The 129,400-nt window shown below is 40.3% G+C and overlaps 1 pseudogene; it reads left to right on the top strand.

Moving 5' to 3' along the window:
* The first annotated feature begins 41,692 nt into the window (after positions 1–41,692).
* Positions 41,693–89,831, top strand: LOC114289408 (succinate dehydrogenase [ubiquinone] iron-sulfur subunit 3, mitochondrial-like; annotated as a pseudogene).
* The last annotated feature ends 39,569 nt before the right edge of the window (positions 89,832–129,400 follow it).

A 129,400-nucleotide genomic window follows, 5' to 3' on the forward strand; every position in this document is an offset into this window, starting at 1 on the left:
TATCTATATTATGAATATATATTTTTGTAATTTCATTAGAATCAGATACATGTATGATTGTATATGGTCACCTAAATAAAATTCCCAACTTTAAACCAACATATTCCCTCAAATCAGAATTTCTTTGAAAACCACTCTAAGGAATATTATTTTCTTTCTTCTTTTTTTCTTTCTTTCTTTTTTTTTTTTTTTCCAACTTTTTTTTTGGGTGGCTTCCTCTCCCATTTTATTCCTTCCCCACATATATATTTGATTTAATCTAAAGTTGTGTAATAACTTTAAACCTTGTCTCACATGAAAATGAAAAGAGAAAAGATATATACGCGAATAAATACAGTTGTACAGCATCTTGATTTTCAATTTGTTTTCAATGTTAGATATATATATATATATATATATACACGTGATTGAATACAGTTGTACAACATTATGATTTTCAATTTATTTCGTGCAGATTCTAATATCCTGTTAAGTATTCATGTTGCATGACCTTTAATGAATTGATCAATTAAAATTGAATGATAAAGTACTAAATATTATCTTATTGCTAACCTACATACCAATGTTACGGAACTGCTGAGTAGCTCATTTCTGGGTAGCTCGAAATGTGTTACCCCGAATGGCTTGAAATGTTTGTTTTCCATGGGTTTCCGTGCTTGTTAAATAAAAGAAAAGAACAAAAAAAAAAAACAAAACAAAACAAAAACAAAAACAAAACAGAAGAGAGAGGAGAGAGGGGAACCCAGGTTGAGATTTTGAAGGGCAGTCATGCAATTTTGAAGCTCAAATTTTCCTTTCACCTTGATTCTCAACAACCAAACAAAACAAACACCATGGATGAGAGCAATAGAGTTTCCCAGAGAGGAGAAAGAATGATGTCAAATTTTGGGTCTAAGAAACTTAAAAAACAAAAAACCTAAGAAAAAGAAAGACAGAAAATAGGAAAAATTATGCAAATAGTTCATGTACTTTACATTATGTGTCAATTTGGTTCCTATAGTTTTAATTTGCTTGATTTTGTCCCTTAATTTAACGGATTGTATCATTTTAGTCCAATAAATAACGATTGTTAAGTTAATTTAACGAAAAATCAAACAATGTGTCAATTTGGTCCTTGTATTTTTCACAATGTGTCAATTTAGTCCCTGTCAAAATTGAAAAAATTGAAACTACAGAGACCAAATTGACACATTATTTGACCTTCCGTTAAATTAATTTAACAACCGTTACTTATTGGACTAAAATGACACAATCCGTTAAATTAAGAGGCAAAATCGAGCAAATTGAAACTACAGGGATCAAATTGACACATCATGTAAAATACAGGGACTATTTGCATAATTTATTCCAGAAAATATTGCCGGAGATCTCGTCGTCACCCGCTCTCTGGCGAACTCGCCATCCTTTTCCATCCCTTCTCTTCCTACACCCACCGGCGCACCACCACCTCGCTGTCGCAATCCACCTACATCCCTTCTTTTTCTTCCTCTTTCTCCAATCCAACCGCTGCGAGCCCCTTTCTCTCTCTCGCTCTCTTTCGACCTCGCCACTAATGCCCAGCCACCATCATCGATCAACATTCCATAGCCACCACCACCATAAGACTCTTCTCACTCGATTTCTCTTCGTCGTTTCTAGGATTTGCATCTAAAAACCCCATCAATCATCCATTCAATTCCAGTTTGTAAGTATAATAGAGTCGATGGACTTGTTAAAGAAACAGAGTGCTCTATTTGCTTGAATGAGTTTCAAGAAAATGAGACTCTTAGATTGTTGCCCAAATGTAACCATCCCTTCACATACACTGCATTGATATTTTTGGCTTAGATCACACACCAATTGGCGAAAGTGAAGAAATTTGATATGGGTATTGTTCCAAAGGAAGTTGAGGTGAATCAGAGCTTGATGACATTAATGTGAGTTGCATTTTTGCCTCTCTCTTCTTCATGCCTCTTTTTCTTTCTCTCTTCATTTTTTTTTTTTTTTTTTTTTTTAAGTTTCGCACCAAAACGACGTCGTTTTGGAGGCATGACAGGAAACATGTGTGTAAGTCCAAACATTCGAGTTATTCGAGCGAGATGTTTTAAGTTACAAAACATTATTGACTAACGTGAGCCTAAGAATTCACCAAATTTCAACAAGAAGCAACCATTATTGACATACATAATTGATAGGATCATTGAATTTTATTTATTTATTTATTTTGTCTTGTCTTATCGTCATTTAATAATTTCATAATTCGATTAGTTTTAATTATAGCGATTTGTTGATCAATGGCCAATGTGGTCTGGTTCCATGATGCATAAGGGTGAATTTTCTTAATCATGGCTTAACCTAACCCCATTGAGATTATATATAAGTGATTAGACACCATTTAGCTCTTCCGTTTTCTAATTTCATCTTTTTGACTTCAATGCGAATTTTTTGATAACAATCTACATTTTTATGATATAATGCAAGTGTAGGTCAACCAGGTACTTCACAGTCAATATTGATTAATCAAAAAAATGACAAGTCTTTGTCAGTCAACATTAACAATATGGTAAACAACCCATTTATAACACATATACTAACCACAATAGTTGAATCTTCAAACTTCAAACCATGCTGGTTTCTTTCTTTCCTTTTGAATTTTCCCCGGGAAAGCATAAAAGCATGCTTGTTTTTCTATCCCATGAAAACAACAAGAGATTAAAAAACAACACAAGAGAGTTCCTATTTGCCTTCTATTTTCTCAAAGTCTAGTTTTGTTCACTCACCTAAAAAGTGAGAGTTTTTAAAGTGGATGAACAAAATTATTTTTTCAAGTATGCAATATTTTTTTTAGTCATGGTCGAAAAAACGGGATGAAGGTTGAAAAATCAATTACTCTATTTGGTTTGGAGTATTCAAAAACAATTTTTTGAATTTTCAATTCGTATTTTTATATTTTTAGTAATTTTTTAAAATTTATTAATCAATTTTTTATGTTACTTTTTAGATCCACTTAATCTTGATGTATTTAAAAAATATAAAATTTATACAAAAATCTTTAAAAAAAATTCATTGACTATAATAAAGTACAAAAATGTACTAATATTTTATTTTTTATTTTTTATTTTTTATTTTTTATTTTTGTTGTTGTATATTTTGTATTTGGTGAATTTTTAATTAAAAAATTTATATAAAATCTTTAAAAAAAAATCATTAAAAATAAAAAAATTATTTTTTAAAAAAGTGAATTAAACCAAACAGGGTGGATCGATCCATTTCAAAGACAGTCTTTTATTTTGGCCTTAAGGTCTATTTAATCTATGGCATGCATATATGTGTAAGGATTTGAACACCGTGCATTGACGGTGTTTTGTCAACACTGCAGTCTAATAATAGTAGAAGACATTAATTACGCTAGGACTACAGAACTCAAAGGCCCAAAATCAACTTTAACAGCCCAAGGTTTGTGAGGCTCTTTGGGAAGAGAAGTTGGGGCTAAATTAGCTACGTCTGGATAAAAAAGGTTAATTTAGCCAAATGAAGACAAAACAATTCACATGGGTTGGGTTCAAACCCTTATTGAGGTAAATTTACCAAAATACCCTGACTTTGCCCTCTAAATCTGAGGCCCAACGCCTCACCACACACACAACCTTTGATTGAATCCTCCTGCCCATACGCCACAAAATTCGAATCCATCTTCCAAATCTCCGATTCCACTCCATTCCTCAACCGATTAGGTAATCCATTGATAAATTCATCGTGAGTTCCCTAAATTCCAACCGAACCCATGCCATCCTCATCAGAATCGTCACCGGAACCAGAGTGGCGGGGCAGCTCCCACCGATCCCGATCGGAGATTGATCGATCAATGCGGTGGAGATACAGCGGTGGAGGTGGAGGAGGCGGAGGAGCGAGAAAAGAGGCGACGCCCACAATTGGCGAGTTAGGGTTTTTGTGAATTCGGAGAGGTCTTCTCTGACGCCACGAGCCAATCGATTTTCTTCATTTTCATCATCGTGTTCGGATTGAGGGGTTTAGGGATTGGTGTGCCGCTGTTCTCTTCTTCTTCTTCGTCGTCGTCGATTCGGAGAGAGTCGGCAATGGAGCGAGCCAACCATGACATTTTTTTTAATTTTTAATTTTTTTTGTTTATTTTTCGGATTTGTTTGAAATTGAAGTACTATAATTTAAAAATAAGGAAAAAACATGAAAAACCATTTGTGAAATCTAAAAACAAATTAATGTATACAAATTAAAAAAATGTAAATTAAAAAAAAAAGAACGACAAAAATACACCTCATCCAAAAAAAAAAAAAATTAGTATTTGCCTCGTAATTTACAAATAAATAAAATACATGAAAACCCATTTTTGAAATATAAAAAAAAATTAATGTGTACAAATTAAAAAATGACAAAAACGTAAATTAAAAAAAGTAACGAGAAAAATACGCCTCATTCAAAAATATTTTTTAAAAAAAACATAAAAACATAAATTACCATTCGTCACGTAATTTAGAAATAAATAAAACACATAAAAACTCATTTTTGAAAAATAAAAAAAAGTTATTGTATACTAATAAAAATAAATAAGACAAAAAATGTAAATTAAAGAACAAGAATTAATTAATGTATAAAAAAAATAACAAAAACATAAATTTAAAAAAAAAAATCAAAATACGTCAAATCCAAACCCAAAAGAAAAAAAAAACACAAAAAACAAAACAATTTTGATCCAAACAATCGGACGTGGATGACCAAAAGAAATGAGTTGACATGTAAAACACAGTTGAAGAGCAGTTTGGTAATTTACCATGAAGACACTTCACCAAAAAGTCAAAAAGCTAAATAAGCCAAAAAGTCCTTTCCAAACCAGACTTTTTAACCCCAGGCTAAAATAACTAAAAAAATCAAAAAGTCAAAAAGACAACCTACTTTCCAAACGGAGGCTTACATTCTCATTTCTACCATCTAAGACCATCTCCAACGGTGAATCAAAGTTGGCATCAGATTTAAATTTTGATGAAAAATGCTCTTTTTTATGCTCCAACCGTTGCACCAAATTGATATCAAAATGAGAATTCAGCAAAAAAAACATCAAACTGAGAACAAGATATAGATTTTACCAAATCACTGTTACTGACCGTTGAAAGAGATACACTGGTCAACCAGCCGGTTGACCAACCGGTCGACCGGTTTCCTTTAAAAAAATAGGTTCAAACCGGTAAAAAAAGGTTCAAACAGATTAAAAAAAAAATTTGTCTTACCGGTTGACCGGCCGATCAACCAACCGGTCACCCACCAGCAAACACAATTGATGAATTGGGTACTGAAGAGTCTTTGGATGAATTGATTTTAATTTCTTCAGGAATGCAAGCCGCATGCTACGTGCTGATGGTGAAATCCATGTAAACCACAAAACCACACCTCTATTTAGCCACTAGAATCTTGAGGAACCACAAAACCACACCTCTATTTAGCCACTAGAATCTTGAGGAACTCGCAGCACAAAATTCTTTGGCATTAATTGACCTTGTTGATTTTAAAAGAAGTGATATTTACGCTTATGACACTTCCATCCAAAGACTCTTCAGAAATTATTCGCATAGCATTTAAAGCTGCAAAAAAAAATATATATATATATATATATATATATTTATACTTACCGGTCGACCAACTGGTTGACCCACAGGATTTGATACGAGATTTGATGAACCGTTGGAGCATGAAGTATCAAATTGAGGAAATGACCATTTTTTTTACTCAAATTTAGTGAAACATTAGGTTCACCGTTGGAGATGCTCTAATAAGAATTTTTTGGCGCAAAGAACTAGATTTTATTTGTTTTTTATTTTATTTTATTTCATTGTGATTATAGTGAAATCAATAGCATGTATATATGTTGAGTATTTGAAAGACATGATCAGTAAAACTATATAAATATTTATAATTGGCGTAAAGTATCACATGACAGTATCACATAATATATAATAATTTTTTCACAATTACGGTGTAATTTTTTTTAAAAACTATTTTAACATATGCCTTAGAGAAGCACAATAGCAACATTCATATAATTTTTACACATATGACTATTAATTGCCGCCCAATAAGTTAACAATGTTCATGAGATAATCATTGTTAGGTTTTTATTTTTGACAATCTCGTTTGACAAAATTTCTTTCAGTTATAATTTTATTCGGTCTTTTATTTCAGTGAGGCTATGAGTTTTAGATGCGAATCCAACTTGAATTGTGCCTATGTAGAGGAGTTTGTGATCTTAATCCTATCATGTTTGCCACTTCGCTGACTATATCAGAGATCAAGCTACCCGGTCAGCTTGCCAGGGTCTAGGGAGCAGCGCCCCTTGACAGGTCTGAGGTAACGCTTAGGTGGGGTTGAGGGCCAACGCCCCCGAAGCAAAAAGTAAAATTGCAGTCAAAGTTATTTTTTTTCCGCTCGAGTGGCCATTCTTGCGCTCGAGTGGAGATCGAGGATCTGTTTTCTATAAATATGTGTTTCAGTCTGATTTTAGGGTACGACTTCCAAATCTTCTTCTTAGGTATTAGGGTTTTCATCTAGAGCTTCTTTGCTTGTTTCCTTTGATATCTGTGAAAGTTTAATCATGAATTGAGTTAATTATATCAAAGGATTTGTTTAGTTTGATTTATTAAAAAAAGAGAGTTGTTCTTCGGTGGATTCCGTAGAATTTGAGCCTGAAGCTTTGGTGGATTCTGGAGTGGCTCATCGTCGTGGATTCGATATCAACGTTGTGGATTTAACGTTGGACAAAACAATTCCGAGGTGAAGACAAGGCTGGAAGAGGCACATAGGGGTCGGTTTAATTTGGGCGTGGATTCGCTAGGTAATTAAGAGTACATTTGTGTAATTCCTTTATGTCTTTTTATTGGATTGGTTTTGTGGCTTTTGACGTGATTTTTTTTTTTTATCACAATTGGATTTTTTCATGTTAAAATTGTCGTGTTGATTTGTCTTGATTGTTTGATTGGGATTGTTATTTACTGGTTAAAATTGATACATAATCACAAATCAATTTGTAGGGGATTTTTAGATTTTTCAATCAATTCCATAAGCCTGGTAGGTTTAAGGATTCATTTGAGGGATGACTTTTTTAGTAATTTTTTAGGTTTTTGGTGAAAAAAAATTTGAAATGTTTAGAAATGACTTTTTGATCTTTTATGGAAAAAAAAAAACTTGTTAAGAGTAAAGAGAATGAGAATGATTTTTTTTTTCTACTATGATTTTTAGTTTTTTTTTAAGACTAAATTAGCGTATTACCTGACGAATTAAGGGTTGGTTTGGTATCACCCAAAAAATTTGAAAAGTAAAAAAGTTACTAAAAAAGTAAAAAAGTTCATGCTATTTACCTCTTTTTCCGGCGAGAAAGCTGTCAATTGAAAAAAAAAACAAAAAAAACAAAACAATGTTGCACAAAACTGTGTAGCCACACATCCCGAGTCAATTGAAAATGTGGCACACTTGTAGCCACATATTTCCCTAAAAAAAAAAATTGAAAAGGGACAGAAACTGTGCAGCGCAGTATTGTTGCTTGTGTCAGCAAGGGTAATTTCATAATTTTACAATTTTATACAATATTTTAATATACATTTTTTTGTAAAAAGTCAAAAAATTATCACAAACCACCATATTTTTTCCTCTACTTTTTAATATAAAAAGTCAAAAAATACACTTATTTAAGACATTCTAAATAATACCTAAGGGATTGTTTAGGGTGTCCTAAATAAGTGCATTTTTTTCTTTTTAAACTAAAAAGTTGAGGAAAAAAATATGGATGCTTGGGTTAATTTTTTGACTTTTTATGAAAAAATGTGTATTAAAAAATTATATAAAGAAGTGTGTAGGAAAGATAGGATAAAGGATTGACAGTGGATCGGCTGGAATTATTGTCTCTTTCTCGCGCTTTGATTGGATGGTGTTGTTTGGCCCGTGGGGACACACCACGGGTCCCGTTTTCTAATTGAAACTGTTCAATGTGTAGAAATCGTCGATTACTATATGCTTGTAAAAAATCACATTTATTGGATATCGATAGCTATCTGATCGTGTTAGTTTTTCTTGTTAACTGTTAACTATAACATATCCATTTTTATACAAAACTAATTTGATCATATAGTTAGCGATATTCGATAGAAGTGATTTTTTACAGACATATAGTTCTAGATGAGTTCTACATATTAACGGTTCAAATTATCAAAACGGGACCTATGGTGGGCCTCCACGAGCCCAACTTTACCATCTAATTTAGTTAATATTCAACTATAATTTTTTTTTCCTTCTCTGTCAGCGAGTGACAGCATGACGACAGTAATCATTTTGGCCAACTTTTTGATTTGTCCCCTTTTTTATATATTAATTTTTTAATTTTTTTTAATAAATAGTGATAACTTTTTAATTTTTTAAATAATTTTTTAACTTTATAAATTTTTCGAAAGATGCCAAATTTAACCTCAGTCTTAAAAGATAAGATTAGAGCTTTTGGACAAGATTTTTGTGCACCTAGTTTTTTCTTCTTAAATAATAGTTTTTTCTTCTTAAATATGGTTGTCAAACCTTGACTATTTCTTGAGAAGCCACACTCGCGCCATCTTGCTGGCACAAATTTCACCAAGGAGGCATCTCCTCTTTGGTTCATTATCGGATTGAGAGGTCCACTTTGACTTACAAAAGGCTCCACCTCAGGCATGTCTCTAACTCAAATCAATTATTTTGTGGCTTGTCGTGCCTATTATTTCATATGAAAATTAACTTGATTACGGATGCCCCGTAGGCCTCGTTTGACATGTTATAATTTTAGTTTAAAAGTTAAAATATTATTAAAAAATTAAAAAATTTATAATTTATACCAAAAAATTAAATTTTTTATTTTTTTTTACTTTTTACACATTTTTTCATAAAAAATCAAAAAGTCATTTCAAATATACTAATTTTTTTATTTTATATTTTAGCTAAAAAAATAAAAAATTACTAAAATAATCTATTTCCAAACGAGGCATTAATTGAATCACTATTATTTTTTAAAAAAAAATTAACAAAGTATCTTTATAATCATATGATGCACCTATTTTTTTCAAATAAATACGATTCGATTAAATAATTATCGATATGTAATTAACTTTATTTTAATATGGATAGTATACTCCATGAACCCCACAAGTAAAATTGTTCAAACCGTTAAGACGGACTTGAGATGGATCCACAATCAACCAGAAACTTCTCATGCCTATGATAATATTGGGGTGAGCCAAATTCAAAATGTTAGGCCCTGTTTGGTTTAGTTTTTTAAATGAGTTTTAAATTATATTTTGAAAGATAATTTGTTGAAAAGAGTTTTGAAAGTTAAAAATTTATTTAGTTATAAGTTTTGAAAATAGTTTTGGGATGATTTGTAGTTATTTTTTATTTTTTTATAGTTGAATAGATAAATGTGAGAGAAAATTTGATTGATTAATGTGTAGAATGTGAGAGAGAAGAAAGGAGAAATGAAAGAGAAAAAATGATTGATTGATTTATTAATAATAATAAAAAATAGATAGATTACACTCACTTCTCCTGAGGTTTCTGACAATTTTAAGGATCTCCTCTATAGTTTCAATAATTACAAAAACTACCCTTACTTTTAAAACTATTATTAAAATTCTTCCACCGTTAATCTTCTATTAATTTCTTTAACAAAATATGATGACATCATATTGACGTCATGTACTATGAATAAAAAATTTCAAGATTACCCTTATATATTCAAATGGTAAATTTCACTCACCTCCTCTAAAGTTTTACAAAAAATTAATAAAGACTCATATATTATTTTAATAATGTTAAACAAAATTAGTTTTAAAAAGTTCTAAATTGTTAAGACAAGCCTATATATATATATATATATATTAGAATAACCAAACATTGCCTTATCTAAAAAAAAAAAAAAAAAAACTAATAAAACGATCACCATTAAACCTTATATTAGATTAAATACAATCATTTATTTGAAAATTACGAAACAAAATATAAAAGATGTTTTATTTTTTAAAAAGACCACCAATTTTATAAATAATTATTTTGAGAAATTAGAGTTGAATAAAAATTTAAAAATACATTTGATTTTTTTTTCCATATGAAAAATACATATTTGGAGAAATTATCCCTCTCTTTCCATTTTCTTTACTTTATTTCTTTCATTTTTCTTTCTATTTATTTTCTCATTCATTTTTTCATAGTGTCGCTGCAGCAAATAGCAACACCATATAATTTATTATTATTATTATTATTATTATTATTATTTGTTCTCTTCTCTATTTTTTTCCCCCAATTTTTTCACCATTTTTTTCTCTTTAGCTAGTGTCACCCAATACCATAGCAACTTATGAAACATCGATTTTTCTTTTTGTTTTGTAAGCATATTTGTGTATAATTTTTTTTTAAAGAAAAATAAACATAATAACATTTCATATTTATATTCCAAAAATTGACTTATAAAAATTACTAAATGTTACCTCATAAATATATTTTTAAAAAATTATCATTTTATCTTTTCACAATCCTATAGTATTCTCAAATTTTAATTATCATTAAAAAAAAGTTAATATTTCTCACCTTAATAATAAAAATTTTAAAAACAAATATAAAAGTGAAAAAATATCTAATTACGTTACAATAAATTAAAATTAGATGATAGAGAATGAAAGATAAAGAAATTATTTGAGAATAATAAACTATTTAAATTTGTTATTTCTTACATCTAATTAAAATAGAATTTTACTTGAAGAAATAAATTATTTTAAAATAATAATATACTGAAATAATTTTATTACATCTAAAATCTATATTTCCATCTTTGTTTCTTTTGTTTAAATTATTTTTATCAAATTAAATCTCAAAATTAATTCAATTAAGAAGCATGGATATTCTTTTTTAATTTCATTAATGGCTGATTTTTTTTTAAAAAAAAAACTTATAAGAGTTCAAGACTTATAGTGGAAAAAAAAAATACAAAGTCAAGGAAATTTTTTAAAAAAATGTGAGAAGTAAAATGGTAATTTAATATATAGGTAAATTACAATTAAAAGATATTAAGTGTAAAGAAAATTATGGTTATTTGCTGTCACGGCCCAAACCCGCCTCTATGGGTTTAGCACCGTAACCGGCTAGTAATCCGTGATTACCAAAGGCCTGCTTAACAGTAATGACAGTAATACAGAGTAAAAGGGCTGGCGGAAGCCAAAACAGTAAATAAAGATGTCCAATGAGTTGAGACATTCTGTATGCAAAAAGACTTTTCTGAACATATTCATATTCGTAGTCAAAACATATTTACATACCAGATATACATACATACAAGTTAGGGATTCAATCCGTATGCCATAACTGTACAGTAGGAGTCTATGACATCTATTACAAAACAGAAACAGAAGGGTAAATCCGAACACCCCAAAACAGCCGTAGCTTGAACGGACTTGGAACCTCGAGGTGAGGCATAAAGGTTGGCTTGACAAAACAAGAGCTAACCCGACGCTCCTAGCTCCGGTCTGGTGCCTGGACACCTACATATATGTATATAAACAGTGAGCTAAAGCCTAGAGAATAACAGTTATGTAAAGAGATTAAGAATGAATATCCTTTCAGTAATTAAACAGTCATATCAGTCACTTAGAAACCATAGTAGTTATATATGGTGCATCCCATAGCAAAATAGTACAGTAGGTCTTAACAGACCGAATAGTCAGTTGATGGCCATCATAACAGTAACAGTAGTGGTTCCAAATATGGGAACCGACAGAGATCTCTGTGTTAGTAGCAGTAATAGTACAGTAACAGTAAGTTACTATGGATGCCACGAATACAGTTTACAAGTAAGACAAACATTCATTCATTAAACAATAACGTTTCAGTAAGCAGAACAGTTGATCATTCATAAAATAATCATAATTGAACATATCTTTACAACATTGTTACTCACAAAGCACTGGGCTATAAGCAGTTAGTGGGCGTCCTCGGGTGCCAATCCTACATAGTTACAGAACGAACACACACGGAAATCAACAACTTAGTCCCTATCTTGACTCAGTGTGGTTCTACATCAATATCCTCATTAAGATGCCTTAAACATGGCCTAGGAATGCTTAGGATAGAAAGAGGATGCAAGGATGCACTTTAAAATACTTTTCAAAATTTGTTGAAACAGGGGTCCATGCTCGAGCGTGGGTTTCTACGCTCGAACGGACATGCAGACAAAGGATCTCCGCTCGAGCGGACTGCAAACTTCATGAAAAGTACTGGATGCATGCAATTCACGCTCGAAAGACGCTCGACCCCCGCTCGAGCGTGAACTTTCTCGCTCGAGCGGATTGTAAAACACATGAACTTCTGGGCATATGCATTTCACGCTCTAGCGTGACTTTCCACGCTCGAGCGGAGGTGCATGACTCAGAGCTTATGCTCGAGCGTGAAGTCCTACGCTCGAGCGTGGGTCCAAAATCTGGAATTTCCAGATTGAACCTCAAGCATGAAATTCAACTTTTAAAGCTTCAAATTCAATCCCCTTGGGCTAATTTTCTGAAAAACTCTTGGAAACTCATAGTATAACATGTTTTTGAAGATCATTCATAAAATCAAGCCTAAAGGTAAGCTAATTGAACACAAAAATTAAGTATAAGCACGAAGAACATTGTAAAATCATACATGCATGAGTTCTCATGAACTCTAGTGTTTCAAAACAAGATCAAATGTAATGTTGAGCTCAAAATCATGATGAATTCATGGACCATAACAAAAGTATGAACTTGCATGTGGAAATTCTCATGAAACAACTTCAAAATTCAAGAATATGCACATGCTTGCAATGATTAACCCTCAATTCAACATTTAAAACCAATTCTTGACATTAATCTCTAAATTTCCATGAATCATGCAAGAAACAACTTAAATACATAAACCAAAGGATGAATTCTCTACCTTAGGTCTTGAATTCTAGGTATGGAAGCTCAATTTTGCAATCTACTTCAATTCCTCTAAGTCTCCAAGCTAATCCTTGTTGAAATCAAGTTTCTCCTACTCTCTCTGTCTCTCTCTCTCTCGGTTTTGGACTAGAAGATGGACAAAATGATGCACCAACTGATATGAATTAAGTCTCAAAGTGTTGTATGAAAGTGGCCCACTAATGGCAATTTGGTAATAACTCAAACTAATGCAATTTAACATTATTTAATCCAATTTAATCATTCCAAATCAAATTTTAATTAAACCTACCATAAAATCACATAAATTCTAATTAACATAAAACACTAATCGATTTCTGATTCGGTCGCCGATAGGACCTTCAATTCGCAATTCAAAGATAAAACATGAACAGATCATTTAATGACTAACAGATAGAAATGCATTTAAAACAGCATACTCTTGCAATCAATTCAGAATCTCAGTCAAATCAGTTACTTATCATATTCAGTCACAGTTTAGCATTAATCAGATGTGAAGGTTGTCACATTTGCCCAAACCAAGTTTATACCATTTGGCTTAATTACATGAGAGAAGAATATTAACAATGTTAGAAAAAGTAAGGGAGGTTTCTATAATTATTGAAATTGTAAGGGAGATCTCTATAATTATTGAAACTATAAGAGAGGTCTTTGTAATTGTCAGAAACCTTAAGAGAGGCGAGTGTAATTTACTCAAAAAAAGAAGAAGCAATAGGAGAGAGAAAATTAAGTTTTGAATTGGATTTTAAAAGTTTGTTAGCCAAGCAAGTTTTTTTTTTTTTTTTTTGATCTAAATAATATTTAAAAAACTAAACCAAACATTATCTTAGTTTTGGAGTATGAACTGTTTTAATTTATATTTTATATATTGATAAAATGGAAAATATTGATATCTCAGAGCGTCTCCAACGGTTCATTACTTTTTTCACCAAATCTGAGTAAAAAATAGCTGATTTTCTCAATCTGATATGGCTAGCTCCAACGGTGTGCACCAAAAGGGAAGAGGTCGTCCGGTTGGTCGATCGGCGGGTCAACCGGTAAGGCTTATGAATTTTTTTTTTTACCTCTTGATTACTCCTGTCAAAACCTTTTATTTGTTAGTAGACATTGCTAAGTTGTGAACTGAGTGTAACATTTGATTTGCATTCTATCTTGATTTTGATTTTTCAGAAACAACCCACACGGGTATTGAAAGGATCAGAATTAAAGGCTCAATTGGGTCTTGTTCAAGAAGATCTTAAGAAGGCACAGGAGAAATTAGTTTTGTTTAAGAAAGAAAAAGTTCAGGCAAATGAAGAATTAAAAGAAGCCCAGAGATTGGCGGAGGAAGCAAATGAGAAACTCAGGGAGGCTTTGGCAGCTCAAAAACGAGCCGAAGAAAATTCTGAGATTGAAAAGTTCCGGGCTGTTGAAATGGAACAAGCCAGAATTGAAGCATCTCAAAAAGAAGAAAAGGAGTGACAAAAAGAGGTTGAGGCGGTGAGGAACCAACATGAAAGATTGGCAGAGAGAGTGAGAGAGTCGTTGGTTGCTGCTGATGGCTACCAAAGAGGATGAGAGATTGGAGGAGAGATTGCTCTTGTAAGATGGATTTCCATAGGTACTTTTGACGCTTTGATTCAAATTTCAAGCTTGAGAGTCATCCGGGAGGTCGACCTCCCAGTGTAAAATCTATACAAAATTTTGCGAAAATTGGTCATCCGGTAGTGAAAATACAACGGTAATGAATAGTGTTTTGGTGAAAGACCCAGGGCATTCTCATTTTGGTGAAACTTTTGGTGAATTCTCAATTTGATATCCATTTGGTGAAACCGTTGGAGCCATAAAAATGATAATTTTTCACCAAATTCAAATCTGATGGTGAATTTGGTTCACCGTTGGAGATGATTTTAAAAACAAAATAACAAATTTGTACACACAAAAAAAAAAAAAAAAAAAGAAAAAAAGAAAAGAAAACAACAACAACAACGAAATGATCCAACTTCACATTCTAAAAAAAGTGAAACATTGGTCTATTTAGGAAGGAGATTAAAAGTCGTTTTTTTTTTTTTTTTTTTAAAAAAGATGTACCCCCCAAAAAAATAGAGAAATGTTGTGTTAAAAAAAATTAAAAAATTAATTTTTAACCCAATTGTTAAAATGCCCTATTGTTTAAAAGGTCAGATTTGTCTTCGGTCTACTTTATGGATTGAACGGTACTATTGGGTTTGTGGAACCTCCCATAGGTTCTGTTTTTGATAATTCAAACTGTTTAATGTGTAATACTCGTTGAGTATTTTATCCCTGTAAAAAAATCATATTGATTGGATATCGATAGTTATTTGATCGGATCAAATTTTTGTTAATAATTTATTTTGAAAATTATATTTATCATTGACAGAAATTTAATCTGATCATTTAGTTATCGATATCCGATCAATATAATTTTTTATAAAAATAAAATACTCGATAAATCTTACATACTCATAATTCAAATTATTAAAATAAAATCAATCCTGACCACTAATAAATTTAAGGGAAATGTTAGGAATCATGAAATTTTTTTCATGAAAATGATCATGAAAAATTTGTGACTTTTAGATTACTTTGATTAGTATGTTGTGCTTTATTGTAGGTGTAATCTAAATGTCACATATCTTTTATGATCATTTTTATAAAATACTTTTTATAATATCTATCGTTACTGTAAATTTAAGGATATAATCTAATTCGATTTCGAGCAGGAGAGAAGATTGCCCTTGTTTAAATGCGTCAAATGATTTCTCGGATTCATGAGTCAAACAATTGAGGGTTTTTGCAGGAAGTGGTGTACTATTCTGATACATACAGCAAAGTTAATAATGTGTACGCGTTTGACTGGTCTAGTAAAGCGATTATTTGATAATTTTAAAATATTATTTTATATTATTTATCATGTTATACTTGTCAAATTATTATTTATAATTTTAATAAAAATTATTAAATTTCATAATTTTAATATCAATAATAAGTTTGGACATTATGTAGATTGCGAAGTTATTTGGTGATATTAGGGCTTCAAAAGTATTGTGATTGATAAAAAAGTTGAGACTCACAATTTTATGTTAAGTGATTTGAAAATAGCAAAAGATATGATGACCTCGTTTGGCAACTAGGTTAAAAGTCAATTATTTAACTTTTTCAGTCACATCATTTCTCTATTTTTTTTAATATTTTTTATTAAAAAATTAAAAAATTAACTTTTAACATATTTTTCAAAATAAGCTGATATATGAGTTTGGCGAGGAATACAAACAGGTGATATGAATACGGAATAAAATTTCATATAAATTTGTCTTAAAATCACCCTATAGAATTGTCTTTTTGTTAGGACTTTTTTAGTTAATTTTTTTTGAGTTAGGATTTTTTTAGTCTAGGATTAAAAAATTTATTTGGGTTGATTTTTTAAATTTTTTTTTAACTTTTATAAAAAAAGTAAAATAATTTTGATTTAAATATAACATTTAATCTTATTAATTTGTTTAATTTAATTTATGTTTTCATATGTTTTTAGTGCCAAATGCCCTAGCCAAACGAACTAAAATTTTCGGACTAGTCTAGTCTGGTATGAGATGATCAATCAATTCATCAAGCAAAGGATCCTAAGCTCTCGCTGTCCAGTGTTCACTATTTTTCATACACCCATAATGGAAATGCTATGGTACAAACTATAAAGATATGCACCATCTTGAGTGGTGGCTCAGTGGTAAAAGTATTATTTTTTCACTAGTCAAGTTCGATTTTTGAAAGGTGCAAAATACTAAAATTTTTCAATGGCTGTTTTTTTTTTTTTTTTTTTTTTGTTATCTCGCGTTGTATTCTGTTTGAATCTTGGCTATGTTGAGAGTGTTGATGAGCTCTATTGATGCCTTTGTAGTAGATCCCTTCTTACGGGTTGAGTCAAATCATTGGTTATTTTTGGCTTGGGCCCATAGATACCGTAATGACATCTCAAAACATTCTATTTAAGAGTTCAAAAAAAAAAAAAAAAGTATGCACTATGTCATATATTTTAGTGGAATATGTTACGTGTATTTTTATAGTAAATAATATATAATTTTTCGGTAAAAATATGATAATTTGTGCTTTAAAAATGATGTTATATATTTTTATGATAATGTTACACATTATTAAAATAAACATTTTGGTAAAATGACTAATTAGTTTCAACCATCATCTCAGCAAACCAAAAACATTACATAAGAGATCAAGGATTCATGTCTAGTGCAAAACTCTCCTCTCCATCAAATTGCGGGCCCTTTTAAAAAAAAAGAAAAAAAAAATTCAATAAAAGACCATTTGATAAAACTTTGTTGAGTACTATACTCATTTTCAAGACCAAGGCCATCACAAAACCATTCCAAATATTTCAATAATTCTTTAATTTTTTTTTGAATCACCTGAGTATTACAAACATTTCATACATTTTTTTTTCCAAATTCCCTAAGATATTTAAGACAATTATAAAATTATATTCTCAAAGTTCTTCCATGTAAATTTGTCTTGTAATAATTTTTTTTTTTTTGGAATAACTAGAAAATCACCAATTATTTTGACACAAGTAATTTTCGAATTCAAAGTTTGACTTATTTCCTCGAAACGTTAGGCCTAAAGCCCATCCAGTTTGTGTTAAAATTGTTCAAAATGGTCAACTCTACAAAGTCCAGTTTTAAACATCGAATATGCTAAACTGTTAAGAGCAAATGTTGATATTGGGCCAAGTTCAGCCCATTTAGCTTTTGTTCCTCTGATTTTTTTGGGAGATTCTATTTACACCCAAAAAAAAATATTAAATACACCTAATTTTTGAGTGTACCCTATTTAATTATTTAAAATTTTATATTACTCTCAATACATCCTATTATTTTTTTCAAATTACCTTTAAGGTAAACCCAAATAATAAATAATAAACAAATTAAAAAAACTAAATCATTTCAAAAACTTTTCAAACTAACACAAGAACATGAATTACAATAAAGGCACCGGCGAATGCAGACTCCATAATGAGAGACACCATTGACAAGCTTCTCGTACTAACAAGAAAGAGTAATTCTCGTTTAATGTACTATTTAAATGACAAAATAAGAACAACTCCAATAATATATTATTGTTAATCTAACTACTGAGCCCTTTAAATTTTGTCAAAAAAACGATATAGAAAATAATTGATGGTGCTTTACAAAAATTGTGAAATTCTTTTATATGAATACTTACCTCCGCTTTGATGGATTGTTTCAAAAAATTATTTTGATTATTACTTTTATCAACTATTTGATTTTGTTCAAACTTTTTTCTAGGGCTTATTGTTTCAAAATAACAACAAAAAAAAAATCGATGTTGTTAATAATGGTGAGTTTTGATAGGGTGGATTGGAGTTTTGGAGGAAGAAAAAAAGAAGAACAAGAAGAAGATAAAATAACTTTGATATCTTAAAGAAGAAGATATAGAGATTTGAATAAAAATAATTGATTTGGTCATTCCACTTATTTGCAATTTTCTCTAATAAATAATTTTATAGTGAATTTACTATTGCGGGTGTTAATTTTTGACCACACAATTAAACGGGGAACTCAGCTAGAGAGCACCGGCAGAATAGATTAAGCCCAACAACCTACACAAGAAGATGAGAATCCGACGGTGGTTCGTCCATCCGGGGACACTCCGACAATCAAGTCAGTAATCAATATCTCTCAAAAATAACAAATTGTGTTGAAACTCACAAGAAAGAACCTACATCAGACCCACGAGGGTAGTTTGCTTTTATAACCAACAGTGACCTGATCCCATTAGAAGCCTCACTTCAGTGGACTCAGGCTCAACACTCATCATGTACCCTTATCTAGATAGAGATAAAACTATTCTTGAGCCTTATCTTTATCCAGACTGAGATCCTCTTCTATTCTAGAACTCTTGTCCCTTATCTACTTATCTCGAATTCCGGTATCTCCGCAAACAACCTCGGCCTAGCCGAGATCATCTCGGCACATGACCAAGCCATGTGGCACCTCGGCTAACACTTTGGCGTCACCTTGGCCACGTGCTATCATTTACAAAATACATCCCCATAACTGCCCCCTAGGTTCTATTACCTTGGCAACCTGAGGTAAGGGAACCTACATCGTTTGTCGATATAGCATGCCGGCTAATAATCCATTCTCTTTGACCGAGGTTATGGCCTCATTACTTTAAGAATTTCAAGAGTTCCTAATTACGTATGAGTTGTCACGCAAGGTCATTTCAACTATTTCCTCCACGTGTCCCTTTCCTTATTAGTTTGTACTTGATATGCGCTATCAGGTCACGTCGTTTCTGCTCATGCTGCCTAACAAGCACGTCGTCTAAGGCTAATTCATTACGTTTTGCCGCCTTTTTGTGTTTTTGACAAAACTCTTCCATTCTCTCTCCGTCTTTTCACTTTTGCACTTACACTTTCTCTCTGACTTTCAGACTTTCTCTCTCTAAAGTTTCTCAATCCGCTATTGCTGTTTCTTCAAATTTTTTGCAACTGCTCCATCCACCGCTTTCGGCGAAGCATTTATTGTTCTGTTCCAGCGTTTGTCACCATCTGACTCCGGCAAGTACTTCTTCGGCCTCATTTCCTCAACCTTATTTGGTAAGTTCTCAATTTCTGCTTTTTAATTTCTGTCTTCCACTGTTCTCTTAACATGTTTTCTTCTTCGTACCTATCACATGTCTATATTGTGTCTGTCGCCATTGAATTCATTCTCAAAGTTGTACTTTGTTGTTATTTCCATGTTCTGGTCATCATGAATCATTGTTTCTTGAATTTTTGTTGTGTTTTGAGTTACATCACTAAAATGTCAATTGTGTTTGCCTGTTGTGATTCTTGCACATTGTCTTGCACTCACCTAATCTATTGCTTTCTTGATTCTGAATCATCTTTCTCTCTGTTTTTCTTACTTGTTTTCAGATCCTTGGCCTTTGATTTTTACTTCTGTAGTTCTAGGCTTGGGATTTGCTTTAGGACTCATATCCTTAGGAAAACTGAAACAAATTCCCCTTAGATCTTCAAGAATCCCCACTCTAGTGCTCTCCAAGGCTTAGCCGAGGTCATTTCCTTTGAAAACCCTGCACAAAATACTTTCAGACGATATTATGGGGATGTTTAGGTGGAGGGTAGATACCCCGACCAAATTAGAGTACTTTAGGCAAGAGTTCTTTATCCCAGCCAACGTTCAAATCAAATTGGCTAGGGAGGATGACTCTATCATGCTTGGGAAGGACTACATGCCCTTTCCCATAGTCTCCATCATTGAGGGCAGGGTCAAATTTCCCCTTGACATTCTCTTCAGGAAAGTCCTCCACTATTATAAACTCAATCCTATGCAGCTGGTTGTTACTCCTTTAGGATTATCAATGGTATTGCCGAGCTGGCACATAGGCATAATGCCAGAATTGCCTTAGTCGATATCCAGTACTGTTATACTATGTGTGGCCTTAAGACCAACACTGGCTACACATACAACCTTAAGCCGAGATCTACTCAGTACAAGCTAATAGTCGACATTCCAGACTCCAATAAGGGCGCAGCAGACGACTACCTAATTGTCTCGGACAATTGGAAGTTCACGCCAGACGATAAGCTCCACCTTTTTCCATTGCACTGTGAAGTTTTTAGGGATGACAAGGGTAAGGACTTAGTCCCCCCCCCCCCCCAAAAAAAAAGTCCCTTCTCTATTGCCTTATTTAACAATCTTTCTATTACTCTATTCTAATGCTCCTTTTTCTATCTTTGCAGCCCTTCTTCAGCTAGAAAAGAACTTTTGCCAGACATATGTGCCAAGCAAGGACTTGGTTCGTCTCCTCGGCTTACCAATCGAAGTTCGTAAGGCTCCAATCCTTCTCAACTACGTCTCGACGTATCAGAGCACTCTGCTCGACGTCCCTTGAAAAAGCAAGTCTCCTCTATTTGTCACAACACCTCCAACTGCTTTATCCCTAAGGCCAAACCAGGCCTCCACCTTTGATCCTGCAGACCAGCCATCAACTTCAACTCCCCAACTAATTCCTCCGGCCCAATGCCAACGCCGACGCTGAGCTTCGCCTAATGCCCCTGCTAGCAGAACTTGCAGTTGTAGATGCCGGGGTCCTGTTATCTCAGCCATAGATCGATCCAACCCTCCAATTGCCTTGCCAACAATTCATTTTGGTCCTAGAGTCACCATTGTCGCTATAGCCGACGAGATGGGCCAAGCTAAAATTATTCTTGATGACCTTTTTTCTGACATCCCTAGAATGATGTTGGTCAATTCTTCTTCACCACCCTACTCTCAACCAAAGCCAAGAGCCAAGAGGTAAAAAAGGCTAAGGCGAAGGCCCCTGCCACAGAAGTTGAATTTGAGGATACCGTGTTGATCTCAAAGTTGGTCGAGATCGAGAAAAGATCTTCTGTTGTCGAGAATAGGCTTGCCGAGGCCTGGTCATCAGAGGAACCTTCCTCAAAGAAGCCGAGGTCGGAGAACACAGCTCATCCAGGTATTTTTCATACTGATGAGCCCTGAGCTCTGATAGTCATGGTGGGAGATTGACCCTTGTTGGCCGAAGACAGCACACTCGACAATATTGAAGTCGGTGCCACATTCTCTACCGTCGTTCTCTTGCCGACTGACCTCAACCAAATGGTCGAGCTTACTGAGTATGAAAATTACACTTTGATGATGCAGCATTGCATTTTGGTAAGTTCACATACTTTGTTCTTTCGTCTAGTGTTGCTTCTGGGTTTTGTACTTAACAAAAATCTTCTATTTTCCTTGTCTTCTTGTAGGGCATTCAACAAGTCCACTCCTTCGTGGTTAAAGCCAAGGAGTTCAAAAAGGAGTTGACAAACAAGACCAAGAAGGCAGCCAAGCTTCTCTTTTCACTGAATCAGACCGAGGCTCGCGTCCGAGGTCTGCTAGACTAGGCAAAGGCTGCCTAGGCAGCCTAAATCAAAGCTGAAAATCGTGCCGAAGCGGCCAAGAATGTTGCCAGGTCGTAAAGGCCAAACCAAAAGAAGCTAAGGATAAGAAGGCCCAGGCCCAAATTGAGCTCCAAACTACTCTGGCCACCAAAGAGGCCGATTTCAAGGTGCTGACAAGAAGGCCTATGCCAAAGGGGCAGCCGACGTCCGTGATGCCTACAAGAATCAAGTTAATTAAGCGTGCAACAAGGGATATACCTTTGGTTGGATGGCTGCTTTGAAGGAGTTGGCCATCCCTGACGACTCGCTTCTTCGGGATACAAGCTGATTTGTCATGCAATTTCCTTCTACTCCAAGCCAATCTAAGGATGAGGCTGAGGGGAAAGAAGAAGTTGAGGCTGAAGTTGATGCTGAAGAATCTGTAGGAGCCAAGTCCCCAATTCTGAATGAGCAAGTCTTGGACTTGACTCAAGATGAAGAGAATGATGAGGTCCCAAAAAGCTCTTCACCCAAGAAAACAACCCTTAAGGCCGAGGTCGCAGCTGCAGAGAAGAGCCTGGATCAAACTCTTTAGGAGATTGACACCGAGGTCACAGCCGAGGTTGAAGTCAAGAGGGCTAAAGACAATATCCCCCCAATCTAGCATTTAGAATTTGTTCTTACTTGTACTGTCTTCTTTCACTTTGAATAGTTGTAACTTTTTGTTTGTTTGAACAATTTTAAGCTTCAATTTGGCCGATGTGCTTGCTTTTGTATTCGAACAAGTTATCTCTTATTTCAGGCCAAAGTACCCTTTTCTCTGTATTTGAACAAGTTTTATTTTTTGAATACATGTTTCACTTTTCTTTCTAAGTGTTGAATGCTTGTCTCTTTAAGCTCTATCTATTTTCATTGTCTTGTATGCTTCCATACTATAGCTTGACTTTTCGCACTCCTTTTGAAAGATGATAAGCCCTACAGTTCGGACTCCCGTGGTTCTAAATCTGATTTCACAAGTGTAATGTGAAATAGATAAACACAAAAGAGTCCAAATGACAATAATGGACTGCTTTGCCAAACATAGAGTCGCCACCTAAATATTTTTGAAAAATTTAGGAAACCCACGACTCGTGCCAAAGGCTATGTGTCCGTCATCACCAAGATTGTCTCGGCTCGAGAATTTAGGTCCGAGAGGGGAAGGTCATGAATTGAGCACCTCACTCGCCCGATCAAAGATCAACCTCTACTAATCATGATGTGATTCTTATTTACATCATATGTTCTTGTTCCGATTATTAGGCTAACTTGCTATATGATGCACACACAAGTATAGACTAATTTGCAAAAATTGGAACACTTTGAGTTCATGTTTGTTTTAAAAATTGTTTCGAATAAGTACCACTTGAAAAAGTGATCAAATATGTACATTACTCAAATTATTATAATTCAAGCAATTAGCCTTCATCCACAGGCATTCAAGCAATTATATAAATTAAGCACTTAGTCTCATGGCAAGCATGCTAGACATGGCAACAATCACACTCATGCAAGATGCTAAAACAAATAAAAGCTCACCCAGTACTCCAAGCCAAAAAAAATGACAGAGTTAGAATAATGCATAATCCTAACTATGCAATATGACTAATGCAACGCATGCGATATGCAATTTACTAGGCCCGACTACTAATATGACGTATGAATCAATTTGATAGCATGCGGTCTAAGCACGTTTTCAAAGAAGTATTAACTAACAATGCAAGTTAGAATGATGCATCGAGCTCAATACATGCAAGACAATGGATGAAAGGCATGGGAGATGCTAAACGAAATATGATGCCCTAAACTAACCATCATAAGCAGGTAAATAAAAGAAAGAAATATGTGGGGTTAGAAGACATACATATTATTATAACTGTGCCCTCATGTAAGAGGGTCTGAATAAACTAACTAGCTAAGCTAATTACTACAAATTAACTAACTATTACAAACCGAATAAACTAAATATGCTGGCCAGTTATTACAAAACCAATTAATTAATTAACTATTCTATGGAACTAACTTATTAATTATACTAATTAATTAATTACAAATTAGAATTAACTAATTAATTACAACATGAATACAACATGAAAGAAGTAACTAAGCTAACTAATCAGTCGCGGGAAGTAAGGAATGCTCATGCATGCGCGGATTTTTACCCGAAAAGCCCACTATTCTACTGCCAGAGTCCTTTGTTACACAATTAGAATATCTTTTCACCTCAACCTCTGCTCTGTTCTGTTCTAAAAAGTTGCTGCTCAATTTGACAAAAGTGGCTGGCAGGCTAGAAGTAGTGGTCGACCAGTCACAAAAGGTAGCATGTCGTCTAAAAAAAGTGGCCTGCTGGCCTGCCGGCCACTAAAGCCTGGTTCCTTCTGCTACAACAGAAAGCATACAGAGCACAAACAGGGTATTCTCAAGGTATGTTTGTCCACCCCGCCTCTCTTTATCATCAAACAGCTCAAATGAGTGGCAAACTCAATTCGCAAGCCATCAATTGATGCAATTTCATTGCATGATGGCCTATGAACCAAGGTGTACAATTTCAATAAATGCACAATAAAAGACTCTCAAACCTCCTCCCTATCATGGATTGATCAAGAGAAGTGGTTGACCTTGGAAACTTGAACCATTTCATCACTAGCAAGTATGAAATGTTTCAAGTTTTCATGTGTTCAATTAACGTCCGATTGAACACCAAATTGCTTATTATCTTGCATCATTTTTAGTCCCAATTTTATTACTTCATTTTAATTACCAACCATTCCTTAGTTCATTGAGTCCAATAGTGATTTTAAGTCTTCTAATGGAAAGAAATATAAAACAAAAAGTTGTTTTGGGCATGAGAGAGACAACATGCCATTGGTAATGAAGCCCCAAATGAATTAAACAATTAAGCACAATACCTCAATCTCATGTTTAAACAAACACTTGGTTTGAAACAATTTTCAAAGTAAAAAAAAAAGCCAAGAAATGAGGGAGGTTGCAGAAGTGATTAAAGGTGATTATAAGTATAAAAAGCAAGAAATAAATGCTATTAACTCGAATAGGTTGGTGGCTAAGGCCTAAACCTCCAAATCTATGAAGACCATTACACTACAAGCATGCTATACAAAGCTCAAATGCAATGAACAACTAAAAATAGTCCTAAAACATGCTGGAATTAAGACAAAAATAGTTAAAACAATAAGTTACAACACGGAGCAAGTTCAGCTAGTAAACAAGCACAAGAAGGGGAGGCTACCCCCTCCATTTTTGGGACTTCAAAACATGGTTTTAGCCACTGAAAAACCTCTGAGATTTAGTATTAAAAAGCTCAAAAAAAGTTGACTAAAAGGTGGGAAACACAAGGGCAAAGGCTTGAGAAGTGAGGTAGAAAAAAGGGTGATCCACCCCTCCACCCTTAATGGCCTTAAACCACAAGTTTCAGCCCAAAAATACACTGTATAAACAGCCCAAAAATAGTCCAAAAATAGTAGGAAAAATAGTAAATAAATCAAAGAAATAAGCCAAGACTTATACCTCTTGAAGATGAGAACCCTTTCTAAGTGACAAACCAACACTTACGCACCCTCAAGAGCTCAAAGTAAGCTCAAAAGTACCTCAGTTCAAATACCAAAAGGTTTGGTTTAGAGTGTATAGGCAAAGGCTTAAGAATTTGCAAGAGAGAAAAGGAATTGTAGAGAGAGAAATATTTTTGCTCTAAAATTTTCAACCTTCAAAAATAGAAGGGGAGGTCTTCTATTTATAGAAAAATATGAAACTCCCTCAGAAATATCCATACATACATGTGTGGGCAAATGCATGCACCTGTGAAAATAGCTGGCACAACTAGCATAAATATTTGCAAAAACGCACAAGTGGCCGGCAGGCCACACAAATGGACCGCATCCCACATTAGTGGCCAGCAGCCCATACTATTGGGCCTGCAAGTTCCAGGGTTTTTAAGCTTGAAAAACTATGGTTTTGGTCCAAAACAAGGCAAAAGGTGTGTAGGGTTTGAAGCCTTAAAGGTGTGACATTCTACTAAGGACTTTGAACACTTGACAAACATACACAAATTCATCATTGGGTGCACAAGCGGTGACGCCCAAGTTATAAGGGCGGTAAAAAATGGAGTGTCTACATATACTTGCAATATTTTGGCACTTCTCTCAAGTACAATGTTCTTGTGTGATCACTTCGGGGTAGAGCACCTCAAACCAGTATCACCTCGGACCAATTTTATCTCGGATGCATCTATGGCTATGATCTCGGCGACTTGGCACTTCATAAATTTTTTTTAACAAGTGTTACTTCTTTACTTGTACTTGCTGCCTTTTATCAAGACTTCACCCTTCCAATTCTTTATGGTTTGACAACCTGGTTGGTGATCTCGGGTAACAAATAGTTCGAGTGTCCTTTATCTGGGTACCTCGGCTAACTCCAATTTGTAAATTTTTCAAAAATTTCAACCAGTGTCAACCCTATTCTTCATTCCTGCTTCCTGCCCCCTAATGTGAACCTAAGTACCACTTGTGTTTACATTAAGCATGTATTTCTAATTTTTACCGAAGTCTGATTCAAACAAATTTTAGCCGAGGTATTCTACCTCGGTGTCTCTGTTAATCCAACTAGATCAAACTTAGTTCAAATCTACTATATGACAAGTGTTAATTTAACTCTACCATATGGCAAGTCTAAGTTATTCATCATGTTTCAATCGGAAACATCACCAACTTAGTTCAACTCTATTGTATGGCAAGTATAATTCAACTCTACCATATGATAAGGATAAGTTATTTGTAATGTTTCAATCGGAAACATCACCAACTTAGTTCAGCTCTATCGTATGGCAAGTATAATTTAACTCTACCATATGATAAGTCTAAGTTATTTGTCATGTTTCAATCAGAAGTATTGTCATAAGACTGTTCAGTATTATTGCACAAATTTCAAATTCATAAAAACAAAATCGAACTAGCACTTTATTAAAATTTTGGCTAATAAAACTATGACATAAATCTCAAAAAACAAAAATTAATGATAAAAAAACTTTAGATTGCAAATGTTCCAAGGTCTTGGCAACTCTTTGCCATCAGTGTCTTCAAGCCGATATGCACTATTGCCGGCAACTGAGATGATTCTATATGGCTCCTCCCAGTTTGGGCCAAGTTTGCCTTCCCTAGGATCCTTCTTGTTACCGACAACTTTCCTCACGACAAGGTCCCCTACCTTGAACTCTCTTGGGTTGACCTTCTTATTGTAAGCCCTAGCAAGCTGTTGCTGGTATGCCCCCAGTCGAATTACTGCTCTCTCCCTTCTTTCTTCCAATAGATCCAGATCTCGGGCAAGGAATGCCTCGTTGGTCCCATTCTTCACTCCCTGGGTTCTAATTCCAGGAATGCCGACCTCCAGTGGGATGACTACTTTAGTGCCATAAGCCATGGCAAAAGGAGACTCCCTAGTTAATGTTCTTGGCATAGTCCGATATGCCCACAGCACATTGGGCAATTCTTCCACCCACTTTCCATTGGTTGCTTCCAGTATTTTCTTAATCCCATCCAAGATGGTCTTGTTGGATGCTTTTACCTGACTATTACTCTGGAGGAAACTAGGAGTAGAGTAATAGTTCTTAATCTTGTACTTTGCACAAAAGTTCTTAATTAGCTTACTATCAAACTAAGTGCCATTGTTTGCTATAACGACCCTTGGAATCCTAATCCTGGTCATTATGTTCTTCCAAATAAAGTTCTTAACATCAATATCTCGAATTTTCACAAGAGGTTCAACCTCTACCCACTTTGTAAAATAGTCTGCGGTTACTAACAAGAACTTTCCTTGTCCAGTTGCCTGTGGCAGTGGTCCCACTAGGGCCATGCCCCACTGGACAAACGGCCAAGGATTGGGCATTGGGTTCAGATCCGTTGCTGGCTAATGTATTAAAGGTGTAAACCTTTGACACTTTTCACACTTCCTGACATAGGCTTCATCATCATTTTGCATATATGACCATCAGTATCCTTGAGATATGGCTCTATAGGCAAGTGACTTGCCCCTACATGGCTTCCACAAACTCCTTCATGGATCTCGTATGGAAAGTCCTCAATCTGGGATGGATGCACACATCTCAAGAGGGGCCTAGTGAAGGACCTTCTGTAGAGATGGCCTTCTGCTGATAAGCAGAACCTTGCCGACTTCAGTCTTATTTTGTGTGCTTCCTTTTTGTCTACTGGCAGCATGCTATCTCTGAGGAACAGAACTATGGAATCCATCCAACTTGGACCCATCTCTACACACATTGCTTCGTATTCTGTAATAAGGGGGTTCTACACTTGGTGGTCAAAATCTGGACCTGCCTGGCTGAAGTTGGGCTTTTCAAATCAAGGAGAGTCGTGATTTGATCTGGGCTTGCTTTTATCCCCCTCCTGGTGATCAAGTATCCCAAGAACTTACCAGAACCGACTCTAAATGCACATTTCGAAGCATTGAGTCGAAGCCGATATGTTCTTAGGATATCAAAAACTGCCTTCAAAACAGCCAGATGGTTCCCAAGCTCATTGGTCTTCATGGCCATGTCATCAATGTAGACTTCTACTGTCTTTCCAATTAGATGTTTAAACATCTTGGTCACTAACTGCTAGTAGGTTGCTCCTGCATTTTTTAACTCGAAAGGCATTACCTGTAACAATAGAGTCCTTTCGGAGTGATGGATATCGTCTTCTCTTCATATGGAGCATACATTGCTATCTGATGGTAGCCTCTGTATGCGTCCAAAAAACTCATCCTCTCATGCCCTGAAATGGCATCTACTAACTGATTAATCTTAGGCAATGGGAAACTATTTTTGGAACAAGCCTTATTCAGGTTAGTAAAGTCCACACAGACTCTTCACTTGTTGTTCTTCTTTTTCAGTACCATTGTATTGGATAACCAGGTCAGATAGTGTACTTCTCAGATGGCCTAGGCTTCTAGTAGCTTGTCCACTTCCTCCTCAACTGCTTCCACATGTACTAATGTCAGCCTCCTTGCTTGTTGGATGACCGGTTTAGCTAACCTGTCTATGTTGAGCCTATGACAAGTGACCTCGGGGTCGATTGTCACGACCCAAACCCGCCCCTATGGGTTTAGCACCGTAACCGACTAGTAATCTGAGATCACCGAAGGCCTGCTTAATAGTAATATAGTAATACAGAGTACAGGGGCTGGCGGAAGCCAATACAGTCAATAAACAATGTCCAATGAGCTGTGATAATCTGTATGCAAAAAGGCTTTATCATTCAAATATATACAATCGGACAAAATAGTATGTACATATATACAATCATTCAGTCAGGGACCTAATCCCTATTAAACAGTACAGTACAGTAACAAAACAGTTACAGAGACAGAAGGGGGAACTAAAACACCCCTAAGCCATAACTTGTCAGGCTCGGAACCTCGCATTGAGGCACATAGGTTGGCTCGACAAAACTGGAGTTACCCCGACGCTTCTAGCTGCGGTTTGGTGCCTGTACACCTACATATATATATGAGCAGTGAGCTAAAGCCCAGTGAATAACACAATGCGTAAAGGGGTTAAGAATGAATGTCCTTACAGTAATAAAAGCAGTTCATTAAATCAGTATTTCAGTCGTTCAGTCAGTACAGTCATATGTGGTATATCCTTTAGCATAACAGTACAGTAAAAAGTAGGTCTTAAAAGACCGAGTAGTAAATGATGGCCATCAATCAGTAAACAGTAGTGGTTCCAACAAGGGAACCGACAGAGATCTCTGTAACAGTATCAGTAAACAGTAGTTGCTAAGGATGCCACAGTACAGTTCAAAATATAGGACATACATTCGTTCAATTAACAGTAACAATTCAGAAAGCAGTACAGTTCAGTTGTTCAGAAGATAATCATTTTGAACATATCTTTACACAATTGTTACTCATAGAGTTTTGGGCTACAGTAAGCTAGAGCGTCTCCTCGGAAAGCCAACCCTACACAGTTTACAGATTGAACACATACTAAGCCACACAGTTAGGAAAGATAATAACTTAATCCCTAATTTGCCTCGGTGTGGTTCTACATCTATTTCCTCATTAAGATGTTTTAAACTAGGCCTAAGAATGCCTAGGATGGGATGAGGATGCAAAGATGCACTTTAAAAGCATTTTCAGACTTTTAAGAAAACAGGGGTCACGCTCGAGCGTAGGTCGATCCGCACGAGCGGGCATGTAGACAAAGGTTTTCGCTCGAGTGTAGACTTACCCGCTCGAGCGTTCTGCAAAACAGTCAAAAGTGCTGGATGGGTGAAAATCACGCTCGATTGGGTACTCGACACCCGCTCGAGCATGAGACACAATGTCCCGCTCGAGCGTCAATTATTCCGCTCGAGCGGACTTCAAAACAAAATAAAATGCTGGGAGCACGATTTCCACACTCGAGCGCCAGTCACCCCGCTCGAGCGTGAGTCCAAATTCTGGAAATTCCAGATTTGAACCTCAAGCTCAAAACCAAGTTTTAAACCATAAATTTCGATCCTCTTGGGCCAATTTTCCAGAAAACACATCAAAACTCATACTTTAACATGATTCAAAGCTCAATTTGTAAAATAAAAGCCCAAGGGTGTTTCAAATGAATCCAATTCAAACCAATTTCCATGAATACGAAGAACATGCAAACATGCATGAATTTAAACCATTTCAAGCTTCAATTTCATGCTCTAACGAGCCAATTCTTTCAAAGACAAGGTGAAAACATGGTCTATTGTAAAAATATGAGCATGCATGTACAATTTCATGAAGGATAACTTCAAAACTTCAAAGTAAAGGCATGCATGCATGAACTAGGCTCCAATTCAACATCATGAGAGCAAAACTTGACTTAAATCACTAGAGGCTCAAGAACCACGCATGAACAAGCTTAAATACAACAAGGAGAGGTTGAAATTCCTTACCTAAGTCTTGAATTAGAGGTATAGAGGCTCAAGAAGGCAAATCTCTCACAATTTCTTCAAGATTCCAAGCAATTCAAGATGAATTCACTCTAACTCCCTATTCTCCCTCTCTAGTCGGCTATACACTCAAGAATAATGGCTGAGCAAATGTTTGTAATGCAAGACTAAGCCTTAGACAAGGTTTGGTGTAGTGGCCCACTCAAATGGCAAAGTTGTAGTTAAGTCAAACTATGTAATTTCTTAATAATTAACCTAATTTAATCATACCAAATCAGTTTTCAGATAAATATACCATAAAATCACATTAATTCTAAGGATCACAAATCATCAATCAATTTCGGATTCGGTCGCCGATAAGGCCTTCAATTCGCAATTTAAACATAAAAACACAAATAGATAATCAAATAACCAAACAGATAGAATTACAATTAAACAGGTATACTCAGTCAATTCAGTTTCAATTTCAGTCAGTCAGTTCAGTAGTTTATTCAGTTCACTTATCAGTCATAATCAGTTTTAGTTTAACGGTAATCAGTGGTTATTCGGTAAACAGTGACGAGGGTTATTACATCGATGCTAGGCATCTCATAAGGCATCCAGGCAAACACTTCTATGTTTGCTCGCAAAAAAACTTTCAACTCCCTTTCATCCTCCTCGGCTAAGCTTGAGCCGAGAATAAAGAAGCCCACTTCATTATCTTTCTAAACTAGAATCTTCTTCAAAGCTCCCTCACTTTTGTCGACTGGTTCTTTGCTAACATCATCCAGGACCTCCATGTCCTCGTCTTCGATTTCAATTGTTTCCATTTCTCGCACCTTACAGGTGGACTTTATTGTTGCCATGGAGCAATTTTTTGCCTACACCTAATCCCCTCTGACCTCCTCAATCCCATGTTTGGTTGGAAATTGTAACAACTGGTGCAATGTTGAAGGAACAACCCTCATTGCATACATCCACGGTTTGCCCAAGATAACATTGTAAAGGGAAGGGGTGTCAATTACTGTAAACTCAGTGCTTACCTTCTTGGTGCCTGCTTGCACCTCCAAATTTGTGGCACCTAGAGGCCATGTTGGCGTTCCGTTGAATCCAATTGTTCCAGATTATCTGGGAAAAGGCCAAGCTCCTTGTAACATCTAACATACATAATGTCACAAGAACTACCTTGATCAACCAATATGCACCTCACCTGTCACTCTCCGATTTTTGGCATTATAACCAGAGCATCATTGTGTGAATACTGCACCATATCTAGGTCTGCCTCAGTAAAAGAAACCATTGGCCCCTAGTACTAATTTGTCATACGCGTCTTTTGCTGGACCTGATACACATGTTGTTTGTGCCTTACCCTTTAAGTCTCCCTACATAAATCATTCTCATTGACCTTCGAGTGAATCACATCGATCAGCCAAGGTCCATCTGCTTGCTGTGGTGGCGGTAGTGGAAGTGGTGCTGCCAATGCCTGGGGTAACCTGGTTTGCTCTTCCCTTGTCCTGGCCTCATCGACTAGGTCTCTCAGGTGACCCCGTTTGACCAGATCCTCCAAATGTGTCTTCAGAGCCCTACATCCTTGAGTCAAGTGCCCATCCTCATTATGGTAAGCACAATGCTTCCCAAGACTCCTTCGTATAAACTCGTCAGTGATCTTCTCTGGCATTCTGTAATACGGTTGGTTTCTGATCCTTTCCAGAACTTTGTAAACCGGGATCCTGAATACTATGGTTACTGCCTATGCAGCCCTCAACCTTATTTCCTACCTATTGAAACTAGTGTTACCACGGCCTCGCTTTGGCGAGCCGTTTCTCTTCTCCTGCTTTGGTGCCTTTGTTCCATGTGTGTCTTTCTCTACTCTGGCATATTTCTCAATTCATGCCATGAGCTACTCCATACTTTTTGGTAGAGTTTTTGCAAGTGACTTTCGAAGCCGGCATTCATCCTTCAGGCCGTTTTTGAAAGATACGACCACTAGCTTCTGGTTGCATGCCAGTATTCGGTTAAACACCTCATAATACCGTTTGGCATAAGCCCTGAGGCTTTCACCCTCGCTAATGTTCAAAGCCAGTAGGGAGTTTAACCTTAGTGGATGCAAGTTATTTGTTATAAACCTCGCTATAAACATCTCGGCCAGGCCTTCCCAACTCTTCACAGTTCTTTTCTGCAACTTGTGGAACCAATTCAATTCGATTTTCTCAAAGGATGAGGGGAACATCTTGCATAGTAACTGCTTATTCCCGCTATATAATGCCATTGAATTTAAATATAAGCCAACATGAAAGTTTGGATCAGACTTACCGTTATAAATCTAGAACCTCGGCATATGGAATCTTTTTGGGGCCTCAAATCTATCCAATTCCATAGAGAACGACGTTCTTGGCTTGACGAAGGATGTTACGTCTGCGTGGAGTCACTTCCTCTGGAGGTAGTCCCTCAGATCCGCCTTCGTTCGGCCTAGAGATCGACTATCAACAGATTTCAGCCTTTTCGGCACGCTGCTCCCGGCGTCATTATGCGTCCTCTTGGACTTTTCTTCGTTCACTATATCAAAGCAAAGTCTCTTCCCCTGGATATGCCGAGGTTCTCTGACATAGGTCCCCTTGGTTCGTAATGTCCTCTGTGACTCACCTCTCACCGACTCTACTCGCCCCATATCCCGTGAAGGCCGATGTGAGCGCTCCTTTTCCTTGCCATGCTGCGGGATTGCTGGGATTGTTTTTTGTCCCCCCTTTCTGGGTGTCAGTCTCTACTGCTGGTACCGGCATGTCTTGTAACAGGAACGACGGTTGCATCACGTTATTTTGCATCATGAAGTTGACAACCAATTGAAGGCCTGCTAACTTGTTCGCCATCCCTTTCATCTCGTCGTCCCTCCTCAGGCATCCATCATTCCATACCTGGAGGTTACTTTCATTGTAGTATTCATCACGGCTAGTTTTCTTTCGAGCATTCCCCTCTTTGCCGACATCCTTCTCCCCATGATTCATATCCTGTGCTTCTATATTACAGTTTTCTTTCCTAACGTTAGGATCTCTATGTTCACAACTCTCACTATTAATGTCATCTTGTAGACACCCCATTTTTGACCGACCTTGAGACTCAGACATCACCAGTTGAGCGCTTGGTGATACTGCATATCGTGCTCCTCCAGAAGTTTTAGAGTCTCGGCTGCGAGCCTTGCCTCCGGACTTCCGGACTCTTTTGTGCTTTGCCTCGGTTTGCGAACCAGGCTCGGTTTTCTCTGTTTCTTTTCCTGAGGGGAGGGAGAGGTCCTGTAGACCATCTCTCAGTGGCCGTGGGCTACATTTTGTGGCTGTAGGCCATTTTTCCCATTTCGGAGCCCGGTTCTCGGTTTTCGGAGCTGTCAGGCCGTGTGCCTCGGTTCGGGACCGCTTAACCATCTCCTATTACTCCGGTTTTTGGCATGCATCTTATTTACTCCCTTTTGAGGGACACTGAGGTCTGAGAGACCCACTTCGTGGTCGAACACCACTCCCGGTGCCTAACAGCCAGTTTTCGGGGCCTCAGGCTGCGCGTTTTGGCCCCCGAACCTTCATTTTGCATCGGTTTGGGCTCATTTTTGGTGGAGACCTTATTTTCACTGTTAGAAAGATTTTAGGAGGGTGGGAGGCTAGCAATTTTGCTGAAAAGCCAACTTCTTTTTGGTCAAAAGTGGTTCAGCATGAATCCGGGAAGGAGAAAAATTTGCGCGGTTTCACCGAAACGGGCGTAACTCTTTGCACAAGAGGAATTAAGATATGAGGCCACCACCATTGGAAAGCTTACTTCCGGGGCTTCATTTTGCACTCAAGAATCTCCCAAGTCCAAGTCCGGGGGGGGGAGATGTGGTTGGTTGAAGTCTGGTTGGACCGAATCTGCGCGGCTTCACGGAAAAGGGCATAACTTTTTCTACAGGAGGAATTTTAATGCAAGGTTTGGGCCATTGGAAAGCTAACTTCTGGGGCTTCATCCTAGGGGGTGGCCGACCACTTTTTTCCCTTTGACCTAGCCGGTCGGCTAAGGGAAGTGGCCGGCCGGCCACCTGCATCCAAAATGCCAGGCCGGCCTGCTTCTTCAGGTTGAGTACATTCCAGCTGTGCCTTGGTTTTCCCCCAAAAATATCTATATCCGGGGGACCCTTTTGGAGGAAAAAGAGGCCTCATTTCCCTCCACTTTTGCCTAGACTCTTCTCTCCCTCTCTTGCCTAGATAGTTGGCCTCCCAACTCAAGAGAAAGGGTTACAAGAATTGCTTTGAAGATATAGATACATATCTCTCCATTTCCTTCAAGTTTTGGCTCAATTTCTTCATCATCATCAAGCTCTACCACCACCACTCCATTCCAACAGCAAGGGGAGGAATTCCAGCAGCTTAGAGTCATCAAAGTTGGTCCAAGAAGCAACGAAAGCATTGGTCTTCAAGGGTAAGTCCACTTTCCCTTTTTTCTAGCTCATTTTTGCACCATTCCTCTAGCCATCTTGCTTACTGTTTTAGGCTCCAACCCTAACTGAAACTAGGCCTATTTTGAGCTATTCTACATGTTTGTTGAATGGTTCAACCCTATTTGAGAACCCCACCTCACACTTGTTTCAATACCTCTTTGTATGCCAATATTTTGCATGCTTTTTCTAGTCTATGTGTGATCTGTTTTGGAGCCTGATGTGAACTGTAAATGGGCTTATTTTGAGTCCCTCTTCAACATTGAAAAAGGTCTCAACACTGTTTAGGACTTCCATGTTGTACTTTCCTTTATGTCCTCCTTTTGGTCCCATTTTTGTATGCTTTAGCAGCCCCTGACTTTGCTGTTTTTGGACTTTGGTCCAAACTAAAAACAGCCATATTTTGACCCCCTTGTCATGTTTCATTAAGGGTCTTTGGCTGTTTGTTGAATATTTTGTATACTTTGTGTTATAGCCTCTTTTGAGCCTCATCTTGAATGACATTTTGAGTGTATTTATATACTGTTTTTGGGGCTTCCATAAACTGTAAATAGTCATATTTTTGGCCCCTCTTCAGTGTTATAGAAGAGTCTTTTTCTGTTTGGGCTTTGCATCTACCACTTGCTCCTTTGTCCATTTTTCGGCCCAATTCTTGCATAAGAGCTTAGCCATACCTATGTTTGTTTTTGGGGTTTTTACAGTTCTGAAAAATGTCATATTTTGGGCCCCTCTTCAATGTTGTTGAAGGGCCCTAACCTGTTTGGGGTCAGCAACTGTGAGTTGCTTCATTACCTCATATTTAGGGCCATTTTCGCATGCTAGTTTTGCCATATTTGTGCTTACTATTTGGCCATGTTTTGAACCGTAAAAGTGCTCGTCTAGGGGATGCCTTGCTTCTGTCTTTTCATCTCATGTGCAAATTATGCATGCTTTGTATAGCTGTAAGCCATTTTATGTACCTAATGTTGCATTTCGGTTTAATTCCATGCATCGGGTGTACTTTCGCCTCATTTCGGGGCTGTTTTCCCCCACATTTCAGTGCTGAAATTCCATTAGCATGTTTTCATATCATTTTAGCCATATTGCATTGCGTATGCCATTGCCTCGGTTTGCGTGCCCGTGTGCACGCATTTTGAGGCACTTCATTTTCATCCATCGGCCTCTTATGTGAGTGTGGCTGAGGCTCTCTCATGTTAGTATAAGTCCATGTTGCATTCTATATGCCATTTTAGTCATATTGCATTGCGTATGCCATTGCCTCGGTTTGCGTGCCCGTGTACACGCATTTCGAGGCACTTCATTTTCATCCATCGGCCTCTTATGTGAGTGTGGCTGAGGCTCTCTCATGATTAGTATAAGTCCATGTTGCATTCTATATGCCATTTTAGCCATATTGCATTGCGTATGCCATTGCCTCGGTTTGCGTGCCCATGTGCACGCATTTCGAGGCACTTCATTTTCATCAATCGGCCTCTTATGTGAGTGTGGCTGAGGCTCTCTCATGTTGGTGTAAGCCCATTATTGCATTGCGTATGCCATTTCATCCATAGCATTGTGTATGCCCGGTTGTGTATTACCTCGTATAGCGTGTATGCCATTCCATGACATTGTGTACGTTAGGATTGTATCTCAGTTGCATTTCATGCATATTGCATCATGTTCGGGATAGGACTTAGCCCGGGCACGGGAAACGAGGCGCATTTCGTACTCTGAGTGACGGAATGTGTCTCAATTCTCCAGTCACCGACACTCCGGATTACCTGTGATGGAGTTAGGTTTTTGTTGTGTTTTCATGTGCATTCATTCCATATTAAATTGTGCAATTCGACTCCTCGGCCATTATGCCTCGGTATGCGTGATTGGTGGCACGAGGATCAAGACATGCATATATTTGTGAAAATACATTGCTATGCCCCTTTCCTGCTCTCTGTTGCAGCAAAATGAGGAATCAGCAACTTTTCGGAGTTTGGCACGCATTTCAAGAACAGGTGTAAACAGAGGCTAATTGGGGCATCCCAGTGGATTTCCGCGCAAGGCAGCCTAAACATACATCATTCATCAGAAGCAAGGCAGTCTCTGGCTTGCACGCCAGTTTTACAGTTTTCTTAGTTAATTTGATTAATTAGGAATTTGTATATTATTCGGACTGTAATATTTGAACTGTAATATTCTTTCATTTGGGACTGTATATTTATTCAGACCCTCTGCGCGAGGGCATAATTGTAATAAGTGTGGGTGAGTGTGATGTATATCTTCCAACCCCACGTCTTTCTTCCCTTTTATTTACCTGCTTATGATGGTTAGATTAGGGCATATTTCAATTAGCAAACAGTATGACAGCATGTTTGCATCATTCATCTGTTTTGCATGCACCGGGCTCGGCGCATCATACTAACTGCATCTGTATTTCAATTCCGAATTGAATACATGTTAGCTGTAGCATTCCATATGCCATGTTTAGAATAGCCGAGCCTGCTATAGTTTGCATTCTTGCATGTGTTGCATTAGGCATTTCTGTATACTTAGGATTCATGCATGATTTCTAATGAGTTTTTGTTTTGGCTTGGAGTACTCGGTGAGTTTTATGCTTTAGCATCCTTGCATGCGTGTGAGTGACTGCCATGAATAGCATGCTTACCATGAGGCTAATTGCTTATGTGATATAACTGCCTGAATGCCTGTGGGTGAAGGTTGGGTTACTTGGATTGGAATAAATCATCAACTGTTTGTTTTAAGCCCACCTGAGGGTGGCAAATCCACGTCTTAGCCTACTTGCAGGTAGCACCATCAAACCGTTTTCAAATAAACAAGCATGAAATGTTTTGTTCCAATTCGGGCGACCCAGTCTATACTTGTATGCTGTGCGCATCACATAGTAACCTAGGCTAATAACCGGAATAAGAACATACAATGTTTTCAAAAATAGATATCATGGTTAGTAGAGGCCGGTCTCTGACCGGGCGAGCGGGGGTGCTCACGAAGTGACCTTCCCCAATCGTACCCAAGTTCTCGAGCCGAGGCAACTTTGGTGATGACAGGACACGTGGCCTTAGGCAAACGAGTCAGGGTTTCCTAAATTTCTCAAAATAAAATATTTAAGTGGCGACTCTTTATTTGGAAAAGCAGTCCATGTTTGGCACTTCTTTCAAAAATCTGATTTCTCAAAACGATTTGCCGGATTTGGACTCTTTGGTTCAGATTAAGAACCGTGACACGAAATCGAGTCCGAGCTGTAGCGAGGTCCCCCGCGGACTTGTTACAGTTTCTGGCGACTCTTTGGTTCAGATTAAGAACCGTGACAAATTTAAGAGTCCTGAGCTGTAGCGACCCCAAATGAACAGAACGGGACTCACCCTCCCGGGGCGTTCGGGGACGTCTACACATCTCCAATCTTTTTTTTTTGTCCGTCGTTAGCCATCTATTCTCCTTAAGTTCCTACAGACAGCTCCAAATTGTAGGTGTTGATTTTTGACCACATAACCAAACGGGGAACTCAACTAGAGAGCACTGACAGAATAGATTAAGCCCAACAACCTACACAAGAAGATGAGAATCTGGCGGTGGTTCGTCCACCCAGGAGCACTCCGATGATCAAGTCAATAATCAATATCTCTCAAAGATAGCAAATTATGCTGAAAGTCAAAAGAAAAAACATACCTCAGGCCCACGAGGGTGCTTTGCTTTTATAACTAGCAGTGACCTGATTTCATTAGAAGTCTCACTTCAGTAGACTCAGGCTCAATGCTCATCCTGGACCCTCATCTAGATAGAGATAAAACTCTTATTGAGCCTTATCTTTATCTAGACTAAGATCCTCCTATGTTCTAGGACTTTTGTCTCTTATCTGCTTATCTCAGATTCTGGTATCTCCGTAAACAATCTCGGCACATGACCAAGCACGTGGCACCTCAACTGACACTTCGGTGTCACCTTGGCCACGTGCTGTCATTCACAAAATACATCCCCACAACTATTATGCAAATGCGATAACTATTGAATTATAGGGGTTGGTCTAGTGGTCAAGGACTTGAATTGTAGAGTGTATTTCTCCTATGGTCTAAAGCATAAATAATTTTTTGTTCATATAAGCTTTTTTTCTGACTTCAATTGGACCCCGTTAGTAGACGGTGGGATTAGTCTCCCAATTTAGTCGGTCTTTTGGGCTAAAAAACAAATTATTTTTTTAAAAAAATAATGCTTTATTATTAAGTAGTGACATGTTATGTTAGTGATTTTGAGGTATAATCTAACGTTATATATGTTTCTTTTAATAATCATAATCTTAAAATATATAAAATCCCAATTGGGATTCAAAATCCCAAAAGGTGGTGAGATAGAAAATGAGAGAAGAAAAGAGATTTATATTGGTCCTGTTTGGTATAACTGTGGGAAGGTGATTATAGATTATAACTTAATAAATTATAGATTATAGCTTTAAATATAAGTTGTTAACCTGTTTAGTACAGTTGTGGGATTATAGATTTAATCACTAGAGCAGTGTTTGGTTGAATAAGTTATAAAATAGTTTTTTGTTGTGTAATGTCCTTTTTGCCCTTATAAGATATAAAATTTGTGATTTCATTTATAATACATTTTTTTTTTCTTTTTCTTTTTCTTTTTCTTTTCTTTTCTTTTTTTCCCCTTATTTTCTTTTCTTTTTCTTTTTTGTTTTTTCCCTCCTTCTTCTTCTTCTTCTTCTTCTCTACTTTCTTTGTTAATTTTGTTTAATTTATTAATTCATTAAAATTAATACCAATTAATATTCATGTTCTAATTTATATTAATGTTGCGATTTCATTACATATTATCTTTTATATATTCATTTTAATTATTTATATCTGTTTTTCTTTTCTTTATTGTTGTTATTAATTGTGATTTTTGTTCATCAATTAGTATAAAATTATTTCATTAATGAAAGTTAATATAATTAGTATCAATTAATATAATTTATTTTATTTTATATATATATTTTTTATATTAATGTTGGGTACAAGACTGGAGATGGAGCGCCATCGACCTGAAATGTCAGAGGGAGCGCCGTCAAAACAATGCCAGAGATGCGTAAGCCATCGATCATCATCATCACCGTTCTACCAAAACCCTAGTCCCTTTCTCCTTTTCCTTCCCCCGAAACCTTAGACTTTACGGTCTACCAAAACCTTAGCCTGGTTCTCCGACCATATCGCGAAGAGAGAGAGAGAGAGAGAGAGAGAGAGAGCTCTGGTTCGTTGATGTGATGGCGGTGGTTCTCCAACCAGATCGCGATGCTAGGTGAGGGGAGGGTTTGCCCCTCAATGCGATGGCGACGAGAGGGTTTTGCCCATCTGATTAGGGTTTTAGATTACGACGGTAGTGGTGACGGAGAAAGAGTTTTAGATCGTGAGAGAGAGAGAGAGAGAAGAGATAGTGAAGAGAGGGAACTCTCTCTCTCTTTCTGTCAAGTGAACAAATGGATAGTGTTTTGAGGAATGAGGTTTATATAGTTGGGTTTTTGATAATAGTTGAAATTGGCGAGGGGATTTAAATCTATAATCTGGGGTCTAAAATTTGGAGCAAACATGCCTATTAATAGGCTAAACAAAATTGATAAAACTTTATCAAATTGTCTTCATAATTTTCAAGCCAATATCTAAATATAAAATATGATACACAATCTAAAAAATTAATCACTTTGTTTGGTTTTGATTTTCAAAATTCACTTTTCAAAAAAATTTATTTTTTTATTTTCTGTATTTTTTTTATTTTCACTGAATTTTTTTAATTTTTTAAGAATTTCTTAGAATTTTTAGACACATCTAACATAAATACACTTAAAAAGTATAATATTTGTGATTTTTTTAAAAAAGTCACTAAATACCAAATATATATATAAAAAATGAAAATTTAGTACATTTTTCGTATTTTTGTGTATTTATTAATTTTTTAAAATATTTTTTTCATCAATATTTTACTTTTTAGATATATCTAAGTAAGATGCATCTAAAAAATTTTTAAAAAAAATTGATTAAAATTTTAAAAATATTCACTAAAAACAAACACGAAAAAAAACTCGATTTTCAAAAAATTAAATTAAAAAAATTAAAACCAAACACACTGAATAATATTTCATGACTAGTAATCTTTAAAATGCTAGTCTTATTTAATTCAATGCACTCAAACAAACATGACTTAAAAAAAATAAAATAAAATAAAAAATAAAAAATTCAAAATATTTTAGGAGAAAGAACAAAGGAAGGATCCAAGCCGATTGGAGCTGACTAAAGTGCCACTGTTCCACGTAGCATTCATGCAACAAACAAGTGTCACAAAAACCATGCAAAACCTTGCATGCATTGATATATCTATATACACACATACAAGATTTATGGAGAGAGAGAGAGAGAGAGAGGGAGAGAGAGATATGTCAAAGAGATTGTTTAAAGAACAGAGAGTTCCAGTGCTAGAACACCCTGCGGGACAGAAACATGCAAAGACAATGGTTGAACAATATCACACCATTAAAGATAAAATCAAGGCACTGAGGAAATAGTTCGAGATCTACAGATGGAGCTCAGATCACCCCACCCTCAAGCCTTACCTCCAATCTTACTTTGTTGACCTTTCTACTTATGGCCCTATGGTAATTATCCATGTCCTAAATTGCATAAAACGCATTAGCATTATAAGAAGATTGTCTGATTTTATGATTAAGTTATGTATTTTTAGATTTTTTTCCCATCTACAATTTTTCAAAAAATCTCATATTATATACTATAGGTAGTCCAAAATAGAGTTAATTAATGTGGATATCATATTGAATATTATTTTAAACTTTTGTGGGTGTTGATTTTTGACCACACAACCAAACAGGGAAACTCAACAAGAAAGCACTGACAGAATAGATTAAGTCCGAACACCCTGGCACAGAAATATAAGAATTCGGCGGTTGTTCGTCCACCCGGGGGCACTCCGACGATCAAGTTAGTAATCAATATTTCTAAAAAATAACCAATAGTGCTTAACTCACAAGACACAATATAAAAGCATACCTTAGACCCACAAGGGTACCTTACTTTTATAGCCACCACTAATCTGATGCCTGTAAAAGCCTAGCTTTAATGGACTTTGGCTTAATACTCATCTTGGACTCCCAGCTAGATAGCGATAAACTCTCTAAGAGTTTTACCTTTATCCAGACTGAGGTCTCCTCCTATTATAGGACTTTTGTCCCTTATCTACTTACCTCAGATTCCAGGATCTCCGCAGATAACCTCGATGTAGCCGAGATCACCTCGGCATCAGGACTATGCCACGTGGCACCTCGACTGACACTTTATCGTCACTTTCGCCACGTGCTGTCATTCACAAAATATGCCCCCACAACTGCCCTCTAGGTTCTATTACCTCGGTAACCTGAGGTGATGGAACCTACATCGCTAGCTCATTTACTACGTCGGCTAAAAATTCATTCCTGCCAATCGACCGAGATCATCACTCATCGGCTTCAAGTGCCCAGCACTTAACTATCCATTTTTATCAAGGGCCAAGAACCAAGAATCAAGTTCTTTAGATATTCCAGCTGAGTTTGTTCTTCTAGCTGAGGTTGTTGCTTCATTAACTCAAGAACTCCAAGAGTTTAATCTGCTCATGACCTGTCACGTACGGCTTCCTCAACCGTTTCCGCCATGCGTCATTCTCTCATTAGTTCGTACCTGACACGAACCATTAGGTCACATCGTTTTTGAGCACGCCGCCTGACAGACACGTCGTCCAAGGCGTATTCATTTCCTTTTGCCGCCTTTTCAAGTTTCAACAAAACTCTCTCTCTCTCTTTGTCTCTCTCTCTCTCTCTCTCTCTCTCTCTCTTTTCGTCTTCTCACTTTGTATTCTTGCATTCTCTCTTTGCTCAAGATTTTTTCTGTCTAACAATTCCTTAACTCTACAACTGTGCTCCATCCACCTTCTCCGGTAAAGCTTTTTACTGTTCTGCTCCACTCATCGTCATCGTCTGATTCTGGTGATCCTCAAACCTCGACCTCGGACCCAACTGGTGAGTTTCTAGTTTCTTTCAATTTCAGCCTTCTATTATTCTGAATGTATCCCCTCTTTACCAGATGTCTATTCTGTTGCTATTTAAATATGTTTTCATGGTTGCACTCTGTTTTTTCTTTGATTATGAATCAATTTCCTATTCTTGAACCTTGAAGCTGTGTAATCTTTCGAAAATGCCAATCATGTTTTTTACTTGAGACATTCGCACACTGTTCTTCATACACTCCCTCAGTGTCTTGAAGTTTTGGATGTACACACCCGTTTTTTTGCTTCACCCCTGATTTCTGAATTATATTTCTTTTTTGGTTTTCTTGCTTTGTTTCCAGAGTCTTACATTTCATCATTGTTTTCGTATAGACTTAGGCTTGGGAATTGCTAGAAACCACACACTTAGCAAAATTTGAAACAAATCCCTCTTGATTCTCATAGATCCTCATCCCAATGCTTTCTAGGGTTTAGCCGAGGTTTTCAAACATTTACCAGTGATTTTCTTCTGAAATCTTATACCATCTCCCATTTAAGTCAATGTTATGGGCATGTTTAAGTAGAGGGTAGACACCCTAGAGAAACTAGAGAACTTTAGGAGAGAGTTCTCTATCCCAGCCGACGTCCGGATAAGATTGGCTGAGAAAGAGGACTCCATTATACTTGATGGAAATCTTATGCCTTTCCTAGTAGTTGCCTTTGTAGAATGTGGACTCAGGTTTCCCTTAGACATCATTTTTAGAGAAATCCTCCACTATTATAAGCTCAACCCCATGCAACTAGCCATCAACTCGTACAGGGTTATCAATGGCAACACAAAACTGGCACGTCGAGAAAATGCTAGGATCACGCTAGCCGACATCCAGTTCTGTTACACCATGTGTGGCCTTAAGTATGAAAAAGGCTGCACCTATTACCTCAAGCCTAGATCCACCGCCTACAAAATCGTAGCCGACCCTTCTGACTCCATCAAAGGTGTTGGGGATGACTATCTGATCGTCTTGGGCAACTAAGAGTTTGCACCAGACGACGATCTTCATCTTTTCCCACTGCGCCGAGGAGTGTTTAGAGAGGATGAGGGTAAGAACTATGCTTCTTAGCAACTTTATCTCTGCCCAAAACTTGTTAACCTTTATCTGTTCATGCTAATGTTTCTTTTGTTTGCAACTTTTCCTCAGCCAGCAAAAGACTTTCGCCAGACATTCTTCTCTAACAAAGACCTAAAAAACTTGCTGGGTTTGCCTATCAAGAAATGCAACGCCCCATTACTGCTTGACTACATCCCGACGTACAAATTCGTCTTGCCCGATGTTCCCCGCCGAAGCAAAACTTCTTTATCTGCAACAACTCCAACATCTGCATCATCCCTAAGGCTAGACCAGGCCTCCTCATCTGACCCAGTAGAGCTGCCCTCTACTTCTGCTCCAGCTCAATTAATCCTACCATCTTAATGCCGACGTCGACGTAGAGCTTCACTAAATGCTCCAACCAGCAGGTTTCGCAACCGCACACGCTGAAAATCAGTATCCTCAGTTACAACCCAGAAAACCCTCCAACCGCACTTCTAGCAATTCACTTTGGTACCAAGGTTACTGTCCCTGCAACTGTAGACACCCTATTTTTGACCGACCTTAAGACTCAGACGTCACCAGTTGAGCCCTCGGTGATATTGCATATTGTGCTCGCTCAGAAGTTTCAGAGTCTTGGCTGCGAGCCTTGCCTCAAGACTTTCGGACTCTTTCGTGCCTCGCTTCGGTTTGCGAACCAGGCTTTGTTTTCCCTATTTTCTTTTCCCGAAGGGAGAGAGAGGTCTCGTAGATCATCTCTCAGTGGCCGTAGGCTACGTTTCGTGGTTGTAGGCCATTTTTTCCATTTGGAGCCTAGTTTCCGGTTTTTCGGAGCCGACGGCCGTGTGCCTCGGTTCGGGACCGCCTAACCACCTCCATTTGCTCCGATTTTTGGCATACACTTTATTTCCTCCATTTTGAGGGACACTGGGGTCTGAGAGACCAACTTCGTGGTCAAACGCCACCTCCGGTGCTTAACAGTCGATTTTCGGGCCCCCGAACTGCGTGTTTCGGCCTCCGAACCTCCGTTTTGCATCCGTTGTGGTTCATTTTTGGCGGAGACCTTATTTTCATAGTTAGGAAGCTTGCAAAAGGGTGGGAGGCCAGCAATTGTTCCGAAAAGCCAGCTTTATTCCTTCATCGCTCTCCGACGCCCGTTTTCCTCACTTGAAAGCCAATGTTGACCACCCCGGGGCCACTTTCTTGAACCCTAAACCCCATATTTGTGATGTACACACTTGGAAGGACACCAATATTTGGTGGCCGACCAGTAATTGTACCTGACCCTTTTGACCCCCTCTAAAAAATGGTCTATTCACTCTCCTGGTTCACTTTTTCTGGGTTTCAACCACATGGTTGTGTTGTGCACACATGGGAGACCACCTTTTTGAGGTGGCCGACCAGTAATTGTGCTTGACCTTTTTGACCCTTGGTCGACCGGCCATGGGAGGTGGTCGGCCGGCCACCTGAACCCTCTGAACCTGGACGGCCATGACCCCCACACCTTGTTCTTTCCAGATATGCCCTCCTTTTCCCCCCAGATCCTGCATCCGATGGGGGGTCTTTTGGGGGGGAAACTGGAATTTGATTTTCCCTCCCTTTTCTCCATTCCTTTGCCTATATAACCAGCACCCCCAGCTGCATTTTAGAGGGTTACAAAATTGGTTTAAGGCTCTTGCATTCAATCTCCCTCTCTCTTTATTCCAACCCTCCAAACACCCTTAGTCCTACACCATTTACCCTACACCTCATAGCACAAGGACTCCATCCTCCATTCCAGCAACTTGAGGCTGCTTTCCAGAGGTGAAGAGCCCCTAAAATTGGTCCAAGAGCTGCTGGTCCATTGGTCTACAAGGGTGAGTCCCTTTTTTCCTCTTTTGTGCCTTATCTTGTTTTGTATCTAAGCCATACTTGCTAGCATTTTTGGGCTCTGACCCAAACTGTAAATAGTCATATTTTGTGCTCATATCCATGTTTGATTAAGGGTCTTTATCTTTTTGAGGTCCCCTCCTCACCCTTTGTGTTTAAACTCTCTTTTAGGCCAATTTTTGCATAGTATTTTAGGCCAATTTTTGAGTTGTTTTCTACTTTTCCATAAACTGTAAAATAGCTTGTTTTGAGCCCCTCTTCAACATTGTTGAAGGGATCTCCTCTGTTTGAGGCCTCTTTCTATCACTTGCTTCTTTATCTCCCTTTTAGGCCAATTTTTGCATAGTATTTTAGGCCCATTGGTGTGCTGTTTTGGACTTTTCCATAAACTGTGAAATATCTTGTTTTGAGCCCCTCTTCAAATTTGTTGAAGGGCTCTCCTCTGTTTGAGAGCAGAAGCTGCCACTTGTCTCTTTACCCCTCTTTTAGGCCTTTTCTTGCATGATAGTTTGGCCTTATTTGTGATTATTTTTGTGGCTTGATGTAAACTGTAAAGTGCCTTTTTTTGAGCCTCTCTTCAACTTTTTTGAAGGGATCTTTGCCATTTGGGGCCGGATGTTGTCCCTTTGTGTTCAATCTCTCTTTTAGGGCTATTTTTGCATGATAGATTAGCCCTATTTGTGTTTATTTTTGAGACTTGTTATAAACTGGAAATATGCATATTTTGGGACTGTCTTGCATCTGTATTCATTCTTCATGATCAAATAATGCATGCTTTGTATAGCTGTAAGTCATTCCATGTGCCTAGTTTCGAGTTTCGGGGTTCATTCCATGCATCGGGTGCCATATTTCCATGTTTCGGGGCTGTTTAGCATCACATTTCAGCGCTGAGGTTTGCACGATTGCATACCATATTCCATGCCTTGCCATGCTTTGGTAGAGTGGCATTTGTTGCCTTAGGTTCGGTCCTCAGTTTGCGTGCATGCGTGCACGTATTTCGAGAGTCTCATTTTCATCTAATGGCTACTGATGTGAGTGTGGCTGAGGTCCACTCATGTTGGTGTAAGTCCATTGTGCATTGTGTATGCCATTTTATTTCATAGCATTGTGTATGCTAGGTTGTATGTTAGAGCATTGTGTATGTCTCGTTACATCGTGCATTGTGTATGCCATTTCGTAGCATTGTGTACGCTAGGTTGCATGTTAGGATTGCATTCATGCATGTCATGCATATTGCATTGTGTTTGGGATAGGAGTTAGCCCGAGCACGGGAAACGAGGGACGTTTCGTACTTCGAGTGACGGAACGTGTCTCAATTCCCAGTCACCGACACTCCGAATTATCCATGATGGAGTCTCGGTCTTGTTGTGTTTATGTGTGCATTCATTTCATATTAAGTCGTGCAAATCGACTCCTCGGCCATCATGCATCGATATGCGTGATTGGTGGCACGAGGATTGAGGACTACACTCCCTGAAGAGTAGTCATGCATACATATGTGAAAATAATTTGCCATGCCTCTTTGTTGCTCTCTGTTGCAGCAAATCAGAAATCGACAGCCTTCCGGAGCTTGACACGCATTCCAAGAACAATTGCAAACCGAGGCAAACCGGGGCATCGCGAGGGATTCTTCGCACAAGGCAACCCGAGCATGCATCATTCATCATCCGGAGCAGATTTGAGGCAGTCCCTGGCTTGCACGCCAATTTATTGCTTTCCTAATTTAATTTGTTAATTAATTAGGGTTTTGTACATGTTTGGACTGTAATTATTCATTTAGGACTGTATATTATTTATTCGGACCCTCTGCGCGAGGGCAATGTTATAATAAGTGTGCGTGTGTGTGATGTATGTCTTCCAACCCCACGTCTTTCTCCATTTTATTTACCAGCTTATGATTGGAATGTTTCAATGAGCATACAGTATGATAGCATGTTTGCATTCATTTCATCTGTCTTGCATGCACCGGGCTCGGCGCATCATACTAACTGTATTGTATTTCAATTCCAAAGTTGAATACATGTTAGCTGTAGCATTTCATATGCCATGTTTAGAATAGCCGAGCCTGCTATAGTTGCATTTTTGCATGTGTTGCATTAGGCATTTCTGTATAATTAGGATCATGCATGGATTTCTAATTAGCTTCTGTTTTGGCTTGGAGTACTCGGTAAGTTTTATTCTTTAGCATCCTTGCATGCGTGTGAGTGACTGCCATGATAGCATGCTTACCATGAGGCTATGTGCTTATGTGATACAACTGCCTCAATGCCTGTGGGTGAAGGATGGGTTATTTGGATTGGAACAATTCATTCACTGTGAGTTTTAAGCCCACTAGATAGTGGCAAAATTATATTTTCTAAAGCCCACCCGAGGGTGGCAAATCCACATCTTAGCCTACTTGCGGGTAGCACCATCAAACCACTTTCAAAAATAAACATGAAATGTTTTGTTCCAATTCAGACGATCCAGTCTATACTTGTATGCTGTGCGCATCACATAGTAAATCTAGGCTAATAACCGGTATAAGAACGCATAATGTTTTCAAAAATAGATATCATGGTTAGTAGAGGCCGATCTTTGATCGGGCGAGCGGTGGTGCTCACGAAGTGACCTTCCCCAATCGTACCCAAGTTCCCGAGCCGAGGCAACTTTGGTGATGACGGACATGTGGCCTTAGGCAAACGAGTTAGGGTTTCCTAAATTTCTCCAAAATAAAACATTTAGGTGGCGACTCTGTATCTGGCAAAGCAGTCCATGTTTGACACTTCTTTCAAAATCTGTTTTCTCAAAATGATTTTCCAGATTTGGACTCTTTGGTTTAGATTGAGAATCGTGAGATTAGAGAGTCCTGAACTGTAGTGAGCCCAAATGAACAAAATAGGGGATCATCCTCCCGGGGCGTTCGGGGACGTCTACAGTTTTTGGCGACTCTGCTGGGGAATTAGAGAACTTGACTCGAACTCATGATATTTTGTTTTGACTACACTTGTGTGTTTCTTTGCATTGCATGTGCATTGGTGCGCCTAGGACACCGTGTTTGCCATCTGCTATTCCTGAGCGGTTTGCCAGAGGCTTGTCTTGTCAAGGCATGACCATAAAGCTGACCGGTTATGGGCTCTGCCAGTATGGAAACACAAACCCCGGTTTTACCAGGGCACCCTTTTCGACCATTCGACCTAGTGCATATTCGGAAACCATAGTAACCATTCCAAGCTAGGACAGGTTGCTTACCCGATTATAGGTTGTTTGAAACCACTGCCTGCATAGTGAAACCCTAGCTCCTGACAAAATAGGACAGGGAAACCCTACCCCTCCATAGGGGTGTTTTGGCTCTCACTTGCTTGCTATGTGCTTTTAGGGTGTGTCCCTACAGGAATGCATGTAATAGTTTGCAAGTCTGGGTATTAGGCCTGCGGGCATCAGTATCTGAGAATCAGTTTTACCTGAGGGTATCAGTTCACCGGCAGAATTTTGGGCAGAATTCAGTAGAGAGCACACTCATTCAACTATGCTCATATCTGTTCAGGTGAAATCAGGCTGAGATGCTGCATGTTTTCTCTTTTGCTAGGGTAGTCTTGGAACCATAGCTTTAGAAGGCTTCGATATCTCCCGAGGTTCATCGGACTTGTGCTGATAGACTTTGTCAGGTCAGAGATTCAGTTCAAGGGCAAATCAGTGTTCCTCCGCCAGAGGCAGGGTAAAAGGGGCCAGTTAGGCACAGATCACCAGTCCAGCGGTTACCAGATCAGTGGCCTTTATCCACCCCACCAGTGAATAGTCAGGCTGAGGCCTCAGTTTTTATCAGTTTTTAGTCACCCCACCAGTCAGTCAACCGGAACAGCAGAACATGGCAGGGATGGAGGAAATGATGCGTCAACTCCAAGAAAGTATGAAACTCATGTAGCAAGACGCTGCCCGGCAGACGAAATTTGCCAAACAGCAGGTTACGATCATGGCCCAGCAGGTTGAGCTGATTACTAGGCTGCAACAGCAAAATGGAGCATCTGCTTTGCACCAAGCCCCTCCCCCACCAGGAGTTCCAGCACCCGAGGAGGCACCAAATGTCCTGGGAGATACGAACATTTCGATAAGACTGGCTCCGCCCCCAATCTTACCCCAGCTGTCTAAAGCACCGATCAACCTGCCGAATTCACCCTTTGAGTTCGAGTTAGACCCTACAGCGCTGAAGGTGAGCAAGCTAGAAAAGATGTTCAAGAAATCTCAGGGAGTAAAATCCATTCCGGACATTGAGGACGGGTATACCGACGCAGTTGTGACGCTGCCGGACAGATTTAAGATGCCACACATCGATCGATTTGATGGATCTGGTGATCCCATAATGCACCTCCGGTTGTTTTCGGACATACTAAGGCCGATGGGCCTCACCAGGCTGCAGAAACTTTCATTATTCGGCCGGACCTTGTCGGGTGTGGCCGCTATCTGGTATGCAAAATTAGAAGACGATGTCAAACGGAACTGGGATGAGATGGCCGAGGCCTTCGTTGCGCAGTACTCCTATAACACACAAATCGAGGTCACAACCCGTGATCTTGAGACAACAAGGCAAGAGCCTAAGGAGAGTTTTTCTGATTTCGTAGCCCGCTGGAGGGCCAAGGCTTCAATGATGACCCTGAGGCCTATTGACAAGGACCAGATCAGGATGATTGTACACAATCTCTAGCCAAAACTGATGCAAAAGATGATTGTACTCCCCTTCCCTACCTTTTCTGATCTGCATGAGATGGGGGTACAGATCAAGGATGCTATGAAGTAGGGCCTTCTTGACCAGGAGAAAGAGCAGCCCAGGAGGGCATTTTCCCGCAGTTCAAATGCGACCACCAGTGGTGATGCAGCTGCAAGATCTTTTGAAGTGGGCATGGTTACCACCTCCGCATAAAAAATAGCTACCCTATTCACCGGTGCGTCCAGGAGTAGCTCACAAGAAACCAAATATCCACCTCGAGTTAAGAGGGTTTTCACCCCACTTCATATGCCTTTGTCAAAGGCTCTAGAGGTCTTAATCCGGAAAGGACATCTGAAACCATTGGAACAACGGCCCTTACCCAATCCTATCTCTACAAAGCATGATCAGACTAAATACTGTGCCTACCATCAACAAACCGGTCATGACACCGACAGTTGCTTTCGTCTGCACCATGATGTACAAGATCTGTTTGACAACGGGGTCATTACCGCACCAGGTCCTGTAAAGTCTATCGGCACTTGATCAGTGAACTTGTGGGGGATAATGTGATTATGTGATCGGGGGATGAACCAGCTGCGGGTGGCGCTCGATTTACTCCAGATGTGGCGTATGGCACGCACTGTTTTGAGCATTTGCGAATGCCAGTTTCTGACTTGGGTATTTAGGTCAGTTTTGTTGTGTGGTTTTAAGTCTGTCTCTTTGTTTTGAGTCAGTCTTTTTGTTTCGGGTCTGTCTTGTTGTATCGAGTCAGTCCTGTTTTGTTAGAGTCAGGTGATTCCGGGGGTATTACCTCGGGCATCACTATTTTGTTTTGTGTCTATCTTTTGGCTTTCTTTTGAGTCTGTTTCTGCCATGGAGCCAGTTACACCAACAGTTATGAATGAAACAGCAGTGGTTTTTCATGCTTTTGTGCTTGCTTCTGCCTTGTGCCAGTTGTGCCAGAAAGTTTGAATAAAACGGCAGTACTTTTCGCCTACTCTTCTGCACCCCAAAATCATTGCATTGACCTAAGTTTTTCAAAACTTTTTGAACACTACGGTGACAACGAAGAGGAAGGAATTCCTTGGGTTTTGCAAAAATTTGATCATTTGAGAGAAAGAGAGACATGCTAAGCCTTTAATGATCGAGATCATGCTTGTTAATGTGAGTACTGAGAAGGATCCTGGCTTGATCCAGATTGGTCCCAAACTGTCTTCAGCGCGTGCGACTAGTCGTTTTCTTAAAAGATTTCAAAAAAAATGTTTTGCGCGATCTTGCGAAGACCTGTGTAGAATCGCTCTTGAGATTGTGCAGCCTAGGATCGCTCTCAGCTTCAAGACTCGACCCCTCATTATCAAACCTCGGACTTAAGTTCAGAAATGTTCAATGGTCAACTACAACGTGAGGCCTGTGTGGCTAGATTCAAAGCAGCCCTCGAACAAGAGGCAAAAAGTCAGATCAAGAAGATCAGATGTCATCAAAAGAAGCTTGCAAAGCTAGATCAGAAGCACCCTTCGAACTAGGGGCAAAGGATTTCAAATGTGCTCGAGGAGCCGAAGATGGATCATTCCACAAATCAAAGAAGGCCGGCAAGAATGCCAAATCCCAGAAGGGAGCAAAGAAGACAGTTTCTGCTGAAGAACAACTGAGTTCCTATTCGCAACACTAAGGGAAAATTCAACCCCCTATTGGATGGACTCCTGCATCGTCACCGAATAACAGCCATTTTCCTGGACTCAGATGACTTTAGGATCTCAAAACCATTTGACATGGACTTGTTACACTTTTACCCTTTGAGAGGCTCACTGGGCCGAAAACCCGGGAGGGCGACCCAGGCAAAAGTTAGAGCAAGAGAAAAATACAAAAAAGAGAATGCAAAAAAAGAAGACAAAAAAATGAAGAAAATAAAAAGAAAAGATGAAAAATAAAAAAAAGAAAATACAAAAGAAATAAAAAAGAAAAGAAAAATAGAGCTCGCAAGGTTGAAAACCCGGAAGGGCGACCTTGGCAAAAGTTAGAGCGCAAAAGGAGAGGTTAATACCTGAGTGTATCTTAACCCCGAACTACGCAAGGCTTGATTCCCATCTTTGGGATACGTAGGCAACTTCATTCTGAAGTCCAGCCGTAAAACACTTCAAATCTGACTGTGTCCATGTGATGGTTTTGGTCATCTTTGTCTTCTCTGTATCCGAGAATTTGGTTGTAATTGTCACTGTGAGGACTGGTTGCCATGTGCTGCGGCGCTATCCAAACAAGGGGCAACTTTCCGTTGCCATTCAATACGCTGCGGTGCCGTTCAAACAAGGGGCAACTTTTCGTTGCCATGCAGCTCTCTTCAAGTAAGGGGCAATTTTCCTTCGAATCTGAGGTTGTGTATCTCAAGAGTGGGTTCTATGCTCGTTGAGCAATGGCCGTTTGCAAAAACAGTTTTTGAGAATTTTTACTAAGGTTGACTGAGTTTCTCTCGAAAACTATTCCATTTTTCCAAAACTGGACCTTTTTCTTGGACCCAAAAAAGGAAAATTTTTAGTGCTCATAACCTAACTCGCATGATTTCAAATCAGAAAATCGAACAAGCATGTTAATCTAACTCTCATGTCGGTTAAAATTGTTTTAGTCGAAAACCAAAAAACCAAAAAAAAAATATATATATATATATATATTTTTGTCAACACGATGAACTAGGGGCACAGTTGAGTCAGGCTTCCTGTCTTTTTCCCGTTGCCAATGCCTTTGCCAGAAAGGGCACCATACTTGCCAAGAAGGGCACTCTCCCTGCCAGAAAGGGCACAACTGAAACTGTCAACAAAAGAGCTGAAAGCTCTCTCATCCTCCAAGCAACGAGGTATCAAGCTAAGTGCGAAGCACGAACTGGAATGGATCAAGATATCCCACTCCCTCATCTGGACAGATCTAACCACGTCCAAACTCCCCGGTAGAGCATCGACAGCCGATGTCAGCTGCAGATTCGCTACACGCTTAGTTGCAGCGCAACCCCTCTGTGGGAGGAACTCACTAGCTGCGCACAGAAAAAGAAGAATCTAGCTGAGTGCTAGGGGCAAGAGCCCACAACTTTTTGTTTATCCATCAACCACCCTGGGGAGGGATAAAAATGAGAGAATAAAGAATAGAGAGATGTACGATGAGAGAAAAGTGAGAAAAGGGTTTTGTGAGAAAAACCGAGCTTGAAGGCCGAGTGATGTGAGAATCACAAATGAGAAAGGGTGGGAAACAATACCCAGAGAAACAGGCTCCCTGTGCGCGTCTGAGTGTCGTGTCTTTTTGTTTTACCTCGATTCTTGTCTTGAGTCATTTTTTTTTTGAGTGTCTGTATTTGTGTTTAGGTTGTTTACCTTTTGTTTTCCGTTGTTGAGTCGTAGTGCGCTGTGTTCAGTCGTAGGCTCAATACCCGGTCGAGAACTCATTTATCAATTCCAAAATAAAATCATTTTGCGCTCCGAGTGCCGTGCCGTTCTCCACATCTGTGCAAAACAAGATTCGTTCTTTCATAAAAACCGCAGGGTTCAACCCAAGTCATGTGGGAACAATAAAACCAGGACCTATCTGAAACTATATGGGTTCCAGACTGCAAAGCAAAAGAAAAGAGGAAATGTCAAGCATTTGAGTTTGTTTCAACTTCAGTAAGTTCCGAGACTACATTCCGTGTGTACCTCTTCGGGTCTTGCCATTGCTCTGAAGTACGAGTGTGCCTCTACCTCAAGCTCAAGACCAAGTCTGCTTCAAGCCAGAATGGCGATCAAAAGTGCTCTCCCTGAGTACCATTCCCTGCCAGAGGCATCTTGGCTGTGTTCGCAATGAGTTCCTAGGAGACCAACTGCGAAGGTGGAAACTAGAGTTCGAATGGCTGATGCCTAGAACGTAAAGGTACGGGATTTTTGGGACTAAAGTCTGGTTTAAATACCCAGAGGCGTGTCCTCAGCTTGAAATCTGTATGGAAGCCCCATAGGTTGAGATAGCGTGTATGCACCTCAATTCTGGATACTGAACCAACCTAGTTTGTCACCCTGTTGGAGAATAAGGAAAGTTGTGAATATGATCAGGAAGAAAGGCAACATCCAAAGTGTTCTACATGAAGAACCCTTGTCAGTATTTCAGAGCCTTTGTAGTGTAAGTTGAAGGTATGTGTTCGAAGAGCACAGGGGAAGATCCCTATCGGAGCAGAGCGGTTCACCGCCACTCACCTCATGAGGTGCTTTCTAAAGCGCTGTTTTGTCCATTTATTGCTTTCCTTAAGCATCATGCATTGTACCTATCAAGTTTCTTTCTCATTCATGCACGATATTGTATGTACGGTTCATTCAAAGAAGTTCCGTTTGAGATCATTTATTAGTGTATCAATCACACTTCATTCACTTAGTGTATCTATCACACACATCCTCATTTTGTGTATCTATCATGTACATATTCACTTCGTTTACTTTAGTGTATCCATCACACTTCATTACCTTTAGTGTATCCATCACACTTCATCTATCATACCTTGTTCACTTAGTGCATCTATCACACTTTGTGTTCACTTTTAGTGTATCAATCACACTCTGTTCACTTAGTGCATCTATCACACTTTGTGTTCGCTTTTAGTGTATCCATCACACCTGATCACATAGTGCATCTATCACACTTTGTGTTCACTTTTAGTGTATCTATCAAACTCTGTTCACTTTGTGCATCTATCACACTTTGTATTCACTTTTAGTGTATCAATCACACTCTGTTCACTTAGTGCATCTATCACACTTTGTGTTCACTTTTAGTGTATCAATCACACTCTGTTCACTTAGTGCATCTATCAGACTTTGTGTTCGCTTTTAGTGTATCCATCACACCTGTTCACATAGTGCATCTATCACACTTTGTGTTCGCTTTTAGTGTATCCATCACATCTGTTCACATAGTGCATCTATCACACTTCGTGTTCACTTTTAGTGTATCTATCATACTCTGTTCACTTAGTGCATCTATCACATTTTGTGTTCACTTTTAGTGTATCAATCACACTCTGTTCACTTAGTGCATTTATCACGCTTTGCGTTCACTTTTTGTATATCCATCATACTTTGCTTCACATAGTGCATCTATCACACTTTGTATTAACTTTGTGTATCCATCACACTTTGCTTCACTTAGTGTATCCAGCACACTCTCCTCACTTTTGTGTATCTATCACACATGCTCGCTAAGATTGCATCATAACTGCATGGAATGTAGTTTGATTTGCCTTCCCGCTTAAAGCTGTCGCATTTATTGTGAATATGTGCTTCATTACAGCTTGTTGCATTTGCATGATCATTGAGATACCTTCGACTTCTTGCATTGTCGGTTGCATTTTGCATTGTCACTTTCTGTTCGACATTCACTCCCGTCACTTATGACTTTCGAGTTCTGTCAAAGAGGGGCAATTGTAGACATCCCATTTTTGACCGACCTTAAGACTCAGACGTCACCAGTTGAGCGCTCGATGATATTGCATATTGTACTCGTTCAGAAGTTTCAGAGTCTCGGCTGCGAGCCTTGCCTCAGGACTTCCGGACTCTTTCGTGGCTTGCCTCGGTTTGCGAACCAGGCTTTGTTTTCCCTATTTTATTTTCTCAAAGAGAGAGAGAGGCCTCGTAGATCATTTTTCATTGGCCGTAGGCTACGTTTCATGGTCGTAGGCCATTTTTCCCATTTGGAGCCCGGTTTCTGATTTTTCGGAGCTGACAGCCGTGTGCCTCGGTTCGGCACTGCCTAACCACCTCCGTTTGCTCCGGTTTTTGGCATACACCTTATTTCCTCCCTTTTGAGGGACACTGGGGTCCGAGAGACCAACTTCGTGGTCAAACGCCACCTCCGGTGCTTAACAATCAGTTTTCAGGCCCCCGAACTGCGTGTTTCGGCCCCCGAACCTCCGTTTTGCATCCGTTTTGGTTCATTTTTTGGCGGAGACCTTATTTTCATAGTTAGGAAGCTTGTAAAAGGGTGGGAGGCCAGCAATTGTTCCGAAAAGCCAGCTTTATTCCTTCATCGCTCTCCGACGCCCGTTTTCCTCACTTGAAAGCCAATGTTGACCACCCCGGGGCCACTTTCTTGAACCCTAAATCCCATATTTGTGATGTACACACCTGGAAGGCCACCAATATTTGGTGGCCGACCAGTAATTGTACCTGATCCTTTTGACCCCCTCTAAAAAATGGTCTATTCACTCTCCTGGTTCACTTTTTCTGGGTTTCAACCACATAGTTGTGTTGTGCACACACGGGAGACCACCTTTTTGAGGTGGCCGACCAGTAATTGTGCTTGACCTTTTTGACCCTTGGTCGGCCGGCCATGGGAGGTGGTCGGCCGGCCACCTGAACCCTCTGAACCTGGCCAACCATGACCTCCACACCTTGTTCTTTCCAGATATGCCCTAATTTTCCCCCTAGATCCTGTATCCGATGGGGGGTCTTTTGGGGGGGGGGGGGAAACTGGAATTTGATTTCCCCCCCTTTTCTCCATTCCTTTGCCTATATAACCAGCACCCCCAGCTGCATTTTAGAGGGTTACAAAATTGGTTTAAGGCTCTTGCATTCAATCTCCCTCTCTCTTTATTCCAACCCTCCAAACACCCTTAGTCCTACACCATTTACCCTACACCTCATAGCACAAGGCCTCCATCCTCCATTCCAGCAACTTGAGGCTGCTTTCCAGAGGTGAAGAGCCCCCAAAATTGGTCCAAGAGCTGCTGGTCAATTGGTCTACAAGGGTGAGTCCCTTTTTTCCTCTTTTGTGCCTTATCTTGCTTTGTATCTAAGCCATACTTGCTAGCATTTTTGGGCTCTGACCCAAACTGTAAATAGTCATATTTTGTGCTCATCTCCATATTTGATTAAGGGTCTTTCTCTATTTGAGGTCCCCTCCTCACCCTTTGTGTTTAAACTTTCTTTTAGGCAAATTTTTGCATAGTATTTTAGGCCTATTTGTGAGTTGTTTTGGACTTTTCCATAAACTGTAAAATAGCTTTTTTTGAGCCCCTCTTCAACATTGTTGAAGGGATATCCTCTGTTTGAGGCCTCCTGCTATCACTTGCTTCTTTATCTCTCTTTTAGGCCAATTTTTGCATAGTATTTTAGGCCTATTTGTGAGCTGTTTTGGACTTTTCCATAAACTGTGAAATATCTTTTTTTGAGCCCCTCTTCAACTTTGTTGAAGGGATCTCCTCTGTTTGAGAACAGCAGCGGCCACTTGTCTCTTTACTCCTCTTTTAGGCCTTTTCTTGCATGATAGTTTGGCCTTATTTGTGATTATTTTCGTGGCTTGATGTAAACTGTAAAGTGCCTTGTTTTGAGCCCCTCTTCAACTTTGTTGAAGGGATCTTTGCCATTTGGGGCCGGCTATTGTCCCTTTGTGTTCAATCTCTCTTTTAGGGCTATTTTTGCATGATAGATTAGCCCTTTATTTTTGAGACTTGTTATAAACTGGAAATATGCATGTTTTGGGACTATCTTGCATCTTTATTCATGCTTCATGATCAAATAATGCATGCTTTGTATAGCTGTAAGTCATTCCATGTGCCTAGTTTTGAGTTTCGGGGTTCATTCCATGCATCGGGTGCCATGTTTCCATGTTTCAGGGCTGTTTAGCATCACATTTCAGCGCTGAGATTTGCACGATTGCATACCATATTCCATGCCTTGCCATGCTTTGGTAGAGTGGCATTTGTTGCCTTAGGTTCGGTCCTCAGTTTGCGTACATGTGTGCTCGTATTTCGAGAGTCTCATTTTCATCTAATGGCTAGTGATGTGAGTGTGGCTAAGGTCCACTCATGTTGGTGTAAGTCCATTGTGCATTGTGTATGCCATTTTATTTCATAGCATTGTGTATGCTAGGTTGTATGTTAGAGCATTGTGTATGTCTCGTTACATCGTGCATTGTGTATGCCATTTAGTAGCATTGTGTACGCTAGGTTGCATGTTAGGATTGCATTCATGCATGTCATGCATATTGCATTGTGTTTGGGATAGGAGTTAGCCCGAGCACGGGAAACGAGGGACGTTTCGTACTTCGAGTGACGGAACGTGTCTCAATTCCCAGTCACCGACACTCCGGATTATCCATGATGGAGTCTCGGTCTTGTTGTGTTTATGTATGCATTCATTTCATATTAAGTCATGCAAATCGACTCCTCGGCCATCATGTATCGATATGCGTGATTGGTGGCACGAGGATCGAGGACTACACTCCCTGAAGAGTAGTCATGCATACATATGTGAAAATAATTTGCCATGCCCCTTTGTTGCTCTCTGTTACAGCAAATCAGAAATCGACAGCCTTCCGGAGCTTGACACGCATTCCAAGAACAATTGCAAACCGGGGCATCGCGAGGGATTCTCCGCACAAGGCAACCCGAGCATGCATCATTCATCATCCGGAGCAGATTTGAGGCAGTCCCTGGCTTGCACGCCAATTTATTGCTTTCCTAATTTAATTTGTTAATTAATTAGGGTTTTGTACATATTTGGACTGTAATTATTCATTTGGGACTGTATATTATTTATTCGGACCCTCTGCATGAGGGCAATGTTGTAATATGTGTGTGTGTGTGTGTGTGTGTGTGTGATGTATGTCTTCCAACTCCACGTCTTTCTCCTTTTTATTTACCAGCTTATGATGGTTAGATTAGGGCATGTTTCAATTAGCATACAGTATGATAGCATGTTTGTATTCACTTCATCTGTCTTGCATGCACCGGGCTCGGCGCATCATACTAACTGTATTGTATTTCAATTCCAAAGTTGAATACATGTTAGCTGTAGCATTTCATATGCCATGTTTAGAATAGCCGAGCCTGCTATAGTTGCACTTTTGCATGTGTTGCATTAGGCTTTTCTGTATAATTAGGATCATGCATGGATTTCTAATTAGCTTCTGTTTTGGCTTGGAGTACTCGGTAAGTTTTATGCTTTAGCATCCTTGCATGCGTTTGAGTGACTGCCATGATAGCATGCTTACCATGAGGCTATGTGCTTATGTGATATAACTGCCTCAATGCCTGTGGGTGAAGATTGGGTTATTTGGATTGGAACAATTCATTCACTGTGAGTTTTAAGCCCACTAGATAGTGGCAAAATCATATTTTCTAAAGCCCACCCGAGGGTGGCAAATCCACGTCTTAGCCTACTTGCGGGTAGCACCATCAAACCACTTTAAAAAATAAACATGAAATGTTTTGTTCCAATTCAGACGATCCAGTCTATACTTGTATACTGTGCGCATCACATAATAAATCTAGGCTAATAACCGGAATAAGAACGCATAATGTTTTCAAAAATAGATATTATCGTTAGTAGAGGCCGATCTTTGATCGGGCGAGCGGGGGTGCTCACGAAGTGACCTTCCCCAATCATACCCAAGTTCCCGAGCCGAGGCAATTTTGGTGATGACGGACACGTGGGCTTAGGCAAACGAGTCAGGGTTTCCTAAATTTTTCCAAAGTAAAACATTTAGGTGGTGACTCTGTATCTAGCAAAGCAGTCCATGTTTGGCACTTCTTTCAAAATCTGTTTTCTCAAAACGATTTGTCGGATTTGGACTCTTTGGTTCAGATTAAAAACCGTGAGATTAGAGAGTCCTGAACTGTAGTGAGCCCAAATGAACAAAACGGGGGATCATCCTCCCGGGGCGTTCGGGGACGTCTACAGCAACATCCGATGACATGGGTCACAAACCAGCAGTTGTTGAAGATCTCCTTTCCACCCTTCCAGGGATGGTGACGGTGTAATCCTCATCTTCTCCATCCCAATCAAAGCCAAAACCAAAAAGAGTGAAGAAGGCCAAGGCTAAGGCCATGATAACTCAGATTGACTCTGAGGACACTGTGCCAATCTCAAAACTAGCCAAGGTCGAGAAGAACCAAACTGCTACCGAGAAAAGGCCAACCAAGGCCGATGCATCTGATTCCCAACCATCTAAAAGGTCGAGATCTGACTAACCTGATGGTCATAGCTTTCCTCTCAATATGACCTAGGCTCCCGAGGTCATGGTGGGGGACAGACCCTTGACAGTTGGCGACAGTGCAATTAATGACGTCGAGGTCGGTGCCGCCCTATCAACGACCGTGCTTTGACCCGAGGATATGAATCATATGGCTAACCTCTATGTGAATGAAAACTTTGGCCTCATGATGTAGCACTCAATCTTGGTAATCCTCTTTATTTACTCTTTTATAGTCTTTCAACACTTGGTCAAATTTTGCTAATCTGTTTTACTTCTTGCAGGCTATCCAGCATGCTCATTCGTACGCGGTCAAGATCGAGATGACATGGAAGGAGTTGGCAAAGAAGACTGAGGAAGCTGCCAAACTCCTCTCCTTGCTCAATCATGCCGAAGCCAATAATCGATCTCTGTTGGACCAAGCCAAGGTTTCCAAAGCCGCTTTGGATCAAGCTGAGAAAAAAGAAAAATTGGCCGAAGCTGAAGCTGCAGCCTCCAAAGTCAATCTTGAGGCTACCCAAGCCAGAGCAGTCGAGCTAGAGGCCAAGCTCCAATAGGCCCTTGACTTAAAGAAGCCGAGGTCAAGGCAGCCGATGAGAAGGCATTTGAGAAAGGGCAAGCCGTCGTCTGAGATCAATATTATGAGTGAGTCAACCTGGCTTTTAACAGAGGTTATTACCTCGGTTAGACGGCGACACTAAACAAATTATCCGTTCCAATGGACTCCGACCTCCGAGACATCACTCAACTCCTAATGCCTTTCCCTCTAGTGCCCAAGGATTTTGGCGACGAAGCCGACGAGGATGGTGATGCCGATGAAAAGGGGGAAGAAGTTGCCACTAATGCCAAGTCCCCCACCCTAAATGAGCAAGTCCTTGACTTGACTCAAGATGATGAGGATGACTTGGCTTCCAAGGGCGCCTCTCCCAAACCAACCATTTCTCAAGCCGAGGTCCAATGCGCCAAAAAGAGTTCGGACTAGACTCTGCTCGAAATAGATGCCGAGATAATGGCAGAAAAGAATGTAATGCTAGCAACCGAGGCCGATATAAGTCTAACAGCCGATGTTGAACAATCCCAGACTAATCCCATTGGTCAGGATATTTCTTCTTTATTTTGTACTCTTTCTTCCTTCAGTTGTATTTTGTTTTTTTGTAAGTTGAACAAGTAACCTTCTAGGCCAGGCCGAAGTGCCTTCTTGTCCTTAAAACAATTTTGTTTATGAATGCACAGTTTCTTTTGGTTACGTGTTGAATGTTCTTTTCATACATGTCCACTGCTATCTTTCATGCTTTTCATGCCTTAGAATATTTTTGTATTTCCTCAAAGTATGCCTTAACTGCATAGTAACTTCGAGATATAATACCTTGGATATAAACCTTGAATGTTTTCCCCGACTAACCATTGGCATACCTCGGCTAACATTTTAAAAATATCCAAGTATTTTTACAAGTGTGATTTAGTATTACTTTTTTGCTTTCATATGCTATCTTTTTTTAAGACTTCACCCTTTCCAAGTTTGGACAACTTGGTTGGTTACCTTGGGTAATATGTATCTCGGACACTTCATTCATAAGCACCTTGGCCAACTCCAACTTGTAAATTTTTCTGACATTTCAACAAGTGTTAAGCCTTTCCTAAAAATTTCAACAAGTGCCAAGCTCTCAGGTTTTTTTTTTTTTTTTTTTTTTCATTCCTACTCCCTGCCCCCTAATGTGAACCTAAGTTCCGCTTAAGTTCACATTAAGCATGTGCCCATGGTCTTTTGCCGAAGTTAGTTTCAAACAAAGATTTGCCGAGGTGTTTTAACCTTGGTTTCTCTATGAATGACCTTAGTTTTCTTCTGAGTTTGACTCTGCCAATATGGCATGTCCAAGTTAATTCAACTTAGTTCAACTTCATTATATGAAAGTATAATTCAACTTTGCCATATAATGAGTCTAAGTTATTTGTCATGTTTCACTTAGAAACATTGTCAACTTAGTTCAATTCTATTATATGCAAGCATAATTCAACTCTGCCATATAATAAGTCTAAGTCATTCATTATGTTTCACTTAGAAATATCGCCAACTTAATTCTACTCTATTATATGCAAGTATAATTCAACTCTGCCATATAATAAGTCTAAGTCATTCATCATGTTTCACTTAGAAACATTGCCAACTTAGTTCTACTCTATTATATGCAAGTAATTCTCCTCGTATAATCCTGTTGACCAAGTCCACGCTCCTCCGTACGACGTCGCTTTGTCACCTGAAAAACACAAACGTGAGCTAGCCGACGGGTGTGTGCCGGAAACCTCTCCGATGCCTAAGTCAGAAAACTTGACAAATAGACAAAGCTCTAAGTTCTCAGGAAAATTGTGTTCAATTTTCCTCCTCCAAGGTGGTGGTTGTGAGCTTTTATAGGTTTCGAGTGGCATAATCCTAGTAGGACTTTTATTTCTCCACATTGAGTCCTCCTAGGATTCATACTCCTGAGGATAATGCTTATCCTTTTACACCCTCCCCCACTGCTTTAAACCAAGTGGGATGGTTTTCTCCATGGCCGAACTTCCATGTGACCGAAGTAAAATTGGCTATGCCGAGCCACAAGGGGCCGAACTGTCCTTAGCTCGGTCTTCTCCTCTAACTTCTTACCTCGGCTGCCCCTGTTCAACCTTGGTGTGTTTAGATCAAACTTCCAAGTAGCAAGTTCTGACCGACCTAACCATAGTATGTCACGACCGGACTAAATGCAAGGTCGGACTTACTTCAAACTGCCACCGGACTAACTCTGAGACTGGCCTACCTAGAACATACTGCGACCGGACTAACTCTGAGACCGGCCCAACTCCAAGTCGCCTCCGGACCGGAGTAGCTTTACTCTTCCTTGGGCCAAAGCAACTATCCCCTCTTAAGCCGGAGTAACTACACATCTCAATTTTGGGCTTCAAAGCCCAACTCGCAGCTCGGCCCAATTTTTCCCAAAAATTACCCTCTCAATTGCCCCTTAATTCCATCTGCGCAACATGATTGGGATTACCAATCCACTGGCCGAGCTAGAGTTTATTAAGCCTTTCCAGCCGAGCTAAAAACCCTTTAGCCTCTCCAGCCGAGCGAAAAACCCTCGGGCTCTCCAACCGGGCTAATTTTACTTCGGGCTTCACTATGTCCGGTCAAAACGTCTCTTCAATCACAGCGACTGTAACGCTTCCCCTTCCAATGACACGTGGCAGATTCTGATAGGCTGAGGACGGCTGTCACGCCGTCTTTCGTACTTCGTGAATTTTGAACAGTCCCGCCTCTTTTTGCCGCCTCTTCTCAGTCCCTTTTCACAAAACAACTTTTCTACTCTTGAATCATTCACTTACACTTTTCATATTCTTCGTCTTCTCTCTGCGTGCTCTAGCTGTTCTTCCGTTGTACTCGAAGAGGCTGTGGTTTTGCTACCATTCTTCCTTCTTTGCCTTTGTTTCCCTCTGGTAAGTTTTGAAAAAAACTTGTTTTTGCTTTCTTCGTTTCTGTTTTCTCTATCTTGGTGAAGCATGTTTGTGCATTTCTTGTTTTTGCTTCTGTGCTTTCATGAAAAAACCATAGAACTTGTACGTGTATGAACTGTTATGTAGAAAAACCAATCTTAGATCCAAAATCACATAGCAACCGAACTAGGATCCTGTTTGCCCTAAACAAGTAGATAACCGTAGACAATCAACCGAACTAGAACATAAAAGTCTCAAAGAGTCACCGATGCCCGACTCTCTTTAGCCGAAGTAAGATCACCGAGTTTTGAATATAGCAAACTAGGAACCTCGGTTGTCAACCGAACTAAGCTTTTGGGGCCAAGCCGGCTTTCTTAGTTCTTAAACCGATCTCAGAAAGCCGCCCCTAGAGACTTAACCGAAGTAACTATACTCACACTACAACCGATTTAGGCCTTGGGGCTAAACCAGCTTTCTTAGTTGTTTAGACCGAACTCAGAAAGCTGCCCCTAGACGATAAACCGGTCTAACGAGCAATCTGCTCAAGCCGAGCTACCAACCCTTTTGATGAACCGAGATAGAACTAGTCTTTTGAGGCCGAAGTAGGGCTTTTATACCTTGCTTTTTAGATTGTAGCACGGTCCGTTGATCAGTGCTTTAACCCCCTTGTGTTTTTTTACTTTGCAGACTTAGGTTACTCAGGCACTCCTGTGTGCGCTCAACCGAGCTACTGAGCACGATTTTTGCACCGATATAACTTATAAGTAAATTATACATCAGATGGGTAAGTATAGGTATCTAGTTGAGACCCCGGGCGGCCTAGCCGAATTCAGGCAAGATTACCAAATACCTGACGACGTCCAGCTGGTTTTGGCCGAAAAAGACATCACACCCTGGGACAATGAAGGCTTCGTCCCCTTTACTCTGCAATCCATAATAGAAACTGGACTACGGTTTCCTGTCCAACCATTGATCTGTGAGTTCCTTAGGCAGACTAGGTTATGCCCCACCCAACTGTCCACCAATACGTACCGTATTATTATGGGAATAGCCGCACTAAACCACCAAACCGGTTTAAACCTTGGCCTTGCCGAAATATTCCATCAATATTCCATCGGCTCGAAAGATGCTGGGTGGGTCTATTACCTTAGGATCCGCCGCCGCCGAGAGAAGATAGTTAAGCACACATCGGACAAAGACCTTAATGATGATGACTTCTTCTGGGTCTCTGGGAATTTTGAGGATTTTCAAGCCCAAATTCGTGGCCGACCTATAAACTGGAAAAAGGGAGAGCCTGGTAATTTAACTTCGGTCTTCTTTCTTGTATGTTATCTCGGTTTTTTTAGTCTACTGACCGAACTAACACTTCTTTTTTTTCGCAGATTTCGCCCATCTTCATTTCTTATATAGTTATCCAAACCTTGCAATTTTGCGAGCCGCACTACGAATTAAAGAAAGAAGTTGGGCAAAGCTTCTGAACTTTGAGCCGACCTACCGGTACAGCGGTCGCCAAAAAGCAAGAGTGACTGACTTCCTTCTTGAAGAAGCACCTGAACCGGACCCAACTTTGCCCGAAATAAGACTTGTCCCACTAACCGCTGAAGAAGAGATGGCGAAGAGGAGCAGAGTTAGGGCCCTTCTGACCGCAACAACCAGAGCCGAAGTACCATCAACCATTGAGGCGCAGCCCGCCGTTGTGGCCCTCCCCTCTCAACGGCCTTCTTCATCTCGCCCTTCCAAGCGCGCTCGATCTACATCGACCGAACAGCTACTTGTCGATGAGGTTGAATCCATCCCCCAAAGTCCTCAGCCGTCCCCCCAACCGGAGCAAACTGACAGAGCCGAATCTCCGAAGTGGGCTCCGCCGCTGACCTTTAACGACCGAGACATCAAAGCTACTGACTCGGTCGTGGCTGAAAAAGACCACCAATTGGCCTTTAACCCGGCCAAAAGTGTGTGCCTCCCCAAGGACATGGAGCACCACTTGAAGCAACTGAACACCGAAATGAAGTCAATTCGGTCTGCTTCCAAGTCCATGATTTTGGTAAGTATCTCTGTCCATTTTTTCTTGTTTGAAGTTTCTAACCTTTACTTCGGCTTAAGAGAAGTCTTCGTTTTGTCAGGCCTTGCAGAAGAACAATATCACTTATAAGAAAGTCCAAGAACTCCGCAAAACCACAAGGCAGGCGATGGCGGAAGCCGAAGCAAAGGCGGCCGAGCTAGAGGAGGCCGAAAGGAAAATGACCGAGCTTCAGGCAGAGAACGGTCGGCTTGCCGATCTGGTTAGCTCGGCTGAAGCGGAGAAGCAGAAAGCAGCCATCGTTATGAAGGACAAGTATCTGCGGGAGTTGTTGAAGCTTGAGAAGAGAAAAGACGCTGAAATAAGCGAACTAAAAGAGAGCGTGGAGGCGGCCGAAAAGGAGGGGTACAAGCGAGGTTACAAGGAGGCAGAAGATGCCTATGTCAAACAATGCGACGCCGCCAAGGAGCTTTTCTTCAAGTGCGGCTGGAGGGCGGCTGTGGAGAAGCTCGGTCATGATCAACAGACCGAGGTCTTCGACCCTCCAGCATACTTTATACCGAAATCCCTTGCGGCGTTTGCAGACGCCTTGCAACAAGAGTTTCTGGAGGACTCAGACACTGATGACTCCTCTGCTCCTGAAGACATTCCGGTTGTTGGTGCAAGCCCGTCACTTCGGTTGGAGCCCATGGTAGAGGACCCACCTATTGAACAACCAAGTGACACCGTGGTTCCAACCGAAACTAACCCGGCGACCGAGCGTGATCTTCCCCTTGAAGCCGGTTTTCAAGTTGATGGTGATGTGGCCTTTGGCGCTGAAATACAAGAACTCTTTTCTTGACTTTGTACTTTTTTTTTTTTTTTTTTTTCGTCTTTGTAACCGAGCTTCGATCCTTGCTTTGTACTTATTTTGATCTTTAATGAAATAGAAATTTGCTTGAACTCTAACTTCGGTTTTGATATGTATGTCTGTACTTTGTAATGCCTTTTATTACTCCAACTTCTATTTCGGTTTTGGCTTTTTAAACTATGCTTACCAGCCAACCACTCCTTAGCCGATATACCTACTTCGGCTAAGGAGTACAAAGTGTTAGTTTATTCCAACCAACCACTCGTCAGCCATGCACTTACTTCGGCTGAAGAGTAACACAAGTTGGTTTATTCCAGCCAACCACTCTTCAGCCTTGCACTTACTTCGGCTGAAGAGTAACAAGAGTTGGTTTATTCCAGCCAACCACTCTTCAGCCATGCACTTACTTCGGCTGAAGAGTAACAAGAGTTGGTTTATTCCAGCCAACCACTCTTCAGCCATGCACTTACTTCGGCTGAAGAGTAACAAGAGTTGGTTTATTCCAGCCAACCACTCTTCAGCCTTGCACTTACTTCGGCTGAAGAGTAACAAGAGTTGGTTTATTCCAGCCAACCGCTCTTCAGCCATGCACTTACTTCGGCTGAAGAGTAACAAGAGTTGGTTTATTCTAGCCAACCATCGAAGTTAGTTTTTCCAGCTAACTTATAGTATTTGGTTATTCCGACCAAATGTCCTGCAGCCTGGATCCTTATCCTGGGCTTAGGAAGGGTGTTGGTTTATTCCAGCCAACCTCTGAGTTAGTTTTTCCGGCTAACTTAGAATGAAAAAATGCTTGCTATGCGCCTAATCTTTACTAAAGCTAACTTTTACAAGGAACAACTTGTGCTAAAAAGAATTTCTCATTTTATTGAAGGAAGAGAAAATTACATATGTTTGAAAAAAGAAAAGCTAAAAGTAAAATAACTTGAGATTGGCCATATTCCATGGCCTAGGGATTGCCTTGCCATCCTTGTCTTCTAGGTGGTATGCCCCTTTGCCTGCTAACCCAACCACCTTATAAGGACCTTCCCAATTTGGGCCTAACTTGCCGTCTCCTGGGATCAAGGTGTTTCCCATTACTTTGCGTAGTACCCAATCCCCAATTTTGAATTGTCTTGGATGAACCTTTTTGCTGTATTTTCTGATTAACTCTCGTTGGTATGAGGCGATGTGGACTAGTGCTCTTTCTCTTCTTTCTTCTGCAAGGTCGAGTTCTAAGGCTATGGCTTCTCCATTTAAGTCTGGATCAAAATTTTCGCTTCGAATTGTGGGGAGGCCAACTTCTAGTGGGATCACTGCTTCCATTCCATAGGCTAAGGAGAATGGTGTTTCTCCAGTTGATCGCCGAGGCGTGGTGCGGTAAGCCCATAAGACGTGAGGAAGTTCATCTGCCCATTTGCCTTTTGCTTTCTCTAGCCTTTTCTTTAGTCCATCCAAGACGACTTTATTTGAAGCTTTAGCCTGCCCATTAGCTTGAGGATATGCCGGTGTGGAATTGTAGAACTTTATCTTGTATTCTTCACAAAAGCTTCTAAAGATTCTGCCGTCGAACTGAGTTCCATTGTCTGAGATCAGTGCTTTTGGTATACCGAACCGAGTGATGATATTCTGCCAAACAAACTTCTTCACGTCTTTTTCTTTGATTGACGCCAATGCTTCTGCTTCCACCCACTTTGTGAAGTAGTCTGTTGCTGCGAGAAAGAATTTTCTGCCGCCGGGTGCTGTTGGAAGTGGTCCTACTATGTCCAAGCCCCACATTGCGAAAGGCCATGGGCTAGTTAAGGGTAGGAGTTCTCTTGCTGGTTGATGTATTTGGTGTGCGAATTTCTGGCATTTTTCACACTTCTTCACATATTTCTCTAAGTCTGCTTGCATATATGGCCACCAATATCCTTGCGAAATAGCCCTGTAAGCGAGCGACCTTCCCCCTTGATGACTTCCACACACCCCTTCGTGTATTTCGAACAGGAATGCTTCTACTTTGCTGGGATGAACGCACTTGAGGTAAGGCCCAGAGAACGACTTCTTGTATAATGCCAAAGATGGAGATAGCCAAAATCGCTGCGACTTTGCCCTTATTCTGTTGGCTTCTTTTTTCTCTTCTGGTAGGACGCCGTCTTTCAGGAACAGGATGATGGGATCCATCCAAGAAGGGCCTAATTCTGCGCAACATACTTCTTCTGCTTCGGGGTCTTCTATGCTTGGTCTTGGTAAGAAGTCGATGAGTAATGGATGAGGGATTGATGTATCTGCCATTGAGGCAAGGCCTGCTAGCTCGTCCGCTCGGCTGTTTTCCTCCCTGCCAATTTGTTCTATCCTTACCACATCAAACTTCTTGATCTCTGTTCTGACTAACTCTTGGTACTTGGCCATTCTGTCGTCCTTTGCTTCGTATTCGCCAGTAATTTGGTTTACAACCAGCAGAGAGTCACTGTATACCATTAGTTCGGTTGCTTTCATGAAGTGTGTTGACTTGATTCCTGCGAGAAGCGCCTCATACTCCGCTTCATTGTTGGATGCTGGGAAGCCAAGGTTGATTGCTTGCTCTATAATCAGGCCGTCTGGAGAGATGAGGACTATGCCAAGCCCTGCTCCATGTCGGTTGGATGCTCCATCCACAAAGAGCTTCCACATCTCTCCAACGAATAGTTTCCAGCAAGTGGAAGGATCAGATGATGTCGTGAGGTCAAGAATGGTGTTTTCTTCAAGGTCCATGTTGGCTGTCTGTCCTTCGTCCTCTGTTTGAACTGTTGGTGAGCCTTTGTTTGTCTCTTCCTTGTTGTCCTTAGTATGGTCTGCCTTGGTGCTTGATTGACTACCTTCTATTAGGGGTTGCGCTATTCCGGCGTCAACTTCCGTCCCTAGTTCGGTTGTGTCAGTTAGGTCGACTGGGCAGATATGATGACTTCCAGGAGTAAATTCTGCGACGAAGTCTGCCAAAGATTGGGCTTTTATTACAGTCTTGGGTTGGAACTTAATGTCGAATTGTCCCAACTCCACTGCCCACTTTAAGATTCGCCCACTAAAGTTCGCCCTTTCAAATAGAGCTTTTAGTGGAAAGGCTGTGAGGACGACTATGGTGTGGGCGTGAAAGTAGTGTGCCAATTTTCTGGATGCCATCATTAATGCTAATGCTAGTTTCTCCAAGGGCAAGTACCTTGTTTCGGCTCCCAACAATGTCTTACTGACATAAAAGATGGGCAAGTGTTGTATTCCTTCTGCACGAACCAACACTGCGCTAACTGCGTGTTGAGAAACTGCCAGGTACAAAAAGAGTTCTTCACCAGGTACTGGAGTAACCAGTAGTGGTGGGGAAGACATGTACTCCTTCAAGCTTTCCAGAGCTCGGTCGCATTCTTCATCCCACTCAAATTTGGTTTTTAAAGCTTGGAAGAATGGTCGTAGTCTGTCTGATGACCTGCTTATGAACCGGTTGAGTGCAGCCGCCATACCAGTGAGATGCTGCACTTCTTTGACTGAGTTTGGTCTCTCCAACTCCTGGATTGCTTTGATCTGAGAGGGGTCTGCTTCTATACCTCGGTTGGTCACCAGGAAGCCCAAGAATTTGCCAGATCCAACTCCAAATGCGCATTTGGACGCATTGAGGCGCAGCTTGTGTTTCTTCAGGATCTGGAACATTTCGCCTAGATCTTTAAGATGGTCATTCTCATCCTTGCTTTTGACCACCATGTCGTCGATGTAAGCCTCCATTGTTCTGCCTAACAATGGTTCAAACATCTTGGTGACCATCCTTTGGAATGTCGCCCCTGCGTTCTTTAGGCCAAAGGGCATGACCTTGTAGCAATATAACCCCCTTGGTGTTGTGAAGGATGTGACCTCCTGGTCTGGTTCGTGCATGTCGATCTGGTGGTAGCCTCTGTATGCATCCAGAAAGCTAAGTCGGTTATGCTCTGCCGTTAAGTCCACCAGTTGATCTATCCTTGGTAGAGGAAAGCTATCTTTCGGGCACGCCTTGTTGACTGTTTTGTAGTCGACGCAGACATGCCATTTACCATTCTTTTTTGGCACTACAACTGTGTTGGAGATCCATCTTGGGTAGTGCACTTCTCTTATTGCTCCTGCCTCCAGCAGGTTGCCTACCTCTTCTGCCACTATTTCGGCGTGGTGGAGTGCCGATCTGCGCGTGCGTTGGATGACTGGCCTGACGGATGGGTGGACATTGAGTTGGTGACTGATGAAGTTTGGATCAATGCCTGGCATGTCGTAGGGCGTCCAGGCGAACACTTCAATATTAGAGGTCAAGAATTCCAAGACCTCTAATCTCTCAGTGCTGGACAATGATGAGCCAAGCAAGAAGAACTTATCCGGGTTCCTCTCATCTATTTTTACCTCCACCAAGTCCTCCACCGCTTTCTGATCAGCCTCTTTGCCGACGTCCGCGAATAGTTCATTACTTTCTGGCTCTTCCACCGAATGAACGTATCCTTTGGCCGCTCGGCTTCCATTCGCTGTGGCGAAGCATTGTTTTGACATGATCTGATCGCCATAGACTTCTTCAATTATGCCGGTGTCGTTGGGGAACCGCATTACCTGATGGTATGATGACGCTACCGAACGCATGGCATGCAGCCATGTTCTGCCCAAGATGATGTTGTATGTGGAGGGGACTTTCAATACCCAGAACTCCACTTGTTTTGTTACACTTCCTGCTCTGACCGGAAGGATTATTTTGCCGACAGGCCACTCTGGCATGGAGTTGAATCCAATCAGGGGAGAAACTGCAGGCGCCAAGTCTTTGTCTTGCAGCTTTAGTTGCTTGAATGTGTCGTAATACATGATCTCACATGAACTACCCTGGTCAATCAGAATCCGCTTGACGTCAAAATCCTTGACTCGGAGAGTGACAACCAGTGCATCATTATGGGGGCAGTAAATTCATTCCAAGTCCTTATCCGAAAAGGACATGACGTTTGTTGCCTCTGTCCTCCCCTTCTTGATGGTAGGTTAGGCACTTAATACTTCCCTAAAGTGCTCAGCCTTCTTGATTGAACCTCTGAGCTCGCATACGCGCTCAGGTTCAAAAACTCCATGAATTACATTGATAGTGCCTTGAGGTGGTGCATCAATTGGCATTCTATTGGGATGGTCATTATGATCTTGGGGGGCCGGTTGCGCTCCTCCTTCAATGTATTTGTCCAAGTGGCCTGCTGCCACCAATTCTTCCAAGTGCTGTCTTAGTGGCGTGCAATTCTCAGTTCGGTGCCCCTTTTCTTTGTGGAAGGTGCACCGTGATCTGTCGTCGTAATTCTTCTGAGCTTCCCCTAGCTTGGCTGGCCACTTGACAAATGGCTCGTCTTTAATTTCGCTCAGAATCCGATATATTGGTTTTTTGAACACCGTTGTTATGGCAGTGCGGATTCTCAACCATCTTTTGTCTGGGTCTTCTCCGTTATCTCGTCTGCCACGTCCGTTTTTATTCTGCCGATCTACTGTATTGACCTTTGCTGAGGTCTTCTTTTCTGGTACTACGGTTGCACTAGATTTTGCTTTTGCACGTGCGCCATCCTCTTCTACCCTGATGTGCTGATGCACTCTCTCCATCAGGGCCTCCATGGTGAGGGGTGGCGTCATGGTAATTGAATCCCTTAGTCGGTTCCCTACTGGTAGGCCTCTTTTATATTGCGCAATGGCTAGATTGGTGGGGCAGTCTCCAATCTGGTTGAATGTCTCCCAGTAGCGACTGTTGTAAGATCTGAGGGTCTCTTTTTCACCCATGTCGATGGAGAGTAACTGGTCTATCTCCACCGGTGTTTTAGTATTTGTCCGAAACCTCGTTACGAACGCTTCTACCAGTTGGGCCCAGGAGGCTATGCTGCCCTCTGGGAGCTTTTCGAACCAAGTCAAGCCTAGGTCGCCCAGACTTGACGGGAAGAGTATGCACATTAAGGCCTCGTTTCGCTTGTACACAGCCATGACTTGGCGAAAGTGGCTCAGGTGTGAATATGGGTCCGTCTTCCCTTCATATGTATTGAATTTCGGCTGAAGGAAGCCTGATGGCAGGGGCGCGTTTTCGATTGCTGGGACAAACGGCGAAGTCTGTAGTCTTGCCAATGCCTTGTCCATTGGTTCGTAGGCCGGTCGCGGTATTGGCATTCCAACCTCGACGCTTCCATGCGTCTGAGGAGCCAACCGTTGTAAGGCTGAAACTCGGTGTGGATCCCTTGCTCTGGCATCCTCCTTGCATCGTGCTTTTTCTTCGAGCACGGTTCGTAAGTCGGATGACCTGGGCAGCTCCGTTTGTCTAGATCTGGTTTGGTGTGAATGTGAAGGCCAATACGTGCTTCCTTCAGTGTATGATCTTTCGGATCTCGTCCTCTCAGACCTGGAGTGACGAGTCCTTGAAGATAAGGAGTGAGTGTCGCCTGTCCTGAGGCTTCTACTCTCTCCTTAGGAGGGTGTAGTATTCCTACTACGATTCTCTGAGTGGCGAGGGGGCGTCTTGTGCTTGCGCCCCTCTCCTGTCGCCATATCTTTAGTCTTCATCTGGCGTTTTAATGCTTCCATGTCCGCCGCCATCTTCCGAATTAGTTCATCTTGTTCCTTTACGCGATCTTCCAAGGCTTGAGGATCAATCTTCCTCCTTTGCCTGTCAGGACTTTGAGAGTGACGAGGGCTGCTATTCCGCCTTCCCCTGCCGCTCCTCCTGGAGTTATGTTGTTGGGGCTCCAAATCTGCCATAGGAGGGACAGAGGGTAATCCTTCACGCCTTGCGCCCCCGTCTAGAGTTAGTCCGTCGACGGCGGACTGCGGTAGTTCTTCAATGTGTGCCATTGGTTTGAGAGAAAGGAGAAGCTTAGTCAAGAGGTTTTTGTTCTTGTCTGTTCTTCCCACAGACGGCGCCAATTGTACGGGGAGGAAATAATTCTCGTATAATCCTGTTGACCAAGTCCACGCTTCTCCGTACGACGTCGCTTTGTCACCTGAAAAACACAAACGTGAGCTAGCCGGCGGGTGTGTGCCGGAAACCTCTCCGATGCCTAAGTCAGAAAACTTGACAAATAGACAAAGCTCTAAGTTCTCAGGAAAATTGTGTTCAATTTTCCTCCTCCAAGGTGGTGGTTGTGAGCTTTTATAGGTTTCGAGTGGCATAATCCTACTAGGACTTTTATTTCTCCACACTGAGTCCTCCTAGGATTCATACTCCTGAGGATAATGCTTATCCTTTTACACCCTCCCCCACTGCTTTAAACCAAGTGGGATGGTTTTCTCCATGGTCGAACTTCCATGTGACCGAAGTAAAATTGGCTATGCCGAGCCACAAGGGACCGAACTGTCCTTAGCTCGGTCTTCTCCTCTAACTTCTTACCTCGGCTGCCCCTGTTCAACCTTGGTGTGTTTAGATCAAACTTCCAAGTAGCAAGTTCTGACCGACCTAACCATAGTATGTCACGACCGGACTAAATGCAAGGTCGGACTTACTTCAAACTGCCACCGGACTAACTCTGAGACCGGCCTACCTAGAACATACTGCGACCGGACTAACTCTGAGACCGGCCCAACTCCAAGTCGCCTCCGGACCGGAGTAGCTTTACTCTTCCTTGGGCCAAAGCAACTATCCCCTCTTAAGCCGGAGTAACTACACATCTCAATTTTGGGCTTCAAAGCCCAACTCGCAGCTCGGCCCAATTTTTCCCAAAAATTACCCTCTCAGAAAGTATAATTCAACTTTGCCATATAATGAGTCTAAGTTATTTGTCATGTTTCACTTAGAAACATTGTCAACTTAGTTCAATTCTATTATATGCAAGCATAATTCAACTCGGCCATATAATAAGTCTAAGTCATTCATTATGTTTCACTTAGAAATATCGCCAACTTAGTTCTACTCTATTATATGCAAGTATAATTCAACTCTGCCATATAATAAGTCTAAGTCATTCATCATGTTTCACTTAGAAACATTGCCAACTTAGTTCTACTCTATTATATGCAAGTATAATTCAACTCTGTCATACAATAAGTCTAAGTTATTCATCATGTTTCATTCAAAAACATCGCCAACTTGGTTCAACTCTATTATATGCAAGTGTAATTCAACTCTACCATATAATAAGTCTAAGTTATTCATCATATTTCATTCGAAACATTGCCATGGGACTGGTTAATCCCATCATACAAATTTCAAATTCATCAAACTAAAATGTTATTATTACTTCAGCTAATAAAATTAAGACATAAACTTCGAAAAACCAAAAATCTTGTGATAGAAAAACTACAAGTTGCAAGTGTTCCAGGGTCTTGGCAACTTTTTGTCATCACTATCTTCAAGCCGATATGCCCCATTGCTGGCAACTGAGATGATTCTATAAGGCCCCTCCCAATTTGGGCCAAGCTTGCTCTCTTTAGGATCTTTCTTGTTGCCGACTACTTTCCTTAGCACAAGGTCCTCAACTTTGAACTCTCTTAGGTTGACCTTCTTGTTATAAGCCCTAGCAAGTTGTTGCTGGTATGCCCCCAACCGAACTGCTGCTCTCTTTCTTTTTTCCTCCAGTAGGTCTAGATCTCGGGCTAGAAATGCCTCATTAGTACCATTTTTCACTCCCTGGGTTTTGATCCCTGGAATGCTGACTTCTAGTGGGATAACCGCTTCAATGTCGTGAGCTATGGCAAATGGAGACTCCCTAGTTGATCTTCTCGGCGTAGTCTGATATGCCCAGAGTACATTGGGCAACTCCTCCACCCATTTTCCCTTTGCTGCTTCCAGCCTCTTTTTGATCCCATCCAAGATAGTCTTATTGGATGCTTCTGCCTGACCATTACTCTGAGGAAAACTCGGAGTAGAGTAGTAGTTCTTGATCTTGTACTTTGCACAAAAGCTTGTGATTAGTTTACTGTCAAACTGTATGCCATTGTCTGCTATTATTGCCCTTAGGATCCTAAACCTAGTGATGATGTTCTTCTATATAAAGTTCTTCACATCAACATATCGAATCTTTGCAAGGGGTTCAGCTTCTACCCACTTGGTGAAGTAATCAGTTGCTACCAGCAGAAACTTTCTTTGCCCAGTTGCTTAGGGCAATTGTCCAACAAGATCCATGCCCCACTAGGCAAATGGCCAATGGCTGGATACTGGGTTCAAATCTGCTGCTGGTTGATGTATCAAAGGTGCAAACCTTTAACACTTCTCACACTTTCTGACGTAGACTTCAACATCATTCTGCATGTAGGGCCACCAGTACCCCTGAGTAATGACCCTATGAGCAAGTGATTTGTCCCCAACATGGCTTCCACATACCCTTTCATGTATTTCATACAAGAAGTCTTCAACCTGGGAGGGATACACACACCTCAAAAGGGGACCAGTAAAAGACCTTCTGTAGAGATGTCCTTCGGCTGTTAAGCTAAACCTTGCCGACTTTAGTCTAGTCTTGTGTGCTTCTTTGTGATCATCTGGTAACTTGTTGTCCCTAGGAAACATTACTATTGCATCCATCTAACTTGGACCCATCTCCAAACACATTGCTTCATATTCTGTGATTAGTGGTTCTACACTTGGGTCTAACAAATAATCAACCATTATTGTCCTTGCTTCTCCTAATTTCATTGCGCTAGTCAGGTTAGCCAAGGCATCGACATGGTTGTTGTCATCTCGACTGACCTATTATAGTCGACAATCCTGAAACAAGGCTAGCAGTCTAACAACTTCTTTGGTATAGGCTATCATTCTTTCATTTCGGGCTGCATATTCACCTGTTGCTTGGTTAATAAGTTGGGAGTCACAGAAGATTACCACCTCGTTGGCTTCCATTGCTGCTGCTAATTTTAACCCTGCGACTAGTGCCTCATATTCTGCTTCATTATTTGAGGCTTTGAACCCCAAATGGATAGACTGTTTCAACATTTGCCCATCTGGTGATACCAACACCACTTCTGCCCCCGCTCCTTGACGGTTTGAACTTCCATCAACAAACAGGCGGAAGGAGTCGTCGATGTAGATATCGCAAGGCTTCGGTTTTTCTTCTTTTTGTTGCTCTGTTGTGGGGTTTTTCATTCCCAGCTGAGTCTCCTCTTGCTCCCTTGGACACCCTAAGCCGCGGCTCACCAGAGCCCGACGTGGGATGGCACCGGGTGTGCACTCGGCCACAAAGTCGGCCAGAACCTGGCCTTTGATTGCCGTTCTGGGCCTAAACTCTAAATCATATTGGCCCAACACTACTGCCCATCTAGTTACCCTGCTTGTTAGATCTCCTTGTTGCAACAGGGACTTTAAGGGGTGCTCAGTCAACACCACATTCTTGTAGACTTGAAAGTAATGATTCAGTTTTTTTGAAGCCATCACTAAGGCTAGTGTTAACTTTTCTAGGGGTAAGTACCTGGTCTCTGCACTTGTTAAGGTTTTACTCACATAGTACATTGTACTTTGTTCTCCTTTCTCTTATCTGATTATCACTCACTTACTTCGTACTCTAAAACGGCCGAGTATAAAAATAGCTCCTCTCCAGGTAGTGGATTTGGTAGAACTGGAGCTGTAGTCAGGTATTTCTTCAAGTCGGCCAAGACGACATCGCACTCCTCTGTCCACAAAATCTGTACTTGTTTTGTCGATGTCGAGCTCTCTAGGCTTACTTCAATGCCCCTTCTACTAACCAAGTACCCCAGGAACTTACCAGACCCAACTCCAAATGTGCATTTCGAAACATTGAGTTGGAACTGATATGTTCTAAGAATATCGAACACTGTTTTCAAGTCGGCTAGGTGATTCTCAGGTTCTTTGGTTTTCACGACTATGTCATCAATGTATACTTTCACTATTTTACCGATCAGATGTCAAAACATCTTGGTCACCAACCTCCTCTAGGTTGCTCTTGCACTTTTCAACCTAAAAGGCATCACTCTGTAGCAATACAGCCCTTTTAGGGTGATAAATGCAGTCTTCTCCTCGTCAGACGGAAAAAATGCTATCTGATGGTATCCCTTGTAAACATTTAGGAAGCTCATCCTTCTATGTCCCGAAGTGGCATCCACTAATTGATCGATCTTGGAGAGTAGGAAACTGTCTTTGGGACAAGCCTTATTCAGGCTGGTGAAGTCCACGTAAACCCTCTACTTTCCATTCTTCTTTTCTACGATAACTGTATTAGACAACCAAGTTGGGTAGTTTACCTCTCGAATGGCTCTGGTATCTAATAATTTGTCCACTTCCTCCTCTACTGCATCCACATGAACCAACGTCAGCCTTCTTGCTTGTTGAATGACAGGTTTAGCCGACCTGTCTACGTTTAGTTTGTGGCATGTGACCTTGGGGTCAATGCTAGGCATCTCGTAGGGCGTTCAGGCCAACACCTCTATGTTTGCTCGCAAGAATGCTTCTAGCTCCCTTTCCTCTTTCTCAGCCAAGCCTGAGCTGAGAAGGAAGAAGTGCTTTTCATCGCCTTGCTAGACTAGAATTTTCTTCAAGGCTTCCTCACATGTGTCAACCAGCTCCTGGCTGACATCCTCTAAGACCTCTATGTTCTCATCCTCAACCTCTATTGTTTCTACTTCTCGCACGTTGTAGGCAGATTTCATTGCTGCCATGGAGCAATTCCTTGCTTGTACCTGATCTCCTCTGAGTTCCTCAATTCCATGCTTCGTTGGGAACCACAACAGCTGGTGTAGTGTTGAGAGAACAACCCTCATTGCGTGCAACCATGGCCTTTCCAAGATAACATTGTAAAGGGAGGGGGTGTCAATTACTATAAACTCTATGCTTACTTTCTTGGTGCCTGCCTGCACCTCAAAATTTATTGCTTCCAGGGGCCATATCGGCATTCTATTGAACCTGACCATCGGGCTATCCAACGGCTCCAAATCATCTCGGTGAAGGCCGAGCTCCTTGTAACATCTGACATACATGATGTCACAAGAGCCTCCTTGGTTAATTAAAATGCGTCTTACCTAGCATTCTTTAATCTTTAGGGTCACTACTATAGCATCGTTGTGTGGATGCTGCACCATGTCTAGGTCTGCTTAAGTAAAGGATACCATTGGTCCCTGGTACTCGTCTATCCTAGGCCTCTTTTGCTGGACCTGATACACATGCTGTAACTGTTTCACTCTCTGAGTCACTCCACGTACCCCGTTCTCATTGACCCTCAAGTGAATCACATTGATCACTCGAGGTCTATCTGCTTACGGTTGCGGTACTGGTGAAGGTGGTGCTGCTGGTGCCTAGGGCAGCCTTGCTTGTTCTTCCCTCGTTCTGGCCTCATCTACTAGGTCCCTTAAGTGACCTTGTCTTACCAAATCTTCCACATGTGCTTTTAGGGCTTTACAGCCCTGTGTTAGGTGTCTATTTTCACTGTGGTAAGCACAATGCTTTCCCAGGTTTCTCCCCATAAATTCGCCAGGGATCCTCTCAGGCGCTCTGTAATATGGCTGGTTCTTGATTATTTCCAAGACTTTATAAACTGGGATTCGGAACACAGTGGTGATTGCCTATGCAGCTCTCAGTCTTGTTTCTTATCTATTAAAATTTGTATCACCATGGCCTCACTTCGGCGAGCCATTCCTCTTCTCTTGCTTTGACGCATTCATTCCGGGTGTATCCTCTTCTGCTTTTGCATATTTCTGGATCCTGGCCATGAGCTCCTCCATACTTTTTGGCAGAGTCTTTGCCACTGACTTTCGAAGCATGCAGTTATCCTCTAAGCCGTTCTTAAAAGATATGACCACTAACTCTTGGTTGCATCCTGGTATTCGGTTGAACACCTCGTAATACCTTTGGCATAAGCCCTGAGGCTGTCACCCTCGCCAATTTTCAGAGCCATTAGGGAGTTTACCCTCAACGGCTGCAATTTGTTTGTAACAAACTTGGCCACAAACATCTCGGCTAGGCTTTCCCAACTCTTCACAGTTCATTTCGGTAACTTGTGAAACCAATCTGATACAATTTCACCAAAGGATGAAGGGAACACCTTGTAAAGTAACGGTTCATTCCTGGTATACAATGCCATTGAATTCAAATATAAGCCGACATGAAAGTTCGGATCGCACTTACCATCATATATTTAAAACCTCGGCATATGAAACCTTTTTGGAGCCTCGAACTTATCTAACTCCACTGAGAATGGTGTTCTCAGCTTGACCGGAGATGTGACCTCGGCAATCTATCGCTTCCTCTAGAGGTAGTCCCTCAAATCCTCCTTAGTCTAACTAGGAGTTCGGCTGTCAATGGATTTCAGTCTTTTTTGGTACGCTGCTCCCGGCATCGTTATGAGTCCTCTTGGACTTCTCTTCATTCACCGTGTCAAAACAAATTTTCTTCTCTTGAACATGCCGATGTTCCTTGACATACATTTCTTTGGTACAAGGCGTCCTCTAAGACTCTCCTTTCATGCTCGGTCGGCATCTCGTGAAGGTCAATGTGAGCATTCCTTTACCTTGTCATGTTGAGGGACTGCTGGGACGACTTTCTGCCCTTCTTTTTGGGCATCGTTCTTGGCTGCCAGAATCGGCGTGTCCTTCAATGGAAACGGTGGCTACATGACATTGTTCTACATCATGAAGTTGACAACCGATTGTAAGTCTGCCAACTTGTTTGCCATTCTCTTCATCTCGCCGTCCCTCCTCAGGCATCTATCTTTCCATATCTGGAGGTCACTTTCGTTATAATACCCTCCTTGATATGCTTTCTTCGATGCGTCTCCCTTTTGGCCGACGTCTTTTTCCCCAGGATTCTGATCCCGAAGTCCTTCATTATAGGTCTCCTCCTCCATATTAGAATCGGTGTGCTTGCCATTCCCACTAGGGATGTCGTCCCCGACCTTTTCTTTCTGCCCGTCGTTGCCCATCTATTCTCCTTACTTTCCCATAGACGGTGCCAAATTGTGGATGTTGATTTTTGACCACACAACCAAACAGGGAAACTCAACAAGAGAGCATCAGTAGAATAGATTAAGCTCGAACACCTTGACACAGAAAGATAAGAATCCGGCGGTGGTTCATCCACCTGGGGGCACTCCGATGATCAAGTCAGTAATCAATATCTCTAAAAAATAACCAATAATGCTTAACTCACTAGACAGGATATAAAAGCATACCTTAGACCCACAAAGGTGCTTTATTTTTATAGCTAGCAATAACCTGATCCCTGTAGAAGCCTAGCTTTAATAGACTTTGGCTCAATGCTCATCTTGAATTCCCAGCTAGATGGAGATAAACTCCCTAAGAGCTTTACTTTTATCCAAACTGAGGTCCCCCCTATTCTAGGACTGTTGTCCCTTATCTGCTTACCTCAGATTCCGGTATCGCTGCAAATAACCTCAGCCTAGCTGAGATCACCTCGGCATCAGGACTATGCCACGTAGCACATCGGCTGACACTTCATCGTCACCTTGGCCACGTGCTGTCATTCACAAAATATGCCCCCACAACTCTTAATTTGGGAATTATACATTTAGACCTTTCAACTACTAAAAAAAAAAAAACTACTAAAAATTATACAAATATCTTCTAAAGTGATGCAATTTTATAAATCAAACTAATTCAAATGTCTAATTTTAATGGTTGAGGGGTGTCCATATAATTAATCTTAAGAATATTTCTATATACAGATTTGTGTCATAAGATTTGTTTTTGAAAATTTTAGGACTTGCTTTTTAAAGATTAAAAAAAAAAAGAAAAAAAAAGTTAGTAGTATTGTTAGATTTTTCCATATAATTTTTTAAATTGCATGTATATTCCTCCATGAAAATTAATAACTTGCCTCATTCCTTGGTGTGGATGGAACAACCATAAAAAGTACCCAGAAAGCAATACCATAAAAAGTATCTAGAAGAGTGTATCTATAGATTACAATCATTCTTAACGTGATTTATATTTATCAATTTTAAATTTACACCATTCATTTCATTTTCGGGATACAATTTGGAGCACAATTTCACGGTAAATAGAATGAATTGTGTTTTGGAAATTGAATGTGCTACAGAAGATAAAAGCAGAGGTTGATTCAGCATTGACATATAGGATGTCATGAAGGGAAGGGATATGTGGGTCATGTGCTATGAACATAGATGGGAGCATGTCTCAAGCCCATTGATCCAGACACTTCTAAGCGCACTACAATCACTCCTCTCCCTCACATGTTTGTCATCAACGATTTAGTTGTTGATTTCTCTAATTTCTACCACCAGTACAAGTAACGGTAACATCAGTTTCTGTATTGTTAATTGTTATCTATTCCTATTATACTTAGGACTCTTGTATTCTTGTACACCTAGGTTTCCTATACACCTAGGTTTCTTGGCCTATACATACAGGCTTCACCTATTGTAATTGATGGATTGAATATATACAATACATAATATTTTCCTCTTTCTCTATTATTCTAACATGGTATCAGAGCCTAGGGTTTTCTTCTAGCCTCCTCATCATCCTCATCACCTTTTTTTTCTCTTCTTTCTTCTCTGGCAGATTGATTCATTCTCATGTTGGTTTTTGCGTATCTCGTCATTTCTTGTTTCAACGATTGGACTATACGATCATCTTTGTCTCATCAAGACGAAGCCAACGCCATCTGAATCATCTCCACGTGTCACCAAACGCGCCGCCAGAAGATTAGGCACGCGTTATGCCGTCTCCTACGCGCATTCACGCGTCTCTACTCCAATCACAAGCTATCTTGCGCCACGGCCTCACCTGCTAACGTGAGTCTCATGTTCTGACGTCATCACTAACGTCAGCCCTAGTTGACTATGCGCCGCTGCTGTTTCTTGCTATTGTGCGCCGCGCGCCTCTGCTAATGTGCGCTACGCGTTTCTAACGTCAGCTTCTTTGCTGTAACGTCATCTTCTGTGCTGTGACGTCAGCCCTAGTGTTGGTATTCCTTTTTTGGTCAAATAACTTTGACCAGCCGCTTTACTACCTTTTTGGTCGTGTTTTTGGCCTGTTCAGACCCTATCCCACTTATTTTCAGTCTCTTGAATCCACTGGTGTGTTCTGTTATGGCAAAATCAGCCTCTAAAAAGCACCATCTTCTTTTTTTTGCACTGTTTGAGCATTATGGATCATACCGAGCACATCCACTCTGTTTCTGTTATCCTTCATGGGTCAAATTATGTTAGTTGGGCCCAAGCTCTCTCTAGCTTCATCAAAAGGAAACACCTTTGGTGCATCATTACTGGTGCTCTTCCCAAACCCAACCAGAAAGCGGATGAGACTGACTTTGCATTCGATGACCATATTCACAAATGAAAAAGTAAGAATTATCAAATTATCACCTCGTTCCAAGCTACCTCAGTTCCCTCCATTCATCTCCAGTTTGGCCGGTTCCAAAATGATGCTCAAATTACTTCCGCTGCCAAAGCAATTTGGGATTTCTTGAGGGACCGTTATCAGACCACTGGCCATGCTCATCAATATCAACTATTGTAGACTCTTCATCACATGTGCCAGGCACCCAATTAGTCTATCAATGAATTCTTATCCCAGATGTCGTCTGTTTGGGACCAGCTAGCTCTTTCTAAGCTTGTATGGGCATATTCTGAGGATGAACAGTTGTTTATTACTTATCGGAATCATCAGCGACTATTATAGTTCCTTATGGCTCTTTATAGTACTTTTGAGCCCGTACGTGCTTTATTGCTCCATCGTTTGCCCTTGTCCACTTTAGAGCAAGCCATTACTAAACTATTATTAGAGGAGTCTCTATTTGGGACTCTTAAATCTCAGCATATGGATTCTGTTCTTGCTACGCCATCCTTACAGAGTTCCTCATCTTCACAGCCCGCTAGTTCATGCCAGTATTGTTCTAACCGTGGCCTTCTAGCTGCTCATTCTTTTGTTCAGTGCCAGGTTCGCGAATGCTTTACTTGCCGTAAGACTGCTCCCGGTCATCTTCAACGTCATTGTCCTTGAGCCCCCTCTAAGAAAGGGTCTTCTCGTTCTGGGTATCAGTCCAAATCTAGCCAAGGTTCTCGCTCTGCTGCTGTTGCCTCTGAGGGTTCTTCTTCTCACCACTCCACTGATTCCGTTACTCCTTCATTCTTTTTGGATGATGTTCAGTCCATCATTCAACAGGTGTTTACCAAATCCGGTACTCCTCCCTCTGCTGCTCTTTCAGTGACTTTAGGTAATTCTCCCTAGTATTTTGATTCTGCATGCTGTAATCATATGAATTTTGACTCCACTATGTTTTTTTCTCTATCATCATCGTCCTCTGTCCCCATCATACACACTGCTGATGGTTCTCATATGACTGTTCGTCACACTGGTCATATTTCTACTTCTACTGTGTCTCTTTCTGATGCTTATCACATTCCTACTCTTCACTTAAACCTTATCTTTGTTGGTTAGTTATGTGAACTTGGTCTAACCGTTATCTTTTCTGCTAATGGTTGTTTAGTGTAGGACCCTCAGATGAGACAAATCCTTAGGATAGGCCGTAAGCATGGACGTCTGTTTGAGCTTAGCCATCTTCGCATTCCTCATAAATCATCTACTGCTGCTCTCCCCACATCATTTACTGCTGCTCCAATTGCTTCCTCTGCTGCATTTACTTCTTTATTGTCTTCTTTGCAGCTTTGGCATTGTCACTTAGGACATGTCTCTTTTAGTCGTTTGAAAACTTTAGTTTCTAGTGGTCGGCTAGGTTGTGTTCGTCTTGAGATATCGATTGTTTATCTTGTCAAATTGCTAAACAACCTGCTTTATCTTTTAATAACAGTACTTCTATGTCTACTGCTCCTTTTGATCTTGCATTCAGATATTTGGGGGCCTTCCCCACATTGACCATAGGGGGGTCAAGATATTTTGTGATTTTTGTTGATGATGTTTCTCGTTATACTTGGTTTTTTCTTCTCAAAAATCGATTTGAACTTAAACAGATTTATTATGATTTCTTTACTATGGTTCGCACTCAGTTTTCTCATAATATTAAAATATTTTGTTCTGATAATGCTAAAGAGTACTTGGATTCTAAATTTTGTCTTTTCTTCAGGCTAATGGTATCCTATCTCATCGCTCTTGTGCAGGTACGTCCCAACAAAATGGACGAGCCGAAAGGAAGCACCATCATATTCTAGACACTACCTGGGCTCTTCTCATCTCATCTTCTTGTCCTGAACAGTATTGAGGGGAAGCTGCCCTCAGTGCCATCCACGCCATAAATCGTGTACTTACACCTGTCATAGCTAATATTTCCCCTTATGAGAGCTTGTATGGTTCTCCTCCTGACTACACCACTCTAAAAGTTTTTGGTTCTGCTTGTTTTGTTCTACTTCAGTCTCATGAATACACTAAACTAGAACCTCGCTCTCGTCTTTGTTGTTTTCTAGGGTATGGTATAGAACATAAAGGGTATCGTTGTTGGAATCCTATCTCCAAACGACTTCGTATGTCTCGTCATGTGGTCTTTTGGGAACACAAAATGTTCTCAAGTCTTTTCATTTCACTTACCACAGTCCACCCACTCACCGATCTTTGCTGATCTCTCTATAGACTTATTTTCTGATGACTTTGATGCAGATTCTGACTCCATGCTTTCACAACCGCCTACGCCTATTGTCCATCCTGTGGATCCTGTGTCTGCTAATGGCCATACACCTTCTCCTGTTGAGGTTCCTCCTCTACCAGAGCGTTATTCCACACGGGTAAGGAAACCTTCTGTTCTTGTCCGTGATTATATTGTTGGTTCTACTACCTTTTCCTCTCATGAACCTACTTCCTATCAAGAAGCTTGTTCTAATCTTCTTTGGCAACAAGCTAAGATTGATGAACTGCAGGCTTTCGATAAAACTCATACCTGGGATGTGGTTGATCTTCCTTTTGGCAAGAGTACTATTAGTTGTAAATGGGTTTACAAGCTCAAAACTCATTCCGACGGTTCCATTGAGCGTTACAAAGCTTTCCTTGTCACCCGAGGGTTTACTCAAGAGTACGACATTGACTATGAAGAAACATTTGCTCTTGTTGCTCGTCTTACTTCCATTCGCAGCTTACTTGCAGTGGTTGTTGCTTTCCACCGGAGTCTTTATCAGATGGATGTCAATAATGCATTCCTCAATAGTGATTTCACTGAGGAAGTTTATATGCAACCTTCTCCTGGTTCTTCTGTTCCATCAAACAAAGTTTGCAAACTTTGTCGTGCTTTGTATGGTTTGAAACAAGCTCCATGTGCTTGGTTTGCCAAGTTCAGCTCTACCATTTATGACTTTGGGTTTTCCTCAAGTGCCCATGATTCTTCCTTGTTTATACGTAAGACGGAGCGTGGTACCATTCTCTTTCTCCTCTATGTGAATGATATGATTATCACTAGAGATGACCCCGAGGGTATTTCTAGTCTCCAACAGTTTCTCTGTCGCCAGTTTGAGACGAAAGATTTGGGTTTGCTTAGCTACTTCCTTGGCTTGGAAATTTCTTAAGATTCATCTGGTTACTTTCTTACCCAAGCCAAGTGTACTTCTGATCTCTTGGCTCGTGTTGGCCTTACCGATTGCAAGACTGCCACTACTCCTGTTGATCCTCAGACTCGTCTTACACCTCTTGAAGATTCCCTATTATCTAAAGCCACCAAATATCGTCAGCTAATTGGCAGTCTTGTTTATCTCACAGTTGCTCGTCCAGATATTACTTATGTTGTTTACATTGTCAGTCAATTCATGGCTGCCCCCCATTCTCCACACTATGATGCTCTGATTCGCATTTTGTGCTATCTCAAAGGCACTTTGTTTCATGGTCTTCACTACTCCGCACAGTCTTCTTTACAGCTTCATGCCTTTTCTGATGCAGATTGGGCGGGGGATCCTATTGACCGTCGTTCCACTACTGGGTTCTGTTTTTCTTGGACACCTCTCTTATTGCCTGGTGTAGTAAGAAGCAAACTCTTGTTGCTCGTTCTAGTACCGAGGTTAAGTATCGTGATCTTGCTGACACTACTCAGGAGCTTGTGTGGCTTCGTTGACTTCTTTCTGATTTGGGAGTTTCTTATTCTTCTGCCACCAATCTTTATTGTGACAACCAGAGTGCTATTCGGATTGCACATAATGATGTTTTCCATGATCTCATCAAACATATTGAGATAGATTGCCACTTCATACGTCAGCATGTTGCTTGGGGCACTGTTCGTCTTCTCTTTGTTACCTCTGCTGAGTAGACCGCTGACCTCTTCACCAAAGCTCATCTTTCAGGACGCTTCTCTGATCTTCTCGCCAAGCTCAAGTTACTTTATGCCTTACTACCTTGAGCTTGAGAGGGGGGGGTGGTTAGTTGTTATCTATTCCTATTATACTTAGGACTCTTGTATTCTTGTACACCTAGGTTTCCTATACACCTAGATTTCTTGGCCTATATATACAGGCTTCTCCTATTGTAATTGATAGATTGAATATATACAATACATAATATTTTCCTCTCTCTCTATTATTCTAACATTTATTAACTTGTTTTCGCTGTTAATTTTAATGTCATAGTGGGTTTTTTTTTTTTTTTTTATGGCTTTGACTTCTTTCAAGTTGTCATTTCAACTAGAGCGCGTGCTTATGTTTGGTAGGTTCATTGTGATGTGAACCGTGCACTTATTTGTTTGGATCCGTTGAGTGAATATTCATATAAAAAATCAACCCTAAACCCTTTTTTTATTTATTTATATTGTTTTCCCTCTTGAGCTGGCTTGGTATTTTTAAAATGGTTTCCCCTCTTATTGCCTTTATGTTGTGCTTGGTTCGTAAATTTATGTAAAAATTTGAAAAAGAAAAGGGAAAGGATCATGGATTTGTTTTTTGTCATTTTCAAATTTTTACCTAAATTCATGTCCAAATATAGTTTGGACTTTTTTGAGAAGTTATTTTGTGCTCGTGCAGCTCACAACTAAATGCAGAGGGTTACATAAATGTGACTTTTAACACTATTGAGGCTATCATAAAGCATTGAGCTCACCAAACAAAAATTGTATTTTATTTTTTGTCTAAATGTGTTGGGTTACAAGATTTTATAATGATCAGAGTTTGAATTAGGAATGGGCTTAAGCTTGGGCTTAAATACGTTCATGTGCAGGCCCAATTGAGTCAGAATCCCCAATTCTGACAAACAGGCAACAAATGATTCTGTGTTATAGATTTTCCATATATAAGAAGCAACATTGTTAAATGATCGTGCGTTTGTGCAAACTGTGGCTTTTTTGCCTGCTTGGTTTTTAGCTACTTTTCTTAGTTTGTAATAAAAGTCAAAAGTCAAATTTTTTTATATTTAAAGATATTTGGGAAGTTGATTTTCAGCTACTAATAAAATTACAATTGTACCCCTTATGGGTCAAAATATGCTACATTGATGAAGTTGTAAATATTTTAAATTGAATTGGTATAATTTGGTCATTTTATTGTGATTCGACATCATAAATAAATATTAATAAAAAAGTCAAAAGTAACTTTTTATCAAGTTCTCAAATTATTTGTCTAAAAAAACTAAAAGTTTAGTTAAAAGCTAAAAAGTCACTCTATACCATGTTCCCAAAACACCCCTTTATCTACAATGTGTGCCTAGCCCCTGTGGTAACTTGGGCATTATACACATCTTTTATGAAACATTAATTCTACACAACGCCCCGCCCCCCGCCCCCCCCCCCCCCCCCCCCCAAAAAAAAGTACCAAGAAGAGTATCCAGAAAATGAAACATGTGAACTAGATTTATTCAACATACACTAATGTTATAGATGGAAATGCCTGAATTTTTACCGTTCATTTCATTTTCTAGTTAATCATTTTGCTCTAGAAGAGGATCTGTTATTCTTTATAGCTGAACATTTGTAGCATGCCGTTTTAGTCAGGAATATCTAGTATACAAGAAATTGCTACACGCTGTTTATTAACCTTCTTCACGGATATTAACCATCATTGACAATATTAGCTTAACTTCTATCTTATTTTATTTTTTTAATTATTTATTATTTATATGGTAAATCACTTATTCATATTATTAATTTGTCACTACACAGGTTAATAGAGCCGTGCTGAAACCAGAAAGGCCCCTGACGATGGCCAAGAATGCAGGCAAACACCCAAACAGAGAAAGAGACTAGATGGGCTAGACGAGTACATACTTTGTGCTTGCTGCACTACTTCATGCCCTTCCTACTGGTGGAACCCAGAGGAGTTCTTTGGACCAGCCACATTGCTACACGTTTATCGTTGGATTTGCCATAGGTGATTTATTTTTTAAATTCTTGTTTTTTAACACACAAAAAAAATTTATCCTTCTATTAAGTGTTCCTTTATAATTGTGAATCGTGATCTATTTGGTGATATATGGTGGTACAATGACCTCTACTTTGAGTAGTGTGATAACAATTTCATGATTGTATCTATAATTTTTTTTTTTTTTTTTTTTTTTTTTTTTTTTTTTTTGCCTTGGCAGTCCAGATGACTTTGCGAACTAGCAATTGCAGGCACTGATGGAGGACCATCAACGTTTGTATCGTGCAATCCACAAAATGAAGGCTAAGCATCTACTTTCTCTACCAGTTAAGAAAGGCTGAAAACTGAGAAGCCTCTTTACCAAGACATCACTTTCTTTTGTAATCTGCTCTTCCTTCCCTGTTATTGTGATTAATTATAAATTAAAGGTTGTACGTCACATACTCAAGTTTTAGTCTGCATCGTACATGATGGCTTTTAGTGCTTGTTAATCAAGATTAGGGCTTTTAATACTACCATTTGTACTAGTTAATCAAGATTTTGACTTTTAGTACTACCATTTCTTTCCATTAATATGAGTATTTGCATTAGTCTCAACAAATTTTGAGTCAAATTATAATTCAGAATTGATTTTTTTTGCATTTGTTTTTGTTTTAGTTGTCATCTAGTCCGGGCACCCGATTATTAAAAAAAAAAAAAAAAAAACTCTCTATTCTAGTTCTATTTCATTAAATTATTCTTTCTTATATGTACTTTCAGATTACTTCATGCAAAGACCTTAATATTGCTGCTAATGAAAAGCAGAAGAAACAACTACATGCATAAAATTCTTTGCACTCCCACAAACATGCAACTTCCAAGTCATTAAGAATAAAATTAGGACAAGTATCAAAACAGGCAGGGAAGGGAAACCATTAATTCTTGATTCAAAACATCAGTTTTTTGGCAACATCAGCCCTAATGACGGAAGCCCCGTGCATGCTTAGAAGTATTACGATGGTGCAAGGTCAACAACGTTCGTGCAGTAACAATATTTACTGGTAGCCTATTATTAGTCAAGCGACTCGAAGTAAAAAAAAGGCATGGAATGGGATGTTGGCTATATTATTCTAGAAATATGTGAACTATGTATATCTTTTGATAGCCTATTATAGGGGTGGGTGCGGGTCGGTTGCGGCCACGGAACCTCCAATCCGCCATCCGTCCGCCAGATTGGCAGATTGAAGAAAATCAATCCGCATCCGTCCGCCAATCCGGCGGATATGGATTAAGCGGATTGGCGGTTTGGCGGATGGATGCGAATCGGTTTGGCGGTTTAAAATTTTATAAATTTTCAACATAATTCAACTTGTGCACTTCCTCAAACGAAAAAAGAAAAAAAAGAAAAAGAAAGTATTACAGTCAATGACTTAAAAAAATATTACAATCACTGTATGCCTTATCCAAAGAAAAAAAGTTTGAAACTTTAGAATATCATGATCACTGCATGTCTCATCCACATATTACAATCAAAGTATGGTTCATTCCCATAAAGTATTACAATCTGTGATTCTTAAAATATAATAACAATTCAAATCACCAAAACCATGAACAGAGCAGTAGTAGAGATTGAATGTCTCTGTATTGTTACATCTACATATGTTTTTGAAAACAAAAACCAACCAGCATATATCATATTTTCTATTTATTATTTTTAGAGTTACATTTAAAAACTAAAAAATATATATGAATAATACGTTTATTTTTTTCAATTCAAAAAATATATTCAAGTTGAAAACTTTTTTTCAACAGAATATTTAAACTCTTTTTCAATTGAAAACACAAATATAATATTTAAACAAATTAAAAATACAAAGTCTTATAAATTACTAGGGGTGCTCGCGATTTGGCGGTTTGGCGGTTCGGTTGCGGCCAAAAAATCTCAAATCCGCCATCCGTCCGCCAAATTGGCGGATTTGAGAAAATCAATCCGCAACCGTCCGCTCGTCATCACGCATCCGTCCAAAATGCGGCGGATTGGTTCGGTTCGGTCGGTTTTGGCGGATCGGTATATCCGCTGCTCACCCCTGGCCTATTATTAGTCAAGACAAAGAGAAAAAAAAAGAAGAAGAGAGAGCATAGAAAGAGATGTTGGCTATATTATTCTAGAAATATGTGAACTATGTATATATTGTATTGCTAAAGTGTCTAGATAGATAGTAAATTTGGCACATAGAACAGCTAAGTTGTTTCTTTTTCGTCTCTGGTCTAAGACCATCTTAAATATATAAATGTATCTTATCTTTCCTAAAAAAAGTCCATCTAAACATTAACATTTATAAAGGATTTTAAAGCTTTGTTTGGCATTAGTTACGGTAGTCAACTTTTTTGTGTTGAAATTTTTTAGTCTGGCTTTTTTAACCTCATTTGATTTTTGTTTTTGAATTTTTTTGACTTTTGTGAGAGAAAAAGTGTAATGGTTATGATTTGATTGTGATATTTTGTTTTATTGACTTGTATAGCTTATTTTATCTTTTTGTATTTTTTTTAATCCTAAAATGAAAATCAAACGAGGACTAAATTAATCTCATAACTAAAAGATATTATTCTTGAAAACAAATGAAAAAGTTGAGAGGAAAAGTCACTGCTTTCAATGTATGGTGATCATTATTTTGAACAACAATGCATTAAAATCAAGTACTTATGGAAGTAGTATGTCATGTTGTTTGGATACATAAGAGAAGGGATTGGATTAATAGTGACGGAAGGTCATATAAAGAGTGGTTGTGAAAGATTGTGATAGGATTAACACTTCAAAGGGACTAGCAATCCCCTTTCTTAGTTAGACTATACGGAAAGAAAACATAGGAGATTAGAAATTTAGTAATATGATTAATGGATCAAAATATTAAATAAAATAGATTAAAATATTTTTAATATTATTTTTTTCAAAAAATTTATCTGTGAAAGAAATATTTAAATTGTTTAATAAATACTATAAAAATATGATTTTTTTTATATTTAGTGAATTTTTAAATAATTTTTATGTAAAATTTATATTTTTTTAGAGAATTTTTTTTAAGGTGTAACAAGTCCGCGAGGGACCCTCGCTACTACAGTTCGGACTCGCGATTTTGTTGTCGCAGTTCTTAATCTGAACCAAAGAGTCCAAATTTGGCAAATCGTTTTGAGAAACAGATTTTTGAAAAAGTAGTGCCAAACATGGACTGCTTTGCTAGATACAGAGTCGCCACCTAAATATTTTTTAATGGGGAAATTTAGGAAACCCTGACTCGGTGCCGAAGGCCACATGTCCGTCATCACCGGAGTTGTCTCGGCTCGGGAGCTTGGGTACAATCGGGGAAGGTCAGCTATGAGCACCCCCTTTCGCCCGGTCCGAAGACCGGCCTCTACTAACCATGATATCCGATTTTGAAAACATTACATGTTCTTATTCCATTTATTAGCCTAGAATTACTATGTTATGCGCGCAGCAAACAAGTATAGACTAGATTGTCTAATTTGGAAATAAGCATTGCATATCCGTTCGGTTTTGAAAAGCGCTTTGGAATTTGCTACTCGTAAGTAGGCTAAAACACGGATTTCAACGAGTTTTTTCCAACTCGGGCAGTCCAACCTTCACCCACAGGCATTCAAACAGTTTATCTCACATAAGCACTTAGCCACATGATAAGCATACTATCATGGCAGCATTCACACGCATGTGGTATGCTAAAGCATAAATACTTATATCGTACTCCATGCCAAAACAACAAACTAGTTAGCAAAAATGCGTGTCCTAGTTCATGTTAAAAATGGCTAATGCAACACATGCAACAATGTGATCTAGACAGGCTCGGCTAACCTTAAACATGGCATGTGAAATGCGATCAACTACCACATATTCAATTTGGGAATTGAAGTACAGATGCAGTTAGCGTGATGTACCGAGCCTAATGTATGTAATACAAATGTATGGATGCACGCATGCATAGCATAAGGTATGCTAAATTAAATATGCCCTAGTCTACCATCATAAGCTGGTAAATAAAAGGGAAGAAAGAAGTGGGGATTGGAAGATATACACACCACCCACACACACTTATTACAGATTTGCCCTCACTCGGAGGGACCAAATAAATATTACAAATTAATTAACTACGCAAGCTAATTAAATATTACAAATTGCCTAATCAACTAAGCAAATTTAATTAAGCTAAGAAAACAGTAAATCGCCTCGGGAAATGCGCCGCCATGCGTGAGCTGCCTCTGTTTTCCTTCCTTCACTCCTCTGGAGGTTGCCAAAACCTCAGGACTGCTTCCTTGGATGCTGGGAGACATCACCGGCTGCATGGAATTGCCACCGACAGTGGGATGTGGCCACCGGCACAAAGTTAAGCTGTCGGCAGGGAAATGATTGCCGGTCGGCACTTTACACTGCCGGTCGGCAGAGTGTTCCTGCAGAATCTGCAAATGACAGCAACAAAGGGCAAGGCAAAGCATGGCAGCACAATTCAAGGCATATATGCACCAACCATGTCCCTTATCATGGTAATGACTCAAAGGGGCATGTGTCTCGATTCTCGGACCACCAATCACGCATTTCCATGCATGATGGCCCAAAGGATCAAGTATGCAACTTTCATGTCAGATGAAATGCAAATCAATCAAACAAACTAAGGCCCAATTCCTATCATCAAGTCAAGGAATAAGGCATGCATGCAAGGTGCAATGCAACCTAGGCATGCAAGCTAAGGATGCAACATGACATGGCAACAAACTTATGCAAGCATACACGCGAACATGAGGTAATGCTAACCAATGAAAAGGTGGTCTTAAACATGGTTTGGGTAGCTCTAATAAGGCCCAAAACAGTGGCCAAAATGCCCAAAAATGGAGGCTAAACACACATGCACACATACACATGTTATGGTCCAAGCATCAAGCATTAAGCAAGCAACATTCAAGCATACTCGCAAAGGGATTTCATGGACAATTAGCATGCAACATGAGCTCTAAAATCATGCTAAAACATGGTGCCAAACCAAGCAATAAATCAAGCCAAGCATGCAACAAATGGCCTAAGTGCTCAAAACAAACCAATGGAGTATTGAACTACACTTAGCAAGACCAAACATGGCATGAACTCATTGACCAAAAACAGAGTTTTAGGACATTAATACAAGGCCTAAGAATCACTTAGATGGCATCCAAATGACTCAAAAACAAAGGCATGCATAATCACCAAAACATGGAGCATTGCTACACAAGCTTATAAGGCATTAAAGATGCATCCAAGGTAAACATATAGGCATGCAAATAGGACTGAAATGACATGGTGGATGGTCCCAAATCACCAAATCAATGCAAGAATGGCATGCTACACACTCACACACTTAAGGCCAACAAGCCAAAATGCAAAGGGGATGTATGATGCATGCCAAAATCAACCCAAACACTTATGGACAGACCTAAAACATGTCAAGATAAGCACAAAATCTTCACAAATGTAAGCCTAAAACATGTTAGAAACAAAGGCACACAACCTAAGACATGTTAAGGAATCACACGGCATTACATGGCAACTATGCTAAGCATGCATGGAGTACCAAAACCAATTTAAAATCATGTTATATTATGGAAAAATAAGCATGAAAAACAGTCTATACATGCTCAACACATACTCAAACATAGGCTCCTTTTAGAGGCCAAAACATGCCCTTTTCAAGGACAACAAGGAGAGGGGGTGGCCCTCTCCCTTTAGAGACTTCAAGGCACCATCTCCACCACTGAAATCCCTCAAGATTTCAGTGGTGAAGAGGCCCAAACACCAAAGTCCCGAAACTAGCACAAAATGAGGCCTTTCAAGGCCTAAGGGGGGTCAAACACCCTCAAACCACAAAACACCCTTAATAAACAATCAAGAGGACTAAAAAACAGAAATTTTTTGTGTTATACAATAAGCACGAAAATAGCTCTAAGATAGGTAGAAAATCAATGCAAAAATGGGGAATAATGGGACTAGATTCTCACCCTTGAAGACCCCTTTACAAATGATGCTCCAATGGTCCTCCTTGGCTTGAATCCAACACCAAAACTTCAAAATCAGTCCCTTAGAACCTCAGTTTCAAGAGGAAGGTGAAACACTAGGTGCTTGTGTGCAATAGTATGGACTAAAACACACACAAGAATAATATAGAGATAGGATGTGTATGTAACTCAAACCCTAAAACCAGAGCTTGGTCTGTGTTTTCCTCTCTCTAAAATGTCTAAACTCTCTAACCCTAGCCACAAGAGAGAGCCCCTCTCTATATAGAAGCTTTTGTCTTGTAAAGCTTACAAGACAAGCTTCATAAGAGGGAGATCCCTCCATACACGTGTATGGAGGGGAGCAAAAGCAAGACAGCTGTCTTAAAATATCTGCAAAAGCAGATGCACAGTAGTCGGCCGGCCAAAAATGCCATCTTGGCCAAAAGGAGTGCCGACCGGCACTAAATAGTGCTGACCGGCAACAAATAGTGCCGACCGGCAATAAAAAGTGCCGATAGAAGCAAAAACCAGCCGGTGGCCTCTAGCCACTGCCGGTGATGTGTAGGGATGCCTCACAAGGCATTCCCTGCCCCTCCAAGGCAAAACACAAGTGTTTGGTGTAAAACCAGACACTAAACAGTCAAGTTCAGAGATCCTGAGGCAAGGCGCGCGAGCCGAGACCTCCAGGAACTCCAAACGAACACAAACATGGATAATCACCGAGTGTTTAAACGGTGACGTCCAAGTCTTGAGGACGGTCAAAAATGGGGTGTCTACATAAGGTCATTGGTATTAAGATTTTATAAGATAAAGGATATGCAATATTTTTACAGTAGTTGGGGTCCTTCAACATGTTTTCAAAGAAATTTCGATCCAAACAAATTTTGAAACCAGATCAATTTCAAACTAGAAAAATTTGGTTGTGTGTGTTTATGTTTGGAATTTCTCTGGACACATCAAAATCTCCTTAGAATTTCTCTGAGTGTGTTTGTGTGTTCATGTTTATAATTTCTCTAGGCATTTTCACTTAAATTTCTCTAAACACGTCACAATCCCACAATATTTGAGAAAATTCACACGGTAACCATAGCTAGAGAAAATTCATACAATGACCACAACTTGAGAAAATTCACAAAATTACAAATAGGGAGCACAACTAGAGAAAATTCACACAATGATTATAGCTAGAGAAAATTCACAAAATTACAAACAATGGTCATAACTAGAGAAAATTCACATAGTCTAGAAAAAATTCAATCTGATTTGCTTACACAACTTTCAATTTGATTTGCTTATACATCACAATCCCCTCATTCAAATTCGGCTACATCTGTGAGTTTATTGTTGTTCATGATCACCCATTCTGCAATTTCAAATTTGGATTGCTTAATCAACCAAATTTTTAATATTTAAAAAAAAAAATTTATACTGAAAACTCAAATAGTTTGCTATTGTTTCTTCATCACAAAACCAGCTAGGTGCAAAAATTTCAATTTTTTTAATATTATGAATCGAGTTCTAATTGAGCTTTTTTTTTTTCTTCTAATTTTCTCTTGCTAAAACAAGCAAGTTCGTATACTTGCAGCACAATTTCCCTACAATGCTTCCAATGATTGCAAATTTTATTTTGTACATAAAACTAGCAAATTGGCCATCTAAAGCACAACCAATCAAAGAAACATTCCCTCGAAAATTGAAACTATACTGTAGACATGAAAAGACATGAAAACCATATTGTCCCCAGTACATGTATCACTCAACATTCAATTATACAAAATAGTAACAATGTAGCACTAATCAATTTCGAAACAAACAAAAGATACAAAATTTAATGCCTCAAAATTAATAGTTTCCCCACATTTTCTGAACTCAAACAAACGAACCAATGAATGGGTTTTGCAAGAATAGAAAGAAAGTGAGGAGAGAGAAAGAGAGAGAGAGAGAGAGAGAGAGAGAGAGAGAGAGAGACCCACTTATTGAAACCATTGATTGCGTCTTTTCTGGTGAAGTATCGATTCTCTACTTTGTTCATTCCCGCTAATGATTGGTTGCTGAACAACCTTGCAATCTTCGTTCACAGCTTCGACACGTCTTCTCGCATCCTCTCTCTCTCTCTCTCTATATATATATATATATATATATATATTCAAATTGGACTTGTCTTCTATATCATAGCACTACGTTAAGAACATCATCACTGGCGCTGCCCAAATGTTAGACAGTCATGGGGAGAGAGGGAAGAGAGGATGAAGGAGAGAGAGGAGAGAGAATATGTGTCACGAGCCAGTCCCTGCCCTAAGGGATTAGAGAAGTGGCCGGCCAGTAATCTGAGATTACCAAAGGCCTGCTTAACAGTAATACAATAATAGAAGCTGGTGAAAGCCTATAAATAATAAAATATAACATCCAATAAGCTGTGCAAACTTAAATGGAACAAAATAAACTTCGATATACATATATATGTACACATAAGTCCAAGATCAAGATTATGTACAACACAGAATATAATCTAGGGATTAGATCCCAATAACAAAACGAAACGGTCATAATTACATTCAGAACAAATCTCAGTAACATTTCAAAACACTTCATTATAAAGACAAAAGGGTGAACTCTAAACCACCCATGAAGTCTTGAAGCTTGACCTGGTTGGAACCTCGCACTGAGGCACAGAAGTTGTCTTGACAAAAAGCAGAGTTCAGGTACGCCACTATGTCCAATCTTGCACTAAATCACCTACATACATATATAAAACGGTGAGCCCAGTAAATAACAAATGTGTAAATGGGTAATGAATGATGTCATTTCAGTAATTTTAATTAGTCAATTTCATCAGTAAATCAGTACCTCATAATATATCAAATCATATTGAAATCATAATAGTCATAAGTGGTACATCCAATAGCAAAACCGTACAATAGGTCATAAAAGACCGAATAGTCATATTTGATGGCCATCAATACAATAAATAGTAGTTCCAAGATTTGAAACTGATAGAGATCTCTGTAACATTAGCAGTAGCAGTAACAGTAACAGTAATAGATGCTATGGATGCCATGAGTACATTTCATAAATAGAACAATTGTTCATTTAGTTAAAAAGTACCATTTCAGAAACAGAGCATTCTATGATTCAGAAAATACTTATATCTTGAACATAGCTTTACAAGGTTGTTACTCACAGTTGGCTCCCTGAATAGAGTGATTAGAATACAGCGTCTAACCTACACAAACACATTCAAGCACAACGTCTCAAAACACGTTCAATTCATTCAGTTGGTTCTTAAACTTATTCAGTTTATTCGTTACTTGTTCATTTGGTTATTTCTATTCATTCTTTAATTTATTTTGTGTTCACGATATGCATATGAATTTAAAATTGTGTTAAAACCATGCAAATGAAGGCCCAAATATCGGAAAAAAAATTGAAAGAAAGAAAAACAAAATAGAAAATTGTCTTGAAAACCGCAAGTGCGGAGGGCCTAGCCGCACGTGCGGAACCATCACCGCACATACGGTCTGCACGTGCAATTAAAACAGTAGCAAAACTGGAACAGGGGAAGTGTTCCGCACACATGGGGCTCCACGCCGCACGTGCGGTTCTAGATAGAAATTGTCTGAAAATTGCATTCAACTTTGAAGCTCACCTTTTTCAAACCTTTTTCAAACACAAACTTCATTTTTATATATTTCAAGCCCCAAAACTCTTAAAAAAAACTTGAATTCTAAGTTTCTAACATCAAACACAAATTACAACTTCAGAACAAAACTCAAATTTCCATTTGAAAGATCAAAACCTTCAATTACTTTGTAAATCCATATAACATGCAATTCAACTCCAAAACTCTTAAAAATCATCCTAGAACTTGAACATCTATCCTCATATCAACACATGGCCTTGAAACAAAAACTCAATTGTCATTCAAAAACCAAACTCTTCAATTTGATGTTAAAATCATGAACATGCTTTTTGAGAATACAACTTGAACTTTTATGAAACATTCTCTTCAAAACTTAGGAGCCATGCAAGGAAATCAAATTTATGAACATGGATTCCATGAATTAATGCCATGCAAAACTTGAACTTCATGCATGTAAGACATTTCTCAAACCTTTTTTCTACGATACTTAAATTCTTAGAATTGGACTTCAAAATATGCTAATTCATGAACGCGTGTTAGATACAATTCCTAATTCAACATAGATTGCATGATTCATGCTCAAAAATGAGATTCTATGGTAATTTCATGCATACATGTATGATTCATCACCAATTTCTTCATCTTAGTTCATTTCTTACACTTAATTACAAGTTCTTGAATTCACAAACTATATGACTTCAATTCACAAATTAAGGTTCAATTACACACCTAGAGTCCTTAATGGCACCAATACTAGCAAAATCTTGAGTTATTTTCTTCAGTTCTTTAACCTTCAAGCAAGAATCTTCATGTTGAGCTCTCTTTCTCTCTCTAAATTGTTCTCCTTCTCTGTCTAGAGTTCTCCCTTGTATTTTGAGCTCAAGAATATGAGCGTAAACACATTCACATCATATATATTGGCTCAATTAGTTTGATTAATTAATCAAGCTTAAGCTAAGTAATTAGAGCTTAGGTTAATTGAATTTAATCTAATTAATTTGATCTAAATCAATTTTTAATTAAATTTTACAATATACTCTAAAAATTACGCTGATCACAATAAAGTAACCAATTTCGATTTCTGTTGTCTTTACGGCCTTCAATTTCAGATTTTAGCAGAATTCAGAACAGATTTTCCCACCATGAACAAATATGGATTCAAAACTCTTACAAAACACATAATTGGCATTCAAAATTACATTAAGTACATAATCACATGTATAATTAATGAATTAATAGCTTAATATGGAACAGGGTTGTCACAATATGGCTGAGGGACCTTAGACTACAAAAAAGAAATATTGTAGACCTCTCTCATTACTAAAAGTTAGAGAGGGATGTTAGACTAAATTTTTCATTTTTTTTAAGTGTTTCTAGATTAAGTGGATGTAAAAAGTATTAAAAAAAATAATTATTATAATATTAAAAAGTACTAAAAATTAAAAACTATTAATTTTATATATTAATACTATTTATAGTATTATTAATCTAGTGGTGTACAAACAAACACTATTTGTCCTATATCTCCAACCTAATACCACCATACTAATATGCAGGAATTTTCTGTAGGTGGGCCTATATAGATCAAATAATTATACATTATATACTTTTAAATGAAGTATGAGTAGTGTCGGTTAGACCCATTAAATTATGATCCATACAGAAACATGACCAGGTCAAGGATACATCTCTAATAGCAAATATTTTTGGTCATGCTATGTGCACTAAAGGAGTATGGGCTAAACCATATGTGTAGAGACCAGTTTAGGCCCACTTTTAATTCCATAATTTATGATGGGCTAATATAGAATTGGGGCTTTATAAATATGTGGTTAAGGTCCCCACTCCAACCTTAGTCTCCATCTCATATTTTCCCATCTGTGTGTGAGAGAAACAAGAGTAGGGTTTTGGAGCGGAAGACAATAACCACCAAGAAGTCTACCGCTTAGATTATCTTCATTAATGGTGTCAGGTATGCTACTGTTATTGTTTTCTTCTATTGATTTGACTTGAGATCTTAGGTTTAGATTTCTATTAAGAAATCCCACAAGTGGTATCAGAGCCTCTTGCCAGATCATTGAAGAATATAAAATTTTATTTTCCTTTATTCATGAAATGAGTTTTTTTTTTTTTTGGCCCATGAAGTCAACTTGGCAATATATAATATATGAGCTTTTACGGTGAGATATTGATCTGTATATCTATATTTTGTTTTTGCTTCCGCATTATGATATTATCCAATCAATAAACAAAGCAATTTATATTACTGTGATATTACATGCCTAACATGAATCATGGCCCTAAAGTGTATTGGCTTAAAAGCATAGTTTTGTTTTGTAGTTTTCTATGTTATTGAAATATAACCTCTATGTTGGTTGTGTGTCGTGGGTTGAACTCGGTATCTCGAGTTGTTCTTTTTTTAAAACTATTTGTTCATATTATTATGATGTTTTTAAAAATAATATTGTTTCATAGTTGTGGCTGAACAAATTAATTCGTTCAAGAATTAATTAAAGTTATTTTTGGGGCATAAAGTTTTTTTTAGCAATTCATACCTAGAATTTAGGAAAATTGGAGTGACATGCCGCTTAAGTGGTCTCTGTCATGTAAATTTTCTTGAATTTGAGGTAAAAGTATTGAATTGCATACGGTTAAGTCTAGATCCATGCGAGTATTAATCGGCCCAAAGGAAGGTTATTATTTTGGCCGGGTATAGACGGTATAAGGTAAATAATATGAGTGATATAATTATGGGATTAATCTACGCATTCAATAGTCGGCCCAAAGGAAGTCTTATTGTTTGGCCAAACCTATTTTTACATTATTCATATTAATTAGCCTTATTGGGAGAAGACCACTTGTGTGTTATGATACTTGTCCAAATGTTTGATTGTAATGATGCGTTAGGTTTCTCATGAGGGCCCATTATTACAAATTTAATTTTTGTTATTAAATTTAATGCCCCATAGTCTAATTAATTGCCCCTTCAATTAGACTTTTTTTTTTTTTGCATGATAATAATAATTATGGTTATATTTTTGTCAATGCATTAAGGTAGATGAGACATTTATTAATTGTAAGATTTATTTTGTCTTATATAAAGTGAATGCATCTTCTATATTTGTGAGTTTAAATAGTATTCCAGTTCTTAATTGTTGTAATTTTACAAAATTGAAAAAGAACATGTTGCTATTGTTTTTTGGTGTATGCATTTAAATTATACGTTTCGCGTTGATGACCTTTCCACACTTACTGTGCAGCTGATATAAAGTTACATATGAAAATTGGGAAGCCTTGAATCGCGTAAGTCTTATGATAATAAAGTTCTCTATTTCTGACACAATTTGAGGTGCAATGTCTGAGGAAGGAAATGTGAAGAAATTTCTAAGCCAAATTGCAAACCGGTTTGTTGCATCGAAAAAGATGGAGGCAAGTATGTTTTTTAGCAAACTTGTCACCATACAGTAAAATGCAAATGAAATATAAAGGAGTATACTATGGCGATATCTAATCTTGTTACCAAAATAAGAGCACTAAAGCTAGAATTTTCTTGTAAAATTCATGTGCATCTCATTCTGAATTCACTTCCTACACAATTTGGTCCCTATAAAATCAAGTATAAAATTTAAAGGGAAAAATGGACTCTTAATGAGCTCATTGCTTAGTGTGTGCGCAAAAGAAAGTGATGCTAAAACAAGAAAAGACAAAAAGTGTTCACTTAATAATTTTTCTCATGGCAATTTAGGCACTAAGAAAAAGAAAAGAGACAATAAAGTAAGGAAACTGCCGATGTTGGGATTTCACAAGCAAAAGTGCAATAGAAATAAAAAAAGGTTCTTTACTATTTGTTTTGCAAGAAGGTTGCTAGTCATATAAAGATGGATTATCCCAAATACTATTACTTAACTCGCAAAGAAATATGACAATTTCCATTTTTTGTCTGTTGTTGATTTAATTTAATTGAAGTACCAACCCACACCTGGTGAATAGATACGGAAACTACTATTCACATTAGTGTTACTATGCGGAGTTGCCTAAGGAATTGTAGTGACTCTAATTTTTCGTAAGTCATTATTTATTTATTATTAATATTACTTTATTTTATTTTTTTTGGCTTTATTAATTGCATGAATACATGAGAATTTAATGTGGGCATTTAATTAATTTAATGTGATATTTAATTATATGTAATTAATTCGAATATTTATATATATTTATATTATATACATAAGGTGTTATATATATATATATATATATATTGATCTTATATTGTATATTTATATATGTTGTATTTAAGTATAATAGGAAATTAGGTTATCTAGTAAACAAAAAAAGAAAAAAAAAAAGAAAAGAAAAAAAGAGAGGGCTTTGTAGTGTGGCAGCCGAGAGAGAGAGAGGTGTTGAAAATAAGGGTTAGAGTTTGTTTTGGTGGTTTCATTAATTCTACAAGCATTTCTTTGATCTTTAAAAAATAATTATGATTGCAAAACTCACTTTTCTTGATTTATGTTTATTTCATTGTTATTTATTTATTTATTTATTTGATATTGGTTTGATATTGTATCTGCATGTAGATGATGGATTGATTTCAATTATTTTGGTTAGTTGTGTATGCAAGGTTTAGGATTTTTGTGTATATTTATTTTATGGATGTAATCACACTCATAGATATATGAAATTAAAATAAATTAGGAACCCATATATAAATTTTGAATACTCCACCATGACTCCATGGATTGTTGTTTTATTTGAATGCTAGTAAAAAATAGTGTATAAAAAAAAGTGAGGATTATGAGATTTATTTAAATGTCTTAGCTCAGCATTGTTATGTTTGTTCTTATGAGTATATGAGGGGTTGTGTGTAAATATATATTGTTTCCTCGTTCTCAGGAGTAGACGAGTGCTTTGATTTACGCGCGTACGTATATGCTAATCATCCAGGGAGTATGGGTCAAACTCGGGACGATATCCCCGTGCAAGTTTGGCTTTGGAGTGGTGTTAGGTATATAGGAGGCACATGAGATATATGTGTAGGCCAAAAGTGAAGGGTTGAAGTGGTGGTGTTAAGGTACAAAAAATTAAATATGAGCTTATTGGTATAGTTTGAATTGTTTTGATTTGTACATCTTGAAAAATAGTAAACGACCTCAATAAATTATGAAATTTGGGTAGAGGCGTGTATACGTAATTCTAGACAACTTTTGTATTTTAACTTTTTACTAAAAAGATCAATTAGAACTTGTAATCGAATGATTTTGATTACAATAGTTTTTATTCATTTTATTTAGATGTTGTTTTAACCCACGAAATGAGCTCGTGAGCTTATTTTTATTGATTTCACGTAAATTGAAGTAAAATATTATTCTGAATACTTTTCGTGTTTTGAACTTTTCTGAAAAAAATCATCTTAGGGCAGTTTCTTTTCGTTTTCAGCTTCAGATTTTTCGATGGAATTCTGTCTAGGTTTTTCTACCAAGTTTTTCTCTCAACCTGTTCAGTTTCCACTAAATTCGTTCGCAAAAATTTTTAGGAAATTTGATTCTGTACAACTTTTGTTCTTTGAGTTTTGGTCAATTCGAATGATTTAAGCATAAAACGGTATATTTTTTTATATACTTCTTCAATAATTTACTTATGATTAAATTATGCTAACTTTATTTTTTGCAGAATGGTGGGTCTTATTAACTTTTTATGCAAGGCTGACCCACCATATTTATTTTTATTTTCATTATTTTTTTTATATACTCAATTATATTTAGTTGTGTACAAGGAAGAAACTAAATGCCACCGTATCTCGAGAAACTACCATTCGTCACGGTATCGGTGGAACTACTTGTCTTGTCCTGTAACAAGAATTAAATGTACTTTTGGTTGTGTCTGGTAGACATGTGGGTGTCAAATCTTGTACTCATACCAGCGTACTTGTATACTGACCCATTTTGTCTCTTGGCATCTCGGGTGCATTCTGTTTGAGCGCAACCGAGTTTCCTTTACAGAATTAGTTGGGACTACAGTGGTGACGAGAAATAACTACGGTTGTAGGACATGTCTCTCGGATTTCTTTTGTTTTCTTGAGTTTATGGTTGATATTAGTTTATTTATTTATTTATTTATTTTTCACCTTAGCATTTTGACAGTTTGGCATTGTGGATTATTTTATAACTTTACATTATTTAAGTTGCTTTGACTATTTGTTGCTACTTTAATGTTGGAGGTATTGGATTGTCATGAATTTATGATAGATGGTTTGGTTGACGTTTCTTAATTTTTTTTTTTTATCCCTTTAAATTTTTTTTTTTGAGCATTGAAATTTACTCAAACCAGATTGAGGCAAAAACATTTAAATTTTGTTTCACCTCTAGGATTTGGACGATGGAATATTGATTGGGGTTTAGTCTTAATTTAATATTTAATTATCTAAATTTTGGGGTGTGACAGGAATTGTCTGGCCAGTGAATGTTGAAAGGTTCATTTACATGGGAGATGACATAAAGTATGTGTTGAGGCAATTAAAGTCTATAGATTAAATTAGAATATGGTTTTTATTTGAATTTAGAGACTGTTTATGTATCGTCATTTAGATGGATTTTGATTTCTTTTTCCTGTTTAAACAAATCCAGTTATACTTGTTCATTTGGAAAATGAAGATTTAGTCTCTTTGAAAATTCAAATTTTATTGATAATGATTCTTTGATTGAAAATCTATGTAGGTTATACTTGGATGCCTCTCACTTAAAGTCAAATGAAACTTTGCATGTAATAAATTATAGTACAAATCAAAAATTAATTAGTTAAAGCTCTTCTATTTTGTGTCACAAACATTTGGATCATATCTCTTAATAGAGATTTGAAAGGCTTGTGTTAAATAGTGCTCTTGGTCCTCTTAATTTTACAAATTTTACAAATTTGTAATGAATGTATAAAGAGGAAGTAAACAAACATAAGGAAGTTAGGTGCCAACAAGAGTTCAAACGTCTTAAAAGTGATTTATATCCATAGTTGTGATCCATTCCCTACGATTTCTTGGAATGGCCAATGGTTTTTTATCACTTTCATAGATGATTGCTCTCATTATGGGTATTTATACTTAATACATAAAAAAAATCACAAGTACTGGATGTATTCAAGGCATTTAAAGTTGAGGTTGAAAATCAACTTGATAAGAATATTAAAGCCGTTAAATCTGATCGTGGTGGTAAATATTATGGTAGATTTGACAGATCAGGTGAACAACGTCCAAGGCCATTTGCGAGATACTTACAAGAATATGGCATCTGTAGACGTCCCCGAACGCCCCGGGAGGGTGAGTCCCCCCCATTCCGTTCGATATTGGGCTCACTACGGTTCAGGACTCTCAAATTGTCACGGTTCTAAGTCTGAACCAAAGAGTCCAAATCCGGCAAATCGTTTTGAGAAAACAGATTTTTGAAAGAAGTGCCAAACATGGACTGCTTTGCCAGATACAGAGTCGCCACCTAAATGTTTTATTTTGGAGAAATTTAGGAAACCCTGACTCGTTTGCCTAAGGCCACGTGTCCGTCATCACCAAAGTTGCCTCGGCTCGGGAACTTGGGTACTATTGGGGAAGGTCACTTCGTGAGCACCCCCGCTCGCTCGATCAAAGATCGGCCTCTACTAACCATGATATCTATTTTTAAAAACATTATGTGTTCTTATTCCGGTTATTAGCCTAGATTACTATGTGATGCGCACAACATACAAGTATAGACTGGATCGCCTGAATTGGAACAAAACATTTCATGTTTGTTTATTTGAAAATGGTTTGATGGTGCTACTCGCAAGTAGGCTAAGACATGGATTTGCCACCCTCGGGTGGGCTTAGAAAAACATGATTTTGCCACTATCTAGTGGGCTTAAAACACACATTTGATGAATTGTTCCAATTCAAATAACCTAACCTTCACCCACAGGCATCCAGGCAGTTATATCACATAAGCATATAGCCTCATGGTAAGCATGCTATTCATGGCAGTCACTCACACGCATGCAAGGATGCTAAAGCATAAAACTCACCGAGTACTCCAAGTCAAAACAGAAGCTAATTAGAAATCCATGCATGATCCTAATTATACAGAAATGCCTAATGCAACACATGCAAAATACAACTATAGCAGGCCCGGCTATTCTAAACATGGCATATGAGATGCAACAGCTAACAAGTACTCAACTTGGAAATTGAAATACAAATGCAGTTAGTATGATGCGCCGAGCCTGGTGCATGCAAAACAGATGAATGATGTAAACATGCTGTCATACTGTATGCTAATTGAAATATGCCCTAATCTAACCATCATAAGCAGGTAAATAAAAGGGAAGAAAGACGTGGGGTTGGAAGACATACATCACACTCACCCACACTTATTACAATTATGCCCTCGTACAGAGGGTCCGAAAGAATAATACAGTCCCGAATGAATAAATAATACAGTCTCGAATAAATACAAAAATCCTAATTAATTTACAAATTAACTAAGAAAAGTTATAAACTGGCATGCAAGCCAGGGACTGCCTTGACTCTGATGAATGATGCATGTCTGGGCTGCCTTGCGCGGAAATCCACTGGGATGCCCCGATTAGCCTCTGTTTTGTAATTTTTCTTGGAAAGCGTGCCAACCTCCGAAAGGTTGCTAATTCTTGATTTGCTGCAACAGAGAGCAGGAAAGGGGCATAACAATGTATTTTCACAAATGTATGCATGCCTCGATCCTCGTGCCACCAATCACGCATCTCGATGCATGATGGCCGAGGAGTCGAATTGCACAACTCAATATGGAATGAATGCGCATGAAAACAAAACAAAAACCTAACTCTATCATGGATAATCCGGAGTGTCGGTGACTGGAGAATTGAGACACGTTCCGTCACTCGGAGTACGAAACGTACCTTGTTTCCCGTGCTCGGGCTAACTCCTATCCCAAGCACAATGCAATATGCATGACATGCATGAAATGCGACTAAGATACAACCTAGTATACACAATGCTATGAAATGGCATACACAATGCACGAGGTGACATGGCATACACAATGCACGAGGTGACATGGCATACACAATGCGCAATGGACTTACACCAATATAAGTGGACCTCAGCCACACTCACATAAGAGGCCATTAGGTGAAAATGAGACAACTCGAGATGCGTGCACACGTTCACGCGAACCAAGGACCGAACTTAAGGCACGAATGCCACTCTAACAAGACATGGCAAATGCATGGAATATGGCATACGAGCATGCAAATTTCAGAGGCAATAAGTGATGCAAAACAGCCCCGAAAGATGGCAAAATAGCACCCGATGCATGAAATCGTCCTGAAATGCAAGATTAAGCACATGAAATGACTTGTAGCTACATTAAGCATTCATTATTTGATCATGACATGTAAAGACAGATTCAAGGCAGCCCCAAAACAAGCATGTTTTCAGTTCTAAGCAAGGCCAAACAGCAAACACAAATAGGGCAAAACTAGCATGCAAAAATGGCCCTAAATGTGAGATAAAGAAGCAACTCACAGCTTCTGACCCCAAACAGATTAGGGCCCTTCAACAATGTTGAAGAGGGGCCCAAAATATGATATTTTACAGTACACAACAAACCACAAAAACCAACATAGGTATAGCTAGACCCTCATGCAAGAAATGGACCAATAGATGGACAAAGAAGCAAGTAGTGGTTTCTGGCCTTAAACACCAAGGAGCCCTTCATCAATGTTGAATAGGGGCCAAAAATAATTCATTTTACAGTTGATGGCCGGACCCAAAACAGTATGCATGCAGGCCTAAAATACTACACAAAATAAGGCCAAAAAAAGAGATATAACACAAAGTGTATGAATGGTGCCTCAAAAAGTGAAAGACCCTTAATGAAACATGAAGATGGGTTCAAAATAAGGTCATTTTCAGTTCGGACCACAGCCCAAAAACAGAAGAAAAATAGGCTAACAAATTATGCAAAAATATGGCCAAAAGAGAGATATAAAGGCAACTGATAAATGGAGGTCACAAAAAGTGATGAGCCCTTCAACAATGTTGAAGAAGGGCTCAAAATAAGTAACTTTTCAGTTCACAATAGAGCTCAAAATAGTTTATACACAGGCCAAAAATATTACACAAGAAAATGGCATACAAGAGGGATAATGAAGTAAGTGCACCAAGGAGGCCTCAAACAGTGAGAGGCCCTTAATGAAACATGAAAAATGGCTCAAAATAAGCCTAGTTCCAGTTAGGGTCGGAGCCCAAAACAGCAAGAAAGAATGACTTATGTATTGAACAAAATATAGACCAAAAAGGGGGAAATGGAGCTTACCCTTGAAGACTTGACTTTGTATAGCGACCCCGGTCTTCTCCCATTTGATTATTGTATCCGGACTTAGGTTCCGTAGATTCTGTCATTGTATAATTGTTGTTGTTGCCCCTTATTTTCTCATTTGGACTTATAGGATGTGTTGGGCAGGTTTGTTTCAGGTTGGTTGGGTTTAGAAACCAAGTGTTGCTGTCCAGAATTTTGGATCTTCGCTCGAGCGAGGATTTTGTCGCTCGAGCGAGCTGTTATTTTTGGTTCTTCGCTCGAGCCAGGGTTTGGTAGCTCGAGCGAGAGGTTGCGTCTGATTTGGACCTGTAGCTGTGCATTCATGGCTCAAGCGAGCTTTTCTTCGCTCGAGCGAGTTAGTTCGTTACAGACCTGAGGGTTTGAGTTCTTCGCTCGATCGAGTTTTCTTTCGCTCGAGCGAGCTTTTGGGTTTTTGGCTCGAGCAAGGCTTCCTTGGCTCAAGCGTAGCTTCTCTGTGTCTGGTCGCTCGAGCGACCAAGTCTTCGCTTGAGCGAGCCTGTCCAGTTTATATACACAGCAGCGGGTTTTGATCAGTCTTTTTCATCTTCTTTTGATTCCAAACCCTAGGTCCGACTTCTCTCTCTCCCTACTCACCTTCTTTCTTAGATTTGATCTATTTAGAGGGTGTTTCTACCCTAGTCGCTTTATTAAAAATATAGAGGGAGTCGAGGGCTTTCATTTAATCTGAACATTTGGCGATTTGGAGCACATTGGTATTTGGGCACTCATCTCTGTCTTCACCATTTGGGTTGTTTTCTTCGAGGTAGGGATTTCCTACTCCATTTTATAGGTTTTGTTCTAAGCTTTGGTATTTTGATATGTTGGGGATACTTTGGTAAATTTTGGGAAAAACCCTAGTTGTATTATTAAATTAATTTGTATAATTAATTCATGGAATTGGGAAAAGATGGTTAAATTCATGGAATTGGGGAATTCATTGATTAAATGGCGTAGTTGGATAATTTGAATCATTTGTCTATTGAATTGTTGACATAGTTATTTTCAGTTTAGAAATAACTGTTTTGGGCTATCGGTGGAGGATAGTCGTGATTGTTGTAAACATTGCATGTGGATTAAGAATAACTGAAACTAATCACATTGGTTAAGTCCTTAATTTTGACTATTGCATTGATACAGAAAATACGTGTATTGATTGAGCATTGCATTTGCATACATTGTTTTGTGTGGGAGGAGATAGGGGATGTACTCCACGGTTTAGGGGAAGATAGGGGATGGACCTCTAAACCGGATTTTGTTTGGGAGAAGATAGGGGATGGACTCCATTAGCATCACTTTTATGTGTGCTTATCTATATAGAAGTGTTTTATTGATACAGCACTAAAATGTGTATCAATCTGGAAGTATGAAGTGTTTTGATTTGAGCTTGAGTCTCATTTGTTTGTTGATATAGGAAGGATGTGAATATGATATATGTAATTCACTGTTGTAAGTTTGGCCAGGTTCTGAGCCATGTTGATAAAATTGGAAAGTAAAACGTGTCTTAGACGATAGTGTCATGAGACTGTAAAATGAAGTAATTGATTATCTTGGTTAACCATCTGTTGAATGCTATTGCTTTATTCATTGCTTATATGTGGTTTAGTATATTTCTACTGGGCTGTGGCTCACCCTTTATGGGAACATCATTTTCAGGTTCAGGTGATAAGTTACCTCCAAGGACTTAGCTTGGAAGGACTTGGATTTTGAAGACTATTTTTAGTTATTTGTTTTTCTTTGTTAGTACATGTAAACACTCAAGCCTAGGGCTTTATTTATATTTGAGTTAGAACTCATACTTTGTGACCAAGTGTTGGCTTGGAAAGATGTAAGCCGGTAGGGCATTTACTTTGATGTTACTTGTAATGCTTTTGTTTAGTAAGACTCTGATGGATATTATAATGAATTATTAAAGTGTTTTCTTTAAATAATGCATGTCAATGATATATATAATGGGTATATTTTTGAGGGCGTTACACTTTGGCACTCTTTTGGCTTGAGTTGCAGCACTCCTGGGCCTTGAAGAACAACCTCCAACTGCTGGAATGAAGGATGGAAGGGTGAGGCTATGGGTTGGTGAAGAAAAGGAGGTAGGACTTGAGAGATTGGAGGGTTAAGTGTATAGAGGGAGAGAGATACAACAAGAGGCACCGGTGTAACAACCCTCATACTGTTTACCGACTTATGACTGATTGATTACCGATAACCATCGATTATCGTTAAACTGAATTGATTATGACTGATAATTGAACTGATTAAAGTACTGAACTGACTGACTGAAATTGGGAACAGAATTGATTGAGTATATGTTAGCTAATTGCATTTTATCTGTTGACTGTTTGTTTGATCTGTTCGTGTTTTATGTTTAAACTATTAATTGAAGGCCTTATCGGCGGCCGAACCGGAAATTGGTTAGTGTCTTATGATCCTCATAATTAATGTACTTTTATGGTACATTCATTGAAAACTGATTAGGTATGATTAAATTAGATTAAATTAAGCTAATTAAAGAGTTGGACTTAATTACCGAACTGCCACCCTTAGTGGCCCACTCAATACACACACTTGAGCCTTATGTACACACTTGTAGAACATTTCATCAGCCATTTCTTCTTGTTCTAGCCGACCCTAGAGAGAGAGAGACTTGAGGAGTTGATTTCATCTCAATTTTGCTTGTGAATTGTTTGGAAATTGAAGAAATTGTTGAAGAGATTGCATGGTTGAGCTCCCTTCTTGAACTACAAGACTTAAGGTAGCTCCATTGTCTTCTTGTTCATGTTTTGAGTTGATTGTTGCATGGTCCATGTTAGATTGTAGAGCTAAGTCATGAATTGGGTCATTAATGGTGAATTGAAGCTCAATCTTTGCATGCATGTTAGTATTGATGAGTTTTGAGGTTGTAGTCCATGTTTCATCACATGCATGTCCATCTTTTGGTCATACTCCATGAGTTCATCTTATTTTTGAAGGTTTGAGCTCTTTTGAAACAGCATTAAAGCTTTGAAAATGATTTGAATCCATGCATGTTTGCATGTTCATATTGTTCTTGAAAAATGGTTTGAAATTGGGTTTGAATAAAACACCCTTGGGCTTTGATTTCTCAAATTGGGTTTTGAATCAAGTCATTCTATATGTTTGCAAGATTTTTCCAGAAAATGAGCCCAAGAGGATCGGTTTTGAGTTGTTAACAACTTGAGTTTGAGCTTGGAGGTGCAATCTGGGTTTTCCAGATTTCGCACTTCCGCTCGAGCGGGGGAAGTTCCGCTCGAGCGTGGAATTCGAGCATCCAGCATCTCTCTGCACTGTTTTACAGTCCGCTCGAGCGGAGGATTGGGCGCTCGAGCGGAGTCTTGTCTCAAGCTCGAGCGGGCGTCGAGCGGAGATTTCACCCATCCAGTACTTTTATAGTACGCTCGAGCGGGTAAGTTTACGCTCGAGCGTGTACCTTTGTTGCATGACCGCTCGAGCGGGGAAACTTGCGCTCGAGCGGGACTCTGTTTTTCTGAAAATGCTTTTAATGTACATCTTTGCATCCTCATCCCATTCTAGGCATTCTTAGGCCTAGTTTAAGGCATCTTGTTGAGGATATAGATGTAGAACACACCGAGGCATTAGGAATTAAGTTATTACCGTTCCCAATTGGGTAGCTTAGTGTGTGTTCAATTTGTTAACTGTGTAGGGTTGGCGATTGGGGAGACACGCTCTAGCTTACTGTAGCCCGAACTCTGTGAGTAACAATTGTGTAAAGATATGTTCAACTGATATCTTTTGAATACTGAACTGAACTGTTTACTGAACTGGTATTACTGAATGAATGTATGTCCTTTATTTCTGAACTGTACTGTGGCATCCTTAGTACCTACTGTTTACTGTTACTGTTACTGTTACAGAGATCTCTGTCGGTTCCCTCGTGGAGCCACTACTGTTTACTGACTGATGGCCATCATTACTGTTCGATCTTTTAAGACCTACTGTTACTGTTATGCTAATGGATGTACCACATATGACTGTTTACTGTACTGAACAACTGAAATACTGATTGAATTGAACTGTTTTCATTACCGTAAGGACATTCATTCTAAACCCCTTTACGCTTTATGTTATTCACTGGGCTTTAGCTCACTGCTCATATATATATGTAGGTGTACAGGCACCAGATCGGAGCTAGGAGCGTCAGGGTAACTCCAGTTTTGTCAAGCCAGCTTTTGTGCCTCACTGCGAGGTTCCGAGTTGCCATGCTATGGCTTTGGGGTGTTTTGTTTGTTTTCCCCCGCTTGTCTTCATACTGTCTAACTGTCCTGTATAGATTGAATGTTTACCGTACTGTTATCAAGGGATTAGGTCCCTGTACTGTGTGACTGTAAATTCTGTATAGACTGTACTGTTTGTGTATGTATGAATGCATGAAAAATCTTTTGGCATGCAGACCGTCGCAGCTCATTGGACATTGTTTAATTACTGTTTTGGCTTCCGCCAGGCCCTGTACTCTGTTTTACTGTATTACTGTTCAGCAGGCCTTCGGTAATCTCGGATTACTGGCCGGTTACGGTGCTAAACCCATAGGGCCGGGTTTGGGTCGTGACAACCGGCCAAGACCTTGGGAGTCTCTCCTTTACCTGCGACAGTATTTTGACACAGTGCGCCCATCGGAGGTACTTCAGAACTCTCAGTTCTTTCTGTTTTCATCTTTGATTTATCCTGTACATCTCCAATTCCTGCTTGGTTTATGCACCTGTTATCTGCAGATTACATGGCAACCCTGGGCGCCCTTAGGTGAGGGTCTCCGTTTCCAGTTTGTCGGAGGGTGAGGTGCCTCCCGGTACAGGCTCCTATTCGAAGGGCCGGTTGGTAGGGCCTTTTTTCTGGGGGAGCGGTTCTTGCGTCAGGTCTGGGGGTACACTTCTCAGGATCCTCCCTCAGCACCCCCAGCCGACATGCGGATTGCTGATATACTCATTTCCCGGGATGTCGTCAATGCTATGCTGGGCACTGACGCTTTGCTATATATTGAGGAGGGGGACTACGCCACTTACCGTCATACATACCTGATGCCTCCATTGACGGTAGTTCGCACTCCGATGAGGAGGTCTGCTGGTATGCCATCCTCGAGCCAGGCCCAGGCTCGAGCTGCAGACGCCCCTTCCACCAGCAGAGCTGGTACATCTAGAGGTGGGGGTAGATCAGTTCCCCCGATTCCTCCGACTCTTCCTCATCCTGGGTGGCCGGATATGCCGACTGAGCTGATGGGGTGGCAATTTGGGACTACCTCTCCGATTCCGATCCCGATAAAGCCTCCGATGCCCGGTCATCGATATGTCATTGATCCCGACTCACCGCTAGTATGTTCTACTGCTTTTCATCTATCATTCAAATGCTTAGACACTCCTTTATTCGTTGATGATTTGAGCTTGTATTTGCAGCCACCCAGAGAGTACATGGAGGAGGTGATCGGATTGGTGGCCTCACTCGAGGGCATGGTCTTGCGGAGGGAGGCACAGTTGTCTATCATGGGCTTCCAGGTACCCTTTAGTTTTCTGGCATTTATCATACTTCTGATGACATGCTAATTTCTACTACATTGATAGGCTATTTGTGTAGAGCACATCTGACACACACCCCGCTTGTACACTGTGTTTTTCATGCACCCACTTCATATAGTTTTTACTTGCATCTGCATCTGATGTACATGCTTGGACTGATGTATTTAATTTGAACTCTTTGTTCTCAAATGCCTCCGGTATATGCTCAGCCGCAGGCCGGGCCGCCTGGGCCTTCTCGGGGAGCTGGGCCATCTGGGCCTTTTCACGGAGCTGGGCCATCCAGGCCTTCCCGAGGAGCTGGGCCATCCAGGCCTTCTCGAGGGAAGGGGTCGTCTCGTAGGCGTAGAGCACATGTTGTGGAGGAGGAGCCTGATGAGGATGAGGAGGAGGAGGTTGCAGACCGTCAGTCGGAGACATCTGCTGATGGAGATGACGGCTCCGGCCTTGGTTCCGGGAGTGGAGGCGAGGTCGAGGGGATCCCGAGGATGACGGCTCCGATTCAGATGATGGCGATGGCGATGGTGGCGGAGAGTCTGTTCCACAGAAGAGGACGAAGAGGGCCTCTTATCACTGCTCTTGAGAGCACAGATACGGCTGTTTCCTGTTTTATTTATCTTTTTGCTAGTAGTTGTAGCACATTGTACATTATCGGGCAGTTTTATTTTCTGTAAAACTTGTGCCTTAGTTTGTAAAATGTTGTAACAAGCGAGACATGATGGGATGAAACAGCTTTTGAAAAAAGTATTGTATTTTAAACACTTAGCATCATATCGCATCATTCTGCATCATAATGAGATTGAATGGAAATGTGTATTGTGCATTTTGCCCAGTCAGGTAGTGAACCGACGCAACAACTTAACTTTCTAAGATATAACAAAACCTTAGCAAGTTTACAACTCGATAAGCAAAACACAATAGTGTTGACAACTCAATAAACAAGACTCAAACCAAAAGCTTAAACAAAGAGTAACAACTCAAAATACCAACCACGACAGCTCGACAAACAACTCGATAAGCAAAACGACAACTCGATAATCAAAACACCAACTCGATAAGCAAAACAACAACTTGATAAACAAGACTTAACAAAACGAAGTGTACTTCGGACGATCTGGGTAACGGAACGCATCCAAAACAGAGGGAAATAGAGGCCTTTGGCACATCCGTTGCATGGAAATGCTTGAAACTTTCCCTTGGAGGGTAAAACAGGGCCAAAGGCATACATTGGAGCATGGCCGGCCACTTTTGGGAGCCGGCCGGCCACTTTTTTTGCAAATAGGGGGCCACCAGCCATTTTTGTAACAAGAAGTGGCCAGCCTGCCAGAAAAAGTGGCCGGCCGGCCACTTAACCCTGCAGCCGCCCAATTTTTGACACTTGTCCCCCTGAATAGTGTTTTTCCCTCTTTAAAAGCCTTAGCTCCGTGCTTTGATTCAATTCATCTTAGTCTTGCACAAAAATGGAGGCGTTTCTCGTTGAAAATCTCACAGCTTGGATCCCTTCTCTAGATGGCTCGGAAAAGTTAAACTTTCAGGGTTTTGGCTTGAATAAACTATTCACGCTGAGTCGCACTCCGCTACATCTCCCTTTCCTTCATGCCGCGGCGAGGCTTTGGAACCCGGTGACGCACGTCTTTAGCTTCGGCGGTCAAGAGGTATGTCCAACTTTTGAAGATTTTCAGGTTTTGATGGAGTCTGAATGCTATGAAGAGATCTTGCCCCAATTCCGCTTTGGCCACGCCCAGGCTTTAGGGCGGATGTGTGGACTCACCGCGCATGATGCTCGGTCTTTGATCTGTAACGGGGAACTGGATGTCCTCGGTTTGATTCATTGCTTTTCTGACGCCGGTGACCGCAGCAACCATTATTGGCAAGGTTTCCGGCAACACGCCCTTTGCTTGTGCTTGCTGTCTCACTTTCTGCTTCCCCCGGGCTTCGGCGGAGCTAGCATTCGTCTGATTGAAGTTGCTCAAGGCTTGAGAGAAGGAAAGAGCTGCATCGCCATGACCTTGGCCAAGACGCTGATGGGCTTGGATTCTGTCTATCGCGGGGAGACGACTAGATTTGCTGGGAGTCCACTGCTACTGCAGGTAATGTTTCCCACCCAACCTTACATATGTATTTGCTCACATCACTCAGCCCTCAGGCTCGGTTTTTCTCACAAAACCCTTGTCTTACTTTTCTCTCATCGTACACCTCTCTATTCTTTATTCTCTCATTTTTCATCCTTCCCCAGGTATGGTTAATGGACAAATTGCAGGTTGTGGACTCTTGTCCAGCCTACTCAGCTCGAGGCTATTTCTTTCGACAGTGCCTAGTCGATGCTCCTGACGAAAGGTGGTGGTTTGACTGGATGTGCAATCTGTCCGCAGATCGCATTGCTTGGCGTTGTCCTTGGCTCAATCTCCCGACAATGAGCTATAGCATGTCCCGGCTGATCGGGATCCAGTTGGTTGGTCTAACCCACTGTGTGTTCTACTTTCCGTTCCGGTTCCTGCGCCAATTCGGTCATGATCAGATTTGCCCACCAGAGGGGATTGAGTACCCGGCTGCTTTCCCGATCCGAGGTGCACAACTTGCCCGATATGCCACAGCATGGAGGACTAGAGAGCTCCTGGCTCCTGCTCCCACTTTCAGTTGCACTTTGTCTGACGAGTGCTTGGATTGGCTCAACGAGGAGGCACAGGTTGGGCCTAGCTTGGCGTCAGAGGCTTCGATCAGCTCTGGGAGGGGGCGCAGAGATACTTGACTTGACTATGCCCCGGATTTATTGCTTTATTAGTACTTTCAAGTTTTCTTTATGAATGTAATAAAAAGCAACTTCGATTGTATGCAAGAGCAGGAGAACTCTGTTTTGAAATCAATGAAATTGAAGGTTGTGGTACTGAAAATTTTCCGCTTTGGTCCAAAAATGGTCTCAGTTGTAAAGAGATTAATTTGAACAAAGTCAACTTTTATTAAAACTTTTCAAAACTATTTTCGATATGGATCAGAACTGGACACGCCGAAGATCTGTCACTGAGATGCACAACCCCAGATCCCTGCAACTGGAAAGTTGCCCCTAGTTTAAAGAGTACCGCGGCACTGCATGGCAACGGAAAGTTGCCCCTAGTCTGAATAGCACTGTACCGGAGATCACGATAAATGCTGATGGATAAAGATGACCGAGATGGTCAAAATGGACAAAGTTGATCGGGGAAAAGTTTATGGCTGAACTTCAAGGTGAAGTTGCCTACGTATCCCAAAGATAGGAATCAAGCCTTACGTAGTTCAGGCCTAGGTTCACTCGAGTATTTTCACTCTCCTTTTACGCTCTAACTTTTGCCAAGGTCGCCCTTTGCGGGTTTTCAACCTTGCGAGCTCAGTTTTTATATTTTCCAATTTTTTGTGCTCTAACTTTTGCCTAGGTCGCCCTTTCGGGTTTTCGGCCTAGCGAGCCTCTCAGGAGTGATATTTCTTCAACTTGTCCATGTTGATCGGTTAGGAAAACTCTAGGCCATCTAAATCCATCAGAACCACAGCTCCACCTGACCAGATGGCTTTGATGATGTAGGGACCAGTCCAATTGGGTTTGAACTTGCCCCTTGGGTCGTGGATAGGAGCTCGGTTGTCCTTGAGCACCAAATCTCCTTCTTTTAGGTTCCTGGTCTTAACCTTCTTGTTGAAAGCCCGGGCAATTCTGCGCTGATAGCCTTGAACATGGTACAGCGCTTTCAGTCTTCTCTCGTCAAAAAACATGAGTTCCTCAAATCTGCTCTGCTGCCAATCTGCTTCGGCTATTTGACACTCAGCCAATACTCGTAATGACGGAACCTCAATCTCGATAGGTAGAACGGCCTCCATCCCATAAACCAATGAATATGGAGTCGCTCCGGTAGAAGTTCTGATTGAAGTCCTGTAGCCCCACAGAGCAAATGACAGCTTATCTGGCCAATCCCGGTAAGTTTCCACCATTTTCTGCAGTATGTGTTTGATATTCTTGTTGGCGGCCTCGACCGCTCCGTTGGTTTGCAGCCGGTATGTAGATGACTTATGGAAAGCCACGTTGTATTTCTCCAACAAGTCAATCACTTCCTTCTTGAAGTGGGAACCATTATCTGAAACGATCTCGTTCGGGACACCATAGCGACAGATGATGTTGTTTCTGATAAACTTTGCAACGTGTGACGCCTTCAACACCGCATACGATTGGGCTTCGACCCACTTCGTGAAATAATCTATCACAACGAGGATGAACTCATGCCCATTTGACCCCTTCGGAGTGACAGCCCCGATCACATCGATTCCCCAAACTGAAAATGGCCATGGCGAAGTCATGTTGTACAGCTTCGACGGCGGGATGTTCATGCGGTTTGCATGAATCTGACACTTGTGGCATCGCCGAACAAAACTAATACAATCATCCTCCATGGTGGACCAATAATAACCCTGTCTGAGGATCTTTCGTGCTAGCATTACTCCGTTCATATGCGCACCGCATTCTCCTCCATGGATGGCCTCCATCAGGCGCTTTGACTCTTCGGCTTCAACACACAGCTTGTGCATTCCCAGATGACCTCTCTTATACAGTTTACATCCACAGATGATGAACTGGACGGCCATTCTTCTGATTGCCCTCTTATCCTTGGCATTTACCCCTGGTGGGTATGCTTCATTTTCCAAGAAATTCCAAATGTCAAAATACCAGGGGTTTTCGTCCTGAACCTCATCTATAGCAGCGATCGACTCATATGCTGGTGCAAATTTCTGGTCAATGACGACTGGACGCATCTGGATTCCAAATGGGATGTCTATCATGGAAGATAGAGTTGCTAAAGAATCTGTGAACCTGTTGTTTTCTCTTGGAAGATGAGCAAAGTTTAGCTTTTCAAACCGAGGGATTAGCAAGTCCAAGGTCTGATGGTACATCATCATCTTTTCTTCTTTGACTTTCCAGTCTCCGTTTGCCTGAGATACAACAAGGTTTGAATCCCCGATGACGTCCAAACATCTTGTCCCTAGTTCCAATGCCGCTTCTAGGCCGGCAATGCACGCTTCATATTCTGCTTCGTTGTTCAAGACTTTGAATCGGAGTTTGAAGGCTAGAGGGATACGGGAATTGTCGGGTGCTATCAGCAACACTCCTATCCCATACCCGTACTGATTTGATGCTCCGTCAAAGTACATCGTCCAATATTCGTCGTCGATGTGCAAAATGGCTTCATCTGGGAATAGGTACTCAACTGCTTCACCTCCTTCGACTGGATGATCGGCCAAGAATTCTGCCACTGCTCTTCCTTTGACTGACTTGCGTGTCACATATTTCAGATCGAATTCGGAGAGCAACAGCAGCCAACGAGCTAGCCTACCCGTAAGTGCCGATTTCTCAAAAAGGTATTTGATGGGATCCAGTCGTGAAACCAACATTACGGAGTGAGCTAACAAGTAGTGCCGCAGCTTCCTGGTAGCCCATACCAAAGCTAAGCAAGCCTTCTCGAGCGAAGTGTAGCGGGTCTCTTAGTCCAACATCTTCTTACTCAGATAGTAGATGGCCTTCTCCACCTTATCCTCCGATTCTTGTGCGAGCATGCAACCCATTGTAGTCTCAGTCACTGAAAGGTACAATATCAACGGTTTCCCCAGCTCTGGTGGTGACAACACGGGCGGGTTCTGTAAATATTTCTTGATCTATTTGAAGGCAGCTTGGCATCGGCCGTCCCATTGGAACTTCTTGCCTTTCTTCAGGAGACCAAAAAGTGGTTCACAAGTCAAGGTTAATTTTGAGATAAACCGTCTTATGAATTGCACTTTACCCAGAAAGCCTCGCACCTCCTTTTCAGTCCTTGGTGGTGGCATTTCTAAGATGGCCTTGATTTTTGAAGGGTCGACCTCGATGCCCCTTTGTGTAATCAGAAACCCTAACATTTTTCCCGCTGTAACACCAAACGTACACTTCTGAGGATTTAGCCGCAACCGGAATTCCCTGATCCTTTGAAAGAACTTTTGCAAGGCGGTGTAGTGGCCCTTTCTTTCCTTGGACTTGACAATCATGTCGTCCACGTACACCTCAACCTCTTTGTGGATCATGTCGTGCAATATTGTGGTCGCAGCCCGTTGATAAGTAGCTTCAGCATTCTTTAACCCAAACGGCATTACTCTGTAGCAGTATGTTCCCCACGGGGTGGTGAATGCAGTCTTTTCTCTGTCTTCTGGTGCCATTACTATCTGATTGTACCCTGAGAAGCCATCCATGAATGAGAGTAAAGCATGCCCTGCTGTGAAGTCCACCAACTCATCAATATGCGGTAAGAGAAAGTCGTCCTTTGGACTAGCTCTATTTAAATCCCTGAAATCCACGCATACCCGGATCCTGCCATCCTTCTTCGGCACTGGAACGATGCTGGCCAACCAAGTCGGGTATTCAGATACCAGCAGGAAGCCTGCGTCGATCTGCTTGGTGACCTCTTCTTTAGTCTTGAGAGCCCAGTCAGGGCGGATCCTTCGGAGTTTCTGCTTAACAGGTCGGGCTTCGGGGTCAAGGGGGATCCGGTGCTGTACAATCTCAGGATCGATCCCAGGCATGTCTTCGTAGGACCACGCGAAAACATCTTTGAAATCTTTTAATAAAGCGACTAAGCGCTCGCATTCCTCCGAAGACAGCGTGGACCCGATCTGGACCAGCCGCAGGTCCTCCTCAGTACCAATGTTCACAGTAATGATTTCATCCGTTAAGGGTTTGACAAATCTCTCCTGCTCCTGCTCAATTAGACGTTGCAAAACCGGAGGAATTTTGTCCTCGTCGTTTTCATCAAAATTTTGAAAGTCTGAGTTTATGCAATAAATTAAGGGCACAGAAAAGTACTCAGAAACCACAGTTACTTGATTCTCATTAAGCTCATCCAAATCGTCCGAGTTCTCGGTTACAACAGAATCAAATGAGAAAGAAAAAGACGACCTGGACATAACTGTGGCATCCGGGTTATCATCCCCAGGATTACCAGACTCAGACTCAGTCGAGCTGGAATCTGATTCTGACTCACAGGACTTGGTGGAATCAGATTCCGGCTCACTATATGACCCGGTGTTGCTGGACAAAAATCCCTCCTCGTACTGCCAAGTGAGAGAGGGTGCGATAGATGTATCCAAAATAGTCGCTGGAAGGCCCGCAACTGTTTCATCCTCAATCATGGAAACCGAGGAGTTATCCCCCAAGCACTTTTGGTCGATCGAAGGATCTGAAAGTAGACACGCCAGCGCTACCCCCATCTCAAGTTTGGTGCTCTCAGAATCCACTGCCTTACACTTCTCAACCTCAGCTGATGGGTCTGTCTGCTCTTCGGCAACGTCATCCCCAGGTAATTGCAAGTCGAAGAAGATCTCGAAACCAGGCATACGCTTCCTCTCCGCGTTCAGCCATGGTTCTGGGAAGCCGCAAAACGGAAAGTCTTCCCCCCTCCCGGACGAAGCGTCCGTTTAGGGTACCCCAAATAGGCCTATGCATTAACTCAAAAGGCTTCCCAGCCTTCTTTGCTCTGGCTCTTCCGGCTATCTCTTTACCCTTCCTCACCCAGTCCTCTTTGGTGGGCAGATAACCCAATCCAAAGGTGTGAGGGTTGTGTGGCACTTCGGCCAATGCTGCGACGCCTTTCCGGCCGCTCCTTCCCAATCCCATTCCGGGGATGTGTTGTAATTTGTTCATGAGGTAGACGGATTGAGCGCTGACGTACACCCCCTCATTCACAGCCATAACATTTTGTACCACTCGAGCCTCAGCTAAAGTGAATCCTGATAAAAACACATCCTCAGTGCCATGCTCGATTTCCAATACTGGTGTGGACACTTCCGGCAACGGATGGATTGATGAATTCCCGAAGACAATAGCTACCCCCTTCCCGTGAGGGTATTTTAGCATCTGATGTAGAGTGGAAGAGACTGCCCTGACCTGATGCAACCACGGTCGCCCCAAAAGTAGGTTAAAGGTTGCGGGAACGTCCAAGACATGGAATTCAATGTTGTGTTGTCCTGGACCAACCTTGGTTTGAATTTTGACAGTCTCCATCACTTCCCTGCTGGTATTATCGTATGCTCTGATTACCTGAGTAGTTGGGACGAAGTCCGCGGGCTTCAACCTGATTGCATACGCTGTTCTGGTCGGGCAGACATTGATAGCAGACCCGGTATCAACAAGTACCACCGGTATCCACTTGTCTCTACATCCACGGAAATGTAGAGGGGTTTGTTGTGATTTGTGCCCTCAGGCGGTAGTTCTTTGTCTGAAAAGGTTAATACTGGGGAACCTCCTCCCGGAAAAACCAGCCCAACCAGCTGTTCTGGCGTAGTATCTATGGAGAGTTTGGACTTGTCCATAGCAGATAAGACAGCTTGTCTATGTACTCGCGACGCCATAAGCAGTTCCCAGATGGAGATGTCTGCTTGTATCTTCTTTAGCTGTTTCAGCACAGCTTCCTCTTCGATCTGCTTCTCCTTTTGTTTCTCAGCTTCTTTATCCTTCCCGGATGCCTCGGGTTGGTCTAGGTGCGGGGGCTTGAAGTACCGCCCACTTCTTATCATGTGATCCACCTCATCGAGGTACCAAGTGTCGTCTGGTTGGCTACTTCCCCAGTCTTCGTCTGTGTGGGCAAGACATAAGTCATTGTCTTCCCACCACATTCCGCTGGCATTCAAAAGGCACCCGTCTGGTTCGGGCATGTTTGTGCTCACAGCACTTTTAGTCTACATGCCCACAGCATCCTCTGTTCTTGTGCGCGCAACACTTTCGATCCCTTCCTGGATCTTGGCTTTCCCGGTTCTCTCAGAACCCTCTTGTTTTATCTGCGTCAGTGCAGCTTTTTGTTCAACCTTCCCTGCAATCACAATGCTTCCGTCCTGAGCGAAATTCTTCGTACCGGCGCTCTCCGGCAATGTAATCTGACTTCCGGCCCTTCCGGCCACAGCTGATACTCTTGCCCCTGTCGGGCCCTGTTCTGGTTGGGATTCTCCCGCTACATCTAGTTGATCATCGAGCCATCCAGTGGCCTCTGCCGATTCCTCATAGTCAAACCAGTTGATTGCTGCATCCCTTGGTTCTTGATCATCGAAAAATTGTAGGTTGGCAAAGTCCTCCTCTACAGCTGTCAGATCATCTGCCTCTTGCTCAAATCCATCCCCCCGGATCATACACAGCTCTCCTGTCTCTGGCAATTCTATACCCAGCCCAATCTGGCTTGTTGACAAGATGTACTCACTTGGATCATAGGCTCCCCCGGCAAATCTCTGTTCAATCCCAGACTCAACAATCCCATTCCCTTCTGAAGTCTGCCCTGCCTCATCTTCGATGGCCACCACCGTCGGCTCTGGTTGGGTTGTGGAGATGTCCAACATGCACAAAAGTCAGTGCAGTCGGGGAAGAACACCTCCGGCTTAGGTAGATGGGTGGGAGTAATATAGATGCTAGGATCGTAAGACACGACCCCAATCTGGATAAGGTTGACTCTTTTGGGAGGTGGAGTTTGGTTGTGTATAGGGAGGGGGTTGGTTGTGACGTTGGGTTTTTCTGGTGGCAAAATCACATTCTTGTCAACGAGGTCTTGAATCTCGTGACGCAGCCTGAAACATTGGTCGGTATCATGGCCGTGCTGCTGGTGATATGCACAGTACTTGGCTGGGTTGTGAGAGGGAGGGAGTGGATTTGGCAATGGCCTCGGCTCTAGGGGTTTTAGGTGCCCCTTCCTGATCAAGACCCCCAGAGCCTTAGACAAAGGCATGTATAGTGGGGTGAAGGTTCTTTGGCCTCTGGGGGGTATTTGGAGGTTTGAGTATTGCTTCCGGATGCACCGGAGAAGGGTGTGGCTGCCATGGGCCTTGGAAGAGGAGAGGGAATGGTGGTGACCATACTGACCTCCGAAGCTCTTGCAGTTACAGCGCCACTCGGGCCTGCATTGTTGTTACGGTTGAAAGTCCTCCTCTGTTGCTCCCTATCCTGGTCAATCAGACCTTGTTTCATCGCGTCTTCGATTTGTACCCCCATCTCGTGTAAATCCGAGAAAGTGGGAAAAGGGAGTACAATCATTTTTTGCATCAACTTTGGTTGGAGATTGCGCACAATCATCGGGATTTGGTCCTTATCAGTGAGCCTCAAAGTCATCATTGACGCCTTCGCCCTCCACCGGGTTACAAAATCTGAGAAAGCTTCCTTGGGCTCTTGCCTTGTCGTTTCGAGATCACGAGTTGTAATCTCGATCTGGGTGTTGTACGAATACTGTGCGACAAAGGCCTCAGCCATTTCATCCCAGCTTCTTTTTACCTCATCCTCTAACTTCACGTACCAAATGGCGGCCACACCTGACAAGGTTCGGCCGAACAGCGAAAGCTTTTGTGGTCGGGTTAGGCCCATTGGCCGCAGGATGTCTGAGAATAGCCGAAGATGGACCATGGGGTCCCCGGACCCGTCGAAACGGTCAATTTGCGGCATCTTGAACCTATCGGGCAATGTCACGGCCACATCGGTATATCCGTCCTCGATATCCGAAATAGCCCTTACCCCTTGGGATTTCTTGAAGAGTTTCTCAAGCTTGCTCAGTTTCAGAGCTGTATGGTCAATTTCGAACTCGAAGGGAGAGTCCGGGTGGTTGGGTGTATGGGTCTTGGACAGTTGAGGCGGAAGCGGGGGCGGAGCTGGCCCCGTTGGAAGGTTCGTGTCCTCTTGTAGGTTCTGGATATTTGGCACAGTGTTTTGGGTGTTTGGCAGAGCGTTCTGGACAGTAGGTGCCTGCTCGGGTAATGGAGCCCCCGGTGGAGGAGGGACTTGATGTGAAGCAGATGCCGCATTTTGCTGTTGCAGTCTGGTAATTAGCTCGGCTTGTTGGGCCATGACCGCGGCCTGCTGTTTGGAGAATTCCGCTTGACGGGCGGCATCCTCCTGCATTTGTCTCATGCTCTCCTGCATCTGGCGCATTAGGGCCTCCATCCCTGATGTATTTTGCTGATCCATCTGACTAACTGGTATGTCTATCTCTATAGCAACAATCGAGACCTCAGTCCTACTGTCCTCTGATGAAGTAACCCACTGTTCTGACAACCTCTGTTCTGACACACTGCGCTTTCTCGGCTTTCTTCTGACAACGGGGGGTAGAGAATGGAACACTGGCTATCCGTCGATTAGATCCTCGGATCGATTGAGTCGACGACCTCGTGTCCAAAGTGCTTGGGGAATATCTACTAGGTTGGAAGCAATTGTGCTAGAACTGCCCTAGTAAAAAAGATAAATAAAGCAATAAGGAAATAAATAAACAGATAAATGGACAGCATAACAGCTTAAAGTAAATGCATGACACACAGCCGGGCATAACAACACACGGTCAACAAGCTGAATACACACTGTCCTCAATCACTGATTATTACCCCCGAATCACTGTCCCCAAAGACTGAATCTGATACCCGCAGATAACTGATTCTCAAATACTGACTGATGCTCGCAGGCCTGATACCCACAATACTGAACTGACACCCGCAGGCCTGATGCCCAAACCCGGTAAACTGATACATGCATTCGTACGGAGACGCACCCCAAAAGCACATAACAAGTAAGTGAGAGCCAAAACACCCCTATGTTGGGGTAGGGTTTCCCTGTCCTATTTTGTCAGGAGTTAGGGTTTCACTACGCACGCAGCGGTTTTCAAACAACCTATAAACGGGTAAGCAACCTGTCCTAGTTTGGAATGGTCACTACGGATCCGAATATGCACTAGGTCGAATGGTCAAAAAGGGTGCCCCGGTAAAACCGGGGTTTGTGTTCCCATACTGGCAGAGCCCACAATCGGTCAGCCTTATGGTCATGCCTTGACAAGACAAGCCTTCGGCAAACCGTTCAGGAATAGCAGATGGCAAACACGGTGTCCTAGGCGCACCAATGCAAATGCAATGCAAAGAAACACATAAGTGTAATCAAAACAAGATATCATGAGTTCGAGTCAAGTTCTCTAAATCCCCAGCAGAATCGCCAGAAACTGTAGACGTCCCCGAACGCCCCGGGAGGGTGAGTCCCCCCCGTTCCGTTCGATATTGGGCTCACTACGGTTCAGGACTCTCAAATTGTCACGGTTCTAAGTCTGAACCAAAGAGTCTAAATCCAGCAAATCGTTTTGAGAAAATAGATTTTTGAAAGAAGTGCCAAACATGGACTGCTTTGTCAGATACAGAGTCGCCACCTAAATGTTTTATTTTGGGGAAATTTAGGAAACCCTGACTCGTTTGCCTAAGGCCACGTGTCCGTCATCACCAAAGTTGTCTCGGCTCGGGAACTTGGGTACTATTGGGGAAGGTCACTTCGTAAGCACCCCTGCTCGCCCGATCAAAAATCGGCCTCTACTAACCATGATATCTATTTTTAAAAACATTATGTGTTCTTAATCCAGTTATTAGCCTAGATTACTATGTGATGCGCACAGCATACAAGTATAGACTGGATCGCTTGAATTGGAACAAAACATTTCATGTTTGTTTATTTGAAAATGGTTTGATGGTGCTACTCGCAAGTAGGCTAAGACGTGGATTTGCCACCCTCGGGTGGGCTTAGAAAAATATGATTTTGCCACTATCTAGTGGGCTTAAAACACACATTTGATGAATTATTCCAATTCAAATAACCCAACCTTCACCCACAGGCATCCAGGCAGTTATATCACATAAGCATATAGCCTCATGGTAAGCATGCTATTCATGGCAGTCACTCACACGCATGCAAGGATGCTAAAGCATAAAACTCACCGAGTACTCCAAGCCAAAACAGAAGCTAATTAGAAATCCATGCATGATCCTAATTATACAGAAATGCCTAATGCAACACATGCAAAATGCAACTATAGAAGGCCCGGCTATTCTAAACATGGCATATGAGATGCAACAGCTAATAAGTACTCAACTTGGAAATTGAAATACAAATGCAGTTAGTATGATACGCCGAGCCTGGTGCATGCAAAACAGATGAATGATGCAAACATGCTGTCATACTATATGCTAATTGAAATATGCCCTAATCTATCCATCATAAGCAGGTAAATAAAAGGGAAGAAAGACGTGGGGTTGGAAGACATACATCACACTCACCCACACTTATTACAATTATGCCCTCGCACAGAGGGTCCGAAAGAATAATACAGTCCCGAATGAATAAATAATACAGTCCCGAATAAATACAAAAATCCTAATTAATTTACAAATTAACTAAGAAAAGCTATAAACTGGCATGCAAGCCAGTGACTGCCTTGACTCTGATGAATGATGCATGTCTGGGCTGCCTTGCGCGGAAATCCACTGGGATGCCCCGATTAGCCTCCGTTTTGTAATTTTTCTTGGAAAGCGCGCCAACCTCCGGAAGGTTGCTAACTCTTGATTTGCTGGAACAGAGAGCAGGAAAGGGGCATAGCAATGTATTTTCACAAATGTATGCATGCCTCGATCCTCGTGCCACCAATCACGCATCTCGATACATGATGGCCGAGGAGTCGAATTGCACAACTCAATATGGAATGAATGCGCATGAAAACAAAACAAAAACCTAACTCCATCATGGATAATCCGGAGTGTCGGTGACTGGGGAATTGAGACACGTTCCGTCACTCGGAGTACGAAACATACCTCGTTTCCCGTGCTCGGGCTAACTCCTATCCCAAGCACAATGCAATATGCATGACATGCATGAAATGCGACTAAGATACAACCTAGCATACACAATGCTATGAAATGGCATACACAATGCACGAGGTGACATGGCATACATAATACACGAGGTGACATGGCATACACAATGCGCAATGGACTTACACCAACATAAGTGGACCTCAGCCACACTCACTTAAGAGGCCATTAGGTGAAAATGAGACAACTCGAGATGCGTGCACGCGTGCACGCGAATCGAGGACCGAACTTAAGGCACGAATGCCACTCTAACAAGACATGGCAAATGCATGGAATATGGCATACGAGCATGCAAATTTCAGAGGCAATAAGTGATGCAAAACAGCCCCGAAAGATGGCAAAATAGCACCCGATGCATGAAATGGTCCCGAAATGCAAGATTAAGCACATGAAATGACTTGTAGCTACATTAAGCATTCATTATTTGATCATGACATGTAAAGACAGATTCAAGGCAGCCCCAAAACAAGCATGTTTTCAGTTCTAAGCAAGGCCAAACAGCAAACACAAATAGGGCAAAACTAGCATGCAAAAATGGCCCTAAATGTGAGATAAAGAAGCAACTCACAGCTGCTGACCCCAAACAGATTAGGGCCCTTCAACAATGTTGAAGAGGGACCCAAAATATGATATTTTACAGTACACAACAAACCACAAAAACCAACACAGGTATAGCTAGACCCTCATGCAAGAAATGGACCAAAAGATGAACAAAGAAGCAAGTAGTGGTTTCTGGCCTTAAACACAAAGGAGCCCTTCATAAATGTTGAAGAAGGGCAAAAAATAATGCATTTTACAGTTGATGGCCGGACCCAAAACAGTATGCATGCAAGCC

Source organism: Camellia sinensis, chromosome 1 (genome assembly GCF_055761805.1).
Source record: "Camellia sinensis isolate YWXY chromosome 1, ASM5576180v1, whole genome shotgun sequence".
NCBI classification, from domain to species: Eukaryota; Viridiplantae; Streptophyta; class Magnoliopsida; order Ericales; family Theaceae; genus Camellia; species Camellia sinensis.